The sequence below is a fragment of the Saccostrea echinata genome, unplaced genomic scaffold, assembly GCF_033153115.1.
Source record: "Saccostrea echinata isolate AGI-Se365-2 ecotype Australia unplaced genomic scaffold, CSIRO_AGI_Sech_v1 ptg000054l, whole genome shotgun sequence".
Taxonomy (NCBI): Eukaryota; Metazoa; Mollusca; class Bivalvia; order Ostreida; family Ostreidae; genus Saccostrea; species Saccostrea echinata.
This window is the reverse complement of record NW_026889803.1, coordinates 54,208,121-54,341,287: the sequence shown is the minus strand read 5'-3', so window position 1 is coordinate 54,341,287 and position 133,167 is coordinate 54,208,121. Positions and strand designations below refer to the sequence as shown.

At 32.5% G+C, this 133,167-nt stretch overlaps 5 protein-coding genes across 5 annotated transcripts; 2 read left to right on the top strand and 3 right to left on the bottom strand.

Annotated features, from left to right (window-relative positions):
• The first annotated feature begins 22,883 nt into the window (after nucleotides 1–22,883).
• Nucleotides 22,884–24,366, top strand: LOC133206121 (adenosine receptor A2b-like). The gene has a single exon (XM_061342050.1). It carries the CDS (start codon nucleotides 23,430–23,432, stop codon nucleotides 24,348–24,350), a length of 921 nt encoding a protein of 306 aa, XP_061198034.1. The 5' UTR covers nucleotides 22,884–23,429; the 3' UTR covers nucleotides 24,351–24,366.
• Nucleotides 24,367–31,835: 7,469 nt separating this feature from the next.
• On the top strand, nucleotides 31,836–35,709 carry LOC133171980 (keratin, type I cytoskeletal 10-like). The gene is made up of 6 exons (XM_061306773.1): nucleotides 31,836–31,918; nucleotides 32,258–32,308; nucleotides 33,389–33,445; nucleotides 33,705–33,740; nucleotides 33,995–34,067; nucleotides 35,534–35,709. Exons 1-5 carry the CDS (start codon nucleotides 31,854–31,856, stop codon nucleotides 34,059–34,061), a joined length of 276 nt encoding a protein of 91 aa, XP_061162757.1. The 5' UTR covers nucleotides 31,836–31,853; the 3' UTR covers nucleotides 34,062–34,067; nucleotides 35,534–35,709.
• Nucleotides 35,710–50,284: 14,575 nt separating this feature from the next.
• On the bottom strand, nucleotides 50,285–79,117 carry LOC133205022 (uncharacterized). The gene is made up of 12 exons (XM_061340764.1): nucleotides 77,907–79,117; nucleotides 77,657–77,790; nucleotides 77,427–77,523; nucleotides 75,665–75,829; nucleotides 74,256–74,499; nucleotides 72,648–72,745; nucleotides 62,479–62,654; nucleotides 53,700–54,561; nucleotides 53,440–53,573; nucleotides 53,202–53,298; nucleotides 51,891–52,055; nucleotides 50,285–50,690 (listed from the first exon to the last, which is right to left on the bottom strand). Exons 1-12 carry the CDS (start codon nucleotides 79,096–79,098, stop codon nucleotides 50,443–50,445), a joined length of 3,612 nt encoding a protein of 1,203 aa, XP_061196748.1. The 5' UTR covers nucleotides 79,099–79,117; the 3' UTR covers nucleotides 50,285–50,442.
• A 5,783-nt stretch (nucleotides 79,118–84,900) lies between these two features.
• Nucleotides 84,901–87,154, bottom strand: LOC133206398 (uncharacterized). The gene has a single exon (XM_061342361.1). The coding sequence runs from the start codon at nucleotides 86,728–86,730 to the stop codon at nucleotides 85,267–85,269; it is 1,464 nt and encodes a 487-aa protein (XP_061198345.1). The 5' UTR covers nucleotides 86,731–87,154; the 3' UTR covers nucleotides 84,901–85,266.
• A 27,166-nt stretch (nucleotides 87,155–114,320) lies between these two features.
• LOC133205021 (uncharacterized) lies at nucleotides 114,321–119,628 on the bottom strand. The gene is made up of 2 exons (XM_061340763.1): nucleotides 118,892–119,628; nucleotides 114,321–114,732 (listed from the first exon to the last, which is right to left on the bottom strand). The coding sequence occupies exons 1-2, from the start codon at nucleotides 119,626–119,628 to the stop codon at nucleotides 114,345–114,347; spliced, it is 1,125 nt and encodes a 374-aa protein (XP_061196747.1). The 3' UTR covers nucleotides 114,321–114,344.
• Between the last annotated feature and the right edge of the window lie 13,539 nt (nucleotides 119,629–133,167).

The window sequence follows — 133,167 nt, the reverse complement described above, 5'->3', positions numbered from 1 at the left end:
AGACAATGATCTGGGAATGCATGTGACCGAAACTAGTGGAAAAACTTAATGCTCGATCAACAAATTCGTCTATGAAATTAAAACGGTAAATGTCAATATCGAAGTTCAGAAATAATTTGTTTGAGTCGTTGAACAGACTATGATGATAACAAATTGTTGTGTCATGCTTGAAAAACCAGAAAATCAAAATATCTATACAGTATTTGACTTTAAGACCTTTGCTGTCTTCAGTTCTCAGATTATATAATATTTAAAAAAAAAATATTTGAACCTTTTCGCTAGTCGTCTTTGTCAGTGTTTTGGGTTGTCTTGGTATTTAAACATCGATACACAGTTCTATGTTTTTAACTTTTTAACACTATCCCTTTGTTCTTGATAGATTTAGTATTAATGTTGCTAATGCAAGTTTGACGTTATTTCAAACTGATTTAACAGCTGTAAATCACCAAGTCCTGGTGACAATAATAAAATATTACTGAATAAATGAAACCTAATAAAAATGAATAGACAAATACTAAAATCAATATGTCACCTAGAATCATTACAGTATTGTATAATAATTAACGTATGATATAAATATTCAAACACCATTGATTCTACCATCCCACCCCCTCAGCCCTTCATTCAATTCCATAAATATTTATTTTCAAAATATTGCTTGCTTATTGCTCCTTAAAATAAGTGGCAATCCAATTTACACCCATAGCTCCCTTTCTAAGGAGGAAATTCTTCAAAATCATATGTCAGTTTTGAATATTTTTAATATTCCCAACAACCAAAATGAATTTGAATTACCATTATGAAATTTTGTAAAATTAATGATGCTGTTTGAAATTGCTAGCATAAGATATCTTGTTAATTTATTTTTAAAAAGATTAAAACAATTTTCAAATCAATGTGAAATAGAAAGTTATGAGCAGAATAAAATTTTGGTCTTAGTCGCAAGTTCTTTTGTAAAACAGACCCCAGATTCCTTAATATGCTGTAGCTGTGGCCCGTAACTGGACTATTATAACTGTCTGTGTCAAAGTTGTCCTTAGAGAGAAGATTTTTTTTCAGAACAAGTTTTTAGCCCCCGATAGGTAATGGGTTGTCAAGTCTGGTTTCTACTATCATATGAAATATGGAGATAACGAACAGTATTCAAGCTCAAAGTCCATTAAAACAATAAAAATCGGGAGCAGAGCAAACACAGACCTCCAAAAACATCAGAGGTGGGATCAGGTGCCTTGGTGGAGTAGGCATTCCCTGCCGACCGGTCACATCCGGTCATGATCTGTAAATCCGTCAACAATTGTGTGTAAATAATGGCTTAACAAATAGTATGTTAACGTCAATCAGCATAGGACTCGATGAAAGGTTGTATTCATTGTATCGACCATAGAACTTACGAAATGATGACTTTAGACGAGAATGTTGAAATTCTTGTTTCATCAACTTGTTTGTCAATAACTTACCTTGTTTAAAAAAATGTTCATACGTAGAGCATGCTCTTGCGTATCGAATCAACTGCGAGAGATACACCCCATATGCAGATGATAAAGGTATGTTGCTGCATAAGTAAGGGAAGTTGACGATTGTAAGGTAGTTTAGTCATCAGTTTATCATAAAGCTTTGTTGTTAGGTTACCATGAACGTCTTTTTCTAGTAAAATATCTAAAAATGAAACAGATGTGTCAGACTCTGTGGTATCTTTCATTTCAAGCTCACTGGGATATATCGTATCGACATATGAATGGAAATAACTATTTTTAATTGATAATACGTCATCGATATACCTAAATGTCGAGTTGAAGGCCATAGCAAGAGATTTCCTTTGCTCATGTATAAGATTTTGAATAGATTCTGCTTCATACGAATACAAAAATAGGTCTGCTAACAACGAGGCGAAATTGGTACCCATGGTAATTCCATTAGATTGTTGGAAGACCTGGTCTCCAAAACCACACAGAAATTGTCAATCAGAAATTCAAGCATCTTTTTAATATCAGCTCCAGAGTGTATACAATCAGAATGTTTTTTAACAAAACAATTTTGGAAATTACCAATGACAAGGTAAGTTAATTTACGAGTTCCATTTTTTATTGAAGACGCAGCTGTCAATGATGTCAAAAAGCCTGGACTTCAAGTAATCGTGGGGAATGGTTGTATACACAGTGGAAAAGTCGTAGGTTTTTATGTTATTGGTTTTGGTAAAATTTTGTGATTTCAAATTTTCCAAAAGTTTCTCGGAAATTTTAAGTATCTATATCTGATTTACACCACTTCTCGAATATATTATTGCATAGTTTTCCTGAAGTTTCTCCTTCACTGCTGTTAATATTTTAGTGAGGAGTAAAGAAAGAGGCTTTATAGAACATCTTTCATTTAGGATTAGAATTTTGGAGAAAAAAAATATATTATCCATCTAATAGTTCCACTTTGAGTACTCCGTTCCGTAGACAACAAGAAGAATACAGGATCGGAAAACTGGGCACGGCCTTTCCGTATGGTTGCAACGACCAAATAAAAAAATGTATGGAATCTTTTAAGACCACAGTGTGCCAACGTAAATGTGATGGGACTTTTTAACAATACACCTAGAAATAAGCGTAGTCATAGAGATCGATCATACAATAAACCAATTATACAGGATGTCTCTTTTGATTCACTTTTACCTTACGTCAATAAACAATTAGGTCTTCATCACATCCGCACTAAACAGTATTCGGTTTCCTTGAAATTATTGAAAGGACTATTTGAAGAAGCTAAAGCAAGTCCATACTTTTTCAACTGCAGAATACAAACTAGTGTTTGTGATTAAGGATTTGCCCAGCAAAGGCTCTTTAAGCCAGCACGTGTGTCGGAAGATAATTCTGACTCTATCCGTCGGTTTCTTAAACTTAAATTTGCCAACAAAGGAATAGATGCTGTGAACACAAGTACCATTCTTAAACATAAAAAAGTTCAGTCATGCATTCCACTATATTTCAAGTTGAACTCTACTCCCTGCATTTTCTACAGATATTCCCAAACGATTGCTTACAAACTTTTCAATTATAAGCAAACCCTCAATATGCTATGGTTCCAACAGATAACGCTGGTAACAATATCGTTTTTATTTGTAAGGCTCATTATTATAACTGTATTTTGGAAGAACTTGGTGTTAATTCTATGTCTGGAAATCCTACATATACTCGCAGTTCACTTTTCAAGGATGAAATTCTTCAAAATCACATTTCAGTGTTTAATTCTTTTACATTCCAGTCAACTAAGGTGAGTTCGATCTACCCTACCTATACTGGATTCATAAACTTCATAAAAATCCTTGCAAACAAAGATATATTGCCGGGTCCAGGAAATGATCTAAAAGGCCCCTACATTTACTCCTTATCAAGATATTAAATGCTGTTAAAGAAAACTTCAGATGACTGTGCTACAGCACATTCCAGAGGTGGTGTAAATCGGATGTGGATCCTCAAAAACCCCAAGGAAATTTTAGAAAATTCAAAATCATATTTTTTTTCAAAAGCCTACAACATCAAAACGTCCAACTTTTCTACACTTTATACAACCATTTCTCTCGATAAATTAAAACTAGGCTTTTTGATACCATAGCCAACCCCTTCTTAAATAAAAGCGGAACTGGGAAATCTGTGATTTTTCATCAACAGAGATACTTCGTTTTAAATCACGCTGATTCTACACACAAGTACTCTGAAGTTGATATTAAAAGGATGCTGGAGTTCCTCATTTACAACATTTATCACGCATTTTCAATTTACAGTGCCAAATCGGCCTGTGGAAAAGTAAAAAAAAATGTGAATTGAAACTAACATATTTATATCATTTGAAACATGAAAGTGTATAGTTGTTACATATATCACAATATGAGTTACATATTTCATGCTATGTTTTGTTGACCTCCATCGAAATGAATGCGGTTAGAAAGCTAATTTTACACCGAGATATTTACGTGATGTCAATGGACTATAAATAGAAACCAAAGGAATTAAAACATTTTACACAATTAAGATAACACACATCAAATTTTGTTAACTACGAGGGTTGTTCGAAAAGTTCGTGGACTGATGCGATAAAATTAATACTATGTAGTCTATGCTTACAAAATTTTTAATGAACATAAAACAACAAATGTTAAAGAAATGTTGAAAATTTTAGCTTGTTACCTTGGACATTTACCAAATTATCATAAAATAAAAAAGGCATTACATGATCACCCGGCGCTGTCGCCATTTAGTTTCATAACGTCATTGTTTTTCAATGTCCGCATTTTCTACCTCATACACTTATCTTGATGAGTTTCCTTGGAGTTAAGTAAAGATTTAAACCCGTTTTGTTTATATGATTTTACAATGTCATAAACAGCTGATTTCAATGCATATAATATTGTAAATAGATCTGAAAGATCCTTACTTGCTTATAACTGCATATTTACTTGTCGGAGTTCAACATCTATCACATGATCAACGTCACTTTTCGACGTGACAAACTTTGAACACCCTTACTACAAATCGACATTAACTTTAACATCTCTCGTCTCTCTAATCTTTTTCGGCGTTTAAAAACAAGTACTCTGAATGCATTTTATTTTTCAGTAGCCCATTTAAATATTTCCTAGTCCTATGCCAGTTTTTCCAGAGGGTGAAACTTTATAGAATGTTGGAAAAAAGAAACCAACCCCCTTTCTGATGTCATTACACCCCCATAATTGTTTGGACATTACATATAAATTTTACGATAAATTTCATAGAACTTACAGAGTGGGGTAAAAATTGCAAATTTTACGGTACAATTGTGTCAACCACACGAGTGAATTAACAGGATTTTTGAATGACAAATGCTCATATAAAAAAAGAATTTTTTTTCTCAGTTACACTTAAGTAGAAAAAACGTAATCTTTGAGGTTGCGCCGCCTGGACATACCACTGCTTTCAAAAACATCAGCAATTGATTAAAAAATAAAACTAATGATGTATAGTTTATTATATAAATGAAAAAGATGATGCTAATTAAACGTTAAAAAATTCATTGATGTATCTTAAGCGGTTTTAATTTTATGACAGTAGTCCACGAACTTTCCGAACAACCCTCGTATAACATTTATGAAATTCAGCACATTTGTAAAAGGAATGTGGAGTCTTTAATTCGATTAATAGTAAAAACAAATTATTTTCCTTTTTTCTTTGTTTTTTTTCTTTGGTTGTCAAGTTTTTTTTTTCAGGTAAGTTGATTTTTTTTCTCTGGCTGGCCCTCGACTTGCAAAAACGATGCTACGTTTCTATTGAAACACTCTCCTAAAATTAGGAATGAAAATCATTCAGAGAGACGCACTATTAAACTTTTTGCTTAGTTTGTATATATTCACATTTTTTAAATCAAAACAAAGTATTGGTTTGCATACATGAACAAACTGGGGTTGGGAAGGGCGGAGGAGTTATCTCTGCATGTTTTAATTGTTGAAAACTCCTAAAATTTGTGAATATTAACCCCACTTCTGACTTGTCATCATTATTTACTCTTCTCTCAACATACATGTACATGTTTATAAGTCAATAGATATAAACTTTTGGTCATATTCCTAGTTCTCCCTTGAATCTGGAATGATGATATAAATATTTTAAGAATGATTAAGAGTTGTACAGGTCTTGCATCTTAAAATTGATTAAGCTCTGTGGTTGAATTAGCTATACTGGTATGGTTTGATTTTGCTATTTAAAACACTTTAACTATTTATAATCATACTTTTTTCTAAAATATGCAGTTTTTTTCAAATGGATGAAAGTCATACTATGCTGACATGGTATACATTTTCAGCTTTGAACTTTTTTCAATTAATGCATGAAAAAAAAATGCTTTTCAAATATTGTAGCTCTTTCCGAGCACTTGCAATCACAAGTTTTTAGTTTTGCATAAGGCTAAAAACCTGGGGATATTTCTTCTCTCTTTTTCTTTCCCTTTCTCTTTCTGACATTTACCTGGGCCAAGAATAAAAATGTAATAATATAAGAATTTTTTTTCAATTGATCAAGTTGATATCCCTCTTGATATGTGAAAAAATAAGTTTACTCCGAAATGTCTTTGATCAGATCTACATTTAATTCTTTTTCATGATTTATTAAAAAATGTCACATGGAACTCCTATTACTCTAGAACATGTAAGTTCTTCATTTAAATCCCTAAGAAAATACACAATTGTCTTCAGAGTATGCAAAAATAAATAAAATTATGTGTACTAATTTGAAAACAACTTACTGAACCCTCTACTGATTGTTGAGACAGGTAAACATACCCCTCAGGGTATAATTATCATACACGAGCCTCTATAAAAACTTAGTTTTATCTTACATGAAACTTCATCACATAGTGTAAATTCAAGTTTGTCCAAATCATGACCTCCACGTGTAGGGTGAGGTCACAATAGGGGATCAAAGTTCTACATGGAATGTATAGGAAAAAATCTTCGAAATTCTTCTCAAGAACCACTTGGCAAGAAAAAATGAAACACGTGAAAACTTCATAACATAGTGTAGAATCAAATTTGTACTTTCAAAACTCCTCCTACAGCTTTGACCCCGGATTTCATTAATACTTGCAGCACAAGTAGACCATAATAAGATACATAATTCTGTTTATCGGTTTTTGATTTCCTGGAATTATGTTGCCATGTTTAGTAAAAAAGGTAATTTTGTGAAATTCATTCAAACTGCTAATTCTCCTAGAGTTTTGGTTCGATGTCAATGACTTTGTGCGCAATCAGCCTTAAATAATGTACATAATTCGATGTATATTAGTTTTTGATTTTCATGATAAATGTTGCCATAGATACTAAATTTTTTTTACCCTATTTACCCCCCCCCCCCCTCGAAGATGAAAATTCAGAAACCTTATTGCACATCTACAGGACACCACCAATCATATTAAAATAGATGATTAGGCTACTGTATAAAATATAAGAGAAGTTTTGGGAACCAAGTCTTTTTGTATAAAAAGAATGCTTTTCGACCCCATTCGACATTTGATCCCCAGGGTGAAAATGAAAATTCCGAAACCTTATTGCACATCTACAGGACACCACCAATCATCTTCCAAAAGATGTATAGGCTACTGCATAAAATTAGGAAGTTCTAGGACCCAGGTTTTTGTAGAATAAAACGTCATTTTTGGCTCCCGTTTTGCTCCTTGTTAATATTCAAAATTCTAAAACTTTATTGCACATGCACAGGACACTACCTATCATACCGTATAAGCAGAAAATTTAGCGAGGATCCAATTTTGACATTTTTAGCGAGGGTGTTTAGATCGCTAAAATTAAATGTCAGTAACAATTTATTCCGCATTACAGGTTGCCGTTATCTTTCTATGCACCATAAAATCGCTAAAATTACTTTTCGCTAAAATGAAATACTGATTTTTAAGGACAAATTGCTAAATTTGCGTCTCGCTAAAAATTCCATTTATACGGTATTCCAAAAGATAAATTGGTTACTGCTTAAAATAAAAGAGGAGTTTGAGGAAGAAGAAAGTGTGACAGAAGGACAGACGGACGATGGGACGGACGGACCAGGGTAACAACAATATACCCAAACTTTCTTTAGAAAGTGTAGGTATAATAAATGTTTTCTCGCAAAAAAGAATATTTCATATGATTTTTATGAATTTTCTTTTCTGTGTTCATGACAAAGGACTGAATTGAAAAGTCAAGCTTTTTTATTTAAGAGAAATAATTTAATTTAAGACACTACTTAACACCCTTCCACCATTTTATCTGTTGATTTTTTCAAATTCTTTACTGCTTGTGAAAGCTTCATCGAAAAACTCACAAACACAAGAAAAACAATAAAACAGATACAAAAAAAAACTTTTCTAGTTTGTCAATTATTACAATTGCATGGTAAAAGTATTTTTAGAAGGCAATATAGATTCTACATATAACGTAAATGAGATATTTATTACCATAAAAGGATAGCCATATGCCTTCTATGCCTAAGCAACAATTTTAATGAGATAAATGAGGTTGATAATTATATACGTATTTCTTGCAAGCAATAAAAAAAAGGGGGGATGGATTCAAGTTTGACCCTTTTCTTGGCATCCAACATGCGCACACGTCTTATTTTTAAAACCCGACTTGGTAGTCACTCCCCTCCCCCTTTCTGAACACAGTACCAAATCTGTGGGACTACATTTTCTACGAATAATAAAATGGAGTCGTAACGTAGTACTGAGCTGTCTGGAGATTGTCTCTTTCTGTATGTGTTATTCAACGCTTCATCAAAAATTTTGTTTTAAAAAAGTTAAATATTGTAAATATTGATTATGATATCATAAATAAGCCTGAAGTCAACCCTATTCAAAACGCATATTTTTTTAATTAGGGAATCTGGAATATTAAAAAAGTCATTTAATTGATAGATGATTAATTTATAGGCGTTGAATAACACAATCATGTTGTTTTACCAATTCTGTCTGATTGATTGATTGGTTGATTGTATGTATGTATGTTGTTTAACATCCCATTCGAAAATTTTTCACTCATATAGAGATGTAACCGTATGCCCGTGAAGGGCTTCAAATTTAGACCTACACTCGGCACTTAGGGCCATTGAGCAGTGAGGGTTCTTTATCGTGCCAACGCCTACCGTGACACGGGACCTCGATTTTTAAGGTCTAATCAGAAAGACTCGTGAATTCCACTTATAGTGCCAGGCGCTTGGCGAAGGATCAGTCACTACCTATGTTTACGTCTTAGGTTTGACGCGGAGCAGCGAACGAGAATCGAATCCGGGCGAGCGCCCTACCACTAGGCCACCGTGACCGGTGTTTAGATACACTGTAAAGATTTACGAACAATAAGACCATGCTTTTTGTTTCGTTTTTTCTTTGTTTTGGGTTTTTAAAGCAAACATTTGGGAAAAAAAACTTTTTAGTATGGGGAACGGGGACACAGTTTGGTCCCCTGTAGATTTTAATTCGTTATGTGGGCGAACAAATTTACAAGTGCACGCCAAATTTTACTCCCATTTGGTGGGTGGGCGAGTGTTAAGTTTAAATCCAGCGCATTCGTCTCCCCCAACCTCTGGAAGCCTCGTCCTGAAAGGACCATGTGATCAATAACAATATTGGTAGGACTTCATCAGGAATCCAAAGGAAAATAAATTCTTTTTTTATTTGAAGCTACTATTGAGATAAATATGGTTTAATACAGGCTGTTCTACTGATAAATGACATGTTGGACATTAATATATACACGTAGGTCCATTTAGAGGAAAAAATGTAAATATTATGTCTTCCAATATATAATGCAAGAAAGAAATAAGCATTTAAACATTTTTTTGGTTAAGGCGCAAGGATATTAACAAAGAAACAGGGATGATATGTTTTAAAAGTTTATGTATTAATAGAGAAAATGTGGACTTGAGTTTGATTTTTCTGCTTTTGTGAGTTTTGCATGTTGTCTCATATATATATATATATATATATATATATATATATATATATATATATATATATATATATATATATATATATATATATATATATATATATATATATATATATATATATATATATATGTGTGTGTGTGTATACACTTTTTATGTTTGGATGGCAAATAGGTAACCTCTCTGGAAGGCAACGTTTTGAGACGTCTGAAAACTGTTTTTGTTCCTCAAAGAATTTCTGTAATGGTGTTGAACTAAGGTTCATGCATTGTTTTACATTTATTTATCGTAAAGGTTTTCCAAATTCACGAACTGCATTTTAGGATTAACATCCGTCTTTTCCCTCTTGAAATTTTGCTTTACAGCTTATGATTTTCAAAAATATATCGATAATTTATATCTCAAGTGCACACATTTTCCTCATATCTCGGAAAGTTTTACAGAAAGGCCTGTTAACTCGGTTGTTTTATAAAGGTATAAAATCATTTATCGCATTGAGAGTTATTTCCCTTATCAGAGGGTTTCTGAGCCTTAATTGACATTTTCCTTCTTTCCACAATTTAAAATTAGAAATTTTCAGAATAACTATTGTTACCATTTTGAATAACCATTTTGCGTCCGAATCAACGTAGAAAGAAATAATGCAAAATGTATTGACAAACTTTTTTATTGTTACATTTTGCGTTATTACATGTTCAGGTAAATAAAAATGGATAACACTCTTTAATTTTTTTTTATATTTTATATTAAAATATAGATATCGATCACCGAATACTGTTTTAAATTACCTTTCCTGGGGCTTTAAAATATGTCCAAACTATAAGGTATTATCGAATATAAAAACATGTATATTCACATTTTGTGTTTCTATTAATGCCACTTGAAATAATTACTTGTTACTAGAGGTAAAAACTATCCTTGCAAAACTCAGGAAGAAACAAGTTCTCGAAGCGCAACGATTTAAAGAATTAACAATAGATCTTCAATAAAATATAAAAGAAAAGTTTTAACATATAAGTTGATAAAGCTAATATATAAAAATATTTTGAGGTATAAAAAGAATGAAAAATGGAGATAACGAGCATTTAACAAGTTCAAAATTACATTGAAACAATACAAATCAAAAGCAACAATGAATCAAGACAAGAAAACTCCAAAAGTTCAAAAATGTTATAGCAACTTACAAGGTTTATGACATTTTGTTGTAATAAACTGTTGGAATTTCGATGTGCTCCTTTATTAGCCGACCTATTTTTATATTCCTATGAAAGAGAATTTATTCAAAAACGTCTACATGAGAAGAAGAAAGCACTTGCTGTGGCCTTCAACTCGACATTTAGATAAATCGACGACATATCATCAATTAACAATAGTTAGTCCCATTCATATATCGACTCGATATATTCTAGTGAACTTGAAATAAAAGACAAGCAGAGTCTGCTACATCTGTTTCATATTTTGATGTATACTGGTTATAGACAATAAGTATCAACTAAACTCTAAGAAAAAAACGAGATAGACTTCATCTTTTCCATTGTCAACTTTCCTTATTTATGTAGTTATATCCCACTATCACCTGCATATATATCATCAGAAATAGAAAAAAATTACGAGGTCCATTTTTACTGAGGAGGCACTTAAAAGCCCTGAAACAAAGTAGACTTTATTTCCAATATTGAAAATTCTCTAACTGTAGAGATTGTGTATTACGAATCATTAAAAATTATTTATTTAAGAAATGAATTTAATTTTTGAAGATTCATGAGGACATGAACTACGACGCTTCACGCCGGCATATTTCATGAAGCGCGTTAGCGCTTCATGATAAATATGCCGGCGTAAAGCGTTGTAGTTCATGTACCTCATGAATCTTCAAAAATTAAATTCATTTCTTATATTTACATTATTTTTCTGATGAGTTGCCACAAATTCCGCGATTCAACTGTCATTTTTTAAAGCAAAATTGTTTGCACTATACTTTTGACGTCAAGTGTGGTATTATGACGTAACAATGGAGATATTCATGCTCATTCATGGTAGTTCATGAGAAAATGAACAGTCTTCTAATTTGCAAAGAATATTAAGTAAAAATGTTTGGAAATGTAAATATTTCCTGATGTGGAATCAACACTTAGAAAGTAGGAATCTTGCACCGAAAAGTTCTTCTTTTGTTTTCTGAAAAAAAAGAAAATTTTACCTTACAACAACTTCAACCAAAGAAATGAGTAATTTATTACATGTAAGCTTAAATAAAGGGATGAATTTGTGAAATAGTAATGGCAAAGAGCTGTGATCGTAAAGTGGTGATTGGAATTGAAATTGAAAATACACATGTAAATGTCTATTAGACATAAAGCTGTTTTAATAAATGGTATCAAAATGCCGGAAAGTTTCTTGATTATAAATTTTAGCATAAAAATTAAGTACTTCAAGACCCATCTTTATTTGTCATGCAATTTTTGTCTCAAGTAAAATTTATTTTGATTTTTCTTTTCTTTTCTTCTTCAAAATATGTAGAATAGCAAAATGTACACCAGACTCAGAATTATTCAGAGAGAGTCACTGTTGTAAGTAAACAACAGTGATTTCTATTCAGCAATACTTCATTATCTTTAAACATTTACCTGGAGGTACATGAATGTAAATGGGAGGTACCCTCTGTTGAAAATGATATAAATAAGCTTAATTTTTACACCTTTCCACAATATAAATTTCTCAATGTCTGTAAAACATTTTTCTTTCGTTTATAGAGGGTCCTTCATCTTAAACAAATATTACGTACAAAAAGGTATGACAAACCGTTTTCTGAGAGACTGTATGCAATACTGATACATTTCCTTTGTCTGAGATGGAGAAAACTCCCATGTTTATACCTGATTTTCTTCATTTTTCATTGAAAAGGACAGTTTAAAATATTTTTTCTTTGAGTTTACCTAAAAATTATATCCCGATACACCTTAATTTATTAAACTATAATTGTAATGGATTAATTAATTTGAGAAATCTGTAGGCACTTTTCACTAACTAGTTCTTGGCCATAATGGCAGAGCCATTGCAACAGCTTCTGTTCAATGTGAGCGTGAATTTTGATTTTTTGCTTATGACATTGCAACTTGCACGTCGTTCAACGTTTGTGACGTCAAAATAAAATGCATACTTTAGCCTTTTGACCTCCCCTTCTTATTATGGTGTTTTGAATGCCATCGTTTTGTCACATTTGATAAGCAGAATAAATATGGAATGTAAATATTAATTAAATGGCATGCATTTAAGAATATTAGAAAACATATATAACATAACAGATATATAACATAATATATAACATAACGCATTATGAATAATAGGAACTCTAAACTATATATAGCATCAGGTTCCTTTTATTGCTTTATTCTGCTGGTATTAATATTATATGAGGCTAATGATCAAAATCACAAAATATATTTATTTGATATTCTTAAATGCATGCCATTCAATTAATATTTACATCCCACATTTAGTTTGCTTATAAAATATGTGAAAATCTTACAAATATTTAAAAATTTGAAATGAGTTAAATTTAGAAAATCGCAGAAGAAATTCGAACAGGAAATATTTACAAGTTTATCATTCAAACTGTAATTGTTTATTTATATTTAGCAAGAGTATCACATTTTCATATTATTTTAGTATCCAAAGACTTGATACATTTTGTTGATAATGAAAATATTGGATATATCGCAAGAAATTGGGGTATTTTCTGAGAAATATGCAGGGGTCACTTGCATGAAAAGTAGGTCATTGACCTAGTTTTTTGAAAGTAATTAATAATGCTACAATTAAATGTCATCAATATACATTACGTGGTTTTTCATTCCTATCAGTGGAACTTTTTTGTCATCTGAGTAAAGGTCATCCTTAAATAATGTAGATATATATATATCATTATCATCTTTAAATAACGTAGAGATGATAATTATTACCATCCTTATCTGCAGCTTGGAAAGATAGTTGAAGATTTTTTCCTAAAACAATCTGACGGACGAGAGCCTTGAATTCTTTATAGTCCACCCTGCCATCGTTATTTTTGTCTCAAGTCTTGAAGTCACAAGGTAAGAGTGGAGGAACTACGTCCTTAAGAATTGTCATAAAAGCAATGTTTTAGCACATAGATTAAATGAAATAAACGGATAGAAAAAATGGTTTAAGTATGTGGTATTTTTTAAAATAAAAATAATATATTACTTTTAAAAAAGTAGAATATCAAAAGGGAAATATATGGAAACATGTTCATAAGGTAATTTGCTTTTTGTTTAGAAAATTCAGCAATATTCAATGATAGATTTATATAAGCAAATATAAGAACTCTTACTCTCTTCCTTCCACATATTTTTCTGCAGGCCGGGGCGCACACTGGTGTACACTTTGGATAGGCTGTCGAACATACCACGGGACAAGTCACTTTACAGATTGCTCTTCTTAATCTAATCCTTACTCTCACCCGTCGCCTCCAGCCCCCGGAAGCCTCGTCCAGAATGCACCACATGACCAATGACAAAATAAGAAGAACAGAAAACTTCATCACAAATCTAAAAGAATGTGAATTATTTTTATTTGAAGTTATTATCAGATATTATCAACAATATTAGTTTGAACTATCCTTAAGCTATTGATAAATATACCGATTAACTCCAGTAGAGGGAATATACATTAAAATTTTAACTGTATCTGTTGAAAGTTTAAGATTATTCTTTCTATGAATTGAAAAAGAACCTAAAATAGCAAACTTTATCACATCAATCAGATGTTATGGTAAAATAAAACTGGAAAGAAAAGTTAATACATGATGCCATGAAATACATGGAGATAACGAAGAGTATTCAAGCTCAAAAGTCCATTAAACAATACAAATTTTGAAACAGAGCAAACACGGACCTCTAAAACATCAGAGGTGGGATCAGATGCCATGGAGGAGTGAGCATTCTCTGCCGACCGGTCACAGCGGCCGTGTGCTCCTTGTCATGATCGGGAAATAACGGAAAAATTCGTCGACAATTCAGTGTGTAAATAATGGTCTAACAATTAGTAAGAAAAACGTCAGTCAGCATTTGACTTAATGATAGATTGTAATTGCTGACAACGTCTTTGTATTGACCAGAGAACTTACAAAAAGTAACATCTGGAAATAAGCCGTAAAATATTTTTCTTTGCTACCTATGCAAAATCATGCCAATGGAAACATTTCATTAAAACATTCTATTCACTGGCAGTCAGGGTTTCCTTGAGACAAAAAAACTTTTAGATATTTCAATGAATATCCGATATAAGTATATACAAAGCTCATTTCTAGAATGACCTTTTGTATGAAACCTGACCTTTTATAGGGAATGAAATGATTTTCTGAATTCTTGACACTAACACAAGGTTGGGTCAATCTCATTGAATTGTACAATCAATTAATTATCATTTTTTGTTACATCTTTAAAAATACGTTAAAAAATATTGTTTTGAGGTTTGGCTTAAAGAAAAAACGAGCTTTTTAATTCTATCACACTCACTGATGATGTTTAAGGCTACAGTTGTATAAATATACAGTATACATATTATACTTAAGGAAACATAAGTTTTAACACTTTTTACTCGACAATGATACTGAAAGAAACAATCAAGCATTGTTGAATTGTCATCCTTTCTTATATATTATTGACACTTTAAAGTTCACCATCAAAAACATTTTAAAAAAGCGCTTTATTATCATCCTTATCATCACAGTGTCCGAAAAAATAATTTTAAAATATAATTATTCTATACGCCAGATCATTTGTATAAACAGTTTCTAAAACGAAGAAAACTATTGACAAACAAGCTGATAAAACAAGGAAATCAACGGACTCGTTTAAAGTCAACATTTGGCAAGTTCAATGACCTTGTCAGCAAATACAACCTCTCATTAATGAGGTTCGATCCCCAATTTTTGAGCATATTTTTTTCTAAGCCTCTATTTTTAAAATTCTGCGTAATAATTTAGTTTTTACAATACATTTAAATTTTGCAATGCTAATTAAATTATATTCAGTTAAAATCTCAGGATTATATTCCATACCAAAAGCATTAAGTTAGGGACTATAATTTGGAGGAAGGTATTTCTAAAAAGGAAATATCAAGTTTTCTCTTTTGAAGTATTTACAGCACTGTTTTAAAGTTTTGATTTCTATTTCTCCATGCATGTTGCACACACAGTGAAATGTTTATGCTGGTCCCAATTTATTTATTAGATTAACTGCATGAATTTCATCATTTTGTGACAAATATAGCAAATATGCTGTGAATGTCTAGGGAAAAATGCCCCCCCCCCTAAAAAAGAGCAAAAATATAACACTATTTTAGTAATATTTGAAAAGTATATCAGATACCCCACTTTTATTTTTCTTTTCTAGAATATATACGATAATTCAAACCCTTCTTATTTTTAAAAAATGAATCTTAATACTTTGTAATTTGTTAAATATTAATTCCAGAAAAAATGACGTTTTTGGAGTGCAGAATAGTTAAATAATTGACTATGCGAAGTAATTTGAAACGTTTTTATCATCACGCAAATTTTAAAAATTCAAAATAAATCAAGATTGTATTTGGTCACATGATTGATTTGGATAATTTGGATAGTACACATAAGTACTCTGAAGTTAATATTTAAAAGAGGCTTGTGTTTTGAATTACAATATCTCTGCAGTTTCTGGAGATCAGATTTTCTAACAATCTGATGAAATTCTCATGGGAACCAACTGAGCCGTGTTATTAGCAGACTTCTTTTTGTATTCATATGAAGCAGAATTTATTCAAAAATTTATACATGAGAAGAAGAAAAGACTTGCTGTGCCCTTCAACATATTGATGACGTATTATCAATTAACAATAGTTATTTCCATTTATATGACCACTCGATATACTAGTATCTCGATACCACAGAGTCTGATACCTTTATTTTATATTTGGATAATCTACTAGTAATGACGTTAATGATAATAGAACAACATTACTTCATGATAAACATGATGACTTCAATTTTCATCTCGTTTAAAGTTCTATGGTCGATATAATGACCTTGTTAGAAAGTACCCCACTACTTACACTATAAATTGTCTATGGATTTTTCCGTTTACCCGATTATGACAAGGAGCAAACCACGGGCGTGACCGGTCGACAGGGGATGCCTACTTTTCCATGGCATCTGATCCCACCTCTAATGTTTTAGAGGTCCGTGTTCCCGATTTGCATTGACTGAATGGACTTTTTATTACCATTCATTTTCTTCTTATTTCATTAAAAATTTTTGAGGAAAAACTGCTTCGTAATTACAGCGCGAAAAAGGTCATATTGAATGCTCTGTTGCAACAAAAGAAGTGCACTGATCCTTTTTTTTTTTTTTTTTTTTTTTTTTTTTTTTTTTGATTTTCAATTAAGATATGGGTCTAAAATTTAAATCTATAATTGGTAACAAAATTCTTCATGTTTTTGATAACATGATCTAATCTCCTTATGTGAATGCTGACTGACGTTTTTCATACTAATTATTATGCCATTATTTACACACTGAATTGTCTACGGATTATTACGTCTGCCCGCTCACAACAAAGAGCACACGGCGGGTCTGACCGGTCAACTGGGGATGCTTACTCCTCCATGGCACTTGATCCCACTTCTGATATTTTTAGAGGTTCGTGTTTGTTCTGCTCCAAATTTGTTTTGTTTTTATGGACTTTTGAGCTTGATTACTGTTAGTTATTTCAATGTTTCATTGCAATACAAGAAAATTTTTGTGCGTTTCAAACCCCATAATAGGATTTGCAGAAGAAAATCCTCAATCACATTTTTTCAAGTTTGATTCGATGTATTAAAGACCGCAGAGCCGTAGAGTTACAAGTTTTATGTTTCTCTTCTTCGTCATTAAGAAAAAGCTATATATATATATATATATATATATATATATATATATATATATATATATATATATATATATATATATATATATATATATATATATATATATATATATATATATATATATATATATATATATATATATATAATTTTTTTTTCTAAGTCGGTAAGACTATTTGATAATGTGAATCTATATCAGCAATCTCCTTTCGATAGTTATCGTTTAGACATGAGCAGATGGTAGAGAGTACAATATCACGTACCAGTTTAGTCTGTTTTGTAATATTATTTTGTCATTTTCAAACCATCATTATATTATGTCATACTTTCCATCAAAACTTTTTAATCTTCTAAACTGTCCTTGTTTAAGTTCAAAAGTTGATACGTTTCTTAAGAAATAGAATTTTCAACTCCACGTTTTGCGTCAAGGAACTTTCTTCTATAATAATTATAGTACTTTGCTCGCCACTCACTTATTGACAAACCTATTTTGAATCTGTTGTATGTGCATATGTTGTTGCATTTAGAATTTTATCAATGTTTAAAAAGATAGTTGCCTGTTTTGTTTTCAACTCCAAAAATGGCACTGTTAAGGTCAGTATGGGATGAAATATGTTTTTCTTGCAAAAGCAACGTTTGTAGTTTATTTTTCCTTTTTATGGCAAATGTTTATTATTCTTTCACGAATTTTCCTCAGTACACCTTGCATTTGACATTGATAATTTTCATATATATGAAACTTTACAGCATTGATAATAAGCAGGTGTGTTGTGCAACAACATGCATTTGTCCATTGTTTAAATGGAAACGGATGACTTGCAAAATTTCTAGTTATATTTTACTGAATGAAGTTGTCAAAGATATTGTTATCATGTGAAATGAAATATTCTTCATATATATGAAACTTTACAGCATTGATAATAAGCAGGGGTGTTGTGCAACAACATGCATTTGTCCATTGTTTACATGGAAACGGATTACTTGCAAAATTTCTAGTTATATTTTACTGAATGAAGTTGTCGAAGATATTGTTATCATGTGAATTGAAAATATCTGTAAGATATATTTAACCCTTCAATTTTGTTTTCTATTTTAACATTAAATGTACACGCATTACCAAATACATGTTGCACTCATCGTGTGCGCCTTATCACGATCGCATGAACGGAAAAATCCGTAGAAATTCAATGTAAAAATGATGGCATTACAATTCGTATAAAAGACGTCAGTCAATATACATTGTAAGACTTATATATAAAATGTATTTCCTAAAAAGGTTATATCATCGACCATAGAATTGCAAAATTTTGATTTGAGCCAGATTGTTGATATCCTTGTAACGTCAGCTTATTTGTTAATAGTTTGCAAGAACATGCTCTTGCGTATCGAATCAAATGCGAGACATGCACGTGCAGGGGATAATGGTATATTTTACACAAGTTAAGTTGACGACTGAAGGGTTTTTTCCGATCAGGACAAGGAATACATGGCTGATGTGACCGGTCAAAAGGGATTGCTTACTCCTCCATGACATATGATCCCACTTCTGGTGATGTTTGAGGCCCGTTTTTGCTCTCCTCCACATTTGTATTTTTTCAGTGGACTTTTTAGCTTGATTACGGTTCGTTATCTCCGTATTTCATTGCAAATACAACTTGTCGTTAGTTTTAAAGTTGACTGCCTATAAGTTCATTTTTTATACTGATTTGTCTATTAATATTGATTACTCCCTTTACCCTGTCATGACAAAAGCCTCATTGTTTGTGTTTATCTTCCACAGGGGATTCCCCTCCTTCATTGTAACTGATCCCATCTTTGATGTTTCCAGGGGTCTGTGTTTCCTCTGATCTCAGTCTATTTTGTTAGATTGTATTTCTGGGCTTGATTCCTGTTAATTTCACATTATGATAGAACACATACAAATATCTAACTCAGTAAAACATTCTTAATGAACTGCCTCTTTCTATTAGCTTTGATTTACTTCGAAGTATGTTAAAACATTTGTCACTACTTTACATGAAGATGTTCTATTAATTATTTTAATCCATATCCCATGATGGGTAGTCTAACAGCCGAAGCCTGATTACACAGGCACCGGGACCAAAAAAAATATTAATTAAATAGAAGTTCTTAGAACATGTAGTTTGTTGTAAAACGTCGCCGAGTCTTCAATTCTCCTCCAGAAAGATAACGATAATAATCATTTCGAAATCTTATTACCATCTACAGGACACCGCAAATTATATTCCAAAAATGATTTGACTACTTCTTAAAATGTAAGAGGAGTTCTGGTTACTAAGTTTATGTAGAAAAAAAGTATATCGCGTTAATGAAATGTAAGGAGAAATGTAAACAGTATCCAAGCTCAAAAGTCCATTCAAACAATATAAATCAGCAGCCGAGCAAACTCGGACCTTTAAAAAAATCAGAGGTGGGATCAGGTGTCATAGAGGAGTGAGCATCCCCCAGACCAAGGAAAATTGTTCCAAAAATGGATTGGCTAATGTTTAAAATGTAAGATAAGTGTGAGAAAGAAAATAGTTTGACAGAGGACAGAAAGAGAGGGAAAAGCATTATTATTTCCAATCTTTCTTAAGAAAATAAGCGTATATTATCATATAGGTACGAGCCAAAATGATATGGAAAAAATTTGACGGCCTTAAAAATTGTTATAGAGCATTACAAGCGAAGAGACCTACAGACAGCGGGGATGTAACAATATGCTCAAACTTCTTCAAGAAAATATGGGTAAGAATATTGATAAAAATAACTAGGAAAAAGAATAAAAAGAAAAAGGGTGAATTCAAAAAAATGACCAAATGCATATTTATCAACCCAAATTAAAAATACAGGCAACGAAAATAGATTTCTATGTCTCAGCATATGTGTTTAGATAGTGTCTAAATACCTGCCAAATATCTCATTGATATCTCAATTAACAAAAAAGTTGTGAAATAAATAATAATGCTTTATGTTGAAAATAAAGACTTTCCTGATAATATTCAAAGTATTGAGCTTTAAATGTGGACTGTAGTAACTTGTTTAATCAAGTTGTGGTCATGGCTGATGTTTAAAAAAATGTTATACCAAGTCAGGAGTGCAACAGAAAAAATGTAGTGTTGCCGAAAAAAAACATCAATTGTAAAATTCTGAAAGAAAATTAAGACAAAAAAGAATTTTCAAAGTGTAAAACAATAACTGATATACATTCTAAAAGTTAAAAATGTTATATAAATCACAAGCAGCATTAATGAGAGTCAAGTAAATGTGCATACCCAATTATGTCAGGAGTGCAACATTTGATGTTTTGCTCCCAAGCATGAAAAAACTATTAACATATGATTTTCTGATTTTTATTTTGGAAAATAAAGATACAGAAAACAAATAGAATTTTTTACCAAATAGATTTATCAATTACAGGATCTGTCTGTGCTTGTCTGTGCTTTAGATCGATATTTCTATGGTCAGGAGTGCAACACATTTTTTTTTTAAAGATTCAAGTTGTGTGACGAAAACACTTCTATTCATGCTTAGAAGTATTCATTAATTAGTAATGATCTTATTGTATAATTTAATACTAAATTATCGATAGTTTTGTTATTAAAATCCTTTCTTTTTCAATTTTATCAATGCAGATGTGTTTTTATCTTTTTGTGATTTTTTTAATGAATGTTAAAAATAAACACTAAAAAATTGTCATAAAATTCAAGTAATTCCTCCTCAACTTCACTGAAACAACAGAACAAGTTCTTATGTAATTTTCACTTAAATTTTACTGCAGTCAGGAGTGCAATAAAACTGCTTTATAATTATCAATGCTTTTTAACTATCTTTTCTAAAAAATAAGATGAAAAAAATGTTTGATAGTATTTGATGTTCAAAACACTATGTCTATCAACAAATTAGGGAAATTTTATTAGTATTTTTTGTAAGAGAACTCGTATAAAAAATTCTTTTTTGGCTTAGATATAAAGAATTGACTTGAAAGAACAAAAAAGTGAATTTTGGGAAATTTTATTGCTTCATATTTTTTCATATTAAAACTTTTCAACCAGAATTGAACAAATAATGTAAAATAACAATCAAAAGCCAATTTCTGTCATATATACAAGAGAAAATACTCAATCAAGGACTAGATTTAATCATTTATACCACTTTTACCATTTTGAAGCATAAAAAACTATAATTTCTTGTGATTATGTATTTAGACAGTCTTTTAAGGTGTAATGATATTTTCTTTTTTCAAAGAAATTTTAATAATAAAAATTCTGTAACTTTTTAATCCAAGTGTCTATTCTATTGCCACTTCAGGATTTTAAACTAGAATGCATGTGTAATATGATGATATAAGTGAAAAATATGTTATAAGTAGTTGAATTTTTCCAAAAAATTTCAGTTTGGTGGTCATTTTTTTTTAATTCACTCAAAATGGAATTGCATTTTGTGATTATATAAATGTAAATTTAAATAACTTTTAATTCATAGCATATTCATAAACACATTATTTATTATTTTTTTTAAGTTGGAATTATTATTGTTTGCACTTTTTATCGCAGATGCTACATTTTTTACGGATACCATCTGCTGAGGTATACTTTACGTATACAAGATATATTGGTTTCTTTTTGAAGTTTTTGGCGTGCAACAGCTTTTGATTTGTATATTAAATGATATTAATTACACAAATATTCAATCGATATAAATGTACTTTCTGTTACTTGGTTTCAAAATCATGAACTCTATTTTATTTAGGTTATGACGTCGACCAAGTAATAGGACAAGGAAGTCTGCTATAAAAACACAAGTGCAAATTAGTACTTGACAGTAGTTTTCCTTTAAAAAAAACCGTCGAAGTGCACTGCATAACATAAGTTCTTTCCTTTTCTTGTCACCTCTATCTCTTAATCACATTCATGCATATGGCTAAATAATACACCAATCAATTGAGTTCTGCAAAATAATAGACAAATTAAAATGCATGCAAAAACTTTTAGAAGAATGCAAATAAACTGAAATTGTATTGATCTACATGTAGATGTGGAATTGAAATGTTTTAATTTCTATCTACATGAAAACAAAATATACTTTCCTGAGCGAGTGATTTTATAAAGAATAGAAAGGTTTAAATATCCTGACAGATTCATGCTAGTTTTAATTTCATATTACTTTTATTTATTTATTATCTATTTTTTATCTAAAAGAGTTTTTTTTTTTTTTTAAATTTCTTTGTTAGCTACAAAAGAAAAGTAAATTCTTGCGTAAATTGTTTCGTGACACTATCTTTACAACTGCATAAAAGTAGAACGGATTTGCTATCCATTTGAATAGAATAGTACCATCATCTTTTATTCAGAATTAATTCAAATAGTATGTTAATGTTTTAGCAAATGAAAATTTGAAGAATATGTATTGCATTAACTTCAATTTTTTTCTTTCTATTTTTTTCATTTTTTTCTGTTATTTTTCTAGTCTTTGATCTTACCTTATTATTATCTATAAATACATGTATGCCATTGTCCCGCGGTTTAATTTTCCATTCTTGTAGCTTTTTCCGATCAATAATTCTTCATATGATGTGATGCGATTGTATTGCACATTTATGATAGGAAATTCTTATTAATTTGGGGATTTACACAATAAAAAAATAATTAAAACGTTATCTACAAGATAAAATGGCAACAAACGAAACAATGCCCGAAACTATCACGATGCTTCCCAGGTAGAATACCTTACGACATTTGTGTCCCGATATCAAATTAATCACTTCCACCAAAGCAATATACACGCTAGCTAATTAAGATTGTTGGACAAGATAATGCTGTGGTCATTTGCCAGCCACTGTAGTGTCAATAGTAATGGATAGAGACCATTCCTCGTATTGGACATATAACTGATATTGAATACGGTAGTCATGACCATTGTATTCTGACGTATACCTTGTAAATGCTTCTTAACACGTCAATTAATTGACACCGAAATGTTATAAATACGATAGGTCTCCAAGACAATGACAAATAATGAATGAAATGGTGAGCTCGGATTTCTCCCTGATTTAGAAAAATAAAAACCATGAACAATTCCAGCATATTCGCCGAACTGAGTACAGAGGCATGGATTACACCAGTGCTCATTGTATACGGACTTATATTTCTGACTTCTATAATAATGAACTCGTTAGTTGTGGGGACTTTTTGTAGATATGAGTGTTTGCATTCCATTCACGATCGTCTTATTTTCGCGCTGTCTTCCGTAAATATGATCCTTCTAATTGGAATGCCTTTTTACCTGATGTATTCTATAGGTTACTCCTTTGTGTTAAAGAGTCAGTACTTCTGCCTTCTGAACTATGTGATTTTACACGGTGGAATCGGATGTTCCGTATTCCTTCAGTTAGGATTAGCATTAGATAGATACATGTGCATCGTGTGGCCTTGGAAACATTCCAAAATACGCAAGCGATATGTGATTTTATATGTCTTAATATCTTACATTTTTGGATTTGGAGTTAATCTTCTACCAGCCTGGGGATGGAATAGCTGGTCCGAATACAACAAGTGTGTCTGGCAGAGTTTTCCCTGGGAATATCAATACTTTGTACGGATTACAATGATGGCGATTCTTGTCATTAACCTTGGAATTCATCTCTATGTTCTTCATGTCGCTAACCGTCATTCTAGGAAGATCAGACGGCTTATCAAACGGATTAGAAGAGAGCATTCTAGGACAGGTGGGTGTGAACACACTGCAGTGACCACTGTAGTTCTTCTGGCGGTCATTTCCTCCTTGTGCTGGTTTCCATACTGGATTGCGGCCTTAATTCTGCCACAAGATACACTGACCACCATCTTTATTCTTCAGATTTTATACGCCATCATTATTCTGAATTCCGTGACAAGTCCGCTTTTATTTGTAATGAGGAATAGACATTTCAGAGATGCTATGTGTAAATTGTTAACATTAAATCCAAAGTTGCATCACTGTGGTACTTGAATTGTAAGAGAGAGAGAGAGAGGGAGAGAGGAGAATTTTTACAAATTATAAAAATATTGATGCATTTATTTAAAAGGAGATTTTCTGTTTGACTCTTGACTTTTTAAATTAAAAACTGCCTAGGAATAAAGCAGAATTGCATTTCCCTCTGTTCAAGTCTGAGATATGTTTGAATGCTTTTCCTGAAACTTGAGAAGCAAGCTGATTCTGTAAAATGACTCTGTAAAATTTGGAATCAAAATATCAATAAAAGGTAAAGAGATAACGAAACACAAAGTTGCTGAGGTACTTAACTATGATCAGAGCTCAGTATATCAACATATATAAACATCTGTGTGAGATAATGGTATCATAACATACTCTGTTCTAAGCTATGTTTCAATGTTTTCCTGAAACTGAAGCTGATTCTGTAAAGTGACGTGTACTTGTTTTGATTGATGTTCAATGCAATATTTCTTGAATATACAAAAGACATGAATCAGTTCAATGAAAATTGTTCAATGAAACATCATGAAAATCAGTTCAATTATTCGCAGCTTTTTAAATACTGTATATTTATTTGTAAAAGAGAATCAACGTGTTCTCCTTCTTTAATATGGTTATATTTCTTGTTTACCGAAATTTTAATCACTATGATTTAGAGCAATTTTTGAAACCTTTAAAATTGTAACTGCTTACTAAGATTAGCGCGGCACTATTGTTGCTTACACGTTTGATCAGTGGTTTGTAAACTTTTGCCTTGTAATCGTCATTCTGGAATATACGTGTAAGCGTTCACTGTGTGAGCATCTTTGATATTATAATAAAGAGATAATGCTAATTGACTGTAAATCCATCGTAAGGATTTGTAGAGGAGCAGATTTCTGTGGAACAGTCAGTAAGACAAATGGAAATGACTCCTCACACTGTAGACGCCATACCTTACTACATGTATTATTAGTATATTTAACAAAGTAAACTCAGAGAAAGCAGCAAAGATGACCTTAAAATCATCTTTATTGTTTTTTCTATATATTTACTTTATACAATAAAAATACTGTTATTTATCCGTTGAATAAAATTGATATTTTATCGGGCGTTATTTTCGCAGTGTGTTAAAAACAAGCGTGACATTTTAACACAGTTGAAATAACACGTCTGTGACAAAAACTCTATTTTACCTTATTTCATGAAAGGGTTACAGAGACAAAGTGGAGGAAAAAGAGACTGCTTTTAGAATTGAACTTTTTTATACTTAAAAGTATTGAATTTTATATAATACCTTAAAAAAGTTTTGCTGACACGTAAATATTCCCCAACCCTTTTGAAACGTATGCCAGTGCAACAATCATAAACATAGTCACCCTGGTCTCAAGATCCATGAAGCGGATTGTTCGTAGATCCAGGAATTTTACAGAATCTACTGAAAGATGCTATGAACATATTTTTAAATTTGCATGCTTATATTCCATGTATTTATACCAGGTTAACATTTTAATTTAAAAAAAAAGTCGTGTGACATTGACTGACACAATAACCTAGATTTTGTTGATACGACCTAGCTTTGTTCTTTCCGAATTCATGCACAGCTGAGTTTGTCAAAACTTTGCTATAATCATATTTTGATAATAAATCTATCCATTTACGATACAAATATCTTAAATGAAATATATGATTATTGTCCACTTTATCTATCTCTTCAATGAAAATACAGTATCGAAATTGAATAAACAAGAACTATTTTGACACAAATACAGACCAATAAAAAAAAATATTTTAAATTTTCAAAATAAACAAAATAGAAAACGTCATCAACAAAAGACAAACGGGGGCGCATAAAGATTGGAAAATCAGAGACAGCAACTAAGAATTTGAGAGGAAAAAAGACAGAGATATCAGTTAACATTCTGCATGCTTCATACATGTATTGACCGTCCACAGTAAAAAGTCAAATAAATCGGCAAGGCATTCGTTACCCATTGAAACAAGCATTCTGAGAGTATTGCATTAGCAATACTAGTCCCCTACCGGCAAGTGTAATCTGGTTCCCGTTAAGAATTGAAAATGTCATAATTCCGTCAAAAATCAATGAAGCGGGACGATATGCAAACTTGATCTTTAATAAATCAAGGTAAAGTCACATACCAAAAATCAGCTCAATACCTGAAAGCGGTTAGAAGAAAATTGCGGAAAACCCTTAAAAATTGAAAAGGCCGTAATTCTATCAAAAATCAATGAAGCGGAACGAAATGCAAACTTGATCTGTAACTCATCAAGATACATTCACATACCAAAAATCAACTCAATATCTGCAAGCGTTTAGGAAAAAAGTGCGAAAAACCAAGTGGGACAGACTGACAGACGGACAGACAGACAGACAGACAGACGGACGGACGGACTCAGAGGAAACCTATAGTCCCCTCCGGTTTCACCGGTAGGGGACTAAAAATAAGACAAAGTATTCGTTATCCAATAAAATAAGTCTAAGGTGAGGTGAAATAAATATTCTTTTACTGACAACCTTGAAACCCTTTAAAAAGAGATAGATCCAGAACACTATAGCGGGTATTTACAAGTAGACGAACTAACACCATGAAGTTATCGATGGAATCTATTAAACTTCCCATAAAGAAAATAAAAAGATTAAACATCAGAAATGAATAGAAGGTAAGATTGATAGGTTATCATGGGAAACCTTACATCATCTGTGGAATATTAGGAGAGTAAATCAAAAACTACAGAAGGAAGGAAACTGTGCCGATTTTCGACACACTGTGTGTAGAATTTGTATTATCGGGAGTCGTAGAATATTGTGTCACAATATTCTACGACTCCCGCTTCTACAAATTTAAAGGAACGCTTATCATATCTTTGCAGATAACCCTTACATAAAAAAGTTCTGTACTCTTTTTAATAAAGTATAAAAGTATGGCTTTTTAAGCCCAGGTAAGCAACTAACTGTTTAATCAGCAAGGAAGTTAAGGATTTCCATAAAAGGTACAGTGACAGATAATTTCATCTTATTGTCATGAATGGTCTGAAAAATATTAGTAAAGTGAAATATGTAATTTTTGATTGCGCTACACAATCTTGAATTCAAATTAGAAAATTATTCGCAGAAGTGAACTCATTAATTACTGTTCAAATGAATGCTTACATTTATCTCTTACAAGGAATTTATCTCAAAGTTATTGTATTCGACAAATTACTAATATATTCTGTAATATTTAACAATACGGATATCTTTCTTTTTACATTTAGAAGTATAAATTCGATTTAAAGGCCGCTTAGATAAAAACAAAAAAGAAAAATGAACAAGTCAGATGAAAATTTTATTAGGTTTTTTGAACAATTTTTGAAAATTATTTCGCTCAGTTGAGTATCGAATAAGTTGGAGACCTACACACCATATGCAGGTGATATGAAGTTAACGCACAGTAATCAAGCTCAACAAGCCCTTAAAGCTAAACACGATTCTTAAAAGGAATTGGTCCGCCATATTCTTTTATTCAGTGGTTATATCCGGGGGCCTGTATATAGGCCGTTCACTTAGCCACTGTTCAGTGTAATCAGTTGTCACCTATGTAGACGTATGTATGCCACATAGCTACATAGCTATTATAAATCACTTATGTAATGCTCAGGTTTTAGAATTTGTGAAATGTTGACTTTAAACGAGACTGTTGATTTCCTTGTATATCGAAAAAAAAAATGTTTACTTCTACCACGGCAGGAGAGAAAGAAAACTTACAATTGTTGCACAGGTCAGTGCTGTACACAAACACACATACATGTCAACTGCTATAAAATGTAAACAAAGGTAATGTAAGATAACCAGCACGAACACATGTCGTCCATTCGACGCCGGTACCATAAAGCAGTCAGCTGTAACGAATGCGAAGGGTATACCTCAGTGCTGATATTGAAGATAGTAAATCTAATATGGCGTATGCCTGTTTACTTGTCGTATTCAGCTTAAAGTATCCGGAGTAAAGGAAACATGGACCTCTAAAAACATCAGAGGTGGGATAAGGGGCCACTTCGACCGGTCATACCCGCCTTGTGCTCCTTGACATGATCGGGTAAACGGAAAAATTCTTAGCTAGTTCAGAGTGAAAATAATTGCCTAGAAATTTGTATAAAAAGCTTCAACATTCGAGCAAACGAAAGATTGTATTTGCTAACCAAGTATATAGTATATAGTATCAACTATAGAATTTGCGAAATATTGACTTTAAACGGGACTGTTGATCGATATCCTTATATCTGTATCAACAACTTTTTGCCAATAACTTGTCTCCTTTTAGAAATTGTAGAACAATCATGCTCTTGATTATCGAATCAACTGAGAGACTATACTCAATATACAGTTGATAATGGTATATTGCTACATAAATAATGGAATTTGACGATAGAAAAGTTGAAATAATCACGTTTATCATGAAGTTTAGTTGATAGTTTGCCATTGACGTCTTCTCTAGCAAAATATCCAAATATGAAACAGGTGTGCCAAACTCTGTGGTGTCTTTTATTTCGATTTCAGAGGGATATATCGAATCAACGTAGGAAAGCATATGAATATTGTGAATTGATAAAACATATCAATTTATCTAAACATCGAATTCAAGGCCCCAATAAGACGTATATTTATTTGAAATTAATAATATTTGTAAAATAATATAAAAAAGAAAAAGCATCTAAATTTTCTGAATAATAAGAGATATTTTTGTAAAAAAAAATTATAAAAATAAAATTTCCCTTATTAAAAACACTATAGTTAACTATAGTTAACAATAGTGATAACGTTGACACTATGAAAACTATAGTTAACTATAGTGATAACTTTGACACTTTGATTTCCTGCAGTGACAACTAGGAAAACTGATTTGCTATAGTGATCACTATGACACTATAGTGATAACTATGAAAACATTGATTTACTATAGTGATCACTATGACACTATAGTGATAACTATAAAAACTTTGAAATACTTTAGTGATCACTTTGAAAAATTTGATTTACTATAGATATCAATCTAATATACCATATATCGTTATATATAAGATAATTAATCTATTCATCTTGTTTGATGTACTTAATGCTATAAATATAATGTGATTTACTGATATAAAAAGACCAAATAAAATGAAAGACAAACGATATTCATTTTAGAAATGTTGAGCCATTAGCAGCCATTGAAAAACATGAGGTTTCGAAAAGAATGCATAAAAATGAAATTCAAAATAAATTGTACTGCATGCAAAGTGCATAGAACTACTTGAAATACAAGACATTAACAAATAACTTTGGTAAAATGAGAAAATCTTTAAAACTGGATATTTTCTATGTTGTGCAAATAATTATATATATCTATCACATACCGTTATATAGAGTTGTGATAAATCTTTAACTTTCATTTATCATAGTGATTACTTTGTCACTTTGAGTAATCATAGTGATAACTTTTAAAACTATGATTAACTATAATGATAACTTTGAAAACTTTGATTAATTAATTAATGATCGCTATGACACTAAAATGATAACTTTTAAAACTTTGGTTTACTATAGTAATAACTTTGAAACTTTGATTAACTATAGTAAACTATAGTTAACTCTAGTTTCTATAGATTTTTTTCTTAGGGTTAGTCCGAATTTCCTCTGCATCACGATACATTTAACTATTTTCTTGCATGTTTTCTTTGAATAGTAAAACAGTTAATTTTGATATTGAATTATCTCACGGTTTTTTTTTTCATTAAGGAAAAACTGAATTTAAGATATTGTACTTTATATAACTCCGTCTCTATCAACTAAAAGCTTTAGTAAACGTAATCCTTAGACCTGGGGAATACTTGTTATTAGTACCTTGACAAATCTCCTTTTCACCAAAGAAATGTAAAAATGAAACACAAAACAAAGCAATACTTTAAGAAATTTAAAAATGCTATTTTTCGTTGGAAGAACGATGGATATTAGGCTAGGTCATTGTGAATCTTTAATACATGATGAAAATTATCTGTTAGAATCCTGACCAGTTGTACTTTGGTTTACTTGCATAAAAAAAATCTTGTTTTACGTGTTTTATTGATATGAAAGAACTTTCTACCTCAACCTCCTGCTCAACAAATTTTAAAAATAAAGAGGACAAAAAAAACAAAAAACAAAAAAACAAAAAAAAACAAAAAAAAAAAACAAAAAAAAAAACCTTATATACAAAAATCTTCATCGTAAAATCAATTTTCTTTTTTAAGAAATCCTCTGTACTCTTGGACATCTAGCATTCAAATGTTGGCAAGATTATAACAAGGAATGGGTCCTTTATCAAAATTGTGAAATACTTTACCTCTGCATTCGGGATGGATGCTCTAGGGTGGAACTAAGATGTTCATTTAATGAAAATACATTATATATATCATAAAATGTTCTTCTTTATTTAAGGACTTCTAACAGGTAAACTGTTTGCTTGATTATTATGAGTTCTCAACCTTTTACCAACGTAGTGAAATTCATGGTCCCTGGGACTATGGTTCAAGCCCTAGAGTAGGGCCTAATTGGTCAAATATTGAAAACATTACATCTTTGAAAATATTTTCTCAATGTTTTACTAGAACTGTAAATATCATGGCAGCCAGGGTTCAGTCTCCGTGGTGAGGTTAAATTGGACATGTATTGTAAATTGCATTTGAAAATTTTCTTCTTTTCGCAACGACAAACATGATATGTTTTAGACACTCCAGTGGGAATGCTGCTCAATTTAAAGAAAAAGAGGAAACTTTATTCAAAGCAAACCTAATCACATTTTCGAGGAAAGGCAGGAGCTATACAAAGTACTAGAAAGTAAAATATCAGTTATAAAAACAATATATAAAAGCAAAATTCATTATAATTATTCTTGTACGAGTCTTTGTTTAGTAACAATACATTTCTTTTAAAATTTTATTTGTACACAAATAAGACTGACCTCACTTAGTGCACATCTGCTATTTTTATCCCAAAACGAATTAAATCCACATCGAGCACTCTCCAAGAATAAAGAAGGCTACCGTCTCTACTTAAACATAATATTTAATTTAAAAGCAAGGTAAGTAACCTAAGTGCTAAAAAATATTTAAGATTTATTCTTTTAGGATGATTCCTCTCCATTTATTACATTCCTTTGCCACTGCGGTGATTGGGATGTAGTTTTTCCCCCAAAGTCGTCGCAGTGATCTAAGAATTGAAAAAAAAAATTAACTCGATGATATATGCTGGACGTTAAAGTAAATTGAATTTCATGCCTATAGTGAACGTCGAATACGTGTTGAGCTTTCCCTTGGTATATGAATGCTTGTGTATGTGACGCACTTGTATTTATATGTTAATGAATACAACCTATGATGACGTAATAATTAGATTCGGAAGTAAACAAGTAAAAAATATCACGTGATAGGATGCTTAGTTTTTGAATATTTGCATATAAGAGTCGTTTTTGCTAACACAAAATTAATTGACCATCACCTCCTTCAGATTTGTTTTGAACAATGGCACAGGACCCAGGAAAAGACAAAAACAAAGGCAAAAAGAAAGTCCCAGACAAAGACAAAGTGTGAGTGTCTGCGTATCGTGAATGCACAACACAATTATATTTTATCTTAAAAAGTAGCGATCACCTTATCGTGACAAAACACCGATTAGATGTTACTCTTGGCACGGCAGAGTTTGTTTTTTTTCTCTTTGTAGTCACACATTTATATTTGAAAACTGGTGACATCTGCCAGTTGTTCAAGTTAAATAATAAAATATTGTGTGTGTTTTTTCTTCTACAAGAATTTATGAAAAAATAAAATGCAGATAATTTCCCCATTGCTAACAATTTTGCTCAGAATAAAGATAAAGTATCCTGCTTTTTCTAAGTAGTTCATCATATGATCTGTTTTCTCTGTAGCGAAAGCCAAAGTAGTGGGGGTGGTGGCGGTGGTGGTTCATCTAACCACGGGTAAGTCTTCTTTTTCGTTTGGGCATAAAAGTTAAAAATCTAATATAAAATAAACGGATTGATATTTAGAATCTACAAATTTAAATCAATAGAGGGCTAAAGATGTTAGTAAATCTGGAAATCATTTAAGTTTTTCTGCAGTGAATTTTGAATCAAGAAAAAGAAATCAAATATTAGAGAAAATTTTTCAGAAAACAATTTTTCCTAGCTAACCCTAAAAACGATCAAATGTGAAGCCGATATGAATGAACTTGTTGAAAGTTGTTGAGTACTGCTACTGTACAAGTTTCCTTTAATGAATTAATTTCAATGTAAGACATCAATCCATTTTTAAGGATCAGGAATAGTATTACTCAGATTTTTTTTACATCTTGCTCAACATCAAACGTAACATATAGTTCAGAATATAGGAGAACAGACAAAATTTGTTTTTGAACGATTTTATTTTCCTTAAAACACGAAAGTACTAGCTAACTTTACTAAAATAAATTCTCCAAAAGGAAAAGGTATATTTTCGTAAACAGAATTCTCATGCACCCAGAGAAAACAAAAGTTTATAAACCACCTAGATAAATATTTCTATATCAAAGTAAGTACTAAAAGCCTCTTAAGTACATGATAAGAATTTAATAATATGTCATAAAAATCAATAGGAGGCAGCCAGTCCACAGTAAACTAAGTAATCCGTCCCGAAACAAGCTCGCAAAGGTCAGCATTTGCCGGATGCATCGGGAGAATAAATTAAACTGTGATCAGCGATCACAAAAATTGTTAACATCAATTTATATTTTAAAAAGCAAATGATTTCGAATTAAATATATTGTTTAGATTCAAAAAGTTATTGGCATAACAAATGATGCAGTAGTACACAAATCACAAACGACGCTTCAACATGTATAGGCTTAAGGCGGTTATCTAAATTATCTAAGTTATCTGCTTAAGGCGGATAACGAAAAATTATTCCTTGAACATCCAATATGTTTGACGTTTCAATTATATATTGTAAATTTCAGCAAACGAAAAATAAAATTCATTATAATAAATATATTAAACTACCTTTAACTTATAAATTAACAACAGCAGTCACGGTAGCGGCCATCATAGCGGTGGGTCTCACAGCAGTAGCTCATCGCACAGGTAAGATAATATTCAATCATACATTCATTTAAGTAGCTAAAATATGAAACATGCAATGAAAATGAAAAAAATAAATAAATAAAGTTTGTCTTAAAAATGTTACCTCATACATATTATTTTTCTTCAGCCTGATGCAAAAGAAATTTACTTTTTAATTGATGTTATTTTCTAGACTTTAGTCTGTTAATTAATTTAAGTACTGTTATTTAAATTTATGTAATTTTATAACTTTAAAACTGATATCTTTGCTAAACAACAGCGGCCATTCAGTTATAGTACCCCAGACTCCTCCAGGGTAAGTTGAATCATTTTTTTATATGATAGCGATTCAAATATTTATTACATAGTAAATATACAAGTTTAGAAAGACAGGGAATGTGCATAATATACTGTTAAATTTTTTTAAAATTACATTTCACACTTTTTATTTTCCTATTTTAAATGTATGAAGTTGTTTGATTTTAATGAAGAGAATAATTTTTTTTTAAAAATTATTACATGAAAATAAAAATCATTCATTTAATCGAACTTGATATCTTAACTAAATAGCACAGGGGGCGGAGGAAAGAAAGGATATATAACACCACCGCAATCACCTCATGGAAAAGGGAAATAATAAACGGTAAGTCACCACCGTCATCTCCTAAATCCAAAAAGTAAGTCTCATACCACCTTAAAAGTAAAAAGTAAGTCATCATACCACCTTAAAAGTAAAAAAGTAAGTCATCATACCACCTTAAAAGTAAAAGTAAGTCAACATACCACCTTAAAAGTAAAAAGTAAGTCTTATCATATTATATCACCATAATCATCAAGTAAAACTTGAGTCATATCAGGTCTCTCACCGCAATACAAGAATGCTATAACGTTACTTTTCGGCACTCTTTTCATTTCATTAATACATCTTTTAAATTTCTCACATATCTTTCACACTCCCAATTTGTGCTAGAGCGTCTAGTTTTGAGCTATTTCAAAAAATACATAAATATATTATAACTTTTCATAGTGGATTTTCATTCTTTCTCCTGTTCGTACATGTAAAACTAGCGTAGCGGCGGGTTCAAGAAAGTGAAGTGAAAGGCTCATCTTCAATACACTTTCTTCTTCCAAGCGTCACAATCACACGGCCAATTACACAGTAAAACATTAGACTCCGCCATATACACAGTAAGAAAAAGTGTTATCAACCTTTACTACTCCTACGAAATCAGTCAAAACAAGACCTATACTATCATAATGACCACTTTTAAAGCAAAAGAAAAATGTTTTATCATATACGCCATCCCGCATAGTCAAAATTTCAATGATTAAACTTAATTTGTAGATGTATAGGTTTTCTTATATTTCAACAGTGAAATACTATAATTTATCCCTTAAATAAAAGAGATAGTTTTGCAAGTGATACTTTCATAGTTAAAATGTCAAAAGGGATATATTCACTGTAAAAATATCCTAGAAGAAATTGCGGCAAAACTTTCGATTTTCCTTCACCTCAGTAAGTGTTATGAAGAAATTTTAGAGTAAATAAAATTATCCTGATAAGGACGAAAACTGCCAAAGTTCCTCCAAATTGCTCTTTAAATTGTTTACAAAATTCACTCTCAAAGCGCTTGGCTACTTGATGATCTCTCACTACTACTCAGCTCTGATGTCACAACCAAAGACATTGCATCACGAAAAGACAGTGGTTAAAGAAATACTTAATAATGTAATAAATAGAGAATTCATTTTTCGTAGTTGGAATTTATTTCACTTGTGAGACACGGTTTTTGCGATATTTTCACTCATGCTGTTGTGAAAATATAAAATAATCTTGTCCGAATCATGAAATAATTTCATATCCAACTATATATAAAACACAGAATATACTCTATAAGTACAATATTGAAGATTGTTATTTCTAGTGATCATATCATCCTGAGGTATTGGATGAATAATGTGAGATTTCCAATTTACTTAATTGTTTTTAAGATTTAAACATTCACATCTTCTCATTTTCAGGATTTATTGATTGTATTTTTGTGTAATTGCTTACTTTTTATTTATTATGAAATTGATTTTTTATCTGAACATTAATTTTCTTTTCAGTTTTCGGGTTTATGGTTTTTCAACTTTATTGAAGTTTCAATATCCTGTACTTAAACCATGCGTTTCCAGCTTACGTAAATCTTTTACAGTATAATGTAAAATTTAATTCTCCATATCAAAATGCAGTAAGCTCTGACTTATCCAACTTATCCAATAAAACGTACTTTTAAAATCAATCTTATGCCTTTTGTCTCATCAACATGTACTTACTGACCAAAAAAATATCATAAAGTGTTTTTTCTTCACAAAAATTGTTATATTTTAATAATAAAAATCTAAGAATCATATGAGGGCGCGGACATCTAACTCTAAAGATCTGGTTTACAGAACAGTCGTGTAATGTCTGATCCCAATTATATAATGTTTGTCTGGTTATTCCTGAAATAATGAAAAATAAGAAGATAACAAACAGTTATCCAGCTCAAAATCCAATCAAACAAATTGGCAGCAGAGCAATCACGGGCCCCAAGAAACATCACATTCTGTTCACATATATATGAGTTGTTTCTCTTTGTGTTTGTTAACAAGATTCATATTTTTGGACAGATGAAGACATTGAAGCAATGATTTTAAAAAATATATACTTTAGGTTTGATAAACTTTCTAAAGGAACGAAAATTGTGTCAATTCAAACAGAATCAGAAATCATAAGAGAATATTTTTATTTAGTTTTAGTTTCAATTTGTTTAAAAAATATATCTTTACGGAGGGAAAATATGTTTCGTTAAAAATTCCAACGTTCAGTTACACTTTCACAGTATACCTCACAGACGCACCTGCGTGGCGCAATGGTTAGAGCGTTCACTCTAGACTCGCGGAGTAAGGAGTTGATCCTTACGTCATGGTTTTGAATCCACTGTGTGACGGGAAGACATCTTATGGACGAGACCGTATATTCAAGGTATCACACCGGTAATTGTTTTCACTATGTAATTCTATATAGAATAAAAAATCATTAAAAATCAGGTATTCGAATTCATGAAAAAATATTTAGCAGGAAGTGTTAAACGTTACCAGTCACATCAACTGACACCAAAAAATAGGGTACCTACACGGCATTTTCTGATTTTTTCCATCCGCAAACAGGAATACCCTCAAAACCACGTGTATTCGATGTGTTTATAAACATCCTGTGTGCACCCCAGGAAGTGGCCTCCTATGCCCCGAAAGAAATAGTTCCTGTCAAAAACCTTTAATATTTTACAAAGTACATAAAATATCCTAAGCACAGATACCAAAAATGTAAAAATAGAATAAGGGAAATTAAAAAAATTCTCACAATAAAAAAAATATTTCTTTATTATGTATGGAACTACAATTGACTAAGTTCATTTTGATTGGTCAATTACCGGTGTGATACCTTAAACCAAGGTCCCGTGTCGAAGTAGGTCCTGGCACGAAAAAGATCCTTCACTCCTTAAGGCCGTACATTGACGGCAGTTGGTGGCGTCTCGATATAAGTGAACAATTCTCGAAGGGATGTTAAACAAACAAACAACATTCACAGAAAAAGGACACTTTCGTTAATCATAATTAATGAGTGAGTTTTCTTGATGATTCTTGATTCTCTACAGCCTGAATTAATAACATGCGCATTTCGCAACTTTCTTTGACCTAGCTGTTTTAATTCTTAAAATCCAGCAATGAAATTTTACTTTTTAAAGGATTTTTTTCTTTTAAAATAAATTTAATAAAAAATTATCTCAGAAGTCAATTCCTTAATTTGTTTTACCTTTTATTTTCAATATCCCTTGATTTTATGAAAGCTTGGAAGTTATTTTTTATGATATATGTTATGTTGAATTTGGGATACTCAAGAAGTGTTACACTGGTAGTGTAATTTAAATATAAAAAGGTTCATTTCATTGCATTAAACTTTCACAATATATGTGAAGTAACTGATTCTAATGAAAATGTGCTTATATCTACATAGCATCGCAATTCTCTGTATTCTTAATGATTGCAAGCGGTTATGATCTCAAATTAAAACATTCTCTGTCGACAATTACATGCAATGAAATTTATCTCCTTTTCTCGTCCAGCATACTTAGAATACGTTGAAGGGAAAGAGCTCTTAAGAGTAAGGAAATCTGATAAAAACACATTCTAACCACAAGAATACATGCATATAAAAATGGAATACAATTCAGGTAGTTAACAATACAAGTGAACCCATATATCTTCTCAAACACACCGAACGAATAATTAAAAATTTAAACCAAATATATGTGTATTACGTATGCCGTTTATTTGATTAAATTGAAAAATACATTTTTTTTTTATAAAACTAATATTATAAAGCTTATCCGAGAAATATTTGACATCCACAATGATATGTATATTCTATTTTAAAATCACATTTTACATATTCATTACAATATTTTTAAAGGAGTTTTAGTAACAAATAGGTTGCTAAAATAGGTGCTACAAACATTTGCAATATCTCAAATTAAAAGTTTATTTTATACATACTTAACATATTTTTATGACGATCTTTATAGTAATGTCTGACAGGGTTTATTAAATATATATGAGCAAAAATTTAAGAGTAGATTTCTTTGATATCTTACATAGTTACAGAGATTTTGTTGATTTGAAAAATAAAATATTATTAATTATTATTTAAAAGAATATGATGAATAGTTTAGCATACCTATTGCATACTACTTTTTACATATATGATATTCCATGGATTCAACAAAATCTTTAAGCTGTAAATAAGCAAAAAATTAATGACATGAAAAATATTGAATCTTTATTAGGTTAGATATGTTTTGGCATGTATTAATGTTATAAAAATTAACTAATGAATTCAGTTCATTATAAAATGCCAATAACCTTTTTTGTATAAAAAAAAAAGTTGAGATACGGTAATACTGACAAAAGGTTACTCTTATGCATGAAATTTTAAATTCGTAAATATGCATGAGATGTTTTTATATCGTATGATTTTGCAAGCAGTACCAATCGCGAAATAAAATTACTCGCTTTTTATTTTAAATACTGAAATATCCATTAACATTATATTAAAACCTGTAATTAAAAGGGTCAAAAAGTAAAAGCACTATAAAGCCAGTTGTGCCTAACCTTATTAGTCCCCTATCGGTGAAACCGCAGGGGACTATAGGTTTCCTCTCTGTCTGTCCGTCCCTCTGTCTGTCTGTCAGTCTGTCCCACTTGGTTTTCCGCGCCTTTTTTCTAAACGCTTGGAGATATTGAGCTGATTTTTGGTATGTGAGTGTATCTTGATAAGTTACAGATCAAGTTTGCATTTCGTTTTGCTTCATTGAATTTTGACGGAATTATGGCATTTTCAATTTTTACTGGGAACCAGATTACACTTGCTGGTAGGGGACTAGTATTGCTAATGCAATACTCTCAAAATGCTTGTTTTAACATTAAATTAATGTTAGGCACAATTTATTGGTTTGTGTAGAAAATTGAATTGCTCTTGTAAGTTATTTTTATTTTTTCCTATTGTTATTAGTATTATTATCGTTATTATTATTATTACAAATTTAGAAAGAAAATATACAGCTATGGTGTACATGAAATGTGGAGATAACGAACAGTATTCAAGCTCAAAGTCCATTTAGACAATACAAATCGGGAGCAGAGCAAATAACGGACCTCCAAAAACATCACAGGTGGAATCAGGTGCCATGGAGGAGTGAGCATCCCCTGCCGACCGGTCACACCCGCCGTGTGAGTCTTGTCATCATCGGGTAAAACGGAAAAATCCGGACAAATCAAAGAAGCCATAAAAATATCAAATTTTTGCTAGTTACTACATGATTGATCCATAAATTATAAAAATACAAAGCCATCTATTTCTTTTTCAAATTTACAAGGATACATAACCCTGATTTTTTTTTCTAAGAACCCGTTACCTATAAAAGTAACTGCTAGTTGTACAAATGTTTCAATTGCTGTCTTGTTTAGACGAAGGAAATAGTTTACTGCATTCAATGTTTGCACCATGCCGCAATACTTTCTTCCTTGTCCAGAATCTTTATCCTTTCCTTTTAATTAAAAAAAAAATGTTTAGTTCGTTTACAGAGCTTTTGTAAAGATGAAACAAATTTCAAGAACTGGCGTTGAGAGTTATGGTATGATTTCTAGCTAAACGTGGACAAGTTGTCCAATAAAAGCTTGAACTACACTGTTATTTATACAGAACTCAAACGGGTAACCACGTCATCAAAACATGACAAACAAAATCTGGTGTTGTTAAAACACAAAGACCTGACGCTAGCTGCGGAAGAAAGGAAATGTTAAAACCGGGAAAAAAAATTATAGCTGAGAGATAAACTGACGCTTTTCCGGAAGAAATACATATCAAATCTTCAAGTTAGTGTCAGGAGTAGGGGGAATGCTGGAAGGAAACAAGGGGAACAGTGTTTTAGCTGATCACAAAGAGACCAAAAATGTTTGACACGACAGCGTGTCCCTTTGTGCATCCAATCAGATTCACTTGTTTTACTATTATAACAAACTTATTTGGCGTGCTTTTTTTAATTAAAATTATATGGAAATTTTTTCCATCCTGGAAACAGAACAAACACCATACAAAGAAAAGTTAAACCCTTGTTTTCAAATAAAGTAACCTTTACTTTTTTATTTTTATTTTCCTTTTAAATCAGAATTTCAAGGAAAGAGGTGCTATATACAGTTCTACAATGACAGATCAACAATGACAGTGTATTCATTGTTTTTATAATAGATAAGCTTTTTAAACTTTCCTATGTGATCAGTGTTTTTTTTAAGTTCTTTTTCTTTCAAATATCAAACTCGAACACTTTCTTCTTTAGCATCCCTTCTTTTCTTCTCTTTTTTTTCCAGTATCAAAATGGAAGTATTAGTTAAGTGTTTCTTTTGTCACATCCCCCCTACGTTCTTCATGTCCTTATTATTGTTTTTTTTATGTAATATCACTATCTTAACACAAGGCAGTGTATGTATTGTTTAATTTTTTTTAATTACTTTAGCCACAATACAATCATCCTTATTAGTTATATATCTCGACAATGTAAATTTAGACTTTAAAACAATTTTACCTATTGAATGTCTTTAATATAATTTTTTTGGTCTTTTTTTTTGTGATAAACAAAATGAACGAGGGACATGTAAAAATAAACAATGAATTTATATATGATGATAATTGTGCATTTAATATGTGCTAAATATTAAGGAAAATAAAAATTCTTATTCAAAGTTTCAGGTTTTTCATCTTATAAAATTTAAAAATCAATGTACATCTGTACTCTAGATCAGTTTGAAAAAAGGTAAAGATAACGAACAGTGATCGATCTCAAGGAAACTTCAATTAATACAAATACAAATCTGTAAAACAGAACGTAAAACACGGAACCCCGAAAATTTTATTGGTGGGATCAGGTACTTAGGGGGATTAAATATCCTGTGTCAACCGGTCATACCCGCTGTGAGCCCTATATATAAGTCACGTGGACGTAGTTATTAGTATAGATCAGAGAGGGGAGATTTTCATACTAATTGTGAGCTCTATGTATTATTCAAGAAGGTTGAGTAATTAGTATAATCAGTATGAAATGTCAGTTAAAATACTATCAATGATAGGTTATACTTCCTAACATGGTCAATATAACGACCATAGAATCACCTCTTTGTCAAAGTGCAATTACCAAAAATTGATATATTCAAATTATCAACTTTACTTAAATTTCTTTATTAAATTTAACAAAGACATATATTTCATTTCATACAAGCATTTATGAAACCTGCCTACATCCGACATGAGGTATTTCACGTATATTTGTAGTCAGTAAGTGAACTAGCGATTGGTTGTCTGTTCGGATGCTGATCATGTGGCTCTTTAAGGTGTGTATAAATAAACCGCTCTTTTTTCTAAAAGTGGACAACCTGTCCCAAAGCATTGATGGTCTGTTGTACATTTTATGAAACTGGTATTAAGTTCATTCGTACCATTATAGTGTGAATGCACTTTAAAAACCGGATTTGTACTAAGTATCCGTTCAAAAATTTATTTTGTTTGTAGGTTTTATTTTAGATTGACCACTGTTTGTTATCATTACCTTTTCTTTTGGCGCCACGGCGCATATAATATATGACCTTTTTGCACTGTAATTACGTCTAACATATAAAACAATTTTTCGAAATTGTTCCTCTAATATTTTTAATCTAGATAAATTATGGGAACAAACACAGTCTTTTTCATTTTGAATAGTCACATTAAAATTTCTGACAAAAAAAAATTACTTCGCATAGTCAATTATTTGACCTTTCTGCACTCAAAAATTGTCATTTTTCTGGCATTAAAAATTTAACAAGCAATAAAATCATTTGAAATTAATGACATTTTATTGAATATAAGCAGGATGGTTAAAATCATCTGATATATTCAGAAAAGAAAATTCAAATGGGGACTTTGATATAAATTTTAGATATTACTAAATAGTGTTACTTTTAAGCTTAAATTGAGCTATTTTTTCCAGGACTTTCAAAATTCGTTTGCTTCATTTGTCAAATATAATGCATAAAATATTTCACTGCACAAAATAGTTCTTTAAGTAGGCTGCAAATAAAAGTAGGCATCCAAACTTAACAATACTGTAAATACTTTGAAAGAGAAAAATTCTTCTAAAAAAAAAAACCTTCCGCCACAGAATATAGTTCCTCACTTAATACTTTTGGTATGGAATTTAATCATGGAGGTTTAATTAAATATAGTTTAATAAGCATTGTAGAATCCAAATTTATTGTAAGGACTAAAACATTATGCATATTTTTTTTAAACAGAGGTCAAGACAAAAATCTGCTCAAAAGCTCATGAACGAACCTCTTTAAATTCTTTACAAAAAACAAAAAGGAATCAAATAAAAATGGTGTATGTCCGCACATGCAAGAGAAATTAGTAAGATCCATAGCTGACCACAGTTCACGAGAGGTTTGTTTTCTTTCACTATATTCACTTATTTTATTTAAATTATATGGTACCTACACCTTTCTGCGTTTTGCAATAAACCGCTTAAATAAAATTTGATTCAATTTGAAAAAAAATTGTTACTTTTTATCATTATACTGAGCAATTCTTTAGGTCAAAATAATTTTAAAAATACATGTATATAAATAGTGTAATGCAAAAACTTGCTCGGGGAGTTAGAAATTTTGCTACATATGTAAGCATATTTCACCTCACGTTAATCGCTCACAATTAGTTTTTTATATTCTTATTTTTAGTCCTGACGTCAATAACTGAACATTACTTGCATTTAGAGAATTTAAGTAAAACTTAAACGTTAAAAGTACTTAGTTCTACAGTTCGCAATGAAGAAAATGGATGCAAAGCATGTACGAATGATCACCGATTTTAAAAGCAGTCATTATCCGATTTGATAAGTGGGCGTAATTACAGGCGGTATCTGGAACACGTTATATGGCGTGGGAATATGTTGTAAAATGAGTGTCGAAAATGAGTGGCGAAAACCCTATTTTCCATTCCTCTCCTCTTTTAAAAATAATTTTATCTGAAATTATTAAATTATGTTGACTTAAGAAATTTTCATTGATAAATGCAATGATTTGTAACAGAATTATGTCGTTATGACTGATTGCTTACTTCCTAATAAGAGTATCACAAGAACGTTCATTAGCATTCTTGAAAGTTGCTTTTCTAGATGAACATTATATATACTTTAACTATAATGAATATCACTGCAATGCAAAATTGCTACCTTTTATAGCTCATTTTGCTCTGTTTATCCAGTAATAAATGTCTTGTTTTACAGCTTACCGATGCCTACTCATGCAGAATTATTTGCAGAAAAGTAAGTTCATCTAATGTGTTGACATGAAATTGAAGAATTAATAAAACACCTTTATGTAGCTGGAAGGACATGAAGTTGTATTGTTTAATGTAGGTTGCACTGTAAAGTATGATGTAAAACACCATAAAACAAAACTGTGACATTAATGTAAGAAGCAAACGTTGATTTTGGACTCTTTTCGTCGTGTTATCTAAATGCTGAAATTTAAAAAGGTTAAAAAGGAAAATGCTAAGCATATAAATTGCATGTACATGCATTCATCCGTGTCCAGAACATTAAATGCTTCTACTTACTATCAATAAATAATTATAATTAATATATTTTTTTGTTCAATTGAACCAGCTTTTGTACGGCTGAACTTAATCTTTCTATCATAATGGCATACAGACTTGTGCTGTCAACAGAAAGCTTATACCGCAGTCATATTTATACTGAAGGGAGAATTCTCCTTATTATAGAACAAAAATAATGTCGTTATTACATCGATAACATGTTTAAAACGACGGAAGCATGTACGTGTTATAGCTAGCAGGTTGACAGCTGACGCTTTTCGGAAGAGCCGGAAGAGCGTCATAAATGAGAAAAGATTTGTCCTCTCAAGAGTAAGCAAAGATGGTCAAAAGATGTCAAAAACCCTTGAACACGATTGCTGTTTACATTTTAAACGTGATTTTGTGTACATGAATAAAATATAATCTTTAAAACACTGTGTCAACTTCTTGAAAGGAGTAGGCACGGACATTGGTTACCGTGGTGTATATTTGATTATTCCATTGATATTTTCAGACTGCTTATAATTAGGGGAAAAACTCATTGTTGATATAAACGAAATACTTTTTAGAATTTCGTAGGTGTTCTATGTTTACTACCTTTCCTTATCTTTTAAAGTTTGACAACAGTGCGAAATGCATTTAAAAAAGCTTGAAACCTGCCTGAAAAATCAGATTATTTGCAAAAAAAATACAGACCAGATGTCAATTCATTCTGCATTGATTGTCACCATAATCAATTGATTTTGAATGATAATCAATTAATCAATTAATTAACGCCTTGTACAAGTCATTGGGATATCACAAATTGTGATTAAAAAATCAAAACTAGGTTTCGATTTATCTTTAATTAAGGAGGTTGGATCCTGCCATCAAAAGTAATGAGAATTTTTTATCAAGTATATTTTTAGAATTTATACACATAGCTTTATTAAAAATCAAAACAAAAAATGGGGGTCAATGCACTTCCTTTGGCGCTACAGAGCATTTAGTTTGACCTTTTTGCACTGTAAATACGTCTTACACATAAATCAATTTTTAAAGTTTTTCCTCCAATATTTTTTGTTCAAATAAACTATGGGAACAAAAACAGTCTTATTTCATCTGAAATAGACACATTAAAATTTGTGACAATGAAGAAATTTTCAAATTACTCCGCGTGTTCAAATATTTGACCTTTTTGCACTAAAACATTTTCATTTTTCTGGCATTAAAAATTTAACAAGCAAAAAAATCATCTGAAAGTAATGACATTTTACTGAATTTAAGATTAATGGTTAAAAGTATCGTATATATTCAGAAAAGAAAATTAAAAGTGAGGGTCTGTGATGTAAATTTTTAGATATAACTAAAATAGTGCTAATTTTAAGCTAAATTAGGACTATTTTTTTTCTTCATTTTCACAAAATATTGCTATATTTATCAAAAATGATGATAGAATTCATGACAGTTTATCTAAAAGATAATTTAGGACCAGTATAAAACAGTCCACTGCACAAAATAACTATGTGTGCAGACTGCATGTAAAAATAGGAATCCAAACTTAACATACTTTGAATACTTTGAAAGAGAAAAAATGATCATTTTCTTCTAAGAAAACCTTCCGCCACAAAATATAGTTCCTCACTTAATGCTTTTGGTATGGAATTTAATCGTGTAGTTTTAACTGAATATAGTTAAATTGGCATTGTAGAATCCAAATTTATTGTAAGAATTAAAACATTATGCAGAATTTTTTAAATATAGGTTAAGATAAAAATCTGCTCATAAGCTCAGGAGCGAACCTCGTTAACAATGTTTGCTTAAAAATATAATTTGATAGGTTCCTGAAAAAGCTATAGGCTAATTTCCCCCATCGATTTCAATACAGAGAGCCTTGATTATCTCCAGATCAACGGAAATAAGTAGAATGGAAAACCTACATTCAATTTTTTTTAAACTTTTATTCTACACATTTACTATTTTTCCGACTAACCGATTACAGATTTCCTGTTTTAGAATATTCTGTAGAACAGAACGTCTAAAGTTTCTTCTTAACAGCAGTTTATATTTTTGTAAGGAATAAGGATATGGACTAAGTAGAGGATTCGCTTCACCCTGCAATGTATCTCTGTTGGTAAGGATTTTTATGAAGTTTAGGAATCCAATATAGGAAGGATCGATCGAACTCACTTTGGTTGACTGGAATTACCCCGGTAAATACTAAAATGAGACTTTGAAGAATTTCATCTTTATAAAATAAACTGCGAGTATAAGTTGGATTTCCAGAGGTAGAATTAAAACCAGGTTCTCTAAATTACAGTTCTGATAATGAGCCTTGCAAACAAAGACGATATTGTCACAAGCCTTGTCGACTAACCACAGCATATTGTTCATGTAGTCTTTCTAATTCTTTGATCACATCCGATTGAAAACAGAAGGATAGATGGTTCGTATATTGCCTTTTAAATTTCTTATACGATTCTTCAATATATACAGTATATTTCTAAAACATTTAATCCATTCTGATAGGTGTTCAGATCTACCTTTTCATATTTAGCCCAACGTCTTGCATATTCTTCGACAGAATTCACAATACAAATGAATTTCTGTCGCCAATTGAAAGATGATGCTCCCTGTATTTAGGTCCTTTTGAAATGATCGTTTTAAGGTCTTCATTTTTAACTATATTGACATCACCAGTAAAGACGTGTCCAGGGGACTATAATTTAGAGAAAAAATAGAGCAATAAACTTGAGAAGATTTTGTTATAGGTGTTGAATATCTAGGCACTGTAAAGTTTGTTTATAATTAAAAAGTTTGGATGCAACAGTTTGGTAATATCTCTAGGAAATGCAGGGTGTATATCCATGTTCCTTAAACGAAGTTTTGGAACATATTGAGTTTACTCTGTTTCTTATTACTATTTGTTTTTGTTTTAAGAATGCAACAATTTAATTGAATTAGGGAAAATCATATACAAGTAATTTTATTAATAAATTGTGTCCATCCTTACTGATAGCATCAATTCAACTTTTGCCAATCTAAGGCCGTTGTGGCCTGCTGTAAAATCCTTCACCTAATTGTACATCAAGAAAAAATAGTTATTTTGAACATGACAGGACATATACATCCAAATGCAACATATTTGTTCTGAAAATGTAGAACTTTTTGGTAATCGGTAATTGACCTGCTCAAGGGAATTCTAAACTCTAATGAAGGTATTTTGAACTTCCTTAAAAGGGTACTATTGCATACAGCAAACAAACCATTATCGTTGCACTTTTGCATATTAAACAACACACGGATTAAAACAATCTTTGTTGAACATTTGCGTACAACTTCACTTCAATAACGACGTGAACTATATAAGTATTACATGTAAAGTATAGAGACTTTTCTCAGTCTCGAATACAATGGCAAAACATTTTTGCCCAGCCAATCGTACCACATTCTAATTAATCCAAATATATGCAATTTTGCAAATTTATAATGAAACAATCCAACAAATACAAATAAGCCTCATTAAATAACGATTGACTGATGCACAAGAGATATCAGTGCTGATACTTTTGTTACTGTTACGGGGAGTGAGAGAATGCGATTGACCAGAACTTGATTTAAACCTCATTCCCTAGGCTCTGAACATATGTTTTTACCATCTGAGATATCTGGTCATCAGCAAATGAACTGTCTGACCACCGTACTTTACATTATCCAATTAGTTCCCGTCACTCTCTAAGTTCATCTTAAATGCCTAGTAGTGTGTACCCTTAGTGAAAAGGTCCATGAAGATGTATTCAAAACGGACTTCATTTATGCACTGTAAACTTCCCATGCTCAAAAAATATCTTTTATCAACTTCTCATAAACTATGTAAACAAGGAGAAAGCTGTCAATGTGACAGCAAACCATTTTTTAACAGTACTGGTCTTTCTCACATGAATTATAAAAAATTTCTGTTATGAAAACTGTAGGAGGTAAAATCCCAACAAAATCAATGTACCATACTACCATATTTTGCATAGAATGAAATATATGGAGATAACGAACAGTATTCAAGCTCAAAAGTCCATTATACAATACAAAATAGGAGCAGAGCAAACACGGACCTCCAAACATCAGAGGTGGGATCAGGTGCCATGGAGGAATAATTAATTTCGACAGTTAGTATTTTCCCCATAAATGATCAAAATTCACAATCTTAGTAATATGCTTGCCTCTTATATATATATATATATATATATATATATATCTATATCTATATCTATATCTATATATCTATCTATCTATCTATCTATCTATCTATCTATCTATCTATCTATCTATCTATATATATCTATATCTATATCTATATATATATATATATATATATATATATATATATATATATATATATATATATATATATATATATATATATATATATATATATATATATATTCATTTGATCTGCAAAATGAAAATATTTCCATTTTTAAAACTAGGAGGAATTATCCGGACCAATGATGTGCCATATATGCAATATTTTGCAAAAAAAAAAAAAAAAAAAAAGACTGTTACGCTCAACAGCTGATTTTTCTCATAATAATCGAATCAAAATCCAAGAAATATGCACATCTCTGATATATGTAAAACTGAACTGCAGAATAAAAAAAAACTTTCTTGAAAACTGTCGGAGGAGTTATCTTGACAAATTATGTACCCTATATACAATATTTTATAAAAATATGATTAAGCTCAACAGCTAGTATTATTTTCATAAATAATCAAAATCCAAGTAATATGTACTTATCTTATATATGTTCAACTGATCTGCAAAAAGAAAGTTCCCATCTCGAAAACTGTAGGAGGAGTTATCCGGACAAATGATGTACCCTATATGCAATATTTTGCAAAAATATGACTGTTCAAAAGCTGGTAAGTATCTCATAAATAATCAAAAGTCAAAATCCCTGTAAAATGCACATCTATGATATATGTGAACAGCAAAATTAAAAGAAAAGTTCACATCTTGAAAACTGTAGCAGGAGTTATCTTGAAAAAGGATGTACCCCCTTTGGCAGCCGCCCGCTCGACCGCCCGCCATTTTCACTATTTCAATAACCTGGTTAAAATTGGTCAACTAACTTACAAATTACATAAAACTTGTTCAAGAGACATAAACATGATGATTTTTACACAAAAAATATTGATCGCACACAGTAACAAAGCATCGGTATTCTGATTAATGGTATGCATCCTGTTTGATATAATGCATCAAGTTCGAGAACCTATGTGGAATTGTTTGTTTTGAATTACACTGTGACTTTTTTTAAAGATTGATATTTACTTAGATGACAAAAACTGATATGAATGAAAAACCACCTATTGTACATAGTTGACCTATGGTTATATAACAACAAGAAATATGCACATCTCTGATATATGATATATCTCTGATACGTCATTAATTATTCACTTTCAAATAACTAAGTCAATGACCTACTTTTCATGTCAGTGACTCCTGGGTATTTCCCGGAAAATACCTCATTTTATATTATGACCAATATTTTCTTCATTAACAAATAACAAAACTCTTTGTATAATAAAATATAATATAAATTGAATGGCTTAAACAATAACACTTTGAACTATGAACTTCTTAATTATTTCAGTCCGAATTTCTTCTATCATTTTTTTTTCTAATTTTACCCACTTTTAATCCAATATTTCAAAAATTTGAATGATAAGAACATTCGATTTAAACTATTTAAACCCTCAGTTTACTTTTGTTGCCCTTATAATGCCGGTATTAAAATTATATGAAATTAATGATTAAATTTTTCAGTAGTTTGTATGAATTGTTTTTGTTCATATTTTTGAAATTCTTTATCGCATGTCATTAAATTATTTTAAATAATACATGAGGTAAATTAGCACACATAATATTAGCAAAATGGTGTGGAAAAAACATACTAGTATGGAATCTTAATTTTATGAATAATATTGTAAATAAAAAAAACTGTGAATAAAATGAAAAATCAAAATTAAGTGCGAATTTCCTCTGCCTCACCATTAAATTACTTATATCTTGCACATTTTCTTCAAATAATAAAATATAAAAATTTGTAGATTTATTAATTGATGTTGAGTTATAACAATATAAGAAAAGCTCTCAGAACGAATTCATTTTAACCTTTAGAAAGTATCAATGAGTTTTGTGTATGTGCACTGTGCATGCTTCAAGTTTGTCAATCTGAAAGTAAAATTCCAATTTTTTTTACCTGCATACTTAACATATCAAGTATCTTGCTTATAATAAAAATTCTTCCCAGTAGTGATGGAGGGATAAAATTGCTACAAAGTTTAGAGTAGAAAGTGCAATATATGAATAAATATATTTCAGTGCCATATGAAAATTCAATAACAAATGTTTTCAATTTAGGACAATTTGATTCGGTGAATTTAAAATGCTGAAATGATAAACTTAAGTTGACAATATGTTCATGTTTTCAAGGATGAATCTCTTCCTGTCCAATGAAACGTCTGACTTCATAGACAAGTATATTAGGCAATTTCAAGGAGTTGTAATATACTTTTATGAACTTATAGTATGTCTATTTCTTAAACACAAGGCAAATAAGTCTTAAATCAAGGGAAAATGGACAAACTTTAAAAAAAAACTGTTGGGGTGACATTGGCAACATACGGTGATGACAACCCTGTTGGGGTGACATTGGCAACATACGGTGATGACAACCCTGTTGGGGTGACATTGGCAACATATGGTGATGACAACCCTGTTGGGGTGACATTGGCAACATACGGTGATGACAATCCTGTTTGGTCTTTTTCATTGTTTAGGACGAATCATGAACTTTATGTTCTTCAATGCAATGTTGGAATTTTTCCAGTAGTACCAGACCACATATTTCCACCCTGTTTTCTCATTATTTGTATATTCTCCGTTAGGATTTGTATAGAAACAAGCTTTAAACCACCAGGCAGATTTCCAGTGGGTGGCGCAGTTGCCGCTATCCTTGTCATTGTCCTGGTCTTTCGTTGAAAATTTCATGCCATTACTGTAAGTCATGCTGTCTCCTGCAAAGTGTTATGTAAATAATCACAAATAAATTATGCAGTTAGAAAGCTTTGTTTTAGCTATATGACACTTCATTTGCCATAGAAGATTTGATTATTACAGTATGCATACAGTATTTCATGTATTTCTTAGTCTGGATTAAGCGTTTTCCAAAGATACAAATATCATTTTATACATGTATGTCCTTTAAGATTACATTTCTTCAAAAATCTTTTGTCCAGTGTAAAGAACAAAGTATTTTCCCTGCCTCTATGTTGCAATTTAATAAAAAATACAAACATGTACTTAAATGATAAAGCCATGGAAAAAAGTTTTTCGTCAATAAAAGAAGTTTGTTGTGCTATTAATCTTGACTTAGCTTGCAAACAATGTCATTCCAAGCTAGGTAAATGTGATTTTTCTTTAAATTACAAATCCACATAATTACATAATTCACTGACTATTTATTGATCATTGTGTATGCTAAGATCAGAAGTGTAAATTTCTATAATGGCCAAAAATTGGAAATCTTTAGAAATATGTAATTCTTGCCCTTCAAGAAATTGCATTGTGCTTTCATGAACACCCATAAAACATTAAAATTGAAAATAATCGCTTTAAATTCGTTATAAAGAATTTTATGTACGCTTAAGAATATTAATTTTTCAAACAATCATCTAAGCACCGTAATGACAGTGTTATAGAATGAACTTTATATGAAAATATTATGAAACGAAAATAAGATATTTAATCATTTATGCGATTAATTTTTTGTTTGATACATGGAAATCTTAAAAAGATTTTTTAGACCAAACAGATGCTTATGAAAATAACAATGCATATCAACTATGACAACAAAATAATACCCTGTCTTACATCTTTTCAAATACAAGATTTATTGATTGATTTTTCGTTTCATGATACACATTTATATTTATTTCCTTAATAATTATTCTACAAAATACCTTAAGTATAAAAATGCACTTTTTTCATTTACTCATTCGGGTACTTTTTTGGCACATAATGAGAAAAATTTCCTTATAGAAAAGAAGCCTTTACATCTATTTCTCCAATGATTAAAAAAAATACTTGTAATTACATTGAATTTAAAGTTTTCACTTTTAACAAATGATTATAATAAATACATATACTTGTAATAACATTGAATTGAATTTTTGTTTTTTACTTATAACAAATGATTGTAATAAATACATATATACCAGCTGTTCCAGAATACCCGTTAACCGTCAGTTTATATTTGCTCGCCTCGTCTCCAACAGAAAAGGTAGAGAAGACTGCGTACGCTTTGTCACCATTGAATCTCTGCATATCTACTCGAAGTTCCTGAGATTTTTTTGATGTAAGACTGTGTAACATTTCATTTCCTAAATATATATGAACGGAATTTATAAATAAAAAATAATTGAAATTATCGTACTATTTTGTAACATATTGTTTTCAAAATTTAAAATAATACAAAATGCTTTACAAGAGTGAGAGAGCAACACTTAATCATACTTAAATGCCAACATTCACAAGTTCTGTGGATTCAAATTATTATAATTCTGAGTTTTGGGTGGGGCTATAATCGGGGACCAAATTTAACATAATGCAAATACACTGCAAAATTTTTTTTAAAACACTTCTCTCATGTCATGTACTGTCAAGTACTTAAATCGATAGAAAAGCATGTTATGTTGATTCAAGTATAATTAAATCATGACACTACTCTGGGCTAGGGTCTGGCCACTCTATGGATAAACATTTTCCTGAGAGTGAAGGGGGTGTCGATATTTTTTTAAATATTCTTTAGAACAGCAGTGATAAGGTTACTAAGATGACCATTGCCGGGCTTCTCATTATTTACACACACCCTACCCCAACAACACCCTACCCCGACTACCCCCGCTCACCCAAGATTCTATGTACCTTAATGTTATGTTCTTATGAGTGGAAGTCAATTTAAGTGCAAATGAAATAACTTTCCAAACATATTTGTATCAAATTTGAATTTCCCAATCTATTTTTAGTCTAATGTGGAGAAAATAAATCCTTATATTCACCTGTAAGGTCACGTGCAGGTAAATTTTCTACAATATTGGATCTTAGCAAATCAGAGAGATATTCAATCATATAATAAAACCATTTATTGCAAAAGTATTATGTTGTTTTATGAATGAAAGTGTTTTGTAATTGGGTTGTATTTTCTTCTTATTGTTTTTAGGTCTTTCTTAGAATGGGTTGAACATATTGTTTTGAAGTTGTGATGTCGTCTCACTGTATGCATGAAATTTTAAAGGATACGTTCTATACCTATATGTGCAGTAGCATTTTGAGAGCTTTTATGTTGCTCTTTAATTTAACATTTCTCTTATTTCCATTCAGTTGGTGGCATTTTGCAAACATTTTAAAATTTTAAGAAGGAAAATAAAAGACGTACATAAAGCTGATTTATAATTTTCATCTTTGAAGACAAAAATTCAAAGCTGTCTGCAATTACTGCTGTAAAAATAAACTGTTTATTTTATTACCTATCCAATATTCATGATCCGTTTCTCCGAAGCCTTTCTTGTATTCGGTCCAGTTACGGTAGAAGTCAACGGACCCATTAATTCGTCGCTGTATAACCTGCAAAAAGCATTAAATGTCTTCTCCTGCCACCATATTAACTTAAGAATTGTTCAAAATAAGATAATTATGCATATCATGAAAGTTAAAATTTCTGGTTAGAAGCATCAAACAAAATATATATGAGAGAGAGAGAGAGACCGTCCATCCTCCATTATCTGTTGTCATGTCACAATATACAGTCTTCCTCTCTTTCTGTGATATTGTGATATTGTATACACCATTTTTGTTTTGAGTGTCTGGGAACCTCTTTAGTATATCAGAACAATCTTCACCTGTAACATTTTGGTTTGTATTATATTTTATGCATATTCTTTGAATAAAAATTTATAAGAAAAAAATGTATCATTTTCCTCTCATGCATAGATACATGTATGATTTAAAAGAATGTAGAAGTTTACCTGTCATGGGTTCTATTACAGTATGGCATGTGCTACTGGAATTGTTTCTATCGCTCGCTTTAATACCTTTAGTTAGATTCTCTAATCTGCTCACTACATGATCCAGTGAGGCTATAGAGGAATCATTTGCTTTAAAAGAACACACATCTTCTCTCAAAGATAACTGTTCATTCTTCAAATCTAACAAAAGACTTTTTATGTTCTCAATACTCACTACTAACATTTCTTTCTTCAATTTTTCATTCTCTAATGAAAAAGTTAAATTGGAAATAAATTCTTTGATCTTAACTGTTTCTAATTTTCCAACTTCGATGGTTAGGTTATCCAGAGATCTTACGATTCTGTCGACATTCTGGACTTTTCCTTGGATGTTTTTGACAGTTACAACGATATCATGAATTGTCTGTCTTTGGTCAGCCTGTCCGTCGACATCTGACGGAAACTTGGTTTTAAGCGTTTTAAGTAAGTCCTGTTGTTCTGAGATAGACCTGCTTGAATTCCTGACAATGTCACTCTCTTTTTCCATTTTTTCCTTTTGAACTTTTTCAATCATTGCATTCAATTTCTCTTCCATTACACGCTGAATTCCGTCAAATTTTTGCATTATTTCTCTCTCTATATTTCTTGTTATTTGCTGTATTTCTGATTTTAAGTATTGTGTAGCCAGTTTCTCAGCTTTTTGCTGTATATTAGTCTCTTGGTCATCCAAATATTGTCCAAAGACTTTGTATAACGATAAAGTCAACAAGGCGACGACAAAAAGTGTCCTTTTTGAACACATTCTTTCAATTGAATCAATTTCTACTGTATGTAAATTAAGCAGGATCACCTTTTGATACTGTCTATTATGGTTTCGCCGAATCTTTAAAAGTTTTAACTCTGTGTTGAAGTATAATATCCGGCAGAGTCAACACTTGAATCTACAACTCAAAGATTTGACATTCATATTTCCATTTTTATATTTACAGTCCCAGAAATTGATTTAGAAGCTCATTTTTTTTAAGATAGCAGCATCTTTTAATTTTAATTGCACTTATGTTTTGAGAAGAAAAATAGATTCTGCTTCATGTAATTGGTTAGGGTTAGAGAGGATATTAAATTAGATCAGGATCTCTCAAATTTCTCTTTGTGCAGAGAAACTAAATTTAAGCTTGTAAGAAACAAACAGAAAGCATCATGTAAAATTGTTTATCAGTACCTCTTTCAGCTAAGTACTGAAAGTTGATCAGGACACCTACAATTTTATTAAATCATCATTAGGTCAAGCGCAGCGAACTCTATAGATTAACGTGTAAGAACACGGCGAAAGTGCTTGCAGTAAATATTTTGTGATTTTTTTGTTTTTGGGGGGGATTTTTATTTTTAATACACCCAACAGAAATGTACCGGTTCTGCATTTTGTTTTTGAAATTATATATATATATATACATATATATATATATATATATATATATATATATATATATATATATATATATATATATATATATATATATATATATATGAAGAGGCGGATCTAACTGAAAAGTGTATAAGAATATGTAGGAATCATCTTGAAAAAATCTTCTGCTCAAGAACAGCAAAGCCATGATTAGTCATATTATTATAAAAGCATCCTCAGGTAGTGTAGATTCAAATTTGTTTTAGGGTGGAGTCACATGGAAACATGTGGGAAAAATCTTTAAAATTCGTCTATTTAAGAACAGCAAAGTCATGACTAGTAATATTGATATGGAATCATCCTGAGGAAGTGTAAATTAAAGTCCCCCCCCCCGTTTAATACTGAACTGATTTCTGCTTCTTTCTAGCCAATGAGCTCAGGTGAGCGATGTGGCCCATTGGCCTCTTGTTTTAATTGTACCCGCTGATTTCAGTCTCTCTCATCAAATGTTTCGACTCAACAGATGAAAATGATCCACACAGTGATGAATTATGGTTAGGTTATCATGCAGGCTTGCATGCTCAAGTATGCACAAGGTCTTTTTCCAGTGTTAAGACATTTTTATAAATGAAGACTAACTAAAAAATTAATCGAAAGAGAAAATGTATAAAAATAGAATAAAGGAAAAATATCTGACTGAAAAAATTATACAAGCAAAGTAAAATACATGTATGCAATTTTACCGTAAGTGTTTGAATCCCAAAACCAGGAAAGAGAATGGAAAGACGCAGTAGAAAAAAGATCGAAAGATAAATGATTTGAAGTTAAAACGGAAGAAAAAAAATCAAAAATAGTAAAATCTTTCGTAACATCTTATTCTCACGTCCTTCCGATCATGCATGGAAAAGATAAATAAGTGTAAATGAAAGATGGCGGAAGAAAAGACGGTCGGAAGAGAAGTTAAGAGAAAAATCATGGTGAAAAAATTTCACTTTTTGCTTTTGTTTTTCACCAAAGTTAATTAATGACAACAATCAACTTTGGACTTGGGGATTGTGTCACACCTTGTAAAATGCGTGCACGAGTCGAACTGTTTCCGACTCGGGGTTGTTAAGGAAGATTTGTTTTAGGGCAATATTTCATCCGTCGGAAGCTAACATTAGCAATGCCCAGTAACTTTTAGGAGTCAAATAATTGTCAGTTTTTTATGTTCATTGCGTAAGGTATCACCAACTCTTCCCATAACACCAAACATTTCTCAAATTGTGTGAAAATTAGGTTTTGTATGAATGTTTAAAAATTCAGAGTTCATACAGAGTTTTCTATCCTTCCGAGGAAAAGATGAGAAAGTATACATTTGGAAATAAAAAGCAGATAATACAGGTATGCAAGACCCAAATAAATTTAGAATATAACTAGAATATAACTTTGGTTAACGTTTGTGATTTTCATCTGAAATTTCAGAATATTCATTCGCCATTGTTGAAACACGGAAGAATATTGACAAGAGATGTTAAATGCAAAAGTTGTCTTCCTTTTTTTCCTGTTTAGCTAAGCTGAGCCGGAGGCTCAAGTGAGCTTTTCTGATCGAAGAGTTTCTTGCGTCCGTCTGTCGTGTGTCGTCTGTAAACTTTCTACATTTGCTTTTTCCTTACAAGAACGTTTGGGTCAATTTCAACTAAACTTGCCACAAAGCATCCTCGGGTGAAGGGATTAAAGTTTGTTCAAATGAAGGGCCATGACCTCTTTCAAGGGGAGATAATTAAGAATTAACGAAAATTTAATGGCATATTTTAAAAATCTTCTTCTCAAGAACCCATGGGCTAGAAAAGATTAAACTTGTGTGAAAGCTTTTTTACATAGTTAAGATTCAAGTTTGTTCAAATTGACACACCGGTGGTAGTTTGGGGCTTGATAGAACATTCTATTATAAAATGATATTGTCCTAAGGACCAGGTTTAACCACAGGTACTTATGGATAGGACACCCCCCCCCCCCCCCGAATATACCCTCGGGTCAAAAAATATTTTTATGTCTTTTTTTTCATAAACTATTCTTCTAGTACACATTACAATGTATTCCATATAAAGAAAAATCCAAAAAATAAACGCAGAATTAACGTTTTAATAAAAGCTCATATCCGCGGTATTATAAAATTTAATGTCTTTAATTTAATTTAAACTTAACGTACAAAACAGTGTATCTCACAACATCGAAACCTTGTATTTAATCTACATGTATTATTCCCCTACATATAAATGCAATATAACCTTTACCAGATACTGCATCGGAACCATCTAAGAAGGAAAACTATTAAATTCATTCATTTGCGTCGCAGTACAACTCTCACTTTGCGTAAACTTCGGCAAAATTAAGACTTAATTGAATGTTCGTATAAAAACGATGATAGAAACAAACTTTTTTCTTTTTCTCTTTGGTAACACTATTCATGAGTTTGCTATTTATGATGTCGATATTTCTCTCCACTAGTTCGGCTAAAAGTTGAATTTCGCTAGAATCAAATCCCCCCCCCCGGATTTCTATTACATTTCAATTTAATTCCTTTCGTTATTGCAACACAATTTTCATGAAATGTCGATTCTTTTTATTATATAAGACGCTCACATACTTGGTAAAATGACATAATTTATATTTTGCGTAAACTACGTAAATCCAACTCCAGATTCAATTTTCCCGGGGGGGGGGGGAGGATTCTACGCTGTGTAATAGTTATAGAGTGCGATTTCCCCCACAGCCAATTTTCCCTCAATAAAATTTCATGGCTATATTAATGTATGAGGGGGAGGGGGACACATTGTTACAAGTGTCTCTTGTTCAAAATAGCAACCAGTTCCACTGAAATATACTAAAGATGAAAATTAAAAATTTTAAATCTCATTTTTATTCAGTAACTGTCGAATCAATTCTTTTGAAGCATTAAAATCTGATTCTTTTCATCTTGAAACTAGTTTCTGAAAAAAAAAAGTTAGTACAATGTAATCGGTTGGACAATTTTTTATAATGTATCCACGGACTCAAAGGGGAATTATATTTTAGATGGTCTTTCATCCAATTGTATTTCAAACTACATTATACATAAAATTAATGTGTAAGTGTCCTCCAAGATTCTGGTGTTTAAATATCCAAAATAGCTAAATTGGGTCATCGTTTTCTAAGAATATGAATCTCTGGGGACATACTTATGCTTGGATTGCAAAAAAATTGTTTCTCGTATGGTTTTGTTCTTGGTTTTGGCTTTTGTTTTTCTTTTTTTTCCCTCTACATGAAGAAATACTCGATTCAAATACTCTCAAAATGCTACATGTATGTGGAACCCATCTATAATAAAATTTATTTAGAACTTTTTCACAAAATCTTTCTAAAAAGGATCGATCCATAGGTAAAATACTCGGTTTTTAGAGGGCAAACAAATTGTCAAATCACTTAGGGTAGCCTATTTAAATTTCGTGAACAAACCGAGAGAGGGTGTTGAGACATTGAGTCTTACGATTTTATGAGTTGCTAATTTTACAATTCCCTATGAGTTAAAATTTTAGGTTGAGACTTAATGATTTGAACTATATATTTTAAGATTTGATACTGAAGTTGTCCTTCTTGAATCGAAAACATTCATATTTCCATAAAAAATCATTTGACTTTCATATAAACTTTAAGCCAAAATATTGTCGATATGATTTAAGCATTGATAAAAGAGGGGAAATCCTACTCTGGGAAAGAAAATATGGTCCTAGTGTGAGATTTTCCCTTGGGAGGAAAAGCTGTCTACTGAGTATTGGGGAAATCCTACTCTACAACATCGGTTAATTGTATCAAAATACACATTGCATGGATATGCCTATATACATGTATAAGTTTATTCCTGAAGTAAGGTCTTTTCATATAAACAAATAATTAAAGAAGATATCTGCAATATTCTGTTTATATTCAACCGAACCCAACCAGAATTTTATTTCAATTTTACTACCATATGAATCATGTCTTATGTGCCAGATACTTAAACAATTTCTAAAATCATTTGTGACAAGTTGACCATTCTGCATTGTCATCATATAAGAACATAATTGATTACATTTTTAATTGAAAATCTAGGTTGATTGACAAATGCACAGAATATACGGGATAAGTTACGCATCGAAAATAGTTACAGAATAACGTTTGCGGTACTAAACGGTGATTTTATAATTTTTTTCACAAATTAAAGAAATTAAGTATGGACTGGGCACTGACGCTCCGTTTAAACAGTAATTAAAACTGTTTTTCTATTTTATAGTACTATAAAGTATATACTGGCATTATCATCGGAGCACCCCTTCCCCCTGTTCCAATGGGGTTGCTTGTGCATGTATAGGCGTTAATCTTGTGAATAAGTTATCCTAAGAACTAGATGTTTATGATTTTTGACGATATTTTTGGCTCAAAATGGTTTTTTTTTTTGGTTGATGAAGAATTCAATGAGCCTACTCGTAAGCCCAACAGCCGGATATCATCTGTTAGTATGACTGGCATATATAGGCAGCAGGTTCCCTAGTTCTTATGTATCCAGCCCCACGAATATACTGAAATAATACAATACAAATACCTGGCAGAAAAAGATAACTGAAGACTAAAAATGGAATCATCAAATACTGAAGACAAGCAACTACATGTATAAATTTTAACAAATACATTTAATATATTGAATGAAAACGCTCACAATTATTAATAGCACATTATAGAAGTCCGTCCAAGATGGAAATATGGGTGAATGTTTCAGCATGGACTGATGGCTGCCATTTTGATCTCTAGTTTTCAGTCAGATTTAAATCAAAGATTTTCCACTATAAATCCTTTAAGACAACATAACAGGTCTTGTAGAGTAGGCTTTCCGTACTAAAATCCCCCCCCCCAGGAAAACTGGCTCTAGAGTAGCATTTCCTCCCGCAAAACCGGCTCCATCTTCGCTAGCCAAGGGTTTTTGATCCTCTACTCTCCTAACAAACCCTTGGCATACGGTGCAGTCAAAAGCTGGGATTGTTTACGACACATGATTTCGAATCTTCCAACATATGCACAAATTGCGTCATCGACAAATATAAAAGGCGTATTTGAAAATTTTAATCTTTTAAAGAATAATTTACAAGAAGATATCGAGCAATGTTTTAATTTGTTATTTATCGTGCAAATCTAATCTACAATAAGATTCCTGATCAAAATATTTGTACATCAGCTTAAGATTGGATGACACCATATCTATTTATAGAGTAGCATGTTATCTTACGAATCGTTGTTTTCTTGTGTTTTTCATTCCCGAGACTAAAGAATCAAGATATATCCCGAAGGCAAATATCATCATTTACAAAAGCAATTGCTGATTGGTCGAACGATGTCGATCAACTCCAAACACAACTCGAGAAAACCCAACTTTTAATAGCACCGTATGCCAAGGGTTTGTGAGGAGAGTAGCGAAACAGAAACCCTTGGCTAGTGAAGATGAACCGGTTCTAGAGAAGGATTTCCCTCACGGAAAAATGACGTTAGAGTAGGATTTTCCCACGGAAATCCCACATCAAATTCAATTTTCCTGGGGATAATCTACTCTGTGTTATAGTTATAGAGTACGATTTCCCCCAGAGCCAATCCCCCCAGTAAAATATCATGGCTGTACTATGTTTACGTTGGGAGGGGGACTTTACAATTATGTCCTTTCTTCAAATAGCGACCAGTTCCATTGAAATGTACGAAGTATGAAGAATTAAAAATTTTAAATTTCATTCTTCTCAGTAACTATCTAACCAATTCTTTTGAAGCATTAAAATCTTATTCTTTTCATATGGTCAAACTGGTTTCTGAAAAAAAGTACAATGTAATCGGTTTGACAAATTTTTAACTGTATCCATGGAAACAAAAAGGAATTTTACTTTAAATGGATTTTTTCTCCAGTTGAATTTTAAACTACATTTACATATTATTGATGTTTGTGTCTAAGTTTCAGTTGTTTAAATATCCAAAATAACTGCAGTTGCCATGGAACTAAAAAATTATTTCTTAAATTTGAAATTTTGCTAAACTCTAAGAGAATACAAGCTGTCGGCTTTAAAATCCAATATAACACCGCTGGGCTTTGGCTTCGGCTTGCAAAAGCAGTGTTTATTGTATTGTTTGTTTTTAGTTTTGGCTCCCCCCCCCCTTTTTTTTTCTCCCTTTGAAGAACTCGATTCAAATACTCAAAAAATAGTATATGGAACCTTTAATAACATAAATTTCACAATTTTCTCACACACTCTTTGTAAAAAGGATCGAACCTTAGATAATATATAGGGCCTTTTAGAGTACAAACAAATTATCAAATCCTTAAAGGTGTATAGATATACATGTACATTTTAAAATTTATGAACAAACAGGCGCCTAGAGAGTGTGTTGAGACATCTAGTCTTACGATTATTGAGTGACTAAATTTACAATTTCCTATGAATTAAAATTCTTGGTTAAGACTCAATGATTAAAGATTTTATTTGACAATTCTTGAGTAGAAAACACTCATATCTCCATTTCAAAATCAACTGACTTTCATATAAACCTTTAGCCAAAAACATTTCCATATGATTTAAGTATTGATAAAAGAGGGGAAATCCTACTCTAAGAAAGAAAGAGGAGTGTGGCTCAATTGTGAGATTTCCCCTCAGTGGGAAATCCTACTCTAGAGTACAGATTCCGGAGGGAAAGCTGGCTATGGGGGAAATCTTACTCTACAACACTAGTATAACATAGCAAGATGACCTTATTATCACTTTACCAACGTAAAATCTTTCTGTGGGTTTATTATTAAAAAGAGTAAAACATGTATAGGACTTTTTTTGAATTTTTAAAAAGTCTTCAAGAACAAAGCTTTAATTTTAGTCAATCAAATATAAAAATTCTATACTCTTTTCTTTGCAATTTGAAATTTAATCCTTACCTGCATAAGTGTTCCAATGCCATATATTCATGTACTTAAAAAATGTTTTGAAATAAACACAATTAATTACTTGATTTAAAAAGTGTGAAATGTAAATGTCTATATATTTGATTTGATCCCCTTCCATGATGAATGGTCATTCTACTTAAATATATGACATCATAACAAATACATAAAGCAATTTAAAACAATATCTGAGGAAACATAGAATAATCATCTAAATTAGAATTTAAGCACAAAAGTCCCTTTTGAACACAGTACAAAAATGTTTGTAAAGAAATCAGGGCAAAATGGATATATTAACTTCTTGGGTGCTTCTTTTCTTTTGATTTGCAACATTAAAAGCTAAGAAAATCCACTTCATGTCCATTTTACTGTCTAGGACGAATCATGAACCTTATGTTCTTCAATGCAATGTTGGAATTTTTCCATTAGTACCAGACCAGATATTTCCTCCCTGTTTTCTCATAATTTGTATATTCTCCATTAGGATTTGTATAGAAACAAACTTTAAACCACCAGGCAGATTTCCAGTAGGTGGCGCAGTCGCCGCTGTCCTTGTCATTGTCCTGGTCTATCGTTGAAAATTTCATGCCATTACTGTAATTCATGCTGTCTCCTGCAAAGTGTTATGTAAATAATCACAAATAAATTATGCAGTTGCAGTTAGAAAGCTTTCTTTTAGTTATATGACAGTTTATTTGCCATAGAAGATTTGATTATTACAGTATGCATACAGTATTTCATGTATTTCTTAGTCTGGGTTAAGCGTTTCCCTAAGATACAAATATCAGTTTATACATTTATGTCCTTTAAAATTTCATTTCTTCAAAAATCTTTTGTCTAGTGAAAAGAACAAAGTAATATCCCTGCCTCTTTGCTGCAATTTAATTTAAAAATATGTAATTTGATGCTAAAGTCATTGAAAAAAAGTTTTTCGTCAATAAAAGAAGTTTGTTGTGCCATTAATCTTGACTTAGCTTACAATGTCATTCCCAACAAGAAAAATGTGATTTTCCTTTAGATTACAAATCCACATAATTATGCATAATTTAATGACCATATATTGATCATCATGATCTGAAGTGTATATTTCTATAACGGCCAAAATCTGGGAATCTTTAGAAACGTGAGGTTCTTGCCTTTCAAGAAAATGTACTGTGTTTTCTATACATCCATGGGACAGCAGTATTACTAGTATTACTATTCAAATTATCAATAGATTATTAAAACTGAAAACAATCGCTTTAAATTCGTTATAAAGAATTATATGAACGCTGAAGAATTTTGATTTTTAAAACAATCATCTAAGTCCGCAAAGAGAGTGTTATAAAATGATCTTTGAATGAGCATATCATAAAACGAAAATAAGATATACCTAAAGCATTTATGCGATTAATTATTGTTTTATACATGTAAATCTGAAGAAAAAAATTAAATCAAACTTAACAATGCATATCAACAATGACAACAAAATAATACCGTTCTCAAATACAAAACTTATTGATCGACTTTTCGTTTCATAATACACATTTAATTTTTTTTCTTAATAATTATTTTACAAAATACCTTAAGTTTAAAGTGCACTTTTTTCATTTATTCATTCGGATACTTTAATTTTACACATGGGGAGAAAAAAAATCCTTACAGAAAAGAAGTGTTTACATCTATTTCTCCAATGATCTAAAAAAAATAAGTACAGTAATTAAATTGAATTTATTTTTTTTTTTTTACTTATAACAAATGATTATAAAAAATACATATATACCAGCTGTTCCAGTGTACCCATTAACCGTCAGTTTATATTTGCTCACCTCGTCTCCAATAGAAAAGGTAGAGAAGACTGCATACGCTTTGTCACCATTGAATCTCTGCATATCTACTCGAAGTTCCTGAGATTTTTTTGATGTAAGACTGTGTAACATTTCATTTCCTTAATTTTTATGAACGGAATTTATGAATAAAAAATAATTGAAATTATCATACTATTTTGGAACATATTGTTTTTAAAATTTAAAATAATACAAAATGTTTTACAAGAGAAAGAGAGCAACACTTAATCATACTTAAATGCCAACATTCACAAGTTCTGTGGATTCAAATTATTATAATTCTGAGTTTAGGGTGGGGCTATAATCGGGGACCAAATTTAACATAATGCATATATACTGTAAAAAAAAAATTTAAAACGCTTCTTTCAAGCCATGTACTGTCAAGTACTTAAATCGATAGAAGTGCATTCCTATGTTATGTTGATTCAAGTATAATTAAATCATGACACTGCTCTGGGCTAGGGTCTGGCCACTCTATGGATCAAAATTTTCCTGAGAGTGAAGGGGGTGCCGATATTTTTTTTAATATTCTTTAGAACAGCAGTGATAAGGTTACTAAGATGACCATTGCTGGGATTCTCATTATTTACACACACCCTACCCCAACAACACCCTGCAACACCCTACCCCCACTACCCCCTCTCACCCAAGATTCTATGTATCTTAATGTTATATTCTTATGAGTGGAAGTCAAGTGCAAATGAAATAACTTTCCAAAGCTATTTGTATCAAATTTGAATCAGAGAGATATTCAATCATATAATAAAACCATTTATTGCAAAAGTAGTATGTTGTCTTATGTCTGAAAGTGTTTTGTAATTGGGTTGTATTTTCTTCTTTGTATTTAGGTCTTTCTTAGAATAGGTTTAACGTATTGATTTATGTGGTGATTTCTCAATAATTTAATTTAGTTCGTATTCTAGCCTCTGATTGGTTAATATCCAAAACACAAATTATTTCTGTATAACCTGGTTTGGTATGGGGACACACCCCCCTGACAACCAGCTGAATCATCTGTATCCATACAATCCTCTCATTTCCAGTCCTCGGGATTCATGGAAAATTCCAGATTTAATAAATGTACCAAACAATAATTCGATCTTACCACATGTAAACAAACAACAAGGCTGCTAAGCCTATGTATCAGTTTTTACCTCCCCTTGCTTCCCATCACTTCCGGTACTTCCGTTACTACGGTTGTATTATTGAGCGGCAAATTCGAACTAATAAAAAGCAACGAAATTTTACACCCATAGTTATTTAATGATTTTAAAATTAAATTATAAGGAATGACTCTAATTCTTGGCCAAATTATTCGAGTATAACCTGGTTTGGGTCAGTTTACGCTGTTTTATAATCCGCTTCGCGGATTATAAAGCGTAAACTGACCCAAACCAGGTTATCCTCGAATAATTTGGCCAAGAATTAGAGTCATTCCTAAAATGTATTCTTTAAATAATAAAAGGCTTAGTTTCATACATATATGTGCAGTGGCCTTTTGAGAGTTTTTATGTTGCTCTTTAATTGGACATTTCTCTCATTTTCGTTCAGTTGGTCGCATTTAGCGTAAATTCTAAAATTTTAGTCAGGAAAATCAAAAGGCATATATAAAAAGCTTATCTATCGTGTTTACCTTCTAAGACACTAAATCGAAGCAGTTTGCAATTACTGTAGCAAAAATAAACTCCTTATTTTAATATCTATCCAATATTCATGATCCGCTTCTCCAAAGCCTTTCTTGTATTCGGTCCAGTTACGGTAGAAGTCAACGGACCCATTAATTCGTCGCTGTATAACCTGCAAAAAACATTAAATGTTTTTTTTTCTTGCAACAGCATCAATTTAAGAAATGTTTAAAATAAGTTTATGACTACGCATATCATGAAAGTTAGCATTTCTGGTTAGAAGTGCAATTTATATGAGAGAGAGAGAGAGAGAGCGTCCATCCTCCGTTATCCGTTGTCATGTCACAATACACAGTCTTCCTCTCTTTCTGTGATATTGTGATATTGTATACACCATTTTTGTTTTGAGTGTCTGGGAACCTCTTTAGTATATCAGAACAATCTTCACCTGTAACATTTTGGTTTGTATTATATTTTATGCATATTCTTTGAATAAAAAATTATTAGAAAAAAAATGCATCATTTTCCTCTCATAGATACATGTATGATTTAAAAGAATGTAGAAGCTTACCTGTCATGGGTTCTATTACAGTATGGCATGTGCTACTGGAATTGTTTCTATCGCTCGCTTTAATACCTTTAGTTAGATTCTCTAATCTGCTCACTACATGATCCAGTGAGGCTATAGAGGAATCATTTGCTTTAAAAGAACACACATCTTCTCTCAAAGATAACTGTTCATTCTTCAAATCTAACACTGGACTTTTCCTTGGATGTTTTTGACAGTTACAACGATATCATGAATTGTCTGTCTTTGGTCAGCCTGTCCGTCGACATCTGACGGAAACTTGGTTTTAAGCGTTTTAAGTAAGTCCTGTTGTTCTGAGATAGATCTGCTTGAATTCCTGACATTGTCACTCTCTTTTTCCATTTTTTCCTTTTGAACTTTTTCAATCATTGCATTTAATTTCTCTTCCATTACACGCTGAATTCTGTCAAATTTTTGCATTATTTCTCTCTCTATATTTCTTGTTATTTGCTGTATTTCTGATTTTAAGTATTGTGTTGACAGTTTCTCAGCTTTCTGCTGTATATTAGTCTCCTGGTCATCCAAATATTGTCCAAACACTTTGTATAACGATAAAGTCAACAAGGCGACGACAAAAAGTGTCCTTTTTGAACACATTCTTTCAATTAAATCAATTTCTACTTATGTAAATTAAGCAGGATCACCTTTTGATACTGTCTATTATGGTTTCGCCGAATCTTTAAAAGTTTTAACTCTGTGTTGAAGTATAATATCCAGCAGAGTCAACACTTGAATCTACAACTCAAAGATTTGACATTCATATTTCCATTTTTATATTTACAGTCCCAGAAATTGATTTAGAAGCTCATTTTTTTTAAGATAGCAACATCTTTTAATTTTAATTGCACTTATGTTTTGAGAAGAAAAATAGATTCTGCTTCATGTAATTGGTTAGGGTTAGAGAGGATATTAATTTAGATCAGGATCTCTCAAATTTCTCTTTGTGCAGAGAAACTAAATTTAAGCTTGTAAGAAACAAACAGAAAGCACAATGTAAAATTGTTTATCAGTACCTCTTTCAACTAAGTACTGAAAGTTGATCAGGACCAGGGATGGGCACAATTACTGAAAAATGTAATCGATTAATAATCGATTACTTAGAGGAATTTTGTGTAATCGATTATTAATCGATTACACTCATTTTTAATCTGTAATCGATTGTAATCGATTACTTTGGAAGATGTAATCGATTAATAATCGATTACTTCCAAGTTTTTATCCCTTCAAATATCAAAGCAATATTTAAATGGTAAATGTTATCCACTGAAGTTTGAATGTGTTCCTTTTTAAGGTTTTATTCTGGGCAGGCTAACATTCTCACTAAATGCCCAAATGAGGGATTCCCTACCATGAAAAGTGGAGATATAATTCCTACAATAAAATACGCCAAGGAATTAATTATTCCTTTCAACCTTGGATCTGAACCTCCATATTTATTGACTTGCTGCAAAAAATTATTTAATATTTTATTGTGAATTACTTCATTAGAAGTATTTGGGCTGCCCATATGTTGACAGTACACATTAAACATTCCTGTGCATGTCTTTTTCAAAAAAATAAGTAAATTAGAACTCAAAATAGTAATAAACATGTAAATTAAATGTGTCTTTAAGTAATGAAACAAATAGCACAATTTCATTCTGTATTGAAATAAGTGTTTTGAGAGCTATTAATTGTTTTGATAATATTGTTTGTCTACAATGGAATAAAAGTTAAACACTAGGTAGTTCACGGTTTACACATTATCTGCAAATCTGGGATGTCTCAGTCAGTTAATTAGCCAATTAAGGTAAGCAATCACAGTGACACACTCCCTCTCTTACAGACACTTATGACCTCTCACTAATATAAAAGCAACATTACAATTTTCAATGAAAATATGAGAATGATTTTGCAAATTTTAAAATTACTAAAACACAAGTTTGAAGTTGTTTAAACATTTTCAGAAATGAATAAGTATTTCCATCTTCTTCTTTTTTTTTGAGTACAATGTAGCTTATTTACCAGATTTAATATTTATATTTAATACAGCACTTAAATCTGTTTTTGCTATTTATAATTTTCTTTTACAAGACAAAGTTTTTCAACATCTGAAATATGAAAAAGGACATGCAGCAAGAGGACGATGGGTCAAATGTAAAATGCACACGAAAAATCTGTATATTTTATTAATGAATGGTTGAAATACACTTCTGAATTATTTAATACTAGGCCAGTAGGTCTATATTTCAAAATTTATTGAGAACATTATTTAACTTATGATAATAAAAGTTAGGAAATCCAAACATTACAATAGGTGGTTTATATTTGATATTTATGTGTGACTAACTGGAAATAATTCTCCAAAATAACATCCATTTATGTATAAAATAATCAAAAGTAATCAAAAAAGTAATTATAATTACATTGAAAATTTTAGCTGTAATCGATTAAATTACGATTACAAGTAATCGAAAATCTCTTCGATTACAGATTACTGTCGATTACTTGGAAAAAAGTAATCATTACAATCGATTACGATTACTCGATTACGATTATCCCATCCCTGATCAGGACACCTACAATTTTATTAAATCATCATTAGGGCAAGCGTAGCGAACTTTATAGATTAACGTGTAAGAACAGAGAAAATTCGAAGTGATTTTTTTGTTTGCAAGTTCCCTTTTTCTCTTAAAAAAAACAACTTTGAACCTTTCGTTAAATGCAATTTTAGATTCCGTTTTAGAAATACAACTAACATACTGTGTATGGAAAAATTAGATAGATAGATAGATAGATAGATAGATAGATAGATAGATAGATAGATAGATAGATAACTTCCTGAAGAGCCTAACACGGCGAAAGTGCTTGCAGTAAATATTTTGTGATTTTTTTTTTTTTTTTTTTTTTTTTTGATTTTTATTTTTAATACACCCAACAAAAATGTACCGGTTCTTCATATTGTTTTTGAAATTTATATATATATATATATATATATATATATATATATATATATATATATATATATATATATATATATATATATATATATATATATGAAAGATGGCGGAAGGAAAGATGGTCGAAAGAAAATTTAAGAGAAAAATCCCCATAGACCTTACGGTGAAAAAATTACTTTTCGCTTTTGTTTTTCACCAAAGTTAATTAATGACAACAATCAACTTTGGACTTGGGGATTGTGTCACACCTTGTAAAATGCGTGCACGAGTCGTACTATTTCCGTCTCGGGGTTGTTAAGGAAGACTTGTTTTAGGGCAATATTTCATCCGTCGGAAGCTAACATTAGCAATGCCCAGTAACTTTTAGGAGTCAAATAATTGTCAGTTTTTTATGTTCATTGCGTAAGGTATCACCAACTCTTCCCATAACACCAAACATTTCTCAAATCGTATGAAAATTACGTTTTGTATGAATGTTTAAAATTTCAGAGTTCATACAGTGTTTTCCATCTTTCCGAGGAAAAGATGAGAAAGTGCACAGTGGGAAATAAAAAGCAGATAATACAGGTATGAAAGACCCAAATTGATTTTGGATTATAACTTAGATTAACGTTTCTTATTTTCATCTGATATTTCAGAGTATTCATTCGCCATTGTTGAAACACGGAAGAATATTGACAAGAGATATTAAATGCAAGATTTGTCTTCCTTTTCTGATCGAAGAGTTTCCGGCGTCCATCTGTCGTGTGTCGTCTGTAAACTTTTCACATTTTCGTTTTCTTCACAAGAACCACTTCGTCAATTTCAACTAAACTTGCCACAAAGCATCCTTGGGTGAAGGGATTCAAGTTCGTTCAAATGAAGGGCAATGTCCTCTTTCAAGGGGAGATAATTAAGAATTAATGAAAATTTCATGGCATATTTTAAAAATCTTCTTCTCAAGAACCCATGGGCTAGAAAAGATTAAACTTGTGTGAAAGCTTTTTTACATAGTTAAGATTCAAGTTTGTTCAAATTGACACACCGGTGGTAGTTTGGGGCTTGATAGAACATTCTATTATAAAATGATATTGTCCTAAGGACCAGGTTTAACCACAGGTACTTATGGATAGGACACCCCCCCCCCCCCCCCCCCCGGAATATACCCTCGGGTCAATAAATAATTTTATGTCTTTTTTTCATAAAGTATTCTTCTAGTACACATTTACAATGTATTCCATATAAAAAATAATAAAAAATAAACGCAGAATTAACGTTTTTATAAAACATCATACCCGCGGTATAATAAAATTTAATGTCAAACTTAACGTACAAAACAGTGTATCTCACAACATCGAAACCTTGTATTTAATCTACATGTATCATTCCCCTACATAAGCGGCAATATAACCTTTACCAGTTACTGTATTGGAACCATCTAAGAAGGAAAACTATTAAATTCATTCATTTGTGTCGCAGTACAACTCTCACTTTGCGTAAACTTCGGCAAAATTAAGACTTAATTGAATGTTCGTAGAAAAACGATGATAGAAACAAACTTTTTTTCTTTTTCTCTTTGGTAACACTATTCGTGAGTTTGCTATTTATGATGTCGATATTTCTCTCCACTAGTTCGGCTAAAAGTTGAATTTCGCTAGAATCAAATCTCCCCACCCACCCCCCCACCCCCGATTTCTATTACATTTCAATTTAATTCCTTTCGTCATTGCAACACAATTTTCTTGAAATGTCGTTTCTTTATGTTATACAAGACGCTCACATACTTGGTAAAATGGCGTAATCTAAATTTTGAGTAAACTACGTAAATCCAACTCCAGACTCAATTTTCCCGGGGGGAAGGGGGGGGGGAGGGAGGATTCTACGCTGTGTAATAGTTATAGAGTGCGATTTCCCCCACAGCCAATTTTCCCCCAATAAAATTTCATGGCTATACTAATGTATGAGGGGGAGGGGCGACACATTGTTAAAAGTGTCTCTTGTTCAAAATAGCAACCAATTCCACTGAAATATACTAAATATGAAAATTAAACAATTTAAATCTCATTTTTTCAGTAACTGTCGAATCAATTCTTTTGAAGCATTAAAATCTGATTCATTTCATCTTGAAACTAGTTTCTGAAAAAAAGTTAGTACAATGTAATCGGTTGGACAATTTTTTAATGTATCCACGGAAACAAAGAGGACTTATATTTTAAGTGGTCTTTCATCCAATTGTATTTCAAACTACATTATACATAAAATTGTGTCCTCCAAGATTCTGGTGTTTAAATATCCAAAATGGCTGCCGTTGCCATAGAACTAAAATTGGGTCATCGTTTTTTAAGAATATGAATCTCTGGGGACATACTTATGCTTGGAATGCAAGAGAATTGTTTCTCGCATGGTTTTGTTCTTGGTTTTGGCTTTTGTTTTTCTTTTTTTCCTCTACATGAAGAACTACTCGATTCAAATACTCTCAATATGCTACATGTATGTGGAACTCATCAATAATATAATTTATTTAGAACTTTTTCACAAAATCTTTCTAAAAAGGATCGATCCATAGGTAAAATACTCGGCTTTTAGAGGGCAAACAAATTGTCAAATCACTTAGGGTAGCCTATTTAAACTTCGTGAACAAACAGAGAGAGGGTGTTGAGACATTGAGTCTTACGATTTTATGAGTTGCTAATTTTACAATTCCCTATGAGTTAAAATTTTAGGTTGAGACTTAATGATTTGAACTATATATTTTAAGATTTGATACTGAAGTTGTCCTTCTTGAATCGAAAACATTCATATTTCCATAAAAAAAAAATCATTTGACTTTCATATAAACTTTAAGCCAAAATATTGTCGATATGATTTAAGCATTGATAAAAGAGGGGAAATCCTACTCTTGGAAAGAAAGGATGGAAATATAGTCCTAGTGTGAGATTTTCCCTTGGGAAGAAAAGCTGGCTACTGAGTATTGGGGAAATCCAACTCTACAACATCGCTTAATTGCATCAAAATACACATTGCATGGATATGCCTATATACATTTATAGGTTTATTCCTGAAGTAATGTCTTCTCATATACCCAAATAACTATTGAAGACATCTGCAATATTCTGTTTATATTCAACCGAAAACATGATGAATTTTATTTCAATTTTAAAACCATGAATCATGTCTAATATATCAGATACTTAAACAACTTCTCAAATCATTCGTGACAAGTTGATCATTCTGCATTGTCATCATATTAGAACATAATTGATTACATTTTTTAATTTAAAAATCTAGGTTGATTGACAAATGCACAGAATATACGGGATACGTTTTGCATCGAAAATAGTTACACAATAACGTTTGCGGTACTAAACGGTGATTTTATAATTTTTTCACAGATTAAAGAAAATAAGTATGGACTGGGCACTGAAGCTCCGTATAAACAGTAATTAAAACTTTTTTTTCTATTTTATAGTAAAGTATATACTGGCATAAGCATCGGAGCACCCCTTCCCCCTGTTCCAATGGAGTTGCATGTGTATGTATATGCGTTAATCTTGTGAATGAAATAACACTAAGAACTAGATGTTCATGATTTTTGACGATATTTTTTGGCTCAAAATGATTTTTGGTTGAAGAATTCAATGAACCTACTTGTAAGCCCAACAGCAGCATGCCTATCATTTGTTATACGACTGGCATATATAGGCAACAGGTTCCCTAGTTCTAATGTATCCAGCCCCACGAAAGTTCTGAAATAATACAACACAAGTACCTGGCAGAAAAAGATAACTGAAGACTAAAAATGGAATCATCAAATACTGAAGACAAGTAACTACATGTATAAATTTTAACAAATACATTTAATGTATTGAATAAAAACGCTCACATTTATTAATAGCACATTATAGAAGTCCGTCCAAGACGGAAATGTGGGTGAATGTTTCAGCATGGACTGATGGCTGCTATTTTTATCTCTAGTTTTCAGTCCGATTTAAATCAACGCTTTAAGACCACATAACCGGTAGAGTAGCCTTTCCGTCCTAAAATTCCCCTGGAAAACTGGCTCTAGAGTAGGATTTCCTCCCGCAAATCTGGTTCTAGAGAAGGATTTTCCCACGGAAATCCAACATTAAATTCTCAACATTAAATACTCAAATAATAGTATGTGGAACCTTTAATAATATAAATTTTATAATTTTCTCACACACTCTTTGTAAAAAGGATCGAACCTTAGATAATATATTGGGTCTTTTAGAGTACAAACAAATTGTCAAATCCTTAAAGGTGTCCTGTCATACATTTTAAAATTCGTGAACAAACAGGCGCCTAGAGAGTGTGTTGAGACATCTAGACTTACGATTTTTGAGTGACTAAATTTACAATTTCCTATGAATTAAAATTTTTGGTTGAGACTCAATGATTAAAAATTTTATACTAAATTTGACAATTCTTGAGTAGAAAACACTCATATCTCCATTTCAAAATCAACTGACTTTCAAATAAACTTTAGCCAAAAAATTTCCATATGATTTAAGCATTGATAAAAGAGGGAAAATCCTACTCGAAGAAAGAAAGAGGGGTGTGGCTCAATTGTGAGATTTCCCCTCAGTGGGAAATCCTACTCTAGAGTACAGATTCCGGAGGGAAAGCTGGCTATGGGGGAAATCTTACTCTACAACACTAGTATAACATAGCAAGATGACCTTATTATCACTTTACCAACGTAAAACCTTTCTGTTGGTTTATTATTAAAAAGAGTAAAACATGTATAGGACTTTTTTTTGAATTTTTAAAAAGTCTTCAAGAACAAAGCTTTAATTTTAGTCAATCAAATATAAAAATTCTATACTCTTTTCTTTGCAATTTGAAATTTAATCCTTACCTGCATAAGTGTTCCAATGCCATATATTCATGTACTTAAAAAATGTTTTGAAATAAACACAATTAATTACTTGATTTAAAAAGTGTGAAATGTAAATGTCTATATATTTGATTTGATCCCCTTCCATGATGAATGGTCATTCTACTTAAATATATGACATCATAACAAATACATAAAGCAATTTAAAACAATATCTGAGGAAACATAGAATAATCATCTAAATTAGAATTTAAGCACAAAAGTCCCTTTTGAACACAGTACAAAAATGTTTGTAAAAAAACATCAGGGCAAAATGGATATATTAACTTCTTGGGTGCTTCTTTTCTTTTGATTTGCAACATTAAAAGCTAAGAAAATCCACTTCATGTCCACTTTACTGTCTAGGACGAATCATGAACCTTATGTTCTTCAATGCAATGTTGGAATTTTTCCAGTTGTACCAGACCACATATTTCCACCCTGTTTTCTCATAATTTATATATTCTCCGTTAGGATTTGTATAGAAACAAGCTTTAAACCACCAGGCAGATTTCCAGTAGGTGGCGCAGTCGCCGCTGTCCTTGTCATTGTCCTGGTCTTTCGTTGAAAACTTCATGCCATTACTGTAAGTCATGCTGTTTCCTGCAAACAGTTAAGTAAAGAAACACAAATAAATTATGCATTTGCAGTTAGAAAGCTTTGTTTTAGCTATATGACACTGCATTTGTCATAGAAGATTTGATGATTACAGGATGCATACAGTATTTACTCTATTTCTTAGCGTGGATTAAGCGTTTCCCTAAGATACAATTATCAGTTCATACATTTATGTCCTTTAAGATTACATTTCTTCAAAAATCTTTTGTCTAGTGTAAAGAACAAAGTATTTTTCCTGCCTCTATGTTGCAATTTAATAAAAAATACAAAAATGTAAATAAATGATAAAGCCATGGGAAAAAGAAGTTTGTTGTGCCATTAATCTTGACTTAGCTTGCAAACAATGTCATTTCAAGCTAGAAAAATGTTATTTTCCTTAAAATAACAAATCAACACAATCATAGATTTTATTGACCATTTATTGATCATCACGTATGCTAAGATCAGAAGTGAAAATTTCTATAACGGCCAAAAATTGGAAATCTTTAGAAATATGCAGTTCTTGCCTTTCAAGAAAAAACATTGTGCTTTCATAAACACCAATGAGACAACGATATTAATATTTAAATTATTAATAAAACATTAAAATTGAAAACAATCGCTTTAAATTCGTTATAAAGAATTTTATGTACACTTAAGAATATCAATTTTTCAAATAATTATCTAAGCATGGCAATGACAGTGTTATGCAATGAACTTTATATGAGAACATTATGAAACGAAAATAAGATATACTAAAAATCATTTATGCGATTAATTTTTGGTTTGATACATGGAAATCTTAAAAAGATTTTTTTAGACCAAACATATGCTTATGGATAATTATAACAATGCATGTCAACTACGACAACAAAATAATACCATGTCTTACACCTTTTCAAATACAAATTGACTGGCTTTTCTTTTCATGAAGCACATTTAAATTTATTTACTAAATAATTATTTTACAAAATACCTTAGGTATAAAAATGCACTTTTTTCATTTAATCATTCGGGTACTTTGAATTTTGCTGATGGTAAGAAAAATTTTCTCACCGAAAAGAAGTGTTTCAGCTATTTCTCCAATGATTTAAAAAGAAAAAAACCTTGTAATTACATTTAATTTGATGTTTTTACTGATAAGAAATGATTATAATAAATACATATATACCAGCTGTTCCTGAGTATCCATTAACCGTCAGTGTATATTTGCTCGCCTCGTCTCCAATAGAAAAGGTAGAGAAGATTGCGTACGCTTTGTCACCATTGAATCTCTGCATATCTACTCGAAGTTCCTGAGATTTTTTTGATGTAAGACTGTGTAACATTTCATTTCCTAAATATATATGAACGGAATTTATAAATAAAAAAATAATTGAAAATCATCGTACTATTTTGTAACATATTATTTTCAAAATTTATAATAATACAAAATGCTTTACAAGAGTAATAGAGCAACACTTAATCATACTTAAATGCAAACATTCACAAGTTCTGTGGATTCAAATTATTATAATTCTGAGTTTAGGGTGGGGCTATAATCGGGGACCAAATTTTACATAATGCATATATACTGTAAAAAATTTTAAAACACTTCTCTCATGTCATGTACTGTCAAGTACTTAAATCGATAGAAATGCATTCCTATGTTATGTTGATTCAAGTATAATTAAATCATGACACTGCTCTGGGTTAGGGTCTGGCCACTCTATGGATAAAAATTTTCCTGAGAGTGAAGAGGGTGTCGATATTTTTTTTAATATTCTTTAGAACAGCAGTGATAAGGTTACTAAGATGACCATTGCCGGGATTCTCATTATTTACACACACCCTACCCCCACAACACCCTACCCCAACTATCCCCGCTCACCCAAGATTCTATGTACCTTAATGTTATGTTCTTATGAGTGGAAGTCAAGTGCAAATGAAATAACTTTCCAAAGTTATTCGTATCAAATTTGAATTTCCCAATTTAATTTTAGTCTAATTTGGAGAAAATAAATCCTTACATTCACCTGTAAGGTCACGTGCAGGTAAATTTTCTACAATGTTGGATCTTAGCCAATCAGAGAGATATTCAATCAATGACATATAATAAAACCATATAATTTAATTTTGTTTGTATTCTAGCCTCTGATTGTTTAGTATCCAAAAAGGAACACAAATTATTTCTGTATAACCTGGTTTGGTATGGGGACACCCCCCCCCCCCCCCCCCGACAACCAGCTGAATCATCTGTATCCATACAATCCTCTCATTTCCAGTCCTCGGAATTCATGGAAAATTCCAGATTGTAAATGTACCTTTAACTTCAAACAATAATTCGATCTTACCACATGTAAACAAACAACAAGGCTGCTAGGCCTATGTATCAGTTTTTACCTCCCCTTGCTTCCCATTACTTCCGTTACTACGGTTGTATTATTGAGCGGCAAATTTAAACCAATAAAAAGCAATGAAATTTTACACCCATAGTTATTTAATGGTTTTAAAATTAAATTATAAGGAATGACTCTAATTCTTGGCCAAATTATTCGAGTATAACCTGGTTTGGGTCAGTTTACGCTGTTTTATAATCCGCGAATCTGAAAGTGTTTTGTAATTGGGTTGTATTTTCTTCTTTGTATTTAGGTCTTTCTTAGAACAGGTTGAACGTATTGATTTATGTGGTGATTTCTCAATGTATTCTTTAAATAATAAAAGGCTTAGTTTCATACATATATGTGCAGTGGCCTTTTGAGAGTTTTTGCTCTTTAATTGGACATTTCTCTCATTTTCATTCAGTTGGTCGCATTTAGCGTATATTTTAAAATTTTAGTCAGGAAAATCAAAAGGCATATATAAAAAGCTTATCTATCATGTTCACCTTTTAAGACACTAAATCAAAGAAGTTTGCAATTACTGTAGCAAAAATAAACTGTTTATTTTAATACCTATCCAATATTCATGATACGCTTCTCCAAAGCCTTTCTTGTATTCGGTCCAGTTACGGTAGAAGTCAACGGACCCATTAATTCGTCGCTGTATAACCTGCAAAAACATTGAATGTTTTTTCTTGCAACAACATCAATTTAAGAAATGTTTAAAATAAGTTTATGACTACGCATATCATGAAAGTTAGCATTTCTGGTTAGAAGTACAAAAAAATATGAGAGAGAGAGACCGTCCATCCTCCCTTATCCGTTGTCATGTCACAATACACAGACTTCCTCTCTTTCTGTGATATTGTGATGTTGTATACACCATTTTTGTTTTGAGTGTCTGGGAACCTCTTAAGTATATCAGAACAATCTTCACCTGTAATATTTTGGTTTTTATTACATTCTATGCATATTCTTTGAATAAAAATTTATAAGAAAAAAATGTATCATTTTCCTCTCATAGATATATTTTAAAAGAATGTAGAAGTTTACCTGTCATGGGTTCTATTACGGTATCGCGTGTGCTATTGGAATTGTTTCTGTCGCTCGCTTTAATACCTTTAGTTAGATTCTCTAATCTGCTTACTAAATGATCCAGTGAGGCTATAGAGGAATCATTTGCTTGCAAAGAACACATATCTTCTCTCAAAGATAACTGCCCATTCTTCAAATCTAACAAAAGACTTTTTATGTTCTCAATATTCATTACGAACATTTCCTTCTTCAATTTTTCATTCTCAAATGAATAAGTTAAATTGGAAATAATTTCCTTGATATGATGAAAATCTTCAATATTTGCATTAATTGTCGAAAGTTTCTCCATCAGCTTATTTGTCGAGTCTGTATGATTTTGCATTCCAAACATCGAGGTAATCGAAAAGAGCTCTTTTTGTAATATTTCCTGTGACCTTTTGAGGCTACTTATATTCTCAAAGACAAAGCCTATATCAGCTATATCGGATATGTTAACATTCAGCTGCTCACTAGCGATGTCTAATTTTCCAGGTAGATCATGGACGACTTTCATTAGTTTATCAATTGAGTCCCATTTCATTGTAGGGCTTGATTCCGCTTTACATGATAGGTTAGTCTGAACAGAGACCAATTCTTTCTGTACGTGTTGCTGCCCGGCTTTTATATCCAGTATGCTTTCATTGACATTCCTAAGGAAATCGGCCACCTTAGCTGTTTCTAATTTCTCTTTCCCAATTTCAGTGGTAAGGTTATCCAGAGATCTTACGATTCTGTCGACATTCTGGACTTTTCCTTGGATGTTTTTGACAGTAACACCTATATCACGAATTGTCTGTCTTTGGTCATCCCGTCCCTTGACATCTGACGGAAACTTAGTTTTAAGCGTTTTAAGTAAATCCTGTTGTTCTAAGATAGATCTGCTTAAATTTCTGACAATGTCACTCTCTTTTTCCATTTTTTCCTTTTGAACTTTTTCAATCATTGCATTCAATTTCTCTTCCATTACACGCTGAATTCCGTCAAATTTTAGCATTACCTTTCTCTCTATATTTCGTGTTATGTGTTGTATTTCTGACTTTAAGTATTGTGTCGCCAGCTTCTCAGCTTTCTGCTGTATATTAGTCTCCTGGTCATCCAGCCACTGTCCGAACACTTGGTATAACGATGAAGTCCACAAGGCGACGACAAAAAGTGTCCTTTTGGAACACATTCTACCAAATTCAACCAGCTTCATGTAAATCAAAAAAGATCACTTTTGATACTCTGTCATACATGTATGATTTCACAGCTTACTTAACATTAGTAACTCTTTGGTTGAAGTAGATGTCCAAAGTCAACACTTGTTGGCAAGTAGTCTTAAAAATCACTTACACTGTTTCTGACACAACTACATTGACACAATTACGCTACCCCAGTTTCACATCCGATTTTGAAATAGAAACAAGTCTTGGGCGTTGCAAAACAGAGCATCTTTTTGGAACGCGATAGTATTCATTGAAAGCAATATCACAAGTTTTGATTTGATACATTATTAAATCAAGTATTAAGATTGTTATTGATACGTTTTACTGCTGTTGACCATGACATGGTCACCTTTTCATTTGGCCAACTTCACTGTATTAAGTACATGTAATACTATGAGACTTCCTATATAAAAGTATTTTATGCAGAATAATGTACTCAAAATGATACCTATAAGAAATGGGTAATAAACACAAGAAATGATTCAAAAAAAACTTTTTAACTGAAATCACATGCACACATACACAATTTTTTTTCGCAAACAATTTTTATTAATAAACTACCAAGGGGATGATTTGACTATACTCCAGAAGTAGGAGGGGGCAATAGGCCCTTCAATGAACATATTTAACAGTAAAAGGATATGTTTGGAAAAAATTGGGGGTTCGGGGGTGGGGGGAAGCCCCCCCCCCCCCTGGCTTTTCCATTGTCACCTCTAATAGAAGATATTGAAGTTTGCTCTGTCAATTAATCCTACTGTGAAGACTTTAATATCCTATTCATTAATATGAATAAAATATTGGTTAAAATATTTGGCTACTTGCAGTGTTAATCTACATTTTATAAGTGGCCACGAAATGATAATCTTTACTATTTGAAGTAATTTTTATGTAACAGATGTTGTCATTTGTTAATTATATAGTGAAATTACAAGTATAAGTGTAAAAGCATAAACAGTACGGGAGATGGGCGAAGAAGACGTGCAGAATGCCCATAGCTTCAGATGTACATAATAATCATATTCAATTTGTGAATTTAGTATTTTAAGTACGGTTCTCATAATCGAAATTTATGAAATTGTGACAAACTCTTCTGAGGAAAATTTTCTCGGCAAAACTTATTTTAAAAAAAAAAGATATTCTTGGGGTTCGAACGCTATGCAATAAAAATCCTGAGTATCAATTTCTTTTGAGATTAACGCAAAAACCAGTACGCTAAACAACTCCTGATGACTAGTGGCATTTAAATCACGTTTTTTATTACTCTTGACTAAATGGGCTTCAAGTATTTTCTCGGAAAAATAAGAATGTTGTGTCAAAAAAAAAGCGTATTTCTAAGGTATTTGGGTCTTTATCCATGTTTTTGTTAACCAAAAAATGTACACAAACTTTGAGGATAAACTTTCAAAGAAAAAAATGGAGCCAGGACCCAATCATATGACGAAATTGTTATGAGAAAATGGTCCTTTTTTGCCCTCTATGGTGTGTGTTCGCTATTTCATAGGCAAATAATTTCTATCTTCGTGAGATTTGTGCAAATTGTGGAGATTTTACATAAAGTATACTCTAATGTTAGATGAAATATCAAAGAATTTTTTTGTTATAATTGAGATTTAATTTTCACCTCCATATTTGTCGCAACAGAGGCATTTTGCTCTCCTTGTTCGCACCTCCTCTTTAGCACTAGAAAAAGAGGTAGTGGTTTTCTCTTTCATGACAAGCAATAAGAATTGATTCCTTGTTTTTTTGTTTTTATAAAAAACACAGCAAATCCTTCCACTGCCTATCCAAAATCCATGGACCCTTTTCTTTATAACAAATCCTGTTAAGTGGTAGCACTCGTCAAAATTATCCAAACCATTCGTTCCTCACTGAAAGTCTGAAGAAGGTATGGAGTGTACTTTTTTTGCATATCTAGTTTCCAGTCTTGATTCTGTTAACACTGTACTCACTCACTGACGGGTTTAGAGTGGGTCCGGGGGGGGGGGGGGGTCCTCCATTTGTGACTGAAAATATACATATTAAGATTACGAAATCATTTTTTGTTACATATTGCATTTATTATTATATATTCTTTTATTATATTAACCTGTCAGGCCCCCTTTTTTCAAGAACTCTGGATCCGCAACTGGTACTGCTCCGAATCTATACCTGTCCAAAAAGTCCTATAGGACAATAAAGTAAATAATTCAGTAATTTGAAATGTTAAGAAATTTAACAGTAATATCAGGTTGTAAATTTTGAATTTACTAGGGGGAGGTAAATGCAAAATTATCATGTTGTAAATTTTGCATTTACCTCCCCCTAGTAAATTCAAAATTTACAACATGATGGTAAAATTAAAGATCAAACGAGTAAATTAAGTAAATGAAAGAGGAAACAAAAGTTCAAAATATAATTTGTAAATCATTAAATTTTGCGACCTGTTATGATCAGTATGTTGCTCCGATTTTAACCTGCTTACATTCCACTTGAGAACTTTTACTTTTCTTCCGTTTTTCCTTCTAAATTTTATTGATCAGTGTATCACTTTTTGTCCTTAACCCGCTGAATTCTTTCAGAATATTGATTAATATTTCTACTGTGTGTTATTTGCTGTATTTTGTACTTAAGAATTTTGTTGCTAGTTTCTCTGACTGCCTTATTTTGTATATTTATTTGTTTTCTGGACATCCAGCATGTCCACACAGAGTGTGATAGCGAGGAAAAGCACCATCCCTCTGGAACTATGCTGTAATATCTGAACAGCTTCTCTAGAAAAGAAAACCAAAGTTGTTGTTTTTTTTTTTTTTTTTTTTTTTTTTTTTTTTTTTTTTTTTTTTTTTTTTTTATGTCGTCTCATGTATTTGTAACAGCACGAGTATTACTCTGCAATTACTCTCGATGTGAATAAGATGTCGTAAAGAGCCCACACTTCACTGGAAAATTGGTATTTAAGCATTTCATACTTATTTGTTTCAAATGTTTACTTACATTGTTGACAACTCTTAATTAGCATGTAGTATAAAACAAAAACTCTCCGTTCAAGTACAAGCAGTCTTCTCTTGATATCTTACAAAAATTAACTGATTTCGAGTCATCCTTGACAACTCACATCCTTGTTGCATACGGTCTTTTTCAACATTCTCTCTCTCTCTCTCTTTCTCTCTCTGTTTTGTTTATTTTTTATTTTATTGTAAGTTGTATGTACATGTACTTTCAGGTAAACTCTTATCTTTGTTGTGTAATAAGAATTAACGTTGTGTATGTACTTTTCTTTCTACCAGTAAATTCAAGTTTTAGAACATGACACCCCTTATACAATGTATTTCTGGGTTCATATTCAGCTTTCAGGCGAAATAATTTACACAATATACCAACTCAAGAGTATTCTTCTGAATATTAAATAAATTCTGAAGAATTTTCAACTTGATGCTTGTGTTCGAATTCATTTTCATTTTGGTGTATTATACTGGTTGCAAAACCTATATTAGTTTGATATACTTTCAACGTTCTGTTCAAAGGAAGAGAACTCTGAAATACCTGCTTCGTTCTAATTCACGTATATTTCTAATTTAATATAGAAAAACATGTATATATGAAATAAAGGATTCATACAAACTTTAATTTAAATGCAGTTTCAATGTTCTCGATTCAAGCGTGGTGTTAAAAAGATATCTTTTATCAACGTTTTGGTATGAAATTCTGGGCTTGACAAACAGGGGCAGATCTAGAGGAAGTCTGGAGGAGGGGGGGGGGGGTCCGGAACCCATCCACTCCACCCCCACCGCCCAGATAAAAATAATCCTGGATCCGCCTCTGACCAATTTGAAATCAATGTTTATTCAGTGTTTAATGCATCCCGGGTGGACTTCTCTATACATATATTATAGTTCAAATGTTAGTGTATGCGATTTTGAGATGAGAAAGTACATCTTTATTATTTTTTCAAAGAAAAATATAATTATTTTTCTTAAATCTTATCATTTAAATAGTCGCCCGCGTGGCACAGTGGTTTTCTAGAGCGTCTGCTCTAGAATCGAGAAGTAAGGAGTTGATCTTTACGTCGCGGGTTCGAATCCGCTGCGGAACTTAGAGACCGGTTCTTCCGATGAGACCGTATAAACCGAGGTCCCGTGTCGCAGTAGGTGTTGGCACGAAAAAGAACCCTCACTGCTCAATAGCCCTAAGTGCTGAGTATAGGTATAAATTTGCAGCCCTCCAACAGCAAGTGGTGGCGTCTCCATATGAGTGAAAAATTCTCGAGAGGGACGTTAAACAACAAAATTCTCGAGAGGGACGTTAAACAACAAACAAACACAGGCCCGTAGCAACGGTTTCGAAAGTGAGGGGAGTACAACTTTCAAAAATAAATCTTACAAGCAAAAAAAACCTAAAGTGACCAAAAGTGTGGGGGAGGGGGGGGGGGGGGGGGGCAACTTCCTAAATTTACCAGCATCTAAAGGATGCTGGTAAAGTATTTTACTATAGCAAAATACTATACTTGGAAAAAAGTCCCCCCCCCTTGCGTTCTACCCGCCTGAAACAGACAAATATCATTTAAATATATACTATATATTAAACTTCAATCACGTTCATGTTTTAAATAATTATATATTAAAGTTTCTGATGAACAAAAAAGAAATCCATATGACCTACTAACCTGTATTTCATATGTAATCAAAATATATTTTAATAATTGGTGATAGCTGATTTTTACACATGCACTGAAATAAATGATAACGAAAAAGGACAGTCTTTTTTTCTTTAGAAGAAATATCTTCGTTGTCAGGGACAAGCATGTGAATGAAGTCACACAATACTTATTATATGTGCAGTGATGATATTAATCCGTCTCAAAACATATACATAAAAAATTTATGCCTGTATTATAAGACTATAACAGTTTTACTGTGTATTTTATTTTGTCTTAGTATGTTTCCTTGGCGACAATTTACCGGTATGGCAACATCAAGTTTTCTTGTTTGCCATGTAGAGAGCTATGAGATAATGCTGCTGTGAGCCTTTAGACCGCAGTGTATTGGCTGCATGCTCAGCTTGCGACATTGCTAATCGGGTTCTAATAAGAAAATTATTTATGATCACATAATATTGCTCCCTAAAATTTCATTGTTTCAAACTCAGAAACAAGATTCTACAGTTATCGCATCAGTAGCATGCAAAGAAATCAAACAAAACGAAATAAAAGGAATACTTCTTTTTCTTAATATATAATTTTAAAAATTCATAACTATCGTAGGGACTTGATTACACAAGTCATGTCAGAGTTAAGAATACTAGTATTCTTTTTTGTGTCTTTGGTAATAAAAAAAGTAAGGAGTCCATTAACCTGCTGGCTTACACGGACCATCACGTGATCAGTGTTCCACGAGCATGTCCCAGGTTTCCAATTTGGTAAGGTGAAACTACACAAAAGCTTGCATAAACAAAATATTCTTTCAGTCAAGGATAGCTAAATAGCATCAGTCACCACGTCAAAAGCGATAAGGTTATCAGTTTAACAGGTGAAACTGTGAGATTTAATGACTATCAGCATGATACTATGAATAATACGAGAAGACTTTTATGTAGGTATGTAAATGTGAACATGCTGCATTAAAGACCTTTTGAGATAATGAAAAATTCAGTGGGTATATAAAAAGAGTGTGACCCCCCCCCCCCCCCGATTTATTTAATTTTTTTCAAGTTGTTTCGGTACGTTGAACAGATATAGAGCAGTGGAGCGTAAATCATTTGGTATCACACTACCTAAATAAGAATAAAACCCCAAAGTGACTCCATATATTTATTCCTCTTTAAATAGAAATAGATATACAATGATAATGTACAATTGGCATTGCTGATCACAGTTTAATGTGACGTTTACTATAAATAGATTTCCTCGGGTGACGATTTGTATCTGATTGACCTAGAGTCATTTTTAAGATCAAATAACCCTTGTAGTTTGTTACGCCAAAATTAAATGATTAAAATCAGTTATCACATTACAATGCACAGATTATCGAATATTAATTTGTGTGTGGTCTTCACTATATGGGTACGGTATTTAAAGTCTTCGACATATTTGTCATTCATTACATAACATACACCTGAATGTCTACCTATCCAAATAAGCTTTACGTAACTGTTGTCGGGTCTTACACTACAGTATTTTGTACTTGGCTGTGTTCAGTCACCGACAGTCTATTAATATCTCTTCGTACCTGGGACACAGAATCTATCGTATCGTACACATCATCGCTCTTCTTTGAGTCCCGGACTTTCTCCCCAAGGCTGTCCTCTCTGTTCTCGGAGTGAATTATAGCGGTGGTGGTGACTTTCTCGTTTTCATATTCGCGGTAAAAAGCTTGAGGGTATTGATGTATATCTACAAAACCTGAATTGTACTTCTCGTTATTGTACATGTTAATATTTCCCAAACCAATCACAGCAGTTTCGTCTGGATCGTTCAGATATGGATCATCGCTGGTGATATCGTCACCATGGTGATCTTTCTCAAACTGAAAGTCTTTAAGTTCCCGGATGGACGAATACCCTGTATCTTGAGATCCTCCATACACACTAGCATCTTCTGACGTTATTTCCATATTTTCAGACAAATCAACTTCTTCAAAACCTTTGTCTTTTGCCTTCTTGTTGACCTTTGCATAATGATATTGTTCTTCTTTTGGTGCTTTGGATGTTGCAGTATTATCGTCGGCTTCTCTTTGGTCATTTTCTTCATTTTCTGGTTCGGAAATAGAGTTATAAATGCCTTCATCTGCGATGATCTTTTCGATGTGGACATCTCTTGTATCGTTCCGATGACAGCGCTGATTTCTGTCAGTTTTATGGAGAACACCAATGTCTTTTGTATTCATGTTAATGTCTGTCAACTCAGGTTTTGACCATCCATGACAAATGTCTGTGCAATTGTGGTTTCTAAAGAACCTAGTTATCCCCTCCATTGCCATGTCCCTTGGACCAAAATCCTTATTAATAGAATGAATAAGAGGCACTGTGAGTCGGTAACTTCCATCAAGTTTAACGCCTTTCAGTCCGTGTAACAGATACTGGCCCCTGCTGGTGTGGTAAGAGAAATGTGCTAACGAGTCCATGATGGCATCGGAATATTTATCAAAGTTTTGAAATTGTCCATGTAAGTAAGGTTCCACGACAATGTGCTCGCCACTGGTTAGAGTCCTGTGGTTATAATCCTTAAATTGCATCATGAATTCATTCCACTGAGTATACCCTGAAAATTTGGCTTCATACTCGTCCACGAACTCAATATCCAATTCAAGTTCCTCGTCCACAACTCGATCAAAACGAGCCAGGACATTTCTGGAGATACCCGACCTGGCGAAGTAAAATCCCCAATAGTCGTCCGCAGCTGGACGTTCCCTACGAACCTTGACGATCACGTCCCTGTTACAACCGTCATCTTTTCCTATCGGAAGCAAGGTGCCCGCAAATATTAGGAAACGTTTCGTCCGATACTTAGGCTCGAAGTCAAAATTCACATACTTTACAAACCTGTCCTCGGTTTCGAACGGTAAGGATTGTTGTAGGACATCGAATCCGAGAAGATACGTCAGGTTTTCACACTGACACACACTCATGTCTTATTGTCCCACAGGAAAAAAAAACTTTTCATCTGTTCTGGTTTAACATGGCAAGTAAAATAAATGTCCAGTCAGAATATATTAACATCCAATCTGTATTAACATGTCCACGTATTTTGTGTGAGGATCCCTCAAAATTTGACATAACACAGATCGATTTCATCAGTTTACCTACACCACTGGTGTGTATGTTCCGTTTTACCTGGCGAGATAGGGCCGTCTAATTTTGGATGGAGGCTACGCCGACTAATATTGGTTGAACGGTACATAACCCCTGATTTTCCCGTCTGTTAAACATCGCGTTACAACTTGGTTGTTATCATTATCTGAATACCAAAAAGCTGATGACTTTTTCACATAGTCAAATAAAATGTCAGTCATGCGCGTCATTCCAAGTAGCAGCTGTGCGCCGAGTAAAATGGCTTTTTTCCTTGTTTTTTCCAGGTTTATTTTAACTCATAAACCTCTTTACCATGATATTTGCAAGCTTATCCGGAATAAACCAAGTCTACACTGGTAATACATTTATCATCTACTAAATAGCCATTGTCAGCGGGTCTTTGTGTTTTGTATACTTTTAAAGTTTCCTTTTGTTCATTAACTTGGCCTACAACAAACTGATAAATGAAATTGACGTAACATTATTCCTGAGTGCAGGCACCCCGAGGTGTCATGCTATTGTAACCTTTGTATGATGTAATGAATGCCCTTTGTCTTCGCCGTCATTCAGTAATGGTAATATAAGTACATATGTAAGTTTTCAGACTGATAAAATTTACTTAATTACACCTCTGACAGTGCAGCTTGTGAGAAATTTAAATTTTTGTATTTTAAATAAAGTTTGAAATCCGTTGCTCAATTTCTATTACAATATTTTAAATCGAATGATCCTTCAAATTATTTTCCAGAGATCGAAAATATCGATTTTTATGAACCAGAAGAAAGCTTATATACAGTCTGAGTGTTCACTTTGATGAATTGTCTTTCGATAAAGTTGCCAAACTTAAAAAGTCCTACGTGAATACATGCACAGACAAGGGACAGAGATTCAAGGGTATTTAGATTGCACTTTACACAGCGACCAGACTGTTTACCAAGGTAGATATCAAAAGAGATCGATTGTAGGAAATTGACCTTGTTTCTGATAATCTCTATGACAATAACTCAAAGAAGTGGACAAATATCACATAATGATTTATTATCAACAAATTATTAAACAAAAATAATGAGGTAAACAATAGTATACGTGTATAATCTGTTCGTAACTTAGAACCTGCAAAAACAGAATAAATGTCATGCAAGTATTAATAAAAGGCATTATTATTTTTTTCGAGAATAAAAAACTAAGAAAAATTTTTAATGCCTTTATGGCCGACGGCTATACAGTATGCAGATTGCGTATACACATTTCTTGACGCGACCAACATTTATTCAAGTAGACGTTATAATTAATCACTCATCCTTTAAAAGTTCATTTTAATTTCAAATTATAATTTAATACCAGTGAAAAGGTCTGTCATTTTCGTCTGGTGCATTTCAATTTGTTCAAGGATTTTCGTTAGAAAGCGATTGTTGATGACAGAAAAAATATTTCTTTAGAAGTAATCGTGATTTCGCCGTCACATTTAGTCTTCGCACTCATATATATATATATATATATATATATATATATATATATATATATATATATATATATATATATATATATATATATATATATATATATATTTATTTATATATATATATATATATGCGCTGTCATCTCGACTTGCTGTAAATGTGTTCTTTCATTGTTTGAACACTCCCACCCCTTGTCAGTATGTGTACAGCTTTTTTACAGTCGTACAAATGCAAAAATGTACTCTGCTCAATTTACATGCATACACACTTTCCAACCGGTTATTATCACACTAACAGTTGTCACTATCAAAATACATGAACTATTAATTAAAATTAAAAAGGAACCTCTGGGGTGCTGTATATGCACAGCTAGTCGTGTTAGATGGGCTCTATACAGAATATCACACATCATTTTACCTGCAATCGAAATATAATCGCACACCTGTGACGAAATTGAAATACCATTGCAAATGGTATATCATCTGCAATATTAACTATTATTTCATGATATAAAAGATATAAACATCTTCTTGCATACGCTTATTTAATAGTTCTCTGTGTAGGTAAAAGACACGATTTTGTTTAAAATGGGGCGCGTATTCATAAAATTTGAACTGAGAATATCAATATTTAAAATGCTTGTGTATTTATAATTGTTGATTAAAATTATTATGTCAATAGGGCGCATTGGAATTAAAAGCAAACGCTAGAACATATTTATTACGTACAACTTGCATTTACACACACATTGATTAATCATTTAAATGCCCTAGGAATTTATTGATGTAGATTTTTTTTAAAATGTAAATTATTTTAAATTTTGCAAAAATCCAATCAATGGCTCCATCATTTAATTCACTGGAATTTCTCTCAGTTGCAGAGTTAAATCTGTTGCAAATATTTTCCGAGATAAATTAGAGTATGTAGTAACTTTACGATATGCTAACTAACATGGAAATACTTTTTTCTGCATGCTGCATCGCAATTTATATGATTCTGTTAAAATAAATTGTAAACAAAAAATCCAAGCTAACAAAACAAATATAAGTTGAATATAAGATTGTTAATTAAGTCCCTTTTAAGGTAAATTCTTTCCAAAACAAATATTATTTGATGCTTCACATGTCATCTTAACATGCTTAAAGGGAGGTAATCGAAAATTGAATGTATACAGATTTAATATATATATAATTTAAGCGTCTATTTTTGACGATTCCCAACACCACTAACAAATCCTAGTTATGTTGCTACATGTAGCTACTTTCTGTATATACATTGCATTATGTGCTTTGCTCATAAAATATCAAAATTACAGTTTTTGCTGTAATCTTTCCCCAGCCATAGACACAACTCTCAACACTTTTAATGTGTTTATTTCAATAACCATAAATATGTTTTTTACTTTACTTATTTACTCCAATGTATTGTGTTTTGTTTATAACAAAGCTCCAATGTACATAATGTTATGGTTAAACCTATTTTTGTTATGTTCCTGTTATATATTTTCCCATATTTTTTTATGTATTATTTATAATTTCATGATTCATAGTCAAAATCTAAGTCATGCAACTAAAATTGTGCACCCAATAATTTTTGTAGCAGTCAAAACTCTAGCAGCAATCGATTGCAGCTACTTACTTACAAATTTTATGTATCACAAAGTTGACAATGGGTAATTCAATCGAGCAATACCGCGCTGCAATCGGTCTATTTTATTTATCAGGTAGAGGTACATACAAAACATATTCATGTTTGGTGTTTTCTTATGTAAATATATTGCATTTACTCAAAAATACGCTCAAATTACTCACTCACTGCGTAGCATTTATTATACAGAAATTTGTGTACATTAACTTTTATTTACAGTTTTTCACTTTCGTCTTATTGGCATGCGGGGATATTGAGGTCAATCCGGGCCCAACTATGGAAAGTGTCCTTGACATTTTACATCTTAATATCCGTAGTATTAGACGCAAACTAGGTTATTTAAACTCGTTTGTTCATGACTTTGATATATTATGTTTTACTGAAACTCATCTGGACCATACAGTTAGCAATGATGACTTATATTTGAGCGGTTTTAACACTATATTGCGAAAAGATAGAAACTGTTTTGGGGGCGGTGTTATGATTTACTTGTCTAATCAAATACGTGCTCTAAGACGCGAGGAATTCGAGCCGCTGGCGTCGAATGTATTTGGATTGAAATAGATAACCATACCTGTAAATACTTTTTATGTTGCATATATCGTCCTCCAAACTCCGATAGTAACTTCTGGACAAAACTCACATGGTGCATTGAAAAAGTAGGCGATATCTCTGATAAAATAATACTGGTAGGTGACGTGAATATAGACCTTCTTAATGCTCCACAAACACATACAATTCGTGAAATTATTTCAACACATAATCTTGTTAACAATATCCATGAACCGACTAGAACTTCAAACACGTCGAGCACGCTTCTTGACCCAATTCTCACGTCTGTTGACATTCAAGTTTGTGAATCGGGCACTCTAACAATAGACGCTTCTATTAGTGACCATAAGGCAACTTATATCTCTCTTTCTTCGAGTATAAATTATAATCGTTCGTACAAGCGTAAAGTGTGGGCCTACAAAAATGCAGACTTTAAAAAACTAAATTCACTAATCGAAAACTGTGATTGGACTAAAATCATCAACAAAGCTGAAACTATAGATATTGCAACTGAAAATTTTACATCGGAATTTCTTTCTTGTGTTCGTGAATGCATTCCTGAACAAACTATTACAATTCGTCCTCGCGACAAACCATGGTTTGACTCATTATTACGTAAAACAATTAGAATCAGAAACCGTCTTCGTAACAAAGCACTTAAAACTAAAAAAGATTCCGATTGGTCCGCATATAGAAAGGTCCGAAATTCAGTTAACAATATGAAAAAGCATGCGATATCAAACTATTATGACAATATAGAAACATATTTGGAAGATTCAAGTAAAAATAATAATAAGTTATATTGGAAGCTGATGAAAGATACATTTAAAGTGAAATTATCTAACGAAATACCACCAATACAAATACTTAATGATAGCGGTTTAAGACGAGTAGCTTATTCTGACTTTGATAAGACTGAAGTTCTGAATTCGTATTTTTCTTCTATTTCCTCTATTGACGATTCAAATGAAACACTGCCAAACATGTATTATTTGTGTAATGAAACAATATGCAATATTATCATTGATGAACAGGAAGTTTTAGACATTATTTCAATACTTCCTGTGAACAAAGCTATTGGTCCAGACTGTATTAGTCATAAAATGCTAAAAGCGACTCTTTTTAGTGTTGTTAAACCACTTACCATGTTGTTTAATAGGTCTTTGTCAGAAAAAGTTTTTCCATCTTTTTGGAAATTAGCTCATGTTATTCCTCTTTTTAAAAAGGATGATCCCTCTGTGGTTTCCAATTATAGACCTGTGTCGTTATTATCTTGTGTCAGTAAAATTATGGAGAGAATAATATTCAAACACGTGTATAATTATTTTCATAGTAATGATTTATTTTATCGATATCAAGCAGGATTTCTACCTGGTCATTCAACTGTATACCAATTACTTGAAACTTATCATAATATTGTTCAAAACATTGATGAAGGTAAATCATGTTGTATGGTTTTTTGTGATCTTTCAAAGGCTTTTGACAGAGTATGGCACAAAGGTCTACTTTTTAAATTACAAACTTATGGTATATCTGGTGATCTTCTCCAGTGGTTTTCTAGTTATCTATGTCAAAGGTCACAAAAAGTAATGTATAAGGATCTGTTATCATCAAAACTAGATATTTTTGCAGGTGTACCCCAGGGGTCTGTATTAGGGCCACTATTATTTCTCATTTATGTAAATGATGTTGCTGAAAATATGCTTTCAATGTGTAGATTGTTTGCTGATGACAATTCACTTCAACAATCATCCTATAATGTATTAGATATTGAATACAAATTAAACCATGATTTACATATTTTGGAACTATGGTCAAATAAGTGGCTACTTAGATTTAATCCATCCAAAACAAAAGTTGTATTTTTCAGTCAGAAAGACATTTCTATTATGCCAAAGCTATTTTTTAAAGGTGATAGACTGGAGTGTGTTCCAGTTCATCGTCATCTGGGTTTATTATTCTCACAAAACCTTAGTTGGACTGAATATATTGATGGTGTAGTAAACAGTGCATATAAAAAACTTGGCCTTTTAAAAAAGCTTAAGTTCAAAATCGGTAGGAAAAACCTATCAAAATTGTATATTACGTTTATTAGACCTATGCTTGAATATGCTTCCATTGTTTGGGATGGCTGCTCTAAACACGATTCTGAAAAGCTTGAAAAAGTACAACTAACTGCCGCTAGAATTGTAACAGGACTTCCTATATTTGTTTCTAGAGAAGCACTATATTCTGAAACTGGATGGGAAACATTAAAAGCTAGGCGATATATTGCAAAAATGACAACTATGTTCAAAATTCACACGGGAAGAGTACCTGAATATTTGCACAATATTGTCCCCAATAAACGCGAACATGTATCAACGTACAATACTCGTAATAAAGAAGATTATGTTGTTCCAAGATGCAGATTAGAATTATTTAGGAATTCCTTCGTACCCGATGCTATAAAACAATGGAATTTACTAAAAATAGAGGTTAGGGAAGCCATCTCAATTAATTCATTCCGAAAAAACTTGGTAGGAAAACTGAAAAATCCACCATCATACTTTTCTTATGGAAAGCGATATACCAATATCATTCATACTAAGCTAAGACATTATTGTATACTAAACTATGATTTATATAAACGAAATATTATTAATAGTCCTTCGTGTTCGTGCGGAAAACGCGAAGATGTGTACCATTTCTTTTTTGCATGCAAAAACTATTCCAATGCTAGAAATACTCTTTTCAATCGCTTGTTCATGCTTGAATTGGTCACTATTGATTTAAACCTATTACTATGTGGTGATGAAAATTTGCCTTTACAGATAAATAACAGTATTTTTGCTGCTGTTCATAAATTTATTGATGAAACATGTAGATTTTCTTAGTTGATATGTTAAATTTTATTTGTATCATTTGTATTATTTTTCTTTAATTTGCATGACAAACTGTATTATATAAGGAGAGGAACTAGTAAGTTATTTTAGAACTTGTTTCCAATCCTTTTGATTTAATCAATAAAATATGTTCAAAACAAAACAGATTTAATATTAGTAAAGAAACTTTCGATAAAATCCATTGATAATGCGACGGACACATCGGCATTAAATATCATACAATACAAATGAGATTTGGGAGGTCAACATTACTGCTACATTGCGAAAAATTTCAACTCATTACCGCTACATTTCTTCGAAATTTCGGGTGATCATTTTATCAATAAGACTATTGCCGATTACAAGTCGTTACCGCTACATAACGAATCAGCCAGCAATGCCACTGAATATAAGTTCTATTCATTATGATTCGTTTTAAGCGATTTCCAGACAGCAGTACGTCAAGCATATGGCCTTCGAAGATCTACCAGTTATGCAAAGACTGTGAGTTTTATCCATGAACAATGCTCTCAAAACTTTCTAAATGTTTTATTTAAATAAAAAATTGAGAAAAAAAAACATCCTGCTCAAAGTTTAACTTTCACTTCCCCGTGGGGAGCAGGGGAAACAGGCTTAGAATGCATGTATTATTTTGTTCTTTTCATCAACTTGTACTTGTATAATCCGCTGGCCAACGAAAGAGGCAATGTGGCAATGTAGCGGTAATGTATACTTTTAAATGTAGCGGTAATGTTACCTTTTTTTTGTGTATATATATATATATATATATATATATATATATATATATATATATATATATATATATATATATATATATATATATATATATATATATATATACATGTATATATATATATATATATATATATATATATATATATATATATATATATATATATATATATATATATATATATATATATATATATATATATATATATATATATATATATATATAGGGATGTCAACGAATAGTCGACTATTCGACTGTCAGTCGAATGGATCGACGATCGAATAATGAAACGACATTCGAATATTATAATTTTAAAAATGCAATTAAAGAGTGATAACGATATGGAATTCTCATTATAAAATTGAGAAACCGTCTTTCCTCGGAGACAGTTGATAAGATGATTTTCCTCCACAAAAAACTTGATTTTCCGTGTGTGTATAGAAAGTACAGTAATTATAAATGCTTCACTACCGCGAGAATTATCTATCAGTTACTGCTTGTGTTGTAATAAATCAACCATCAATATAGATACTGGGCTTTGTTTGTAAAATAATTAATTGGACTTGATTTTATACGATGTACCAATTATCTTTTATTTTAAGATTGTTCAAATGCAAGGAACAAACCATAGCTGTGACATGTTTTGACGCTTCGATAATTATTAAAACAATTCGCTTGCATTTTTAAACTGTTTATAATTAAGGACATTCTGATAGCCAGAGCAATCAATTAATGAATAAGCAGTTACTAACTGTTTACAATTTAACAACTACCTGGCGTTTGGATAGTGTGAAATTACCTCTCCCCCCCCCCCCAATTTATTTCATAATAAGCTTTAAAAAATATCGGCTAGCAATTTTTGAATGCTCACTCTGCATGTACAATCCAATTTATGAATTCGATTGATGGGGAAATCATAAATTTTGGAGAATTAGATTTCTAAATTTATTTCATATAATAATGCTATCAAACGTTACGTTGCATTAATTCTTATGTTACTTTTTAAACATATCTAAGTAAAAGGGGTTTTGAGTTATAAATACTTCATAAACCAGTGAAGTTTGAAATAAAATTTTATTTTCAGAAAATGTTCCGAATAATCGACTATCGTTCGAATAATGAAATCAAATAATCGACTAAGGAAAATAAATATGTTGACATCCCTAATATATATATATATATATATATATATATATATATATATATATATATATATATATATATATATATACATGTATATATATATATATATATATATATAATGGATCAGGCAAGAATGTGTTTCAAGTCTAGAGGGAGAACAGACCAAATAATTAATTTTAGTAATAAATGTACAAAGTTCTTTTTTTTTTTTTTAGACCAAATAACTTCACAAAACTTCATTGTGTTTGGCTTACAACAAAATTCTGATTCACAAATTCTTTCCGCAAATGTCCTGAAGAATTACAGTCATTCTAAATTAATTATAATGATATTCGTCTCCTCTCTGTTTACTATCGACATAAATTACTAAGTCGTTTATTTCACTGAGTACAATTCCATCTGCATGTTTCAATATGGGAGATGGTGATTTATTCTGAATTTTACGCGCGTTTTAAATATTTTTCACACTCAAAATTGGTTTTACAAATTCTATAATTTGCACTTTGTGAAGATTTGTGAATTTTTGCTATTCCACTTTTGAATATATTGATCTTTTAACCTTAGTTAACCTTAGATTTTTTTATTGTTGCAGTTATCAATTTTACATTACAAGGAGTTTGCTCCTTGTTTGATGAACCACAACTGTGAAAGGTTTTTTTTTTTTTTCAAAGGAAATCCAGGGATTGCCACTTCGTTGATTGCTCTAGCTGATCAAACATGGGCTCAAGGCGGGTGTGACATGTCGACAGAGGATACTTACTCCTCCTAAGCTCCTGATCCCACCTCTGGAATTTTCAGGGGTCTTTGTTTTATGTCATGTTTTCAAATTTGCATTGTTTGTATGTTTTTTTAGATAGTTCACTGTTCGATGTCTTCACCTATTTCATTATATCATATTGTTTACATACATACAAATATACAACTCTAGACAAGTTATTTTTCATAGACAAGTTTATCTCGGTATGTTTTAACTCTAGAATATTTATCAATGTAAATTGGAAACCATCCGGTTTCACCATTACTCATTTGACTTTGTGTACTACTTGTGTTGTCTATTATTATTATTGTTGTTGAAACTTACATGGTAAATCTCTGGTACAACTTAACTACTATGATTATGTATCTATTTTTGGTATGAGTTAACTCCAATGTTACTCACTTCCTGTTGACCTGCTTGACTTGCCCTGGTGTGGCTATTTCTTAATTAGAAATCCTTATGCATCAGATATTTTGAGTGCCTAAAACCACTATCTTTTTAACAAACAAACTCGCGCACTCATACTCATACTGTGTACACTCGTGACCCACACAACATGAAGAATAAATTTATTTCGTGTGACTTTGACTTCTCATGTGTTGTACAATGTCAATAGTTAGCTATCTGCCTGCACCAAGCAGAATAGTAAAAAGATAATGGTTTCGTTGCCTTCACATGGCTGACGCCCTTGGTAGACGTGTACGGACATTAACAGAGAAAGGCCAAACCATGTTTCAAGAACAGTGTAAAAAACTAATGGGAAAAGTGGACAGAGCATGGAATGAAGTGGAGGATGTCTTAGTAACTTCAGGCTCGTGTGAAAAAGACTTCAGAAAAATAAGGGAAGTAGAACGCTTACTCAATGTGAAATTTAAAGAATTTTGTATTGTCTCAGAAGATTACAAGAAATGTCTTGATTCTCAAAACACTGAAGATGCTCGCAATATGTGGAAAGAATTTGATATGTTTGTGAACAAGTGTATTTCAATAGTGAGGAAAACAAGTAACGAACTTCAAACAACAAAATTTGAATTACTGGAAACATTATGTCATGTATCGAGTTCGAGCAGTCTTCAGAGAGCTAAAGCACAAGCTGAAAAGGCCAAACTAGAACTTATTAAAAAAGAGGGTGAACTTTTAAAACAAAAGACCGACATTGAAACAAAAATAAGCATTGTTCGACAAGAGAAAGAAATTCTCTCAGCGGAAGCAGATTTATCAGAAGAACATAAAATAGATCTTCCAGTTTCTACAAAAGAACAATTGACCAGTGCTTATATAATGAACCATCATTCTGCAAATACTGGTATTGACAACGTTCAACAAAACCAACCAAGCTTTGAACAGAACCCATCAAACACAATACACAACCCACTCATCAGTGTGTATAATCCTGTGAGTACTGTACCTATCAACTTCCTGGCTCTCAAACTTCAGCTATGTATGTGCCTCCAAATTCTGTGCCACAAATGTTTATTCCTTCAAATCCAGCGCCGCCATTGTTTATACATGTACCTCCTAATCCTGCTCCTCAAGTAGTGTCTAATACTTCAGCAATAACCGACTTTTCTAAGTTTCTGTTGCGCAAGGATTTTCTCCTCACAACATTCACAAACTTTGATGATCGTCCAGAAAGTTTCAGCTCTTGGACTTCTTCATTCCGCAGCATTGTATCGGAACTTGGAGTCACACCATTTGAGGAAATGGATTTACTCGTGAAATGGCTGGGCCCAGAATCGTCAAAGTTTGCACGTTCACTACGCTCAGCAAACACCCACGATCCACGTCTGGGATTGAAATGCATATGGGATAGACTGCATGATAGATATGGAAGACCAGAGATGGTTGAACATGCTCTTAAAAGGAAAGTACACTTGTTTCCAAACCTCACAAATGGATATCATGCCAAATTATATGATCTAGTGGACATTCTTACAGAAATTGAATCTGCTATGGCAAATCCACAGTATAACCTTCTTCTCAGCTACTTCAACTCTTCCACTGGAGTTCTACCGATAGTAAGCAAGCTACCAACATCTCTACAAGATAAGTGGACTACTCAAGCAACTGGATATAAGAAACGGAATTGTGTACCATTTCCCCCATTTTCATACTTTGTCAATTTCATCCGTGAAATGTGTGATATGCGTAATGACCCAGGACTTATTTGTCAACAGTCCACAAACCCACAGGTCGCATACAGCAAACCTAGATCTACTGGCAATGTCACCTCTCGTAAAGCTGAAATTTCGTCACTACCACCGCCAACTCGTTGCCCCATACACAATGCTGGACATACACTGAATGAATACCGTGGCTTCAAAAGAAAATCAATACAAGAGCGTCAAAGAATCTTACGTGAGAAGAATTTGTGTTTCCGGTGTTGTGCTTCACAGAGTCATATGTCTAAAAATTGTACAGCAGACATAAAATGTGATATATGTGGTAATTCTCGTCATGTCACAGCGATGCATATTGATCGTCGTCATCAAAGACCTCTGTCACACACGGCCGTAACCGCAGTCAAAACTACTTCGGACAATGGCGGGGAGTCATCTCCAGAAAATGATGAAGCAGTGAAATCGTGTTGTACTCAGCTGTGTGGAAATTCTGTTGGTGGACGTTCATGTGGGAAAATAGTTATGGTATAGGTGTTTTTTACTTTAAACACAGAGAAAACAATTCGTGCATATGCTACAATCGATGACCAAAGTAACCGTACTTTAGTGTCCCCTAACCTGATCGAACAACTTGGTGTTTCGGGAGACTGTAAGTCCTACACACTTTCCTCATGCTCTGGTGTATCTACATTCAATGGACGCCGTGTGAATGGATTGTGTGTGAAATCCTTAGATGGAACATCATTTAACTTACCTGAAGTTATTGAATGTGATTCAATTCCAAGTGATTACCTTGAAATACCTACTTCAGATGTCGCTGATTCATATCCGCATCTATAACGCATTGCATCGTTCTTACCACCCTTTGATCGTACAGTTAATGTTGAACTCCTTATTGGACGTGACTTACCTGATGTACATCATGTGCATGACCAAATAACTGGTAGCATAGGTCAGCCTTTTGCCCATCTTCTATCATTAGGATGGGTTATTATTGGTGAAGTTTGTATTGGAAAAGTTCATCTGCCAAAGGAAGTAATGTAAACAAAACGCATATTCTCAATGATGGACGGTGTACTACCTTCCCATTGTGTCAGAATAACATCAGTGTCAAGGACAGTGATAACAGCATATTCTTACAAACTCCATTTGACAACAAGATTGGACTTTCTGTCGATGACCGCAAATTTCTCATTCTCATGGATGAAGAGTTTCATAAGGATGCTGAAGGCTATTGGTCTGCACCGCTCCCTTTTAAAGATTCTAAACCAGCGATGCCAAACAATTATTCACTCGCCTGGAAACGTGCTCTGATCCTCAACACAAGTCTGCAGAGAGATCCTCACAGAAAAAAACACTTTTTTGCATTCATGTCAAAAGTTTTAGCAAGCGGGGCAACCGAAGTTGCCCCATCTGACATACCCGGGGAATGCTGGTACCTACCTCTTTTTGGAGTGTACAATTCTAAAAAGCCGGATCAAATCCGTGGAGTTTTCGATTCATCTGCTGTATATAAGAACATTTCATTGAACAGTGTGTTAATGTCTGGACCAGACTTAACAAACAACCTTGTGGGAATCCTCATGCGTTTCCGTGAGAATGCAATAGCGATCAGTGGTGAAATTCAGCAGATGTTTTATGCATTCCGTGTTCATGAAAAACACCGTGATTATCTCAGGTTCTTCTGGTATGAAGATAACGACTTTCAAAAACCTCTGATACAATATCGTATGAAAGCACACGTTTTTGGAAATACACCATCTCCAGCTGTGGCAACTTACGGACTTCATAAAGCATCAGCTGTCGGTGATTGTGATGTTCGTAAATTTGTTTACAATAATTTTTACGTTGATGATGGACTTACCTCCCTTCCCACTGAAGGTGAAGCAGTGACCCTTATGAAGAAAACACAAGCAACACTAAAAGCAAATGGAAATATTCGTCTTCATGAAATCATTTCAAACAGTGTAAACGTGATGAAATCATTCCCTACAGATGACTTAGGAAGTGACTTTAAAGAACTGAATCATAGTACAAGTACATGTGCAACTTACCTGTTCAACACAGTTTAGGAATGTTGTGGGACTTGAACAGTGATATGTTTGTGTTCAAAATCTCTAATGTAGAGAAACCTGGTACCCGAAGAGGTCTTTTATCTACACTGAACAGTGTGTTTGATCCAGTTGGATTTATTTCTCCAGCAACCATCAGTGGAAAAATTCTGCATCGTGAACTCATACCTCCTGGATGTGACTGGGATGAACCACTCTCAGAGGAACACGTGAAAAAATGGCAAAACTGGCTTGATTCTTTACACTCTATTAACGACTATAGAGTTCCTAGAATGACCGTATCTACCTTCATATCTCAGGCACATTGCTTGGATGTCCATGTGTTCTCTGATGCATCAGAACATGCCGTTTCTGCAGTTACATATCTCCGAGTCATTGACAGAGTAGGAGAAGTTTCTATTGGATTCCTTATGGGAAAATCAAAGCTGGCACCTCTTAAAGGTCACAACATACCAAGACTGGAATTATGGGCTCAAGTACAAAATAAGACGAAAATAGTTCCGGTTTTTTTTTTTAATGTTAATCTTTTTCTCGTAAGAATCTATTTTTGCATATTCATTAACTTTAAACATTATGTATGAATATTTAAATAAAGAAATAGATCATATATGTACAAAACAAGATATCTGTTTCGCATATTTATTTATTTTATTCACACTTGTCGACCTGTCAAGATATATGAATGAAGTCTTATAAGTACATTTGTTAATACCGTACTATTATATCTGGTCGACAGGTTGACAGGTCGACAGGTTGACATTATTTTTACTGTGTATTTCGAAATTATAAAAGTGCAATTGGTTGACACTACTATTACTGTGTTTTTCGAAGTCATATAAGTATATTTGTAAATAAACGTGCTATTATATCTGGTTGACAGGTTGACACTACTATTACTGTGTATTTCGAAATCATAATAGTAAATCATAAATAAATAATTAATAAACATGCTATTATATCTTCTCGAGAGGTTGACAGGTCGACAGGCTGACAGGTCGACATTATTTTTACTGTGTATTTCGAAATAATAAAAGTGCAATTGTTTATTACTATTATATCTGGTTGACTAGTCGTCGGGTTGTCAGGTCGACAGGTTGACACTTCTATTACTGTGTATTTCGAAGTCATATAAGTACATTTGTTAATAAAAGTGCTATTATATCTGGTTGACAGGTCGACAGGTTGACACTACTATTACTGTGTATTTTGAAGTCATATAAGTGCATTTGTTTATATCGTGCTATTATATCTGGTCGACAGGTTGACACTATTATTACTGTGTATTTCGAAGTCATATAAGTACATTTGTTAATATGCACCAATGAAATAGAAGGAGTGTGGAGTTTGGTGAAGTTGAGAATAAAATCTATGAAGGGAATTTTGCATGACAAAATTGAGGCTATCTTAGATGAATTTACTTATCGTCATAGGTTTGGATTGTCAAATGGAGATGTGTACAACAAACTGTTATCAGACATTGCGCATATGAAATGGGAATAGAAATATCATTAAACATAGGTATTCAATGTACATGTATTACTTGAATATTTAAAGTATGATTGAAAAAAAATGCAATCTGATTAAAACCATATCGTGTGATCTGCTCACGAAGATCGTTATACTGAGATCAAAAATTGGTGAAAATGATACTTGTAGGTAATATTACTTATTACTAATACATTGTATTAGTAATATTAGTATTAGTATTAGATTCAGTATTGTAACTAAAAGAACCGATTATTAAGAAAATATGTCGACCTGTCTACCTGTCGACCTGTCAACCTGTTGACATGTTTACCTGTCTACCTGTCAACTTGTCGACCTGTCAACCTGTCGATCTCTTGACCTGTCTCCTGTCAACCTGTCGACCTAATACGTACAAAATAACGTTTGTGTTGTTATTTTAGATGTATACATAGGTTTTATTTAATGTTTTATCCCTTCAATACTAAATTTAATCAAAATGTTTGTGAATATTCATTTTAAAGTAATTTGCATTTATTGTTTTGTACAAATATTTATATTAGAATATAACCGATATAATTATTATGAATATTTATGATCTTTCACACAAAAATATTTTAATAATTAAACCGATTTACCGCAGATTATCTGGATGGGACTATTTTTGTCTTATTTCGTACTTGACCCGAATTATGTGCCGCCGTCCTGGCCACAGAGGTAGGAGAAGCAGTATGTGATTATTTGAACATTCCACAAGATCGATTTCATTACTACACTGATAGCAGAATTGTCTTGGGATACATTTGCAATACCACCCGCAGATTTTTTGTGTATGTTTCAAACCGTGTCGAAAAAATTCACAAAGTTTCATCTCCATCTCAGTGGTCCTATGTCTCAACAAATAAAAACCCTGCAGATATAGCGACAAGATATTCACATACAGCATTGACCTACAAAACTGGATAACTGGACCCCAATGGTTGAGAAATGTTCCAGAGGAAACCAAGACTGTTTATCCCCTCATCGAGCCGGAAAGTGATAGAGAAATTCGTCAAGAAGTTGTTTCAGGCAAAACTCAAATTTCAACTGAGATTTTGGACTCGAGTCGTTTTTGTAAATTTTCTACCTGGAAGAGTCTTGTGAAAGCCATTTCAACTCTAAGACGTTTCATTAGAAGTAAAACAAAAGTGAACTGTGAAACCATTGAAGAACAACCAAAATTACCCAAAGAAACAGAAAAATTCATCATTCAACTGGTCCAACAAGAGTCTTACAGTAGAGAAATTGAGAACCTAAAGAGTGAAAAACCTATTCCAAGAGACAGCAAAGTGTCAAGGCTAGACCCGTTCCTTGATTCGTCAGGAGTTTTGCGTGTCGGCGGAAGGCTAAAGCGAAGTTCAGAATTATCGCTAGGAGAAAAGAATCCAGTCCTTATACCTAATCAACACCATATTGCGAAACTTCTAGTGCTTCATTATCATGAAATAATTCGTCATCAAGGACGTCATCTGACTGCTGCAGCTATCAGAGCTGCAGGATACTGGATACCGAGCTGCAAACGACTGAAATATTCCATTTTATCTGGTTGTGTAAAATGTCGTAGACTTCGTGGCAATTTTGTTTACCAAAAGATGGCAGACTTACGTGAGGAACGACTGGTTTCTTGCCCACCATTTACGTATGTTGGTGTCGACTGCTTTGGACCCTGGAATGTTGTCACCCGACGTACACGTGGTGGTTCGGTGAATTCCAAACGATGGGCTGTGTTGTTTACATGTTTATCATGTCGTGGTGTCCATATTGAAGTAATCGAAGAAATGAGCACATCTTCCTTTATCAACGCCTTGCGTCGCTTCACATCAATCAGAGGCAAAGTAAAGAATTCTATTCAGGCAGAGGGACCAATTCATTGGTGGATCTAAAGAACTTGGAATTGATGTTATTTTCGTGGAAGACCTCTCAATGAAATCCTTCCTAAAACAACAAGGAGCAATTTGGAAGTTCAACACACCTTTCTCCTCTCATATGGGAGGCGCTTGGGAGCGCTTAATTGGTGTTATCAGACGGATCATTGATTCCATTCTACTAGATGCTAAGTACACCAAACTTACTCATGAAGTCCTATGCACATTTATGGCCGAAACGATAGCAATAGTGAACGCACGTCCATTAGTACCAGTATCCACAGACCCAGAAACACCTTGCATTTTATCTCCAGCTGTTTTGCTTACGCAAAAAATCACCGATTCTACAGAGGATTTCAAACATCTATCTGTTCGTGAAACTTATACTTCCCAGTGGAAATTCGTTCAGTGCCTAGCCGAGACATTTTGGCGCCGATGGAAGAGTGAGTACCTGCAGTCTTCAAGTGCGCAGAAAATGGAAACATACTGTAAAGAACATTCGTGCTGGAGACATTATTCTCTTGAAGGACAATGAAGCACAGCGCAACCACTGGCCGACTGGACTGGTAGAACGCGTTTTTCCTAGTGACGATGGACTGGTGCGCAAACTTGAAGTTCGCATTGTGAAAGATGTGCAATCGCGGACTTACGTTCGCCCAATCTCAAAAATTGTGTTTCTGTGCCATTCAGAGTAATTTATCAAAATGTACACTTTTGCGACGATATAACAAGACTTTAACTTAGACCTTTTTGTCTCGCTTTCATATGCACCATGTTTATTTGTTGTGTGATATATTCATATCAGATGGGGAGTGTGTTGGCTATTATTATTATTGTTGTTGAAACTTACATGGTAAATCTCTGGTACAACTTAACTACTATGATTATGTATCTATTTTTGGTATGAGTTAACTCCAATGTTACTCACTTCCTGTTGACCTGCTTAACTTGCCCTGGTGTGGCTATTTCTTAATTAGAAATCCTTATGCATCAGATATTTTGAGTGCCTAAAACCACTATCTTTTTAACAAACTCGCGCACTCATACTCATACTGTGTACACTCGTGACCCATACAAGATGAAGAATAAATTTATTTCGATCGTGTGACTTTTGACTTCTCATGTGTTGTACAATGTCAATGGTTAGCTATCTGCCTGCACCAGGCAGAATACTACTTATGTTTAAGATAGCATTATTGTCCTCATTCAAAAATATCAAGATATTGCGGTGTAACTATATAACTACCTAAACAATTCCAGTTGTCATTCAAAGGGTAGATTAAATTGTCAAATCTTAGGTCCATACACACCATACTGCAGGATTTTTTAGGGGTCGTAGGGGGCCTGTAATAGGCCCCATTCCCAATGGTAAAAAGTGTGTGTTTTTCCCAATTTCATCAAAGAAAATTCCCAAAACACAATTTCGAAACGTGACATTAATGTCAATTATTCTAAATATAATAGAAAAAAAAAATAAACTTAAATTGAATAAAACTTCAGAACAGCAAACAATTAAGTTAAGCTGTTTTCGAGGAACTGTTACCTGTTTTCCACAGTCCAGATTTAAATTAACTTCAATGTATTTTTCCCATTTATTCACTATTGCAACACATTCATGAATCGCACCGGATTGCAAATACGAACAAGAAATTTAGAACCAAAATTGAATCCGGATAGATATTCATTGTTTTTATATGTTATACAATTTAATTAATATATATGTTGAACGTATGATATGAATAAATTATGTGAGACAGTGTATTTAGATATAGATATTTAGATATAGAGCACCCTGCGTGGTGCTGTAGGGACTAATATTATATTTTGTTATAGAGGGGGAGCTTAGTCAGGGCCCCATCCCTGGTAGCTGCCCTATATATAATCTTTAATGTTATAGGTCTGGGAAATAAATGTTAAAAAAAAAGGATAAAATTTAAAAAAAAAAAAAAAAAAAAAAAAAAAAAAAAAAAAAGTTGATTTTCAATAAAGATTTATTGAATGTAAATAAGTCAATAAATGCCTTGCAAATAAAGAAATGACTCCTATTTGAATTTATTTCGAAAAATGTGAATTATGATATTTTTCCCAATTTTAACTAAATGACGCTATTTTTTCCCAAACGGAAAGGCCCAGGCCCTTGATTTTAAGACCTAAAAAAAAACCTTGCCATACATACATTGCCTTTTGTGCTTGTTCACATTTAATGTTTTCTGACTTTACATATTAAGTCTGAACGTGAAAATAAAGTTCCAAAATAATTAAATTTCTTTACTGTGTCTAATGTATTGCCATTTTATATAAAAATATTTTTTTGGCGTCCTGCCTTTTGAAAAAAATAATTATCTTTGTCTTTTTGTATTTACACATAATTTCACATTTCCACAATATTCGTGAAATTCATGTCATGCTTTTTAAAGATCATATAATTTAATTCTGGTTGTAACGCTGTATTTAATTGGATAAAAAAAATACTTTATATCGTATAAATTGGGTTGCCTACGCCACAATGACTCGCGTCAAAAACGTATCGATCCGCCTGACGTTAAATTCAAATTTTGTACAAATTGAAGTCATTTTTAAGGTAAATCATCTTTTTTCCTTATACAAAATGAATGAAAATTAAATTATAAGGAATAAATTTAATAGCTACCCAATTTTTAAGGTATAAACTGGGTTGGAACAGTTTACGCTTTTTTATAAACCGCTTCGCGGTTTATAAAGCGTAATCTGCCCCAACCCAGTTTATACCGTATAAAATGGGTAGCTATTAAATTCATTCCTTAAATACAGTGTCCGCAAGACTTAGAGTATCATCAGCATAAAATTAGATAAACATTATCATTGTATAAAATCATATCCTTTATACCTAAGAGTTCAGTAACACTAGACATTTCTACAATATTCTTTTCCATCAAAAAAAAATTTTCAAGATCATTTTTATACAATGAAAATAGGAATGGTGGTAAGTTTTCCCCTTGTCATACACAAATATCACAATTAAAAAAGTTAGATGACAAACCATTCATCTGTATTTTAAATTCCATACCATTCTACATGTTTTTAATGAAAGTAAAAACATTTACCATTATCCTCACTTCTAAAAAGTTTACATCAGAGACCACCTCGCAAAACCGTATCAAATGCTTGCTTAAAATCTATGCACATAACAATTTTCTTCTGCTATAAACCGGCCCGTAGCAACGATTTAAACAAAATTGGGGTTCTTAAAAAATTTACAAGCAAATAAATAAATAAACTTCCTAAATTCAAAAATCCTATACATTTTTTTCAAATGCTGGAATTTGACAGTGTTTGACCTTACAAGAAAAAAATGGGGAGGGTGGCCAGCATCTAATTGAAAATTTTCATATCAAATATGCCCCTGCTCCCCACATCTCCGTGTTTGACGGGCCCGGTAAATAAGAGTAGGAAACAAGAATAATTGTAATAATAGGATATTATCCAAAGTAGGGTAACTTTTTTCTGAACCCAGTCTGACTTTCGTAAATAAGTAAGTGTTACATCTTCTGCAAAGTTCTCTAAATGATAACTTAAAATACTTGTAAAAAAGTTATTACCTAGACAAGTTAAACAAGTAATCAGACGATGATTTTTTCTGATATGATATCACCTTTAAAAATAAAATAAGTTTTCATAGGATGGTAAAAATTTGACAGAATTGTTCGTATATGTTCATTTAAAACTTTATCAAAAACCAGAGCATGCTATTGCTTAAATCATTTATTTAATTGACAGAGAAATTTCTTCCCTAGTACTTGGGTCTAGCATCTCATTAATAACGTAATTATCCATATAATTTGTTTCTTTAGTGAAATATGAAGACAACGAACAGTTATCAAGTTCAAAAGTCCATTGAAACAATACAAATGTGGAGCAGAGCAAACACGGACCTAAAAAAAAATCAGAGATGGGATCAGGCGTCATGGAGAAGTAATCATGCCCAGTCGACCGGTCACACCGCCGTATGCTCCTTGTCATGATCGGGCAAACGGAAAAATCTGTAGACAATTCAACAATGACTTAATTTGTATGAAAAACGTTGGTCAACATTCGATTTAAGGACATATTGTATTTGCTGACAAGGTCAATGTATCGACCATAAAATTTTCGAAATGCTGACTTTGACAGAGACAGCTGATATCCGTGTTTCATCAACTTATTTGTCAATAGCTTGCCTTGTTTTAGAAATTGTTCTTACGTAGAGCATGAAAAGTTGAACTGATGGTGAAGCTGATGAAATTTGAAGTCATCACGTTTATCATGAAATTTTATTGTTTGGTTACCATTAACGTCTTTATCCAGTAAAATATCCAAATATGAAACAGGTGTGTCAGACTCAAATATTTCAAAAGGATAAATGGAATCAACGTAGGAATGAAACTGAATAACGTCGTCGATATACTAGTATCTAAATATTGAACTGAAGGCTACAGCAAGAGACTTCTTCTTTTCATGTAGAAGTTTTTGAATAAATTCTGCTTCATATGAACACAAAAATAGATTAATTAATTACATTCATTATTATAAGTTTCATTCGGGTCTCTGAAATAATTAAATACCAAATCTAAATCAACAGGATATTGATCTGATCTCTTGATGTTACTAACTAAGAATATTCCAGTTCTTAGGGTTCTGTGATATAATTTTATATTCTGTTTAATGGTCTCATCTATTACTTTTTTGTAATATTTACTCGCTATTTTTAAATTTTTTTGGTGTCAACCTATTTTTTTAAAAATATTTTTCAGTTGTGCTAAGGGAGGTTTTTCCTTGCAGATTTACAGCTATTATTGAACCATGGTTTCTCTTTTTTATTCGGATTATTGAATCGAAAACGCTTTCTTGCGAATAATTTTTCAGACACATTAAAGAATGCGCCTCATATTCTTGAAATTTAAAGCTCTTTATTAACACTTTTTGCGATTCTTAGATTTAAGAGTTCCTGTTTAATACTTTGCAAAGTAAATATTGATTAACTTACTGAAATTTGTAAGTTTTGAGATACTATAATTAAGTTCCCTTAACTACACCCTTGTTACCCCTCTTTTTGTATTTTTTTTTTTTTCATTTGTTATGATATGTATTTTCTAAACACCGTTCATCGGTTTAAAAAAAATAAAGTTCATTTTATTCTGTTTATCAAAGACAGGATATGTAGCTAGAACCGTCATGGACTATCCTCGGAAATTTCTCCCCGCAAACCATATCGGATTACACCAGTAAATTAAAACTGTGACCCTTTCATTTTTTCGAAACTGAAACTATATATATATATATATATATATATATATATATATATATATATATATATATATATATATATATATATATATATATATATATATATATTATCCAATAAAAAGTCTCAGTGGTCGGAATAAAATACTTAAAATAAAGAAGAAAAACACAAGGTAAACTTCAGTAAAGCTAAAGGCCTTTCATTCTATCTTCAGAAGCTTTACAATAAAAAAAAAAAGATTTTTTGTAAAGTTTCTGAAGATATATATATATATATATCAACAATGGCAAATGTACAAAGAAATTCATCACAAACAGTAGAGGCGGCCAAAATTTATCCTTTCAAGGTTTCATCTACAGATTCATCGCAGAACGGACACCAAGCTCTTTTGGAGATGTGTTATTGCAGGATATTCCGCTTACCTCTCCACAGAAAACATTCCCACAGAATTTGGAAGGCAGCTCCACACCCACCCTGCAGATCACACGGAAGTTGTAGCCAAGCAGACATTTAGCAATTTGAGGTGAGTTCAACAGCATCTGGTATATATTCATCTTTACGCATGTTATTGATTGGTTGGTGATTCCGAATGGAACAGTTTTTACCCTGTGTCAAACTTGAATGAAACTCTGCAGTGTATGAATTACGATAGTTTTCGGCGGCAACATTATAATTTCTACAATTAATTTTCATCAGAAGGAATGTAAGAGAAATATTAAAGTGCATTTCTGAACAAAGAATGTCGAACGGCCATAGGGGTTTAAAGATTACAGGTAAATCTAGGTAGAAATAGACTTTAACTATATTTTCTGTAGAAACGCAAACTGTAAAGGGTCAAATAAAATTAAAATATAATTCGCATTCTGAGGGAAACAAGCATGACCCCCGTCTCTAGTCTGGTCCAACAGTAGTATTTTAGAACATAAGTTTCTTCAGTCATTTTTTCTGCTAAATTCATGGTGCTGCAAATATGATTTATTTTTAATAAAGAGGGTGTTGCAGTTCTTTTGTTATTTTCTCTAAAGTTGTAGCAGTTTGAAAGAAAATATTTAAGTAACAGAAAACGGTCTTAATTTTTTTCAAATACAACGGTATATATAGCACAATGTAGAACAATATTTAGAAACTGCATATCGACTTCCAATTTGCCATTAAATGAAGTCTAAATTAGTCACATAGCAAAATAAGTCAAGTTTTCTGTTTTTCAAATAGGGAATCCCCATTGTTCTGAAAAATTGCCTCCTTGAAACAGAATGAATTTGATATACGCATTAAGAGACAGGATTTTTCTTCAAAGTTGCCATTTCCGATTTTTGTTTCAAAGAGGCATATTTTTGAAAATCACAAAAATCGAATAAAAATTATTATCCATCCGAAATGCAAAATGTGCACATAAAATAGCACATGATATTTCACTGTCGGAGCTGGTCTAGTGGTAAAGCGTGTGGCCTTTATGCAAGGATTCTTTTACCTGAGAATGGGTTCGAATCATGGAATCATGGCCGGTATATTTTTTTCTTATATAATGGAAGTACAATATAACATCTCTCTTGAGAGAAAAAGAGAGAGGGAGAGAATGTCAGAAAATTAATGGGTAATATTTAAATGCATGCAGAATTAAATTGTTTTCCTTGATATTGTGATCTAAAACTAATAAGACATATATTTAATGTTATTACATGTATTTAGTGGCGATGTCTTAAAAAAATAAAGTACTATCATTTTAAATAATCTAATTTTTTCATACGCATTTCGTTTCATTATTATTGTTCTTAATTAATTTAGTGGTTCAGATTTGACTTGAAACAACTAAAATTGAAATGACTCAATGGAATTTTTTTGATATATTGCATCAACGGCGTGATTATTGGACACATTTTTATATATTGAAAAATATTAACGCACGCTGTCTACAGTACAGCTTTCAAAATGATGTGCGAGATGCACTTGCCATTAATTGTGATTTTTATCGTTCTTACTTTTCTCGTGCAATACGGCGACCATGACCATAGATGTGAAAAAAGTTTACTTACAGGTCGCTAGTCCATGTTAGGAAAAAAAAACTATGCATGAAATAAACGTAAAATGTTAAATGTTTTGTTATAACAAGCTGGACATGCCCGTCATAAATAAAGTCATCTACGTAGCATTATCTATATTTAGAGATAACTCTTCATGCGTCTTGGGTAGGTCGAGGAAACTATTTTCTGTGACTTCAGAATAAATTTACATGTTAAAGGAGGCACCCAACATGACTGGCAAACCGACCAATCAGCTAAATGAGTTGCATTATGGGTTACTACAAAAAATACTACATGTACGTTTCGAAAAGGCCAGTTTTTGAAATCGCTCTCGGAAAGACATGATGGATTTTTCCTAGCATTTTACACACTTAATGTAACTTGTACATCAATATCTACTAGTTCTATGCTCACATTTACATACAAATGTTTTACAACGGTAAAATTTGTGTTTTCTCCACTCCATTGTATAAGTCCGTTTGTTGACAATAGCCTGGCAGTTTTCCCCTGCTGTACTATCAGTCAGTATGAATTTCACTTGACTACTCCATGGTCTAAAACAAATCGACTCTGAGGTGTACTCACGTATTTTCATTGTTTACTACCTATAGAACTTCGATATATATGCTACTCAATACACGTTCTATGATCAATGTACATGAGAATTAAAATACCGTACAGCAAGACTTATGTTTTTTTTTATAACTGCGTTTAATTTTTAGTAAACAAATAACAAAGTAACAACGAATAACACCAGTAGCATGGCAAATTTACGAATCAAGTTATAAAACTGGGTTCTTATTTTCTGTGAAGACTTTGTGAGCGGTATTTCAACGTACTATTTTACACGGAAAATCGACTTTGTTTGTTAATGTGAGCATGGAAAATCTTAATTAGTACCTATTCTTCGTCTTTTTTACAAAAACATTAAAAATAGTTATTAGATGACTTTCCCGCAATCATTTGAAATCGCGTCCTAAATTTGCCTGACCCATGTGTTTGTAGTAAAATATAAACATGTAGTAGACCATCATGCTTTTCGGCTCATTCATTGGGTTGGACGATTGCTCGCTGTAAGCACCTCTGTGCGCAATGACAACAATATCCATATATGGTAGATTCCTCGACCTGTTAAATGTCCTTCTCGATATAGGGAATAATCACGAGTTTCTGCAACACCCTCTTTCGCACCTTATGAAATTAAAAATATCAGGTCATACCCTTATGATCTTTCAAAACTGAAATATGTTCAATTTCTTGAATGCAAACATTGCAAATTTGTTCGAAATATGAGAAAGGGTTGAAAGAAATATTATCTATGTCTTAAATAAGAAAATACACTTGCATTCTTTCCGACGAATTCAGACAATACGTTCTATTTCCACTATGGAAGAGTTATACTTCTTAGTGCGCTCTTTTGTGAAAAAGTCGGAAAATCTACAAATCTCGCGGGATTTCTGGGACAAACGTAACATAAACATGTAAACAATATGTTGATTATTTGTTTGTATGTTGTTTAACGTCCCTCTCGAGAATTTTTCACTCATATGGAGACGCCACTACTTATCGGTGGAGAGCTGCAAATTTTGTCCTATACTCGGCACTTACGGCCATTGAGCAGTGAGGGGTCTTTTTCGTGCCAGCACCTACTGCGACACGGGACCTCGGTTTATACGGTCTCATCCGAAGGACCGGTCTCCACGTCCCACAGTGGGATTCGAACCCGCGACGTAAGGATCAACTCCTTACTTCGCGACTCTAGAGCAGACGCTCTAACCACTGCGCCACGCGGGCGACAAACAATATGTTGAATGTCGATGAACAAATCCTAACAAAATGCAAATGAAATATTTTATTGTTGTGGACTTTATATACATCAAGAGTAGGAATGACAACGATATCAATTTATAGCTATTGTTGATCGTATGTATCTATTTATCATATGGTATATCTACTACAATACACATGCCTCGGAAATGTCGTATTGTTTATTAATGGATGATAAATTTAGGGTTTTCTTACATATGTCTTTTAGTTCTTTTATTCTTTAATTGGAATGCCAAATACATTTAACATTTAAAATTGGATTGAGATTGGCATGTTTTGTATTATCCGTAACGCCATGCTGTCCCAGTAAGACGACCGAACGCGCCTCTAATTTTGATGCACCAAGCTTATCTTTTAAAAAGATTGGTGAGCTAGCGCTGTAGCATAATAAAATACAGAAGAAGATATCTGAACCATTTGTTAAATTTGCTGAATCGATTAATTATTGATAGGAAGGCAGATTGGTACACTGGGGGTTGAGTTTGGGGGGGGGGGGGGTCACAATTCAGAATGGTGAATCTAAGAGCGTGCTTCACGTCGGCAATGGCATAACTCCTAACTGTGCTTTAAGCATTCTGAATTTTACTGTATTTTCAATTTCGAGGTGAAAAATAAAAGGTCAGTAGAACCAATGAGCACCTTAATTTGGGCCTTTCCGGCAAGCTCGGAAAACATATCCGAGGTTGCCGCGGTTTTCCGAGCTTGCCAGAAAGATCCATGAAGGTAGATTAAAAAAGCTATGTATACATTACTGCTTATAAATAATAGTCTTGGTTTTATAAGACCCGAGTTACTGTTACTTTTTGTTCATTTACGTGCAGGTTAGACAACAAAACACGAAACTTCAGATCATATGTATTTTCAGATGATAAACACTAAATTGACATGTCTTTCCGACATACTCTGAAAAAGATTGTTGTGGTTGTTGTTGTTGTTTTTTCCTAGCTTGCCGGAATTATCCACTAAAGTTGTAAAACTGTAAGGAAAGCTAGATGTCTAGAATTTTGGCATTATATGGCCAAATTTTTTCCTGTACTTTTATGTGTAGGTTAGACAATAAATTAAAAAAAGAATCAGAATCCGGATCTAGACTGGTACTGACTCTCTCTCTAACCTACGAAATGTATTTCGCGCATATCAGACAGGAAAGGCCAGTGTAAATTCGGATCATTTCTATTTTTGTATGACAAAACGAAATTCTTATCGTACAGTCTATCTACAGTAGTTTTCCCAGAATCCCCGACCGTGAAATCGAGCATGCGTATTTCAGAAATATAGACTAACGTAGTTGCTAGCGCTCGAAAGCGCTAGCAATAATGGAATTCAAACGTAATGAATGCATGTAATATCATTATAATATGTAAACTTTGAATTTCGTTTCATTTGTCAGAGAGGAATCAGATGAGTTTTATGGCCCTTGGACTTCTTTGTAAGTTTAACAGCAACCAAGAATTTTTTATTAAGTAATCACTCGTACAGTAAATGTACAAAAACTAAAGGTATTTAAAGAATTTAATGCCTATATTTTGTGTAATATCATCAAGAAATCTACACAGATTAATTATTAACCATTTTTGTACACATAAACATCTTCATGATGGCAGTGTCAGTGCAAAGTTGTACTCTTTACTCCATTGTTTGTCCGTAGATTGTCGGTATTTATATCATGCGTTTGTTCAAACGTGTCATCTAGAGGAAATATCTGTATTTTCTTAACACTGTCTCTGTTACAACATTTTAAACAGGAAACCAATCTTTTCAAAGCCTGCTTTGGAAGCAGTGACCTTTTGGCAACACATAAGACAACAATAACTTCTGCTAGCTCTTCGGAACGCATCAGTGTTTGCAGTGCCCACCATGACCAAGAGTCCACAAATTTGACGTCACTAAAGACTCCAAACACGCCGGAAGCAGCATAGATGTGCGTGGCAATGATCATAAAACCGATGACAGAGGAAACGTAACAGGTAAAAATTAGTCGTGATATTCCAGAGCTGTCTGAAAACAAATAATAAATCTCGTTACCATTGTCCAATACCAGACAAATGATACCAAAACAGTTTTAAACCGAATTGTTTAGAAAGCAGACAAAGCAAACTATCAAATCGATGTTCTGTTAAAACTACATTTATGTTTTTTTAATGGCGCGAAAATATTAATGATCGCCAACAGAAACATCACTAACATTAAAATATGAAATTTGATTTTTTTTTTCTCACCAGAGCAAAATGCTTAAGTGAGCTTTTCTGATCGATATTTGTCTGTCGTAAATTTTTCACATTTTCATCTTCTCCGGAACTACTGGGCCAATTTCAACCAAAATGAGCACAATATATTCTTGATTAAAGGGATTAAATTTTCTTCATTTGAAGGGTCATGTCCCCTTCTAAAGGGAGATATTAAGAAAAGGTAAAAATAGGATGATTGTCGAAGAAAATTTCCCAGGAACCACTTGACCAGAAAATTATTTTCTTCAAAGATTTTTTTAAAGTGTAGATTCAAGATTGTTCAAATTATGGTAAGGTGGGACCATAATAGGAGCTCAGATCTTATACTGAGATATGTAGAGAAACATCTTTTTAAAAAATCTTTTTTTTAAGAACGGGAATGCAATGATTAATCAGAATAATTATATGCAAGCATCTTCAGGAATTGCAGGTTAAAGTTTGTTCAAATCTTGGCCAATCAAGGCCGTTTTACATGGTAATATATGGGATAAAAATCTGTTGAAAAAATTCTTCTAAAGATCAGAAAATCCACAATAAGTCATTAATATACAAGTAGCTGCAGAACTGTAGCTCTCTGGGTTCGAGAAAATTTGGACAAACCAGAGAGCTACAGATCCAAGCGTTGTAAAAACCTTCGAATTACGCTGCCTCTTTTTAGTCATTCGTTTCGGGTATTATTGCATTAACCCTGAAGTCCACGCAGAAAATATATAAGCGAGGTTAAAACGGATGCGATGGGGAAAACTCGTGCGCTAGAATGCTAGACAGAACGTCCCTAATAGAACTCGCCTTCAGGCCAATGCACACCAGCCAGAACTCTCCGTTAGGATTACTCGCCATATTCACAAAGACAAATCGCCATAGCTATTTTACGCAAAGTTGACATGTCTTTTAATAATCTGAATGATAACGATAACGCTCAGACTGAATCCCGTAGGACTGGTATATAAATCATCACTTAATTATGCACATGCATCTTAGTATATTTTGGTAAATAAAAATAGTTTTACTATATTTATGCATAATGTATCATAATAGTAGAAATATTTATATTTAACAATTAAGTTGTTTATTGTCTATATGGTACAAGTAATTGACAGAGGAGGAAAAAATAAGTAGGGGGTGTGTTTTAAGGTCTAGTTATTCCAATTTAAAAAAAATCACAACTATTATGATACGAGCTCGTGAAAGCCTCTTTTAATTTTGAGGTTAATTTTTAAGGCTACATTACAATGATAGATACCTAGATCCACATTTAATATTAAGGTCATAAAATTATTAATTATTACAGCTTAATTTAGCGAATAGACTTCTTAAATTATGATGAAAAATTTACATTTCAAGATAAAAGATGCAAATTTAATTATACCTATTTTCAACAAACCCAAAAACTTTTCTTCGGCTCACATACACATGGTCCACGTATAGCAGTCCTTTTTAAAGGACAGCAACCTGTCCCTTGTATTGTAAGCGTACCCCGCCAAAAGTATGTATCCATTAACCATAATAAGATTATATTTTACTCATATTTACCTTTCAACGGTTCCAAATACATTTTTTGTAGATCTAAATGACCTTGGAATGTCACATTCGCATTCCAAAGTCCACGTTGGGGTCGTGGTAAAATACGTCTATTAAAGAACATACATATGCCGAGAAAATCTAAATAAAACTTTTGGGGGTGGGGGCACATTACATCTGTATCGTCCATAAAAGAATGCGATATTTATATGAAAAATACAGTAGATATAATTTTACCATGACCCCAACATGGCCATCGGAATACGAATTTTTAAAACTAACATTCCAAGACCAGACAGGGCTGTGTAGATCCGTTGAAAGGTAAATAAAGTAATACAATTATGAGTAAAATACAATATGATTAATAAACGATAGTCCGATACCATGCTTTTGGCGAGGGAACGCATAATACCCTAAGCGAGCGACAGACAGGCGGCGGCGTAAATCGAAGGTTTTTACAACGCCCGGATCTGTAGGTGGCATAACAGTATTTCACTTGAGGTTCACGTCAAATCATGGCTGACGCAAAATAATTCCTGAATCTTCCCTTCCGATTCGGGCATTTTAACACGAGACTGGAGCTGAATTTTTTTTTGAGATGAAAAACAATATGTAAACTTCCTATATTGACTAGATTCATTAAAATTTAGGGCGTGCTGAATTTTCTATATACTGTATTTGAGTGGGGAGTGATTAGGTCCTGGACTTGATTTTCAAGCACCTGCTCGACTTCGACCGAATCAAACTTGCGTGCATTGCTGGATGGCTATGTATTTTTTGGTACTAAAATCTTTATAAAGAATTGTTTTACAAGAACTGAAAAGGAAACTTCTCAAAAGTTTGTTTTCAATCAATAACACCTACTCAAAGTTGCGCATTTTTGGTAAGAATATATAACAAAATTTAATACTGTTGTGCAACCTGTAGCTCGTGTGTTTGTCCGAATTTTCTCAACCAGAGGGCTGCAGTTCTGCAGAGCTCTATGATCGTTATTATACAATTATTGCTTTTTTTAGGTCAGTATAATGAATTAGCCACCTAAGGAGTACAATATTCACCAATCAGTTCGTAATCTATTTTTAGTCCAATGTAGAAAAAATGAATCCTGAAGTTCACCTGGAAGTTCACGTGCAGGTGAATATAACGTGTGTTTTTCTACAATATTTGATCTCAGCCAATCAATGAGCTAGGGATTATTCAATCATATAATAATGCAAATCGTTAAATTACTGTGTATGTTTGATATCTACAGTGTACAAGTCATGTGTACAAACGACAAGACTTAGGATGGTTTTCATCTAGCACTGAACTTTGTATTATGACACCGAATTCAGAAGATTTTTTTCTTTATATTTTGTAATATGCCCTTCTGAAATAATGTCATACATACCTACCAAGTCATTTATCAAAGGAAAGACCAGACATTTAAAATAATAATTTACATTATTTGTTTTCAATATCTAAAATACATCAATGTCACTCATCACTTTCATCACACAAACTGAATAGTTGTCGGTAAAACTTCACAGGTATCGTATATACCTGTAATTATCAAAGATACGATTCTCATTAAATTACTACACGCACATGTTGTCAAAGAACAGTTAAAATTTGAATGCCATAGCACGCCATTATGGTAGGCTCAAAGGGCAATTCTAGCGAAAGCAAATTGAACGGGTGTCCGATGAAAAAGGATTCCATTTGATGTGGAGGTATTGTGAAACTGTTTCTATTGGGCGGTATTTGTATGAAAATGTTTTATGTATGGCGACGGTATCGTTATTGATGACAAACATTTACCGTAATAAAAATAATTAGAAATTAATATTCCCTTTGCAACTACTGTTGAGTTTTTATTTGTATGAATTGTATTAATTAGTGACTCTTCTGATCAATAATAGCGGAATATTTAACCTTGATATGAACTAATTAATACAAGAAGTCAATTAGCATGTCAGGAATAAATTTTAGGAGAAAAAGCAGAAATGAAAAACGATGGTAGTTCTAAAGCATCACATTATATATATATATATATATAGAAATTGATTTCCATTTCCTTTCCTTTATCACAAAGCCAATTTTGTCCGATTATTAGTATCACAAAGCTAATTTTGTCCGATTATTAGTATCACAAAGCCAATTTTGTCCGATTATTAGTATCACAAAGCCAATTTTGTCCGATTATTAGTATCACAAAGCCAATTTTATCCGATTATTAGTACCAATGTCATGCATGTAATACAGCATTTGATCCTTTTCTTTGCATCTTTTTTTTATGGATTTTTATCTCAACTCACTGAAAACATTTAAACTTTTAAAAGAATCCTTTCTTTCGATTTCAGATTAAGCCAAGATTAATTTGTAATACAGTAAAAATAGTATAGGTAACCAAAAAATCGAATACCAACCTTTTTGTAGTTGACTGAAGCTGGCAGACAAATTACTCCGGATCTTTACTGCTACATATAGATATCCCACACACATCAAAAATCCAAACACGATGAAGAGACCCTGACAAACCACAAGGAGGGGGTCAGTCTCTGGGAAGAAAAGTACGGAGAGGTCTGTAGAAATGACCAGTATGACGTGAGAGGCCGTAAATCCCAGAATAGCTGGTAATTTTTGAAATTTTGGGGGTCCGACGCTCATTTTTGTAGTGTCAATCAGCGCCAAGAGAACTAGGCTGAAGGATGAAAGTAGAAATGGACTTCCAAGTGACCACAGTAATCTAGCAGCTAGTCTAGTAAAAACTTTCTCCGTGTGATAAGGGTCTACAATCAGGCATATAAATCGCAGTGAACAAAACATAATTAACATTGCCAGAAGAGATCCAGATAGGCTGCTTTTGTAATGTCTGTTGTAACCTTTTATTGCTCGAAATAAAAAACAAATGGCTAAAATATCCGCAATCAGAAAAGAACATCCAAAGAAATATGTATGGAAAGGCCATGCTGGACCCCATTCGTCTATCGCTGATGACCACTCAGGCTCGGGCTCTGGCCATCCCGATCCCGATCCCTCTGGTTCTGGTTCCGGATGTGCTGTAGTACTGTTATAATACACTTCCGGTTCTGCAGAAGTACTGTATATTTCAGGTTCGGGTTCCGGGGTATTGCTTGTGATATTTCCAGGATCTGTCATACTTATGATCTTCTATTTCATCTTGTTCAAACTAAAAAAAAAATCATTAAGTATGAAAAATAGTATACATCGCCGATTTATAACAAACAGAAATATCTTGTTGCCGCATCCGTTTTCCAAGGTTGAAATTAAACGGTACGAGCTACTACAGTCTATTGAAACTTTCTTCTGCTGTGCATGGGATATAGACTAGAACTGAAAGCGTTAATACAGCTATTGAAATCTGCATGAAATAATAGATATTGCACTCTCCGTGATCGTACCAAAGAATTTTAGATTGCAATTATGACTGATTGGGTATACATGTACATGTACTTGCCCTCTTGCACACTTTTCAAAACAAAAATGTTGGATAGATTATCAAAAAAATCTCTTTCTCAAAAAGAGCTTAAATTGTAAGCCAATTGGCATTTTGGTTTCCGTTTAGCAAAGAACAGAAATAAAGACTGGGAAGAAAAAGTAAATGCACCTTTTTTTTTAATTCTCCCAGTAGTTTGAGTTTTCTCAAACACGCATCCTTATTAAAGATCAAACTTATTAGATGTGTAATAGAAAGGTCCGAGGATAGAATGGATAAAATTTGATGGGTAAAAATAACACAGCATAATGCATATATATGGTTATATGAACCACTGTGACACATTTTTAATGCAAATATAAGCCAACCGTGGAAACAACTCAAGGAAATTTATATATGTATTGTATATATAGTTCAGTCTTATGACTTAGTAACCTTTTTATACAAATAAATACAATACAAGGAAATTGGTCTATATAGGAACCTTCAATACAAATACAGTGGCAAGGAAACGTTAAATCTTTTTTTTTTTAATTCTGTAATGAAATTTTACAATCACACACATTAATAATTGGATTTCCAAGTTATCTTGTATATTTTCTAATCGTCTCAAGTTCAGTCCTGCAAAAGCATGACAGGGTGAATACAGGTTCAGAGGGACAAAATAGGGCCTTTATTTCCTAAAATTATGTCTGCATTTTGATGGTAAGCAACTAAACATAATTGTCAATATTAATTCACTCTCCCATCCCTCCGGGCAATATGCTTCAGATATAAGGGCGAAATTCCAGGTGAATAGTTCTTTTGTTTTAACTACGAAATTTCATTTTAATATGTCCTATTTGCACTGGTACATTCCTTCCCCTTACAAACTGTACCCCCTCCCCCCCCCCCAAAAAAAAAAAAGAAACGGGAGGAGATGTACGTACCTACTGATGGGATAATCCAGTCCTTGGTATGAAATGTCCGTACGTCAAGTCGACTAACCTTTGTTGCTGGTAATCGACCCGATTTATCAAGGAAATCAAGAATACAAAGACAACAAGAGGCCATTACCGGGGGGTAAAAAAAAACCTTCTGTGTCATGTGGAAGTTTATCATAGATGTACACTGAACCGAGTGGTCGGTGAAAGCAGATATAATTATTGGGATTGTTTTCTGTTATTAGAAATATACCATGATATTAATACGGATGTGGAATAATCCACACATCATATGCTAAAATCTAAAATTATCAAATCGGTTTCAGTGTAAGTATATCTACAAGTATACAGTCATTGGTTATAAGTGTTAAGGATATTATTCAACCACAATTTAATACGTGTCACTATTTTATACTTATACGACAAGTGTTTTCACAGTATTAATTATTTCTTAACTAATATATTGATTCAAAATTTAAATTGCAATGTATGTGTCTGTGTGTTTTTCAGATATTAATTTTGATGAAATGCACACAAAAAAATCCGTGTTTTTTTTTATTTATTTATTTATTGCTATTTGCTTTTATGGTTAAAAAAAAGTTGGGATGGATCAAAAAGACATGGGTTTTACAATTCTCTAACCATTTCTTTTAAATGGACCACCAAATATAAATTAGTTCTTGTTTAATAAAAAAAACCTTTTATACTGCATACACTGTATATCTTAGTAAATTTTTCTTAAATGAGCATCCGCAATAGGAAAGCAAATTTATACTTAAAATTAAGAGGGCTGGGTGGTCATGGCCATTGTTTGACTTTTTAAAACTCCTGGAAAAAAGAGCTCTATATACATGTAAGATAATAGGAAATTGCATGAAATATAATAGCTGGAACATGTGGGATTTTTCTTTTATAAATTATAATTTATGGATAAAAAAAAACTACTATTTCATATTCTACTTCGATCTGTAGGGTAATTTGTTGAACACAAACCTCCTTCATTTCCATTGCAATTGCCAAACCAACATGTATTACTGTTAGAGTTATCATAAACCTTTGATGTGATTTTTGTACTAGTTACTTGGAAATTATACGTGTTAGTTTCTATTTGAATTAAAAATAAGTAGGACCACAGAATACTCCCCCGAACGTCTTGATTATAGGATGAATGGCGCATGCGTAATATAAAAATCAACGATTAACAAAATTTTCATATTTTTTCATTTGGTTGTTAATATCAATATCAACTCAAGAAAACTTGTTCATCACCCTCCACCCCCAGTGAGACAAGAAAACTCATCACCTACCTCCACCCCCACCCCGACCCCACCTCAACCCAAAATAAGACAACTAAAACTCATTCACCTACATCCACCCTAATATGAAAAACACTCCATCCCCCCCCCCCAAAAGACAAAAATGCTCATTAACCTAGCCCCCCCCCCCCCCACCAAGACAAGAAAACTCATTTATCTACCTCCAACCCCAACCCAACCCCCAAAGACAAGAAAACTCATCAACCTACCTCAACCCCAAATAATGCGAGAAAACTCATTAATCCACCTCCGACCCCAAAAAGGCAAGAAAACTAATTAACCTACTCCACCCCTAATAAGACAAGAAAACCCATTAATCTACTTCCATACCCCACCCACCCCCAAATACCGGCAAGACAACAAAACTCATTCACCTACCTCCACCCCCAATGTGAAAAATACTTTATCCCCAAGAAGACAAGAAAACTCATTAACCTACCTCCACCCGAATAAGAAAAACATTTGAATATTATTTGTTCTATCATAAATTGTAGTTCTTGAGCCAGATCATCAATATTTACTTATTTCAATACTTAATGTACAATAAATAAGGCGAATGACATAAAATGAACTTGGAAGGTAGATTCCACCGGAAGTAACATATGGGGGCAATTAATACATCAAATAATGTTAACATAAAATCGGGAGGAAACTTAAATTGTTCTGTGTAATACACAATTCTATCGCGTCATATCGATTAGTTCTTTCCACCTAACGCAAAAGTATCAAACATTTTAATACGTGTAAATCAATTGCATGATATTCGGAACATAAAGTAGAATTTGGTACTAATTAAAGACCATTGATAGCACAAAACAATGTCAAATTAATAGATGTATTGATCTTCGACAAATGTCCATAACTATGCAAATTTATATTTAATTTAAACATGTTTTTTTTAATAATAAGGAAAGTAAATGATTGTATGTGTATAATCCTAATATTTATACTCTCAGAAATAAACATAAATATGTAACTTGTTTGGAAACTGTTGTTCAAAAGGAATCTAAATTGATATTAGATACAGTAAAACAAATTTGGGAGGGAGACAGTTATACTGAATTCTCAGTTATAAGGAATTAAAATAATCTTTGGAGAAAAAAATTAGATATATACAGAACTCATTAGGAATTAAAATAAATTTTACTGAGTAATGTAAATTGGATGATATTGGTGTTATGACCAACATACATGTACTTACAATATATTGTCTAATTTCAAACTTCCCATATTTAGTCCACCTTAATATGTTACCACTTAAATACAGAATGGTATCTCACAAACCCTAAATCCATTCTGGATCTTTTAAATTGTCCAAAAGTTTGCATGAAATTAAATTAATCATCATCATCCATCACACTAGTTGGTCATTCTAGGACATCCGTCTTACTTCCGGTGATGTGTATTCATGGTTAAGTGAACGGGAGATACGTTATAAATTTCAACATATCCTCTGTAGTCACGACAAAACTGATCGGGAATATAAAATGGTAATTAGTGTGTTTTTCGAGTGTTTGGTACATGAACATAAATTATAAACCCAACCTTAATGCCATGAGTACCTAATTATAACACAGCTACTTAAAAGGTAGTGTATCAAAATTAGTTTATAATCTACAATACAAAACTCACATGTCACATGCCCTCTTTAGGTCATTATCACTTGGTGAAAAAACACACAAAAGGTCACAACAACTACTCTGTTTTTCTAGGTTTGAGGTTCTAGGTTATTGGACAGACTTTAGTTCACCTATGACCTGGTATATAAAAATGATTAACTGTTTGCCAGTAAGAGACCTGTAAAGATTTCATACCCGACAACAACATTGTATTTATCGAGGGTGCATTAATCTGTTTATACCCTCAACTCTCTTTACACTCACATAATTTCATCTACGGCCGAATTCAGATTTTTATCTCTTTTTTATCGTAAAAGAAGAGGGAATTGGGGTGAATAAAGATATATCTAAGAATGAGAAATGCTTTCCTAGTACATTGCGAAAAATACGATACTTTTCCTTTATTCACCCCTCCCCCTTTTCCGTAAAGCTGATCAAGATAGTCAGAAAACCATACACGAATATATATAAATAACTTAATACATTTTTTATCTTCTCCTCATAAAAGGTGAGCTTGTATACCTAAATACACGGTAAAAGCAAACTTTTATTTCATTGACAAGAATGTAGTTTATTTCTAGCAAATAAAGTGTAAGCAAAGTTTACTTTATTTATTTATTTACTGATTTATTTATCTATTATCTACTAGTACTAGTATTTATTATAGATTTACTATCATTTGTTAACAAATATTCAATATCTTCATAAGGCTATAAAAGCAAAAATTCAAGCTTTTGGATTTTGGAAAAAGAAAAGCATTAGAAACTTCCTTTTTTATGGAGTCTTATTCCAACATCACCTGCATATGGTGTTCATGTTTCCCAACTAATTCGATACGCTAGAGCATGCTCTGAGTACGATCAATATTTAAACCGAGGCAAGCTACTGACAAATAAGTCGATGTTACAAGGGTTTCAACAACCCTGTTTAAAGTCAGCTTTCGCAATTTCTACGGTCGTTATAATGGCTTTGTTCGTATATACATTGTACAACCTATAGTTAGTTGTACTTTTGTCTAACATGTTTTGTCTAACATGTTTGACACTATTTGTTAGGTCATTGCTTTTATACCAAATTTGACTAATCTTTTATACCAAATTTGACTACTGAGTTCATAGGGTTCACGGCGGATCAACAGGGGATGCTTACTCCTCCTAGGCACCTGATCCCACCTCTGGTTTCCAAGGGTCCGTGTTTTTACCCTTTGTTTACTGGATTTCTGAGATTGATCACTGTTCGTTATTTTCACCTTTTACATACTCCTTCGCATTCATCCATTTTCATGATTTTCCCCCTCAAATGCATTCCTTTATTGCATATTCATTGCCTAAAAGCTGGTTTAACAACCACGTAAATGGGAGGCAAATAAGTACAATGGCATATCAATAGTCTTTAATTCCTACACAAAATATCACCACTCTCAACATCGTACTTAACTATCTGGATATACTTTCCTTAATTCAATTTAACTGACAGCTCTTTCAAATTATCTTTCAGCTAATTTCAAGCACAGTGTTAATCTAGAAGTTAACGCTAAGTTTAATTGTAAAATAATGAACATTCATGCAACGCAGGCTTTTTAATTATTCAATGCTTGGTTTTTGACTCAAGGACGAAGTCCTGTCGCATTCCAAACGATTTGAGGAAAACATATATGAAATTATTTCCGCCTGCATAAGCCTTAAGTAGAGGTAACATTTTACCGTAACAAGATTATTTTCTTTTTGTTTGTCTAACATAACATGTATTATACGAGGGGTTATCAAAAAGTTCGTGGACTAGCGCCATAGAATTAAAACCGCTTGAAGTACATCAATGAATTTTAAAATAATTAGTAAGCATAATCTTTTCTATCTATAGAATAAACCACAAATCATAAGTTTTAATTTTTAATAAATTAGTATTGGTTTTGTAAGCAATGGTATGTCCAGGCGGCGCAACCTCGAACAGGACGTTTTTTCAACCTAAGTGTAACTGAGAAAAACTCTTTTGATATGAGTACTTGACATCCAAAAATCCCATTAATTCAAACATGTGACGGGACACAATTGTTCCACAAAATGTGCAATTTATATCTCATTCTGTAAGTTCTATGAAATTTTATGGTATATTTTAAAAGGAGTGCCCAAACAATTAAGGGCTTAAAATGACGTCAAAAAGGGGGAGGGGTTTCTTTTTCCAACATTCTGTAAAGTTTTTGCCCTGAAAAAACTGGTATGAGCCTAGGGAATGTTTAAACTGTCTATAGAGAAATAAAATCCATCCAGAGTACTTGTTTTTAAATACCAAAAGAGATTCAGTAAGATGAGAGATGCATAGTTAATGTCGATTTGTAGTCAAGGTGTGAAAAGTCAATCACGTCAAAGAGTAACGTTGATCATGTGTGGTAGATATTGAAGTCCATCAAGCAAAACATGCTGGCATAATCAAGCGAGAATCTTTCCCTATGTATAGATTCACTTACAATTCTATATGCATTGAAATCAGCTGTTCATGAAATTGTCATGTCATATAAACCAAACAGATTTCAGTTTTACTTAACTCCAGGGAATCTCATCAAGATAAGTGTACTGAGACAGAGGGAGTGCGCATTGAGAAATAATGACGTTGTCGGACGTCATGAAACTAAAACACGACAGCGCCGGGTGATCATATAATATCTTCTTTATTTTAAAATAATTTCACTAATTATCAACGTATCAAGCTAAAATTTTCAATACTTCTTAAACTTTTGTTGTTTAATGTTCCTTATAAATTTTGTAAACACACACTACATAGTATTAATTTTATCGCATCAGTCCACGAACTTTTTGATAACCCCTCGTACATTGTATTTGGTACAAGATATTGATTTTGAAGAACGGAAACTATATTTAAGTCATAGATATGTCATAAAAATGGATTTATTCTTCGCTCTATCAAAAATTATTATGGTGGTGAGTTTTATTGTTTTGATATGATTGTTAATGAATTACATTACAGGGTATGTAATCTCGGCTGCGATTGGCTTGGCTGGATATTTGGAATGACGTCTTCATCGAATTTTGGGACAATCCTTCATACCTTAGTTCTGGGAAAATGTTAAAAATCTTCTTTTCAAGAACAACAGGGTCTTATTCAGTAATACAAAAATGTATTTATATGCAGGCATCCCGTGGTATTATGCAGATTCAAGTTAGTTCAAATAATAATGCAGATTCAAGTTTGCTCAAAACATGCCCCCCCCCCCCCCCCGGGTGAGGATGGGACTATAATAGCAGGATCACACAGAAATTACTAGTATATATATATATACCCAGATAGCAAGCTTACGTTGGGCCAACGCAAGCCCAACGGTGAAAATTGCGTTGGCCCTCTGTCAGTTTTATGCGTTGGCCCAACATCATCTTGCTCATCGGCCCTACGTTCAACCAACATGTTGGCTCGACGTTGGGCCAACATTCGATGGTTGGTTATCTGGCATTGGCCCAACAACGGCCCAACGTTTAACTTCCTGTTGGCCCAATGTTGATTCAATGTTTTTTTAAAGCTAAGAATGAATGTTGGACCAACGTTGGCCCTACGTTCTATAAACATGTTGGCAAATGATCGGCGATTGAATTATTTTAGTTCAACAATATGAATTCCCGTAACCTTTTTATTTCCATAATTACAAGTAAAACACAATTGATTGAATCAATCCTGCATGGTTAATTATCTTGTTCCTCAAACAAATGTTCTATTTTTTGGTCACTCCTATGGAATGAAATCAACAGAGGGAAATAAACGTAGTTCAATGTTTTCTTAAGTCTATCCCATATCACTTCAGTCACTATATAATATTCCTCTAGAATAAGAGTCCCAGTGTTCAAATTTGTGAAACTTTGGAATGTTCTCCTGCCCATATTACTTCTGAACCATTCACTCCTTTTTTCCTGTTCATGTTACTGTTTCTTTGTCTGTAAAATCCATGTCTCTCACACTGATAATTGAGATAAATCACTCACTGTCCATTACATTCCAAACATCAATGATCTTGTAACACAAAGGTGTTTCTCCCCACCAGATGCTATAAATGATATGAAAAATATATCAGTTTAATCCGTTCAAAAATGATGTCACTTACTACTTATAAGTTATAACTTAACCAGATTACTAGTAAATATACATGCATATTTTGAAAATTGCAATTCTTGAATAACTTGTTCAATTTTACAAATTATGCTCAAGTTAACCTTTCACAGAGATAAAATTCTATCAATCACATCTAAAACGACTATATACTTACATTTCAAGGGCTAAAACAATCCATTTTCTCTGTCTTGCGATTCAAAACGGACACGCACATGTATGTATATGCTTTGTTCAAGTTTTGCAAGTGATAAGATGTGACCACTCCGAGTTTACGAAACAGAGCTGATTAGGATGCCTGTTTCCTAGGAAACCGGCCAGTCACCTGCTGAGCCAGTGGATTTCATCACTGACCTAATTATTTGGAGCTCTAAAATTCAGCACTTTAAGTTCCATGATGCTAAATATAGAATCTACAAAATTATATACTGTGCAGAATAATTAAAACTTCTACATGTATTTGCAATGGTCTCGGACACAAATTACAAACATTAATCAGTATTAAAAATCTTATTTTCATAAATTAGGTTCTGGAATAATTTTTCATTTTTATTAACACATACACTGTAAATTATTAATAAATGGGCTATTAAGATAATCCACTGTTCATAATATTTTAACGAAAGATGAGATGTCTCTATTGAAAGAAGCTTAATTGGTTCTAAAAGATACAAATTTAATATGTGTAATTAACAGATCACCAACATGTATGTTAATGAAAATTGATTTTATCCCAATATTCACTCCGTTGAACCAACGCTGGGCCAACGTTGAAAGCCATATCAATACCTCATTATAATCAAAATTTACTACGCTGGGCCAACATTGGACCAACATTACATGCCCAACACACATTTCATGTCAACATTACTTGGTTGGCCCTATGTTGGGCCAACATTACATCCCAACACACAGTGGCTTTGTTTTAAGCCAACATCTACTTGGTTGGACCTACGTTGGGCCAACATCAAATGCCCAACATATAATGGTAATGTTTCATGCCAACATTTACTACAATGGACCAACATTGGCCCAACATCGCATACCCAACACCGATGGACCAGCTTTCACGCCAACTTACCATCCGTTGGGCCAATGTTGGGCCAACATTTACGGCCCAACGCCAACACTATACCAACCTACCAACCATCAACCAACGTTGGCCCGATGTAGTCTTGCTATCTGGGATATATATATATATATATATATATATATATATATATATATATATATATATATATATATATATATATATATATATTAGAATCATCTTCTGAAGAGCAACTGGGCCATGATTAGTTATATAAAAATGCAATCCTTTTCAGGCAATACAGTTACAAGTCATGGCCCCTTTGGGTAGGGTGGGGCCACAGTAGGGGATCAAAGTTGTACAAGGAAGATATTGGAAAATGTATTAAAATCTTCTGCTCAAGAACAGCAGGACCATGTAATACAAAAATGTATTTAGTGTAAGCATTTAGAGGTAATGCAGATTCAAATTTGTTCGAATTATGGCCCACAATAGCATGATCAAAGTTTCACACTAGAACATATAGGAAAAATATTTTTGAAACCATCTTCTGAAGAACAGGGCCATGATTAGTACTATTTAGATGCAAGCATTCCGAGGTAATGCAGTTAAAATATTATTCAAACCATCGCCCCCGGAGGTAGAATGGAGCCACAATGAGGGATAGAAGTTTTACAAAGAAATATATAGGAAAAAATGTTTTAAAAAAAACAGGGCGAGGATTAGTTATATTAAGATGCAATCATACTTATGCTGCGCAATTACAAATTTATTTAAATCATCCCTCTGGTGGGGCCTCAATAGGGTATGACAGTTGTACATGGGCATGAACAAGAAAAATTCTCAGGAACAGCAGGGCCATATTCAGTAAAATTTATGTGCAAGTATCACGAAGTAATGCGGATTCAATTTCAAATCATGGCCCCCGGGGTTTGGGTGGGACCACAATAGCAGAATCAAAATTTCACAAGGCAAGTGGAAAAAATTTAAAATTCATCCTGTAAAGAACAATAGGGCCAGTAATATCAATGATTAGTACTATTAAAATGCAAGCATTCCCAGATAGTGCAGTTACAAGTTTGTTCAAAGCATTGTCCCCTTATGAAATGGTCGGGCCACGATAGGGGATCAAAGTTTTAAATGAGAATAGATAGAAAAAATGTATTAAAATCTTCTTCTCAAGAAGAGCAGAGCCATAATTAGTAATATTGATATGCAAGCATTCTCAAGTATTGCAGATGGGCCACACAAGGGGATCAAAGTTTATGGAAATTTATAAGATTTTTAAAAATTCTTTTGAAAAATGGTAGGGTCACACTAAATACATGTCATATTGAGATATTCCACACTTTTGTGGATCTCATTCTTTTTTAAATAATGGATCGTGGGGTTAGAGTAAGGCTTAAACCAGGGAGCACTTAGTTTGTTTAAATAAAACCCAGAAGCAGAGAAGAAGATTTTTAAAGCATTAATGCATTTTCACTATATAATAAATAGAGCCCCGCCCTAACATAAGAACCCATGAACCAGGGGCCATGAAATTCACAATTTTGGTAGAGTTACTCTTGCTTATCATAACTATGTATTTAATTTGTTTAAATAATACCCAGGAGTAGAGAAGAAGATTTTCAAAGAAATAAGGCACTTTCACTATATGATCTATATAGCCCCCCCCCCCCCAGCACCAGAACCCCTTACCCTGGGGCTATGAATTTCACAATTTTGGTAGAGTCACTCTTGCTTTTCATAACTATGTATTTAATTTGTTTCAATAATACCAAGGAGTAGAGAAGAAGATTTTTAAAGAAATAATTCACTTTCACTATAGATCTATATACCCCCCCCCCCCAGCACCAGAACCCCTGACCCTGGGGCCATGAATTTCACAATTTTGGTAGAGTCACCCTTGCTGATCATAACTCTGTATCTAATTTGTTTAAATAATACCCAGGAGTAGAGAAGAAGATTTTCAAAGAAATAATGCACTTTCACTATACGATCTATATAGCCCCACCCTAGCACCAGAACCCCTGACCCTGGGGCCATGAATTTCAAAATTTTGGTAGAGGGCTCAATGCTTATTACAATCATGTCAACAGTTTGACTGCTTGATGTCCAGGAGTAAAGAAGAAGATTTTTAAAGATTGCATTAATTTTGATGGTTTTAGCCCCACCCCTCAGGCCCCAGGAGGGCAGGGACCATGAAATTCACAAATTTTGTTCCCCTTCACACATAGATGCCATATGCGAAAATTGGCTGAAATTGGTTCAGCGGTTTCAGAGAAGAAGCTGAAAATGTTCAAATGTTAACACACAACGGACGACGACGGACGAAAACAGATAGCAATAGGTCACCTGAGTGACTCAGGTGACCTAATAAAAGTAAAATGTATGCATATACAATGTACATATATGATCAATCAATTATTAATTAAAATGTATGCATATATGATCAATAAAAGTAAAATGTATGCCTATATGATCATAAAAATAAAATGTATGCATATATGATCAAAAAAAGTAAAATGTATGCATATATGATCATAAAAGTAAAATGTATGCCTATATGATCATAAAAATAAAATGTATGCATATATAATCAAAAAAGTAAAATGTATGCATATATGATCAATAAAAGTAAAATGTATGCATACATGATCAAAAAAAGTAAAATGTATGCATATATGATCATAAATGTAAAATGTATGCATATATGACAATCTGATTAACAAGAGGCCCATGGGCCACATCGCTCACCTGAGCACATTGGCTAGGAAAAAAGCAAAAATCAGTTCAGCATTGAAAAGTTTATGGGGTGGGGGGGTTGAATTTTAAACTACCTAATGATGCTTACATATCAATATAACAAATGGCTTTGCTGTTCTTGAGCAGCAGATTTTTTTTTCCCATATATTCATTTGTAAAACTTTGATCCCCCATTGTGGCCCTAGTGGCCCTACCCTACCCCTGGGTGTCATGATTTGAACAGACATGAATCTACACTACCTGAGGATGCTTCCATATAAATATGACCAATCATGGCTTTGCTGTTCTTAAGAAGATTTTTAAAGATATTTTCCTATATATTCCTATGTAAAACTTTGATCCCCCATTGTGGCCCCACCCTACCCCCGGGGGTCATGATTTGAACAAATTTGAATCTACACTACCTGAGGATGCTTCCATATAAATATGACCAATCATGGCTTTGCTGTTCTTAAGAAGAAGATTTTTAAAGATATTTTCCTATATATTTCTATGTAAAACTTTGATCCCCCATTGTGGCCCCACCCTACCCCCGGGGGTCATGATTTGAACAAACTTGAATCTACACTACCCGAGGATGCTTCCATATAAATATGACCAATCATGGCTTTGCTGTTCTTAAGAAGAAGATTTTTAAAGATATTTTCCTATATATTCCTATGTAAAACTTTGATCCCCCATTGTGGCCCCATCCTACCCCCGGGGGTCATGATTTGAACAAATTTGAATCTACACTACCTGAGGATGCTTCCATATAAATATGACCAATCATGGCTTTGCTGTTCTTAAGAAGAAGATTTTTAAAGATATTTTCCTATATATTTCTATGTAAAAATTTGATCCCCCATTGTGGCCCCACCCTACCCCCGGGGGTCATGATTTGAACAAACATGAATCTACACTACCTGAGGATGCTTCCATATAAATATGACCAATCATGGCTTTGCTGTTCTTAAGAAGAAGATTTTTAAAGATATTTTCCTATATATTCCTATGTAAAACTTTGATCCCCCATTGTGGCCCCATTCTACCCCCGGGGGTCATGATTTGAACAAACTTGAATCTACACTACCCGAGGATGCTTCCATATAAATATGACCAATCATGGCTTTGCTGTTCTTAAGAAGAAGATTTTTAAAGATATTTTCCTATATATTCCTATGTAAAACTTTGATCCCCCATTGTGGCCCCACCCTACCCCCGGGGGTCATGATTTGAACAAACTTGAATCTACACTACCCGAGGATGCTTCCATATAAATATGACCAATCATGGCTTTGCTGTTCTTAAGAAGAAGATTTTTAAAGATATTTTCCTATATATTCCTATGTAAAACTTTGATCCCCCATTGTGGCCCCACCCTACCCCCGGGGGTCATGATTTGAACAAATTTGAATCTACACTACCTGAGGATGCTTCCATATAAATATGATCAATCATGGCTTTGCTGTTCTTAAGAAGAAGATTTTTAAAGATA

Coding starts and splice junctions, on each gene's coding strand:
- LOC133206121 (XM_061342050.1), top strand. CDS start 23,430: ATGAACAATTCCAGCATATTCGCCGAACTGAGTACAGAGGCATGGATT.
- LOC133171980 (XM_061306773.1), top strand. CDS start 31,854: ATGGCACAGGACCCAGGAAAAGACAAAAACAAAGGCAAAAAGAAAGTC. Junction 32,309..33,388: donor GGTGGTTCATCTAACCACGG/GTAAGTCTTCTT, acceptor AATTAACAACAG/CAGTCACGGTAGCGGCCATC. Junction 33,741..33,994: donor GTACCCCAGACTCCTCCAGG/GTAAGTTGAATC, acceptor TTAACTAAATAG/CACAGGGGGCGGAGGAAAGA.
- LOC133205022 (XM_061340764.1), bottom strand. CDS start 79,098: ATGTGTTCCAAAAGGACACTTTTTGTCGTCGCCTTGTGGACTTCATCG. Junction 77,791..77,906: donor CGTAATAGAACCCATGACAG/GTAAACTTCTAC, acceptor AAAATATTACAG/GTGAAGATTGTTCTGATATA. Junction 50,691..51,890: donor CGGGTATTCTGGAACAGCTG/GTATATATGTAT, acceptor AACACTTTGCAG/GAGACAGCATGACTTACAGT.
- LOC133206398 (XM_061342361.1), bottom strand. CDS start 86,730: ATGAGTGTGTGTCAGTGTGAAAACCTGACGTATCTTCTCGGATTCGAT.
- LOC133205021 (XM_061340763.1), bottom strand. CDS start 119,628: ATGACAGATCCTGGAAATATCACAAGCAATACCCCGGAACCCGAACCT. Junction 114,733..118,891: donor AGTCAACTACAAAAAGGTTG/GTATTCGATTTT, acceptor GTTTTCAGACAG/CTCTGGAATATCACGACTAA.